The 144179-nt window shown below is 38.0% G+C and overlaps 1 protein-coding gene across 2 annotated transcripts; it reads left to right on the forward strand.

The window, feature by feature from the left end:
• The first annotated feature begins 14890 nt into the window (after positions 1 to 14890).
• Positions 14891 to 90607, forward strand: ENPP3 (ectonucleotide pyrophosphatase/phosphodiesterase 3). 2 transcript variants are annotated; one of them, XM_058735288.1, is made up of 25 exons: positions 14891 to 15053; positions 19056 to 19131; positions 24740 to 24862; positions 26616 to 26741; positions 29968 to 30028; positions 31514 to 31611; positions 40116 to 40195; positions 43414 to 43533; positions 44052 to 44161; positions 45619 to 45684; positions 46425 to 46497; positions 54245 to 54353; positions 55413 to 55541; positions 56296 to 56327; positions 58911 to 59038; positions 64287 to 64353; positions 66959 to 67046; positions 68592 to 68770; positions 70267 to 70318; positions 71661 to 71815; positions 78693 to 78828; positions 81354 to 81431; positions 82046 to 82178; positions 83778 to 83934; positions 90353 to 90607. In XM_058735288.1, the coding sequence occupies exons 1-25, from the start codon at positions 14976 to 14978 to the stop codon at positions 90521 to 90523; spliced, it is 2625 nt and encodes an 874-aa protein (XP_058591271.1). In that variant the 5' UTR covers positions 14891 to 14975; the 3' UTR covers positions 90524 to 90607. The 2 variants fall into 2 exon arrangements, with proteins under 2 accessions (XP_058591271.1, XP_058591273.1); XM_058735290.1 differs by lacking the exons at positions 14891 to 15053; positions 19056 to 19131 and adding an exon at positions 21931 to 22043.
• The last annotated feature ends 53572 nt before the right edge of the window (positions 90608 to 144179 follow it).

Consider the following 144179-nt stretch of genomic DNA (forward strand, 5'->3'; position numbering starts at 1 on the left):
TTCTTGACGACAGGGACCTTATCTTCTCAAGTACGGTAACTTCAGTGCCTTGCACAGTGCGTGACACATAGCAGGCTTTCCAAAAAGGTTGAAAAAATAAATGAACGCATTATTACTGATTTTTAATTAGAATAATCAAATAATAATACCTACCATTTTTAGTTATAATCATATAACATAATAAATGTTATTTATTACCTATTACTGAATACCTAGCCTCTTTGGTGAGGGTAAGGGTGGAGAAGGGTTGGCAAATAGGAAGGCTGATCTACTGGCATGGTCAAATCAGTGGCTAAGTGCACTGTGGAGTGTACCCCTCACTCACCACTTTATTTTTTCAAGCATCAGTGTTACATATTCCTGGAAGCCTGACCTCCTCAGTTAAGCTGATTTAGGGTCTCTTCTTTATCTTCATTTAACACCTTGGTGCATAAGTAGTGGAGTACTTCATTTATGAAATATTTGTTCACCCCTTGCTCAGAGCTAGACACAATGTTAGGTACTTAATGAACCATAATGCATTAATCAATTTTGTAAAATATCCAAGCTAGAAGAATGACAGACCAGAGTTATTTTTGTGTGCTAAACAGATTATCTTATTTTGGACTATCTTTGATCAGATGCACCTTTTCTTAAGTTTGTTTGGGGTGAGGAGGGGCAGAGACAAGGAGAAGGGTAGAGAGAGAGAATCCCAAGCAGGTTCCCGCTGTCAGCCTGTCAGCACAGCCAATGCAGGACTTGATGTCAAGAACCTTGAGATCATGACCTGACCCGAAATCAAGAGTCGGACCCTTAACCGACTGAGCCACCCAGACGGCCCCAGATACACTTTTAAGATAGTTTTCAGTTACTGTCTAGCAGATTTCCAGGCTTTCACTCTGTTTCCAAATGAGTGTGTTCTTAGCAAATGCTCGAAATCTCAATATTGGCCAGGGCTTGTATAGTTAAGGAGGAAGAATGGTCAAGAAAGAATTATATTTTTTTGTAACCAAATACAAATTAATTTTTATAACATGCTTGCTGATGTTCCATCCATTGAATAAAAATTGACCATCTATTCCTATACCTTCATGTGTTTCCCCTGATATTAATTTCTTCATTTGATGTGTAATCTATAAACAATGAAATACATACATTTTGCATGTACAGATCCATGAATCTTGACAAATGTTTACACTGGTCCAACTGCCAATTCAGTAAAGAGATGGAGTATATTTATCACACCAGGAAGTTCCTGGTGTTCCTTTGCAGCCAAACCCCCAAACACTGTTTTAACTTATGTAACCATGAATTAATTTGCATGTTCTTGAAGTTTATATAACTGGAATCACACAGTATGTATTCTTTTGTGCCTAGCTTCTTTCACATAACTTTATATTTGGAGAATCATCCATGTATGTCAATCTGTAGTATACTACAGATTATTTATCAATTCACCTGTTAGGAGGCATTTAGATTATTCTCAGTTTTTGAATAATTTGAATAAAGTTGCTATAAACATTCTTGAACAAGTCTTCAACCAGACATATGTTATCTTTTCTCTTAGGTAAATGCCTAGGAACACAATTTTGGGGTCATATGGGAAGTATATGTTTAATTTTATAATAAATTGCCAAACAGTTCCCTAAAATGGTTTTTACCATTTTTATATTCTAATACAACAAATGTGTGAGGGTTCCAACTGTTATGCCAGTATCATATTGTCTCAATTGCTGTAGCTTATTAGCAAGTCTCAAAATAGGGTAGCCTAAGTTCTCCAGTTTTATTATTTTTTTCAAGCTTATTTTGGTTATTCTAGGTCCTTTGCTCATTTCTTTTTTAATGTTTTTTGTTGAGAGAGAAAGGGGGGAAGAGAAAGAGGGGGGAGAGAGAGAGAGAGAGAGAGAGAGAGTATCTTAAGCAGGCTTCATGCTCAGCGAGGAGCCAGAGGAGGGCCTGGAACCCAGGATCCTTGGATCATGACCTGAACCTAAATCAAGAGTTGGATGCTCAATGGACTGAGCCACTCAGGAACCCCAAATATATTACTCGTTTCTCATTCTGAATTAAAAAAAATTTTTTTTTTAATTTTAATTATTTATTTTTGAAAGAGAGAGAGTACATGCATGTGAGTGGGGGAAAGGCAGAGGGAGGGAGAGAGAAAATCTCAATGTAGGCTCCGCTCCCAGCACTCCCAAAGCGGGGCTCTATCTCCGGACCCTGGGATCATGGTCTGAGCGGAAACCAAGAGTTGGTTGCTTTACCAACTGAGCCACTCAGGCGCCCCTATGTCTTTGCATTTCCATATAAATTTTAGAATCAGCTTCTCAATTTGACCAAAAAAAAAAAAAACACCTAGAATTTTTATTGGGATTAAATTGAATCTATAGAATAATTTGGGGATAATTGATACCTAAATAATATTGAGTCTTTTAGTCCACAAACACAGTGGATCTCTCCATTTATTTAGGTCTTTTACTTTTTCAGCAGTATTTAATGATACCAGTCCTCAGTGACAGAGTGGTTTTGTTAATTCTTAATGCCATAACCAAGAGTCAGTCCATTCAATTAAAATATTCCTCTAAATCCTTAGCTTGAAATTTCTATAAAATGGCATATAATTTCCTTAGCAGAAAATGTCAAATCACTAAACGCTCACTAGAAGGGGGGAAAAAAAGCATACAAGGAAAGGACTGGTTGGAGATATGCTTGAATGAGTAATGTATCAACTGTCTTAGTTTTCCTCAAAGATGACCAAGCCTTCAGCAGGAAGGAAATTACTGGGAGCAGGTCAAAGCAGACTGAGTGAAAGTGCAAATTAAAACTGCACCTAGGGAAATGTGCTAATGGTCAAACCAGTGCAACTAGATTGGTTCAAGGTGGAGGCTTGGTGCTGGGAACAGTCACTAAGTCAGGAAACAAATAAAGGCAGAAATGAAAATAGAGGTGACCAGCAAGACTGGAACGAACTGAGAACAGCCAGGACATCTCTGAAAAAAAGCTGGTACATTCAGATCATTGTTAGTGCTGGACTCAAGATAAACAGTTTGATCAGCCCGGAGGGTGAGGCCAGGGTAGACACCTTTCAGAATTGGAGGGCCCTGAAAGCCACAGTGTGGAGTCTGAGCCAGCAGCTGATGAGATGACTGCTTTGGGTTTATAAATTATAAGAAAGACACAAAAAATAATAATAAGCATATAGTTCAGAAGAAATACTGGGCTAGATTTGAGGGTCTGGGGGTACACCTACCTCCCTAAGGAATGGAGATAGCAAATGTAATGGGGAGTCGGAAACCCTACATGTTGAGGGTAGAGATGAAGTCGTTTAGGACCTTGGGAGGAAGGAAGTAGAGAGGAGGAATACTCCATAAGTCTGTGAGCAACATAAAGGCATCGTCTGTATAGTCATGTTTTCTATTCCAAATTGTAGTATAATGTCATAAAATGAATGAATGAATAAATGATGAATGAAAGACTATTGATATTGTAAAGGAAGGTGTGGAGAATAGGCTGGGTTCCAGGTTCCAATCAGATAAATTATCTCACGGAGTCATCAATGAAATGAAAATCCCATTAGCTTACCCATAAAAATCCCATTGGTGAGGAATCAGCATTTGGTGTTTTTTGAGGTGGGCAGCTTTGACCTACTTCTGGGGAATGAACCATTGCACATGGATGACAGGAGCAGGGTAGAGGATGCTAGACCAGGAATGCTGGAAGTCTGTTCTTTCTAGATTCTAGAGCGAGAAGTACAGTTAATTAACCTGAGAACAGTCTCCCCAATGCAAATATGGGGTTTTCACATGGAATGGAGATGACACAAAGACTGGAAGAGTCTGTTAAGCTCCCGTGTCAATCTTTCTGAGTGACCTGAGTCTACATATATAGTTGTAGTTACACACACACTCACTCACTCACTCAAGACAAATGGACTCTGGCATTAGATAGCCTAGGTTCATATCCTGACACATCCCACTTAACTAAACAAGTAGCAAACCCCTTCATTTCTTGAAGCTTCAATTTTACTATCTGCAAAACACCTAAGTCCTGTGGGTAAGAAAAGTGAATGTGTTCAAAGGATTCAGTCTAGCATCAGGCATACGGTAAGCTATCAAGCATCAATAGCCCTTGGGAATTTATGCGCTTTTTGGAACTCCTTCACTCCAAGATGGCTGGGATCATTAGCAGTGTTCAAGTTGTGTAGGAAAACTATAATATAAATTTAAAAGATGGGAGAGGTGCTTGGGTAACTCAGTCGGTTAAGTGTCTGGCTCTTGGTTTTCGATCGGGTCACGATCTCACAGTTTTGTGGGTTGGAGCCTGTATCTGGCTCTGCACTGTCAGTGCGGAATCCCTGCTAGGGATTCTCTGTCTCCCTCTCTCTGTGACCCTCCACCATTCATACTGTCTCTGTCTCTCTCAAAATGAATAAATAAACTTAAAAAAGAAAGGTGGGAGCAAATCCTTATCTCATGGATAAGACCTTTGGTGGAGACATTGAATCTTTGCTTAATGCATGGATAGTTAAAGAGGAAATTATCCTGTTGTTATAAGACTGGAAGGATATCACTGGAGAGCTGTTCTGGGAAATCTTATAAAGGAACATCATCTAACCATCTCAGTGTAGGTTTTTGTGATGTAATGCAGGAGTGGGGACAGAAGACATTGTGCAGTAATGAGGATTATATGATCCTCAATAGGAAAAGAATTTAACTTTGACCAAAAAGAGATCTGGCCTTTGCCTTTGAATTCTGAAGGATAATGTTTAAACCCTTTGAATGTCATGCCTGATAGAAATGTTTTGGTTTTCCTGGGGCCCTTGGGTTACCCCAAACAGTCTGACAGTGTGATTTGGAGTGAGGAAGGTTGGCTCATGAGGTCAACCTCTGTAGACACTGGAGGTTGAGTTTGGCTACATGGGTGTCAGCCATACCTGCATGATGGATCCCCAATAATCTCTGGACACTGGGCTCAAGCAAACTTTACTGGTCAGTAATGTCTCATGTATGTTGTCATGTATTGATGCCAGGAAAGTAATGCTGTCCACAACTTCATGGGAGGAGAACAACTGGAACTTCCCTGAACCCTGTGTTATGTGCCTTTTTCCCTTGGCTGATCTCCATCGGTATCTTTTAGTTATAATAAACCATACCCATGGGTATAACATGAGTCTTTCTAGAAAATTATCAAACCTAAGTGTTGTCTTAGGGACTCCCAAACTTGGAATGGGTGTCAAAAGTGAGGATAATCTTGATGACTGCTCTTTTTAACTACGCACACCACAATTCCACTTCTCTTGGGAAGGAAAGAAGGGAGGAGAGAAGGGAGAAAGCCTGGGAGAGGAGGAAGGAAGAAGGGAAGGAGGGAGGAAGAGAAGAAGGGAGGAAGGGAAGAAAGAAAACGTCAACCACTATTTATCTGTATAGACATGTGTTCGCATGTATCAGGAGAAAGTATGGAAGTATTTTTGCCTCTGATGGGCAAAATAATTGCCCCCCAAGGATTTCCATGTCCCAATCCCCAGAGCCTGAAAAGATGTTAGATTTCATGGCACAGGGGAATTAAAGTTGCATATGGAATTAAGATTGCTAATCACCTGACCATAAACAAGGGGGATTACCCTGGATTATCTGAATAGATCCAATGTAATCAAAAGGATCCTTAAAAGTAGAAGAGGGAGTTGGAGAATCAGAAGATGTGACTAAGAAAGAATAGTCAAAGAGATGTGAGATTTCTGGCTTAGAATATGCAGAAAGGGAACCATTAGCCAAGGACTGTGAGTGGCTTCCAGAAGCTAGAAAAGTTAATGAACCCGATTCTCCCCTGAGAGCCTCCAGAAGGGAACCCAGCTCTGTTGACACTTTGGTTTTAGCCCAGTGAGACCTGTAACACACTTGTAACAAACAGAACTTTAAAATAAATTTGTGTTGTACTAAGCCACTAAGTTTGTGGCAATTTGCTACAGCAGCCACAGAAAACTAATCTAAATGGTAACTATCAATATTGGCTACCTAAAGAGATAGAAGAGATTGACTATTTATTTTAAAGTGATACTTAGAAAAATAGAGTAGAGACTTCTTTCCTAGAAGGTAGTCTCTTCACTTTTGATGCTGAAGATTTCAACATGTATGTTCCCTAAAGAATTCAACCTTATTAGGTCCAAAACCTAACTTGTCATCTTTCTAGAACACTAGACATTTCTGCTAAGGGCATCCCTCTTCTTCTAGTTTAGAGTTGGTCTCTAAGTTCAGAGGTGCTGCTGTCATATTTCTCAAACTCAACACCTCCCTGTTTCCATTGGTTTCATTGACCTTGTCACCTTGCTCTAGGAATGCAACAGCCACACCTACCAGGTGTCTCTATTTTCATCTCTCCCCATTCCAGTCTACTCTATTCTCCAGATCCAGGTAAATATTCTGAAAGCACATCTTCCATCATGTAACTCTTTGACTTTAGATCCTTCTTTGGCTTTTCCTTTCCTGCAGACTCACAGTTTAAATATCTCCAATCCCAGTGACTTCTTTTTTCTTTCTTTTGAAAGAATGGATTTTTAACTCCAAATGTATCATTTTCTAAATCATACCACACAGATTTCACAGCCTAAAGGATTTTGATTTTTATCATTTATTTTTTCCATGTAAAAACGTCATTTTTGCTGGATCATTTTATTTGTATAGAGATGATTTGATTCAAACAGTACTTTGACTCATGCTAGTAGTGTTCATTGTGTTGTCCAGAATTAAAAACTTTACTTTTCTGGTTAAACACCATGAAATCAATTTATAATACTATTAATATAATTCTTAACTCCTTTTTGCTGTTATTATTTTTCAAAATACTATCTGTAAATATTTTAAAAAATGAAAAATTCTCCAAAGCTTATGTTAAAAAAATAAGTTTTCAACCAAACTCCTCATCTTTAACTTCCCTTTCTCGGAAGTTAGTCACTTGCAATTCTTTTTCTAAATATCATGCTTCATTGCAACTATTTCTTGCTGTTTCAGTTTTAGATATTATATTTCAACTTGTTACCGTGAAAGACAAACATTTAGTGTTCTTGGACACGACTCACATTTCCTCCTTCTCCAGCCTACTCATATATCAGAATTTGTTGTGTAGATAATTGCAGACCATTCATACTGTTCTGACTCTGTAGCTATTATTTACAACTTAGCAACACAGTGCATTGTGATTGCATTTTCCTTTTCTGTACAATTTTTTGTTTTGTATTTGGAGTTAATAATTGTCTTGTGGGTTTTTTTGTTTTGTTTTGTTTGGTTTGGTTTGGTTTCCTTCTTTGCTTAGTTTTGGATGTGACTATTGCTAATTCATCCAGAAACCTCTGCCTGAGATGTAAATCTCCTCTCAGGAACTAGACACGTAAGGTATTTATAAACGTCATCTTCCTGTTAGGGGCATCCTCCTGGATCCTCTGCCTGTCTGGATTGGCTGTTGTCATACCTGCCACACGACTACTGTGTATGTGTGTGTGTTGGGGGAGGGGACAGATAGCATCCTGGTGATTCTCTTTCGCCTTCTCCTACATAACATCTTCCGTGTGCTCAGCTTGATGACTTCCTCTTCCTCAATATACTCCCTCATTTGGAAGATGGAGGAGAGCAGATCCTCCGTTAGCTTCCTCAAAAAACTATTCCTTTTCCCCGAAACTTTTATTTTGAAAAATTTAAAACATGGAGAAAATTTGAAGAATTTTTCAATCAACACATATTTTAAACATTTTACCACATTTACTATTTATCTGTCTCTTCCTCTCTCTCACTTTTCTCTGCCCCTCTCCCTCTCTCCACCAATCTAATTATCTCTCTGTGAACTATTTGAGAATTATTTACAGACTCATAACTTCAACCTGAAATATTTCACCATGTGCCTTCTGAAAGTCATGCATGTAGGACCCAAATTTTCTAGCCACAATACACTCATCACACTCAGGAAATTATACATCAATATAATACTATTACCTGGAATGCATCCACACTCACATTTCTTCCATTATCTCCATACTGTCCTTCAATGATCTTTTTTTTTTTTTTTCCATTTTATTCTTCCAGGATCCAATCAGGGATCTCATCTTGCATTTAGTTGTTAGATTTCTGTAGCCTCCTTTCAAATTACAGTTCTGTAACCCCTCCCTGTCCCCACCTCATAAAATTGACATTTTTGAATATTCCAGGTAAATAGTTTTGCAGAATGTCCTTCAATTTGGTTTTGTCTCATTTCTCATGCCATGTTGGTCCTGTTATCTCCTTTAAAGTGTTTTCTACAAGGTTTAGCTCTTTGCCTGATGTAAGCTATAGAGAAAGCAAATACACACTTATCCATATGCATACACATATTCACAAATTCAAGTTTGTGCATAATTTCAAGTGGCTCACTGACCTTCCCTTGAAGCCTACACATGCAGGTGCACAAAACCTGGGCAAAGACTGTTCTCTAAACATAAATGGCATGGGTGATGGGACTTATGATCCTGCTACTCAGCAATAGTGCTTGAGTTACTTTTTAAGTCAGATAATGTTTATTAGAAATGTTACCTCTTAAGTTATGGCATTATTTGTTTCCCTAAAATTCATATGTTGAAGTCCTAGTACTGTAGAATAAGACTGTATTTGGAAACAGAGTATTTAAAAAGGTAATTGAGTTAAAATGAGGTCAATAGGGTAGCCCCTAACCGATATGGCTAGTGTCCTTTGAAGGAGAGAAGATTGGGATGCAGACAGAGACAGCAGACAGGTGCATGCACAGAGAGCCAGCCATGCAAAGTCATAGAGAGAAGGTGGTCATCTGTAAGCCAAGGAGAAGGGCCTTAGGAGAAGCCAGCTCTACATCAACTTGATCTTGGACTTCCAGCTTCCAGACTTGTGAGAAAATAAATTTCTGTAGTTTAAGCCACCCAATCTGGGGTATTTTGTCATGGCAGTCCTAGCAAACTAATGTTGATACCTTTCTGAATTCTCTGAGAAAATTAAAAAAATTTTTTTAACATTTTTATTTATTTTTGAGAGACAGAGAGAGACAGAGTGTGAGCAAAGGAGGGTCAGAGAGAGAGAGGGAGACACGGAATCTGAAGCAGACTCCAGGCTCTGAGCTGTCAGCACAGAGTCCGACACGGGGCTCACACCCATGAACCGTGAGATCATGACCTGAGCTAAAGTCTGATGCTTAATCAACTGAGTCACGCAGGCACCCTGTCTCTGAGAAAATTTCAATTATTTCCTCCTCCATTCCCATAGCACTTCATTAATGCAACTAAGATAGCACATATCACACTGTATTATGGTTAAAAATGTCTCTTCTGCCAGACAGAAGATCTTTAGAGTAGATGCTAAACATTCTTGCATCACCTGGCATAAAATCTAGGGCTTGATGGTGCTCAGTTGTTATTTCTTACTCTGAATTAAATGAAAGCATCCAAAGGGCTTTTATTTCATGGGCAAGTCTTACCTCTGAAGTGATAGCTATTTCTGAAATGCTATAGATATAGGAAAAGATGTGGATCACATACAAAGTTATATCTAATAAAGTTATCATAATTTATTGTAATTTGGTTTATTAGACATTTATGAGAGTGGGCTTAGACCTCCCAGGTTGTTTCTGAAACCATTAATGATTTACTTAACAAGTGTCTATTGAATGTCTTCTAGGTGCTGGCCATTGTGACAGATAATGGACCAAATGGCAAGCCAAAACTGAACTTGTTCCTGCCTGCATGGAGCTGACATGCCAGAGATATTCCAGAGTTTTGGGAAATAATTCAATTCCTTCCAAGCTTCAGAGAAGTAGAACAAACCCACAGCCTATACGTTCATAGACCTTGGATAGCCTTGGAGAACTCAGGTAGTATGATAGCCCTCTAGTTTTAGGATGTCTTTCTGGAGATGTCTCTAGAACTTCAGTCACAAATGAGGTCCACTTGAGAACATTGAAAACACGAAGAGCCTACTAAAGCTTGGAAAATTTTTGGAAGTAAAATTATTTCTGAGTTTTGAAGTGAATAGGAAAGAGTCTTAGAATTCTGACATTACTGGACCATATTTCTGCACTTGAGACAAAGAGAAATAGTGTTCCAGGACCTAGAGACGACCTTAGAAATGTTGATTATTCAGTAGAAAATAATTGCAATGCTTTAGGAGGCATCAGACCAGCTTCCTGATTTCTGAATCACAAGAGGTGGTAATTGGTGGTTCAAATGACAGGCTGGTGCATGTTTCTCTGGGTAAGTACGTTAGTGGCTGGGTAAGTTTGTGGCAGTCTTTGAAACTTGGGAGAATTTAGGGGTAGATTAGGGATTAGCAATACTGTAAAGGTCCAGTTAGTAAATATTTTAAACATTGTGAGCCAAAAAGCAAAACTAAAGATATTATGTAGTTATGTATATAAAATCAGAGATGTGTGCATATTTATATATGAAGTTAAATAAATTTTTGCAATTTTTTATTGATAAAATTCAAAACACAATAATTATAGAGAAAATGTTTTATTTACCCGAGGTTCAAAATTACTGTTCCCTATCTCTAAGTTGATTATAAATGTTCAACTGTGTTTATTGGCAATGAGATTTTATGTGTTTCATGTTGGAAAATATCATTTCACACACATAGTACTGCAAAATATTGATCTCAAGCTATGGGAATTGATTTTACTTTATTATAGTCATCGTTTGGATGTCTAGTAACCCAGACACTTTATTTATTTACTTATATTTCAGTTTTGAGAACTTGGGCCCTGAGGCCCACACTGAGCTTTTGACCTTCAGGTAAAATGTTGCCTTCCAGCCCTGGTTCAGCATTGCTAACACCAGTCCCACCTGGACTGCCAGTCCTGGAATTAGCTCCAATACGGGATCTTCACTGGCCAAAGACTAGCATCTGCCTTTCCTATACTAAGGAACTGCCTATCAGGGTAGCTTTTTGCTTGCTAGGCATGCTCGTCAACCTCTCTGTAGGTTTTTTTTTTTTTTTTTGCCTTTTCCTTAAAAGAGGCCCTCCTTGAAGTTGGCCACCTGCCCCTCTGTTACTGTGTTATTTGAAGTCTTTCAACTTTGACGGACTCCTTCCTACTGCTGGGCCTGAGCCCAGTATCTGCCTCAACTTCACCACCTCCCTCAGTGTATCCAGTTTCTCTGGGCCTCCCCATTCTGGCTTGTCCAACTACCACCAAAGCTCTAGTACTGGAACCAAGAAGGACAGGTTTATGAGCCTTAAGGAAGTTGATGTTGGCATGCCCCCGGGGCTTTCCCAAGACAGCAGCATACTTGCTGTTTTTTTCTTTGATTTTAGAAAAGTTCTCAGTATTCTGTGGGCACAAGGACCTTGTAGAGTGTGAGAAATATTTATGATTGGTAGGAGATGTAATGATCGCTGCCTTTGAGAGCATAAGTGTTCTAGGCCATTAAGTATTACAGTCTGCACAGGGAAGCTTTCAGAGAACCCAGAAGGTGCAGATTGTTCTAGTTTTTACAAGGGTAAAGAATACAGTGGCTTACAAGGTTCAAGTAACTTAGAGAGTAATAGGATCAGATCCAGGTGACTGTACAGTGTATTCCAAAGTCTAAGTTGCATGGAAGGTGTGGATTTGTCCAGAGTCCAATGCTCAGGTGAACTGTTAGGAATAAGTGTTTCTTTTTAATGTTTATTTATTTTTGAGAGAGAGAGAGAGACAGAGACAGACTGTGAGTGGGGGTGGGGAGAGAGAGAGGGAGGCGCAGAGTCCGAAGCAGGCTCCAGGCTCTGAGCTATCAGCACAGAGCCTGACATGGGGCTCAAATTCATGAACACTGAGATGATGACCTGAGCCATAGTTGGATGCTTAACCAACTGAGCCACCCAGGTGCCCCTGTTGGGAATAAGTTTTAAGACTTGAGACACTCAAAAAAGGTTGGGGTTAGGGTTCATTTAGGGGAATTGCTAATAGCAGAAAATATGACTAGAGACTGGACAATCTAATGTCTCTACTACTCCTGCGTGTCTAAGTGTCTCAGGTAAATTCCCTGAGGTTTGCTCACCTCAGGATCTGAAGGACTAAGATATTTTTCCATTAATTTAGTAAATTTGAGATAATTTGAGATCACCTTAAAATGTAGAATTTGGTCTTAAGAGTCAACCAGTAAGTGAGACAGGCAAGACTTTATCAGAGGCCGCTTGACTTTCTTATCTGGTGTTTTTGTGTTCTCAGGGTTGAAAGAAGATAGAGGATGAGGGTAGAAGAAGGGAGGAAGGAAGTTTGGGCAGTGGGAAGAGGTAATGAATGTAGTAACAAAAATACAGAGCCAGAGTCGGTGGTATTCTGGTAAACAAAGTTGGTATAGAATCAAGTGACATCATGGAGAGTACCAGCAAGGAGCATCTGAGTGCAACTGGGGTATCAGTACCAGGTAAGCCTTCTGGAGTCAACGTATACAAATTATTATAGAAAATACCAAGACAAAGAGTTAGAAATCAAGAAGACAAAAACCAAGATAATAGATCCTGGAGGGCCAAATAAGGAAGGGAGTTTAAAATAAGGTAAAGTCTTAAAAAGAAGGAAAAATGTGAGATGTTCAAAGGATGTATCAGTCAAGATTCTCCAGAGAAACAGAACAAGGTGGAGGTGGGGGGGCAGGGGGAGAGGGAGAGGGAGATGGACAGAGAAAGACAGACAGACAGACACACACACACACACACACACACACACAGAGAGAGAGAGAGAGAGAGAGAGAGAGAGAGAGAGAGAGGAATTGACTCACTTGATTGTGGGGGCTAGCAAGTCTGAAACTTACAAGGCAGGGCAGGCTGACAGGCTGGAAACTTGGGCTGATGGTGTAATCTTGATGCAAAATTTCTTGTTCTTTTAGTCTGAAACTGGATGGAAAGCCACCAACATTATTAAGGGTAATCTTCTTTCATTAAAAGACAAATGATTGTAGATATTACCACCTTTACAAAAAAAACCATCATGGCAATATCCTCTATTAGCTTTTGATTAAATAACTAGGTACCGTAGCTTAGCCAAACTGATGTGCAAAACTACCATCACAGAGAGGAAGGTAAAAGTAAGAGCACTGTTAATGAGAGTCAAGGCAGACTAGATAGATTGTCATAAGTGCAAATAGAAAAATTGAAGACTAGATAAAAGCCATAATTCCTAGGAATCTCCTAATTTTGATACAAATTGTGGTGTAGACTGGATTTTTCTTTCTTACAATCTGTTTGCTACAACAGCAATGATGACAACAGTACCCCCTGAAGCGGCAGTTTCCATACCAGGCAGAATCTGACTTCTGAGATAGCACTAACCAAGGTGATCTTGGGCAAGAAGTCAAGCTCTAGAGGTCCTCTAGTCTTATCTTAAACCTAAAGTTTAAGTAGAATCCGTAGGAAATATTTGCAAAAGAGAATTCAAAAGTGCATGTGCTGCTCAAAACAAAGTGTTTACACTGAACTTGGTTACATATAAAATGGCTTGGAAGGATATTTTAGCCCCAAATCCAGAAGATTCTAATTCAGTTGAAGTGGACTGGGCTTCAGGATTTAAAAAATAAAAACGAAAATTAAAAAAAACTACTTGGGGTATTTCTAAGTCTATCCTGTGCAGAGAACCTTTTGCCAAAGGCATCCAAACGTGTTTTTGTTTACTTCTTTGCTGTCCATGTAAAGAAGGCTTTGGACTTTGATTTAGGTTTAGGTTATCTCTATGGCATCTTCTTCTAAAACTCATTTCTTCTGTGTCAGCAACTCATGCGGGTACTTCCAGTGATTAGGCATGAAGGTAAAGTTGGGGGGGGGGTATCCTGAGCTGAGAAAGAACAGCACAAACCCTTAAAAGGAAACATGGCTCTTATTCTGCAGTTTTCCTTAAGGGCATGGGCTCCAAAGGGATTTTGACATGACTTTCAGAAATAATATTCATATTTATAAGTCATTGTATATTGGGATAGATTCTTTTCCTATTTCTTTTCACTGCTTTTAAGATTGTAATAGTTTAGTGTTTTCCAAAGACTATACTGAGCCTACAGGATTTTTTTTAATAATCTTTACATTAGAAAAGAGTTCTAAAGCTTTATGTAACCAAGGAGGTTTTCATAGGACTAGTGTTCCAGGGAATCACATTTTGAGAATTACTGCCTTAGGGTCATTTAAGCTGGAAGAGCTTATGCCCACCATTTACCATAACTCTCTGGCTACATTGCTGTTAATTTATTTCTTTCATCATAAACCTGTACTCCCCTTCTCAGCATGAAGTGCATGTATGAGGATGCTCTTGTCTATGTAAAGAAGAAAAGAGCGAGTTTAATTGCTCAGTGAAAGTTAACTTGAATTTGGGGAGTAGAAGACTTGGGTTTCAGTTCTACTTCTGGAATCTAGTAAATATGTGACTTGGGACAAGTAAGTCACAGACCTGACTTTGAATAATCAGACCTTTATTTGACTCAACTACAAAAGAGGAATAAAATGTTTATAAGGGATGTTGTTAAGTTTGATATGAGATAATACGTATGAAAACATTTCAAACTGTGAACCCTTTAAAACAAGAAGACATAATTCTTTTATAATTAAGTACTTTATATAAATTCAACAGAGTTATGGGATTCCTATATGGTTAAAGCACATTTTTAGTATGTTGACTTTCAACTGTGAAATGAAGTGTATTACAAATGTAGAAACTCCCTGGAATTTCTATAACAAAACCATTTGTTTTGTGTTATTTTTGAAGAAAACAAGTGATCAAATTGTATTAAAATTTGATTATTATTATTGTTACATGTATTTTGATTAATATGTAGTATTTGTCTACAATGTCCTGGAAGAGGACTTTCATCTCATGACACTATTGTCATTACAGCCTTTTTCCTCCCTTTTGATTGTCCAATCATTAACGAGCTGTGACCTTCCAAAACATTGAAGTTACTCACAACTGTGTAACTCATTCAGTTTCTCTTTGCTGGACTAGAAAAAGGAAGGAGTACTACTGTCTTCTAGTAAAACAGGTTTATACGGCTAATGGAGTCTACGCAGACTCTATCAATGGAAGAACCTGTCAAGAGGAGCACTGTTAGGACGTATAAGATAATTTGTATTGTAAGTACAGCTTTTAATTTTAGTCTTTGTAGCTTTGTGATAAATGTTAAGTGTATGACTCCCCATTTACATTGGTGTTGCTTTTTGAGTGTAAAGTTTTAAGTGATTGCATTCACTTTGGCCCTTGTGACAGCTCCAATGCCACGTTAATATTTTGAATACCATTTTGCCTAAGAAATTTGAATAACAAGTTAATATCTGATCCATCCTAAAAAGTTGGCATCTTGTGGCAAAACACTTTGCAGCATTGATTTTAGCACGATTATAATCCCATCCCAAATCACCATTTTATTGCGTGAATATTTTTAAGACCACAGAGTAAAAAATCAAAGATCACTGTATATCATATTCTTTGTTGGACTGTTGCTTTTATCTAGTTTTCTTTACTCCTAAAGATGGCCTCTTTTACCTTTTTTCTCTTTGTTTTTTTTTTTTTATATGTTAAGATCTTCCCTGTTCTGAAAAATAAAGCTTTCCTTGATTTGATTACTCTCTCAAATGTTTGGGGAAGGGGAGCTCCATCCACTGCCCCGGTTTTCTCACCACTCACCCATTCATTCCCTGTTCCCTTGCTTGTTTTCACTCTCCTGAAGTCATCTTCTTGAAAGTCTTTCCTTCTCCTCTGTCCTCCTGCTGTGTCTCCATAACAACAATATGTGGATATTGTTCTGTTCTCATCTTGAATTATTCTCTCCCCATGCTTCCGTGATGGCATTGATATCCCCATTTTTATGACTTTTCTCTTTATCTGCATTCTTGGCTGACTTTCTTCTTTCTTGCACATAGCATTCCACCAAACCTTGTCTAAATATCTTTCCTTTAGGCAATCTCATCTTTTCATGGTTGTAAAAGTCATATTCTCAACCAAGAATTTCAAGTAGGCCGGTAGGTCTGACTTCTTGCTGAGTTTCTGGCACAAGACTTCAAATGCCTGCTTGCTGGCTCTCATCCAGTAACTCTAGCCAAAAACAGTTGCATAATTTCTCACACCTATCCTGCTGCATTTTTCTCCTAAGTTCCCTGCCTTAGGTAATGTCACCACCATTCTGTCACTCAAGCATTGTTTCTAGAAGTAAATGAAGCAATGTGTGTGAGCATTGAGCCCAGGAACTATAGCAAAGTAAACTGTCAAGATACTCTATTTATCCTTCTGGGAACTTTAGAGTGCTCTTTTAACTCTTATGCCATTTATTAGATTTATTCCATCTATAAATTAAAGAAATTATAAACTCCTTGAAAGCAAAATTTTGTGCATCACTTATGTTCCTTCTTTCTATCCTTCCAGTGGTTTACTAGTATGTATAATAGAAGCTCAGTATTTTAATTTTTTAACACTTATTAATTATTGAGAGAGAGAGACAGAGAGAGACAGAGCATGAGCAGGGGAGGGACAGAGAGAGAGGGAGACACAGAATCCGAAGCAGGATCCAGGCTTCGAGCTGTCAGCATAGAGCCTGACATGGGGCTCGACCTCACAAACCGCGAGATCATGACCTGACCCGAAGTCGAGCACTTAACTGACTGAGCCACCTAGGGGCCCCTAGAAGCTCAGTATTTTAAAATTGTAGTTTCAGAAATACCCTGTTTCCAAATTTTAACATAGGTTTCATTCAAGAAGCTTTAGAGGTATCTACTGTGTTGCTGGCACTCTTTATACAGCTTTCTAAAGCCAAATGTTGGCTTCTTGGTGATTTTTGGAGTCCGAGTTCTCCCCTGTCCATTTTGTAGCTAGCATAAATGGTTTAAGATGCATATGCACCGGGGCGCCTGGGTGGCGCAGTCGGTTAAGCGTCCGACTTCAGCCAGGTCACGATCTCGCGGTCCGTGAGTTCGAGCCCCGCGTCAGGCTCTGGGCTGATGGCTCGGAGCCTGGAGCCTGTTTCCGATTCTGTGTCTCCCTCTCTCTCTCTGCCCCTCCCCCGTTCATGCTCTGTCTCTCTCTGTCCCCAAAATAAATAAAAAACGTTGAAAAAAAATTTTTTAAAAAAAAGATGCATATGCACCTAAATATCAAGAAGCTAACTCAGAATTACTCATTTAGGGGAAGTCATTATAGGAGATTAAAAATGAAGCTTCTTTGGGACACCTCAGTGGCTCAGTCGGTTGAGTGTCCGACTTCAGCTCAGGTCATGATCTCATGGTTTGTGAGTTGGAGCCCCACATCGGCTCACTGCTGTCAGCCTGTCAGATCCTCTGTCCCCCTGTCTCTGCCCCTTTAAACAAAATTTTTTTAAAAATGAAGCTTCTTCTCAGGGAATTTACAGAATAATGCGAGAGCAAGCCAAAAATACACAGAACAAGTAGAGTCGTCAAGAAACAGACACTAAGATTTAACAGGAGAAAGTTCTAGAGCATCCTAGGGACAGCTAGATGCTGTTTATTTTCCCATCAAGTTTGAATGGTAAAAGGACTAATGATAAGATGTAAACCAAAATATACCAATTTTTAAATCTATGATTTACATAGATTTTGTAAATCTATGAGGTTTACCATAGGGACTATGTCCCAGTGTTTCCCTGCTTTGTATTCCTAGTCCTGGTCATGAGTGGCTTTTTAGCATCATAATAAGGGACTCAGTGCTAGTGATGCTATTTAGTAACTATTTATGTTCACTTTTTCCCTCTCCATTCTTTCCACTGAATGCTGGAAGGTCACTGAAACCTGGGCGAAGTTTCAGACTTTATGTAAGAATTGTTTTCATAGGGGGTGCCTGGGTGGCTCAGTCCATAGAGCATGTGACTCTCGATCTCGGGGTTGTGAGTTTGAGCCCCACATTGGGTATAGAGATTACTTAAAATAAAATATTAAAAAAAAAGAATTGTTTACATAGTATTTTCACATATTTTCCCAGTCCCTGAATCCACTGCTATTGTAAAAATTAGATATGTTAATTTTCCAGTTGATTTTCAGAGTGAAAACAAAATCAGTGGTTTACAGTATTATCGAAGCAAATTTTGTTATTGTGTTTTTTATGAAAGTGATTTTTTTTTTTAATTTTTTTTTTTAATGTTTTTTATTTATTTTTGGGACAGACAGAGACAGAGCATGAACGGGGGAGGGGCAGAGAGAGAGGGAGACACAGAATTGGAAACAGGCTCCAGGCTCCGAGCCATCAGCCCAGAGCCTGACGCGGGGCTCGAACTCACGGACCGCGAGATCGTGACCTGGCTGAAGTCGGACGCTTAACTGAAAGTGACTTTTTAAAAAGCTATAACAAAGGTTATTGGAGTTGTAAAATACATTCCTAAGTAATTCATGTGTTTGTTGTGTTCATATTCTATGGCAATATATGTTTTTCAAGCTCTGTCATCCAGCATGCTTATCATTGGACTTACTGGGTGGGGAAAAAGGTGAGTGGGAATAATTCTCTGCAATTATATCACAGTTTAATTCTAGTCATTGCATAAAGTCCACTACACTGAAGAGCCTTGTCAGCAGTAGTGATAATGAGTGACACACACAATCTTTGGTCACAGAGCTTCCACATCGTTGTCTGTGCTAGAGATCAAAGCGGATCATTTGCCAGTTAATTATTTGAATGCTGTATTTTCACACGTATTAACTATTCTCATCCCCTCCATGGGACAGAGCTGGGAGGGAAACCCCTGCTCCCTAGGAATGAGGTAGTTAACGATTTCACAACTCAGGAATGCTCTTAGATAAATCATCTCCAAACAGGTACCTAGTTAAGAATGAGAAGTGGGCAAAGGTAAATGGCCCTCGTAGTTTCATCCATGCTTTAACTCAATCTGGGGTTATGCTAACCAGGACTCATACATTGGAATTTAAAGATCTGTAGTAAATACTATTTTAAACTTGTGCCCAGAGCTTTCTTATTTTCAGGCCTTTAAAATTGTACGTTCCCCTGTCACTGTTGGATCTGGTGTTATGAATAACTAGCTTGCTGTGTGGCTTTAGATTCACTGATGGAGGGCGGGATCTTTGCACCTTTGTACATTTTTTAAAAATTGTAAAGGTCACTTTTCCTTATTTTAAATATAGGTTCTCCTTGCTTTGTTGGTGATTGTGTCACTTGGACTGGGCCTGGGGCTTGGACTCAGGCGACAAGAGGAGCAAGGTAACCCCTCAGTGTTTTCTCAACACATTTCCTGATTCCTCCTTTCTCCTCACCTTTACCGTTGAAACTTGTCCCCTCTCTCGAGCCCCCTCTCTCTTGCGTGGAGTAGTCTCATCCAAGGTTTCTTCTTCTCCCACACCGCACTTATCAGGAGCCCACATCTGTGGTTAGCATTATCCAATGTCATTTCTGGACTTCACTCTTTTACCCTCACCCCTTACTCCTTTGAGAGTCATATCATTCCTGTATTTTCCCCTCATTTGTTCTCACCTTCATAGAGTATTTGATAACTGGATCAAAGACTCCTTCTGTCTCAGCATCTACTCTAGTCATTCCTACCTGCTGATAAACTTGGCCTCAAAAGTCTTGGTTACTCCCCTCCCAGGACCTCCTGGGAGAAGGTATCACTTTCTTCTTGAAATCTCACTATTTCTTGGCTAGGCAATGACATATTCTTGAAATGTAGTGCAGACTAAAAGCTTCATGTTTCTTTATTTTTCCTCCTGAGAAGCAAAGAAAAAATTGGAGAAGGATGCTGCAACATATCAAAATACATCTTTTTTTGCAATATCTGGCCAATATGAACAATAAATAAATCATTTACAAGCATTGTCTAAGTTTTGTTATGTATTGTTTGGGTACTTTTATTAAGGGGAAGTAGGAGGTCGAACATGAGATCATTTGTTCTCCTTTTTAATTTGGCCGATTAACTTTTAGTTTGACTCCCTTGGGGAAGGTCTTTTTGCTTCTTCATTAGGGAGACTCTTGGTGAGACTGATAAACAATTTTTCAGTTATGTTTTCACTTAAAAATTAACAAACATTCAGTACTCCCAGGATAGCATGGGAACACGGCAGAACTGAAAAGGTGGACCTTACCTGGAAAATTACTATCTTTTTTGAGTCACTTGGCTGCTGTGTTTCTGAATTATAGTACAGAGCTACAGGTTGTGTTTCTGAACTACAGAGCCCTAGGCCTAGATCTAACAAGTGTTTCTGGGCCACTTTAGTAGTATTATTCTGATGTAAGTGTGCACAGAAGTACATCACTTCTTGGTTCTCTTAAATTACGTAAATTAATTGCAAGAGGAACATACTAATCTCTGGTTATTTTGGCTGTTTCTCTCACCTCCTTATTTTATTGCACCTACTGGCTGGCTTCCCAGTGTCATTGTTCCTTATTCTTGTCCTTTTATCTCCGTCTGTCAACCCTCATGTGGCACCACCCCCTCCAGGACTTTGGTATTTAACTCCAGCCCCTCCTTTGCCAGCGCTCTTGAAATATTCACCTCCTCATTCTTTTACCACTGATTCCTAATCCCCAACCCTGGACCATTTTCACCATTCTCCATTCCAGTTAACCTGCTTTTCATAGGCAGTGTGAATTTTAAAAGTAGTTCTTCTAGTTTGAGTTTGTATGTATTCTTTTTTTTTTTTTTTAATTTTTTTTTTAACATTTATTTATTTTTGAGACAGAGAGAGACATAGCATGAACGGGGGAGGGGCAGAGAGAGAGGGAGACACAGAATCCGAAGCAGGCTCCAGGCTCTGAGCTGTCAGCCCAGAGCCCGACACGGGGCTCGAACTCACAGACCGTGAGATCGTGACCTGAGCTGAAGTCGGACGCGCAACCGACTGAGCCACCCAGGCGCCCCGAGTTTGTATGTATTCTTATGTGTTCTTTTTATATATATATATATGTATATATATATATATATATATATATATACATATATATATATATCTTTTTATATATATATATATCTCATATATATCTATATGATCTCATATATATCTATATATATGAGATATATATAGATATATATAGAATATATATCTATATCTATATCTATATCTATATCTCATATATATATATATATATATATGATAAAGTGCTAGGGAGTAAGTAAAACTGAAAAGGGGATTATAAAATATTGAGTTGGGGTAGGATTGGGGGTGTATGTGAAATACCTTTTGTAAAGAGCTGAAGAAGTAAGGGAGAAACAGGGATATTTGTGGAGGGACATTCCAGGCAAGAGGAAAAAAAAACAAGTGCAAAGGCTTAAGGCAGGAGCTTGCCTGGCAAGTTTATTTAACAAGTAACAAGATCAGTGAGTTCGAACTAAGAGGACAAGAAGGAGGTTGGTCATAAAATGAGATGGACCAAAGGACTGAAGAGAAGCCAAATTAGTGAGGCTGATAGATTGAATATGGCCACAGGCTTTTATTCTGAGAGTGCTGGGAAGTGATTGGAGCAGAGAAATGACATGCTGTGGTTTGCTTTCGGTACACTCATTCAGGCTACTGTGTTTGAATAAATGGCAGAGTGAAACGAGGAGACGTGGGGAACACCAATTGGGAAATTATTGCCATAATCCATACAAGTTTTATGTCTTGAACTACAGCAGTGATTGTAACTGGTGAGGCATGTTTAGGTCCTGGATATCTTTGATGTGGTAGATAGATTTTATTGACAGAATGGATACGGAGAAAGAAGAACGACCTCAAGATTTTTGATAGGAACAGCTGGAAATACAGAAATTCCCTAACTGAGATGGGAAACACTGTAGAAGAAGCTGGTTTGGGGAGAATAATCGGGAGCTCGTTTTTGGACATGTTAAATTTGAAATATTTACTAGATGTCCAAGAGGAAAAACCACGAAGGCAGTTGGATATATGAGGCTGTCTTTTGAAGGGAAGTTCTAGATGGACATACAGTGAGGCAGTTATCAGCATCATATGTGGGACTTAAAGCAATGTGACTGGAACACACTAACCTTACAGAATTGGGAACATGCGGTGGGGGAAAAAAACCCACAGATGAAGCCTAGGAAGAATTTGTCAGGAACGTGGGAGGAAAGCCAAGTGATTGTTGTTTCCTAGAAACCATGTGCAGAAAATGTTTCAAAGCAGGTGAGTGAATATAAAAATGTAAAGGCCTTTTGTATAAATGGTATAACACTTTTTTGGTTACTTTTTCACTGAATGTTTCTTAAGATCGATCTACATTGTTATCATGCATCTATTCTTATGCATCTATCTACTTACTACTTAATACTCTTTAGCATGTATCTAATGTACTATTTAACCTATGCCCTCCCCCCAGTGCCTGACTGACGTTAGTTCCTTTACACCACATATATCCTGCAGGTTCCCTTATGGACTTGTGTGAGATTGCTTCATCATCTACCAGGGATAGAATTCCCGGGTCTTAGTGATGAAATTTTGGGGTGATGGAGCGTTTGTGGGGTCTGGAGCTGATGGCCAAGAAAGAATTCTTGAAGATGTCTTTGGTGCAAAAAGGTGATTTTATTAAAGCATGGGGATAGGACCCATGGGCAGGAAAGACTTCACTGGGGTCCTGACCAGTAACTCATTACATACCCTCAGATTGGGAGAGGGTCAAGGATAGAGCAAGTCTCTAAGGAATTTTGGAAGCAGGGTTTCCAGGACCTTGAGGGGCTAGCTGTTACTAGGGAAATGCCATTTATTACCATTTTATAAAACCTCAGTCATGAGACCCTTTAGATGTATATCGGGGGGCCATAAGCTTGGAGTATGATTGCCAGCATATATCTTGGGGCAGTTGGGGTAAAGGAAGCAGACTTACGGGATCCTCAAAGTTGGGATAATGTTATGCCAAGATTCCTTTTTGCCCCTAGCAAAGCATTATCCAACAGCTGAGCTCCTAGAGGGAGGTCACTCTGCCTGTCTCAAGGACTTGTCAATGGGCTGTAGGCAGTAAGGGAATTTAATTTTTCATTTGCTTTAGTTTCCCGTATTACCATGGCAAGCACTTAAACCCCCTTCCTTTGTTCTTGGGTAGCCAGGAGTGTCCGAGGAATATCACACATATTCCACCTGGGTGTGTGTGTGTGTACCAACCTATATTTTGCCTTCAGCTTGCCCCAAGCTCCCTCATAATTAGGGTTTGTATTTTAACTCAGTTGAGTAGCCCCAGATTGCTTCCTAGAATGGCTGCTACAGCCTACTCTGTCTTTACCATGTATCCCCACCAACTCTTGGCATTCTCTGGCTCTCTCATTTTTGGCAGCGTAAAGTTAGGTATAGAGTGATATCTTTTATTTTAATTTTTGTTCCTCTGTCCTGCTGCTCTGATCTGTGTTGTTTGCTCTCTTAGTTTGCTCTCATATACCTATGGTTGTTATTTCGCTAGACTCTCCATTGTGTTGGATCTCATAGTTTTTGGATCTCTTTGTGTTACTTCCTCATTTTGCTAAAGAACATCTTTAGTAGTTTCCTAAAATAGGATGCATATGAGATTTAACTTGAGTTCTTACCTATATAAAGATATCTTCATCACCCTAACTTAACACTTAATGGTTTGGCTAGATACTGAATTCTGAGATGAACATAATTTTCCTTTAAAAAAAAATGAAGACATTGCTTTCCTATCTTCTAGGTTCCAGTATTGCTTTTAAGAAATTTGATACCATTCTGACTTGTGATCTTTTACAGATTGCTTATGATTTTTCTCCGTGAGCTTTCAAGATCACTTTATTCCTGTTGAGCTCTTGGTGTGAGTTTTGCCCTGCGAAATGTTGATGTAATAATTTAAGCTTTTCAGTTCTGGTGAATTTTATAATGTGAATTCTTTAATAATATCATCTCCACTTTCTTTGTTTTCACTTTTAGGTACCACATTCCTGTTTTAAGGTCAACTAAGTAATAGCCTTAATTACATCTGCAATGTCTCTTTGCTGTGTAAAACAGCATAGCATATTCAGTCTTGGGGATTAGGGGAACAAATCATGTTGGGAACCATGATTCTGCCTACCACAACCCCTCTACTGAATTTTTCATTACCGCTCTTATGTTTTTATTTCTCATGTTTTTATTCCCAGGATGTTATTTCTCTTTTTTAAATTATAGCTTTCTTTCTTATTTCATGGATACAATGTTGTCTTTTCACAGGATCTCACCATTAGCTGTGCGTGTGTATATTTGTGTTTAACTCTTCCATTCCTTGCATTGTTTCCTTTTCAATCAAGCTTTTCTTTTTCCTTTTCTTTCTTTCTCTCTCTCTCTTTCTTTCTTTCTTTCTTTCTTTCTTTCTTTCTTTCTTTCTTTCTTTCTCTTCTTATTTGTTTTGGTCTATGTTTTTATGTTGGATATTATCTTGCCATTCTCAAATGTCTGGTAACCATCTGTTCACGTTTGTGAATATGGCGTGTTCCTCTTTTCTCCTCGTAGCTATCCTCTGTGTCTGCCTCTGTGAGGAAAGCTACTTTTCCTAAATTTCTCCAGATTATGAGCCTTCAATGTGAAGGCAGAAGTGGGGTGGATAGTTGCTGCTCCAGCTCCAGACTTTCACCCAATTCCACTACATTTAGCCTCTGCCTGTCCCTCCTACCTTCACCTAATGGTGCCCGGTATTTCTGAGTCTGGGACCTCTCTGGAGTCCTACGGAAAAATCGCTTATTATTTATCACTTTGCACTGATGAATCATACAGCACAATAACAAAATACCTGTTTGACCTACAGAGGTCAGAGGTCTGTACTAGGTACCTCTTCTGTGTGCTTCATCCAGCTCTGAGATACCGGATAACTCCTAAGCACTGGTTTTCTCATTTCCTCTACTCTGCAGGAAGTTGCAGGAAGAAATGCTTTGATTCTTCATTCAGAGGACTGGAGAGCTGCCGGTGTGATATGGAATGTAAACAGCGGGGTGACTGTTGCTGGGATTTTGAAGACACCTGTGTGAAATCAAGTATGGACTCTGAGGATAAGTTCATTGTAACATGTTGGTTGTGCTTTCACGAATGCATGTCCGATGTGTATTAGTTTTCTAGGGCTGCCATAACACAGAAACTGGGGAGGGGGAGACTTAACCCACAGAAATTCATTTTCTCACAGCCCCAGAGGCTAGAAAGCCAGGATATAGCTGTTTTGAAGGTTGGTTCTTTCTAAGGGCTATGAGGGAGAATCTGTTCCTTGCCCCTCTCCTAGCTGGTGGGTTGCTGGCAGTCACTGGCAGTTGTTGGTTTGTGGTAGCGTAACCCCAAACTCTGCCTCCGTCTTCACGGAGAGTTCTCTTGTGTCTTCGCAGTCTTCCCTGTGTGTGTGAGTTCATGTCCAAGTTTCCCCTTTTTATAAAAATACCAGTCGCACTGGATAGGGCCCACACTAAGGACCTCATTTTAACTTGAGTGTCTACAGAGATCTTTTTCTAAGCAAGGTCACATTCATGACATTGGGGGCTAGGACTCCAACATTTTGTGGGGATATTATTTAACTCATAACAGCTTGTGTATGGGATCTATGATTACCATTCCCCCCTTTACAGTACTAAACATAGAGGCCACACTTGATCTGATTGAGGTTGAGGAGTACTAGTCTCTAGCAGACAAGATGCTGTGTATGTTGCATGGAGTACAGATGTCACAATGGAGTTTCACTATGACTCAAGTTAATCATCTTAGTTTCATTGGCAGTGGCTCTTAGATTTTAGGATGCATAAGATTCACTTGGAAAGCAGAATCATCTTGGTGATTCTGATGCCAGTGCTCCACAGAACACAACTTGAAAAACACTATTCTCTGGGGAGAAGAGACCGTTCACAATGTTTAATTTTTTAAGAAACCAGCGACGGCATGTGCATACGGGGGTGGCTAGTGATTCAAGGAGAGTAAGACTGGAATAACAGAACTCCTTACATTACGCTTTCTGAAAAGGATAAGAGGGAAGGGATAACGTACTGTAGATAAGATGTGTATTCCCTTTACTAAACCTTTCCCAGTATTTTCTAATAATAAGGGAAGGGCAATGAAGAACTTTATGCACAATGGAAGCACACAGCAGTTACCTGTTCAATGCATTTGTCTCTGCACAGGGCTGATGTTGATTTTAGACACTGACTCCTAGCAGGTGGCACTAGGAAACAACGGCGGTGCAGTCTCTTGCTGTTTTTAGCCCAGATGTTTATTTACACTGATGTCATAACTGAGCACATAGCCTGGGAGAACAGCAAGGGCATGGCGGAGGCTCATCCACCAGTTCTGTCACCCTCAGCTGCGAGGTGCCCTGACCTCCCTACATCCTTACCCACCTGACCGTGTTCCTGCTACTTCTGTTGTCACTGCCTCTTCCTTGCTGCCTGTCCTTAGATAAAACTGCTCTCCGGTGGCAACAATCATTCAGGCATAACGGTTCATCGCTGTTGGGAACTCCTATTTCCCAATAGGGTGGGGTGGGTGGGGACAGAGCCAGTGTTCAGAGTTTCTCCAAACTCAGAGGTGTACCTGCTAGGTGGATCAGAGCTGCTGCTTGAAAGACTGCACCCGTGCCAAATGAAGAAAAGCGGTGGATAGCCCCTTGTTTGTCTTACATATTCTCATTTATTAGGGCGATAAGCCAAGACTTTGAATGCCCAGTAATACAGGGATAAATGCATGGAATTCATGTTTGATATTGGATACTTACAAGAAGTTAAATGCTGGCAACCGAACTGTGTGATTTTACAGCTCAAATATGGACATGCAATAGATTTCGTTGTGGGGAGACCAGACTAGATTCCAGCCTCTGCTCTTGTTCAGATGATTGTCTGCAGAGGAAAGACTGCTGTGCTGACTATAACAGTGTCTGTCAAGGTAAGCAGAGGAGATTGAACCATTTGCCTCCACGGGTTCAGTGACCCCAGAGCTGACTGGTCTAGGCTGCATAAACGAAAACGAGTCAGAGAATCTTGAGCTACTCCACGTAGAAGAAATGGCCAGTGTGTTTACCGTGGGAAGAAATGCGGCTTGTGTGCTGTAGAGAGAGGGAGCTCATAACATAGGGACTACAGAAAAGAAGAGAAAGGTGAAAGTTCTGTATTTCTTGGTAAGGCAAGGTTTCTCTAGTCCAATGACTATGATAGAAATACTTGTGGTTTGAGACACCAGATGGCAGATCCTAAAGTTAAAACATGAGGAAAGAGATTATCTGGCTTGTATATCAGTCTGTTAAACCAATGTTACTGTTGAAACAGCTGTGTCCTGACTAGTTAAATTACTGATTAAAGACCATGAGAGAGTTAATGCAGAGCCAAGATTAGGATACAGGTTCAACTCCTGATTCCAGCTCTAAGTGAGATACTGTAGATTTTTTTTTTTAATTTTTTTTTCAACGTTTTTTATTTATTTTTGGGACAGAGAGAGACAGAGCATGAATGGGGGAGGGGCAGAGAAAGAGGGAGACACAGAATCGGAAACAGGCTCCAGGCTCTGAGCCATCAGCCCAGAGCCTGATGCGGGGCTCGAACTCACGGACCGCGAGATCGTGACCTGGCTGAAGTCGGACGCTTAACCGACTGCGCCACCCAGGCGCCCCTAGATTTTTTTTTTTTAATTACTAATCCCTCTGAACACCTAATGAAATTTATGAAAAGTGAGCATAAACACACAGCAACAAAATTGCTTCAAGCTATCAACCTTTTTTTCATAATGCCACACCCGATAAGAGGACTAGGAGGAAGATGTTATAGAAGAAACATTAACTGTAATCTCTTAGTAGAAAGTAGGTTTTGCACTAATGGATGAATCAGTTTTTATTACAAAATGTAATTGAAAACCAACTAAAAAGAGCTATCAAAAAAAGAAAAATAAAAGCCTGAAATGGTAACTTCTTTTTCAAATAATTATTGCTTGACATTTAGTATTGTATCATTAAAAATTCTGCTACATTCACAAAGCAAAGCATAATTTCTTGCTTGCTTATTTCTATAAGTTCACTGACCACACTGCCTCTGACCTCTATATTTTCCCAGCTTTTACCCCAAATATATAACTTTTAACTTTTTATCTCAAGACTGGTCCTCAGGTCATATGGTAAAATTTCCTGCTGAATTCCTTGCACAATATTGTTCAAACTTAATAGATACAAAAATAATTGTTTAGCAGTGTAGAAGTTTACTACCACCACTAATTGGGCACTTTGATGGAGTTAATTTCATCATTTCAGCTTATTTTTCAAAATAAATGTAAATGTGTTCTTACTGTAAGGAGTCAACATTTTGTTTAAAGAGGTTACATGATTTTTGCCAAAATTAAATCTTTAAGCAGTAGCTTGAAGGCATTTGAATAATTTTGGAAGAAACCAGCCAGTTACTCTTACATTTTAAATTTAGAATTTTAAAGATTTTAGGATAAACTTCTAACACATGTACAGAAGAGAACAGTATGGTGATCTCCCCATATGTCCGGCACCTAGCCCCAGCAATGATCAACTAATGGCCAGTCTTGTCTCATCTTGACAAAGTATAATTTTCAAAAGATAAAAACACAACTCTCATATAAATGTAATGTGAACATGTCGAAGAGTAATTAGCTCATTCATGAGATAACCAACTAGAATGTTCAGTTGGCTTAAAGAGAATGAAAGAGACTAAGTATATATAGTATGGAAAGAATGTTAGAATGAGGTAAAAAGTACTGTAACTTTTGGTGGGATAGAAATGATTTGCATTTCTACAGGAAAATTTCTTTGCTATCAGACAAGAATCAGTTATGTTGCTATCACTTTTCTACCAAGTAACTGCTATTGTTACTGTGAAGTAAAATAAATGGTAAAGAATAAGCTAAATAAAGGTATACATTCCTAGGTAATTAGATAATCCATTTGATTAGATAACGTCCATTTTAGATAATTCCCAGAATGATACTGAAGTGAAGTTTAGTGATCAGTCCTCCTTTTGCTTATCTTCAAGTTTTGGATTTTGTTGTTCTTAAAAAAAATGTAATTTTATTCACCCCAGCTTTTCTCCCTAAATTTTAGATTATTTCTAAGTAAATCCTAGAGTTAATATTCATCTGTAAATATTTTCAGGACATATCTAAAAAATGTAAGTATTTAACAAAATTATAATACCATTAATAGATCTAAAAATATCAATTGTTGTTTGTTGTCATCAAATATCCACTGTTCTGATTTTTCTGCTTGTTTCATAACATTTTTAAAAAAGATTGTCTGAAGTAGGATCCAAATAGATTTCATACATTACAAGTGGCTGATGTATTTCAGGTCCTTTAAAAGTAGGTTCTCTTTCTTTTTTTCCCCTTGCAATTTATGTGTTGGAGTAAAAGGGCCATTTGTTCTACAGTTTTCCAGTCTGAGCTTTGTAGACTGCATCCCCTGTAACTTAAGCAGTTTGTCATCTCATTTCCTGAAAATTGGTAGTTGCAATCAGAATCCGACGACTGTTCAGATTCAGGTGCTATTTTTTTATTTTTTTATTTTGCAAGTATACTCCGTAGACGGTGGTATTACTTCCATCAAGAGGCACATCTTGACTGCTTGTCACCTTTTCTGGGATGTTAGCCATTGATGATCTTGCGTATATCCATCAAGGGGTGCAAGTGATGACATTTATGCACTATCATTTCTACTTCATTAATCAGCTGGAATGTTCTATAAACAGAAACATTTATGAAGTCAAATTTTTTTAGTTAAGGTCTTTGTTCAGGTTTTCCCAGTTGATATCAATTATTCTCATTGGCTGCTTCTGCCCACCCCCCAACCCCCACCATGATTTCTTTCCTCCTTTCTTTAGATGGTATATCTGTATTTGTTAAACTCATTTTTTCTAATTGTCCCTTTCCAGTTAAATGAATCTCCTTTGTTTTTCTTGGTAAAGATGAGCTTCTTGATATTCGATCTGTGCAAATATCTGGACACACTGACCTTTTCACCATGTGGAATAACACTTAACATGTTCCGGTGGAATTAAGTCATTGGAATAACATGAACTAAGTAGTTTGGAAAGATCAAGGTCATTGAACATTTGTTCTTTTTTTTATGGTGTAGTTGTCTAAAGATTTTGATCTTACATTTTTTTAGGAGAAACCCCATGGGTGAAAGAAGAGTGTGGCATAGCCCAGCCGTCTCAGTGTCCAGAAGGGTGAGAATAAGGGCAGTTTTTATTCTCCTTTAACAGATGGCACATGGAATGTAGTTGAGACACAGGGTGGAATTTCCTCCACTATATTTATATTTCAAAACAATAAAGTTAAGAAACGATGAGGATTCTTCTGACTTCAAACTCAGAGTTTTGTCTACAAAGCATTTTTAAATTAATTTTTTTATATTCATGTCTTATAACAATGACTTAAAAAGATTTGCTGAACTATTACATACTGACATTCCCAAGGTCCTATGATCAGGACTGGAATTTAGATCTGAATTACTCCAGCCAGAACTCTTCTCTATTCACATCCCGGTACCTCGAATTTATGCTTACTGAGGAAAGGGGAAGAAGTTTGCCCATGGAAGGACTCCCAAGGAAACGTAGATCTTGAAGGATGAGGAGGACTCGTTATGTGTACCTGCGTGATGAACATGTGAGGTAGAACCCCTCGCTGACCCCTCCTATGCATCTCCTCCACACATTTGTGGTGGCTGCTACTGGACTTTTCCCAATCCTGGAAACATGCCCACAGCATGTCCCAGTCAGGATGGATTTCTTCTCCAGTGGCCCCTTATGCCCATCCCCTGCTTCATTCTGGCCCAAGCAGTGGGAGGAAGATGATGAGGTAGAAGAAAAAAGGAATACCTGGCTATAGGAAGAGTTAGTGCAGTCATTTTTAGATAGCATTATTTTATATAAAAAAAATGTGTGTGGATAATGTCTGTTTTTGTACCATGCCACTTTGGTTTACCCCAGTCCTCAGATCCAGTTGCCCAGTTCAGCAGCATCCAGGAGGAAGAGCCAAGAATTTAGAATAAAAAGGATACTTGAGTTTGACTCCTGGTCTTGCCCCTGAGGCTCTGCACTAGTCACTTCTCTGAACTTCATCTACAAAATTATAGTAGAGGGGCGCCTGAGTGACTCAGTCAGTTAAGCGTCCAACTTTGGCTCAGGTCATGATCTCACAGTTTGTGGGTTTGAGCCCTGCATCAGGCTGTGTGTTGACAGCTCAGAGCCTGGAGCCTGCTTGGGATTCTCTGTCTCCCTCCCTCACTCGCGTTCCGTCTCTGTCTCTGCCTCTGTCTCTCTCTCTGTCTCTCTCTGTCTCTTTCAAAAAAATAAACATTAAAAAATTTAAAGTTGTAGTAGTAGTAATAATAACAATAACAATAATAATGCCAAGTTCAGAAGATTTCATGTGAGAATTAAGTCAGCATCATCATCAGTGCGGATCCTGCTTAGGATTTTCTCTCTCTCCCTCTTTCCGTCCCTCCCCCACTCATGCTCTCTCTCTTTCTCAAAATAAATAACATCAAAAAATAAATCTTTAAAAAGGGAAAGAAAAAAACACGGTAATTGTCTTAATGTGCTTTCTAAGGATTTTCTAATTTAGAGAATTGTAAGTAGTACAGACGTCTTTGTTTTTGGTTTTTTTTTTTTACAATAAAAACATGTACTAATTCTGTTTTCCACTTTCAGATTTGAATTGCCACCAGTTATTTTGTTTTCCATGGATGGATTTAGAGCTGAATATTTGCAGACCTGGGATACTCTCTTACCTAATATTCATAAACTGAGTAAGTCCTCCACAACCACAGGCACACAAACGATGAGGACACCTAGTTAGCCATCCTGTAGATGTGCACCTTTCTTCCTGACCTTCCATGTTAGTAGTTTGTCTTCTCCCAGGACCTCTGGAGATCCTGAGGACTTCACCACTCAGGATACCTAGTTTCATACTTTTGGCTCCTCCTCTTTTTTGACGCATGCTCATCTTTTTGTTTGTTTCTTGTGATTCGTTTTGTATTTGAATATAACTTCATCCTATGGAAATCTGTTCACATATAATGTCTCAAAAGCGGTGTTTGTCAGACTTGGGTTCTGGGTCTTAGCAACAAGCATATGACCAGCAAGGACATGATCCTGAAAGAGTCTGAATGGCAGAGCAGAGTCAGCACATCATACGCTCCAGAAGGCAAAACGTCTAGTATCTCTCTCTGGTTCTGGAATGAAACTGCCTGGAACCTGGCTTCACCGCTTATTAGCTGTGAGACCTTGGGCAAACTTGTCTCACCTATTGGCGCTCTTTCTCTCCAGCTGTAAAATGGTCACTTCCTACCTGATGCAAATACTGTGAGAATGTATATGTGGTACACACTGAATGGTTTTAAGCTGTGATTGTAATTATTGTTTCTGTTATCATCTTTATCAGGATGTGACGCTTCTTTCTAGGACACTTGGCCTTCATACAATTTTATAAAGTTATTAATAAGGAGAAATTAAGTACCTATGGATACAGAGCCAAGAAGTGTATCAGAGCATGGTTGGAACCAGAGGGTTGGTTCCAGAGTCTGTATTCTTCACTGCCTGACAATTCCTTTCTTTCTTCCCCCTTCTACTAGGCCTTCTTTTGCCTCTAAGGTTCTCAAAGTTTATCACAATTTTACTGGAAGCCTGTTTTTATTTTTCTCCAAATTATTAAAAAAGAGCTGTTTGAGCCTGAGTAAGTCAATTACCTCATCTGGGTCTTCGTTTCTTCATTTGTAAAATGAGAGGATTAACTTTATGGAATTCCACTGTTAGTTCCAGCTCTAAAATTCCATGACTCTAGAGAGACGAACTGCTTCCCCCGACAACACAAGATACTTTGTCTCTTCAGCTTTTTTCTTATTCCCTGAGGCAGAACTACAGCAAAGACTTTGAGAGTTTGGGGCTCTGACCGAATTAGCTTCAAATTCAGGATTTGTCGTTTAACTGCTGAGTTACTTTGGCCTGGAAAGTTGATTAACACTTCCCAGTTTGTATTTCCTCATCTGAATTTTCCTTGACAATCGGGATATCCAATTCTGTATCCAAAAGGGAATTTAGCTAGCCAGGCTGAACCGAACCCCTTCTGAAGGGGAATTATTTGATTTGCTCATCCCACTCAGGGTTGGAAATGACACCAATGAAACATTGGGCCATTGAGAATGTTCCCTTTTTAAAGCTTAATATGTATTTTTTAAGTCATGCAGACAACATTTGATTCTTTAATGTGTAGACATCACTAACTAGGTCTACCAAGGCAAATGGGCTGTTAGTTTCCAGGAGGCCTGATTAAGAATAGATGTGAATGAGACTTAGGATTAGGACTTCCTGGGAAAAGTAGGCTTGAGGTGAGGTGTGTGACAACAGACATCACTTTAAGGAAGTCTAGAACCCCATCTCCAGTATCCCAAGAAGCTGCCTGAGTTGGGTGACAGCGGTCTGGGAAGCTGAACATGAACTAATACCACAGCACAGTGAGTCATATTGGTGACTTACAAGGACTCAGACTCAACTCTAGTGAGAGGACAAGGTCATTATCTTGTCTTAGTGTGGGTGGGGACAGGAAAAAAAGGGTCAGGCCCAAGAACAGCAGACTGTCAGGTGAGACGGAAGTGATTCGACTTGCACCACAGGTCAGGCTTCCTGGAAAGTTAGGTAGGAAATTGGGGATAGATTAAGACTAGTAGTAACAGGTGTATCTGGCAGGCAACATTTGTAGATTTTTGAAGATCAGAGTTAGTTAGCAAAGTTTACTTTCACAAACAATAGAATTCTTAACTTCTCCACAGCAGATGCCGTTTGCTGTCTGCTGCCTCTTCCTCCTCCCCCTCTTCCTCTTTCTTTCTTCTTTTTAATTTTATTGTGGTAAAAATACTTAGGAGATATAACCACTTAACAGACTTTTAAGTGTATAATGAAATATTGTTATCTATAGGCCCAATGTTGTATAGCAGATCTCTAGAATTTATTCATCTTGCATAAATGAAATTTTATACCCATTGATTAGCAACTCTCCATTTTTTTCCTCCCCACAGACCCTGGAAATCACCATTCTATTCTTTGTTTTAAGACCTTGACTCTTTTAGATCTCATATAAGTGGAATTATTTGTATTTGTCTTTCTGTAACAGGCTTATTTCATTTAATGTCCTCAAGATTCATTTATATGGTTTCATTTTTTTAAGGCCAAATCAAGTTCCATTGCATATATACACCACTTAAAAATCCATTTATCTATTGATGGAAATTTAGGTTTTTTCCACATCTTGGTTATTGTGAATAGTATTGCATTGAACATGGGGGTGTTAATATCTCCTCAAGAACTTGATCTCAATTATTTTGGATAAATATCCAGAAGTAGGATTGCTGGATCATATGATAGTTGTATAACTTTTTTATTCTCACTGTCAGTGCACAAGGGTTGCACTTTCTCCACACCCTCACTAACACATGTCTTTTGTGATTCTGATAATAGCCATCCTAACAGGTGTGCAGTGATATCTCACTGTGGTTTTGACTTGCATTTTCCTGATGTTTAATGACATTGATCATCTTGTATGTATTGGTCATTTGTAGGTCTTCTTCAGAGAAGTATCTATTCAAATCCTTAGCCTATTTTTTAATTGGGTTATTAGGTTTTTTTTCTATTGAATTGTAAGAATTTATTATCTATTTTAGAAGTCAACTCCTTACCACATATATGGTTTGTAAGTATTTTCTTCCATTCCATATGTTGTTTCTGTTGATGGTTTCCTTTGCTATGCAGAAGCTTGTTAGTTTGATGCAGTCCCATTAGTTTATTTTTGCTTTAGTTGCTTGTGTTTTTGGTGTCATATTCATGAGATCATTACTAAAACCAATATCACAAATCTTTCCTCCTCTTTTCTTGTAAGATTCTTGAGTCTTTAGTTCATTTTGAGTTAGATATTGTTTATGGTATATGAAAGGGTCCTTGCCTAGTTCCTAATTTTACTGGAAAAGCTCTCAGTTTTTCATTGTTGAGTATAATCTTAGTTGTGGGCTTTCCATACATGACCTTTACCATGTTGAGGTAATTTCCCTCCATTTCTAGTATGTTGAGAGTCTTTATCATGAAAGAGTATTGAACTTTATCAGATGCCTTTTCTGCATCTGTTTAGATGATCATGTGATTTTTATCCTGTATTTTATTAATGTGGTATATCACATTAATTGATTTTCATATGTTGAGCCATCTTTTATCCCAGGGATAAATCCCACTTGGTCATGGTGTGTGATTCCTTTAATGTACTGTTGAATCCAGTTTCCTGTTATTTTGTTGAAGATTTTTTCATCTGTGTTCATCAGGGATATTGTCCTGTAGTTTCCTTTTCTTGTGGTGTCTTTGTCTGGTTTTGGTATCAGGGTAAATGCTGTCTTCATAAAATGAGTTTGGGACAGTTTTCTTCTCTTCAGTTTTTTGGAAGAGTTTAAGAATGATCGCCATTGATTCTTCTTGGTTTCATATGAATGTTTATTTTTGAGAGAGACAGAGACAGAGACAGAGCATGTGAGGGGGAGAGGCAGAGAGAGAGGGAGACAGGATCCAAAGTGGGCTCTATGCTGATAGCAGAGAGCCAGATGAAGGACTCCAACTCACGAACCACGAGATCATGACCTGAGCTGAAATTGGACCCTTAACTGACAGCTCCCTAGGAGCCCCGTGCATTAATTTGTCTTTAAATACTTGAGAGAATTCATCAGTAGAGCCTTCTAATCCTAGACTTTTCTCTGGAGAAGGTGTAGTCTAGCTAAAGGTTTGTTAATTTTATCTTTTCAAAAAACCAACTTTAATTTTCTTGACTTTTACAAGTATTTTTCTTACAAGTATTTCTCTTTGTTTCCTTTATGTCTGCTATAATCTTTATTGTTTCCTTCCTTCAGCTAACTTTGGATGTAGTTTGTTCCTTTTCTTCTTTGAGTTGTAAAGTTAGGTTGTTTATGTAAAATTTCTTTTTTAATGTAGCTGTTTGCTGCTATACACTTCCATCCTTGTACTGTTTTTGCTGTATCTGTCAGCTGTTTCACCTACTACGCATTTAGTTTTCTGCTCTTTCTTAGAGTTTATAGTTTCTTTTTTTAATTTTTTTAATGTTTATTTATTTTTGATAGGGACAGAGACAGAATGAGAGTGGGTTAGGGGCGGAGAGAGAGGGAGACATAGAATCCGAAGCAGGCTCCAGGCTCTGAGCTGTCAGCACCAGAGCCCGATGCGGGGCTGGAACTCACTGAGCTGTGAGATCATGACCTGAGCCGAAGTCGGACACTCAACCGACTGAGCCACCCAGATGCCCCAAGTTTATAGTTTGTAAGGATATGTGTTTATTCTATTTATGTTTCCAGATTTTTGGGGGGTTGGTACTTCCTTTTTGAAAAAGTTCTTTAAAGAGTAAAATACACAAATGATAAGCTTTTAAAAATGATATTAAAATGTATATAGTAGAATAACAACAACCAACTAACAAACAAAAAAAACTCTTTCCAGATTTTTCTAGCTTTATCTCTGCAGAAGCATCTACTCTTGTTGGCTTCTTGTGTATCCTTCCTTCCTTTATGATTTAGATTATTAAGTTCTAGAAGAAACAATTATAGAATTTTTTGCTTTCTGTGAGCTGTTCTACAACAGCTCTTTTTCAAAGGCAGGTGATCCAAAATTGTAGCATGAGTCATGGATAGTCCGCAGGTGTGTCCTATTTGGGACATCCCAACTAATGTCATGTTTTTACATTACTGGTAGCTTAGTTTGTATTTTATTTTATACTCCATGACTTTAGGCATTTAAGAATTTGATTACATCACCCATGTTTGAAGGAAATACAAAGAAAAACTGACTTTAATATTTCTGTTTATTGTATGCTTCCCCCCCCACTTAAATTCTTTTAATTATATAAGAGAATTGGATCTCATTTTCTTTTCTTATTGTATGACTTCTTAAAAATAATAAATGTTGTCTTTCTCTGGTTAAGTATGAGACTTATGGTAGTATTGACTGAAAAAAAAGGTTATTTTAATCTTTAATTATACTTAGAAATCAAATCCTAGGGCAGGCCTCAAACTTAGGTACATCAGAACCACTTTGGGTGGCTTGCCACAAATGTTGATTTTTTTTCCAGATCTCTTTTCTTCATCTTGTACTTACCCCTCCATTCCTACCAGAGTCCTATTTAGTAAACTTGATATGGAGCCTAAGAAGGTTCTGAAGGAGATAATCCCTAGGTCATATTGGAAACACTGCATATTGGACCAACTCCAAGCCTATTTGAGAAAACTTTCATTGTTTCCAACTATAAACTTTGTAACTTTCTGGACAACAATCATTTTTGCTTTTTGTTTTAACCTAAATAAAATCAATAATGGTGAAGCTTTCTTTTAGAATTTGAGTTGACAGTATTTTGAAATGGGAAATTTCTTCTCCTTCACCGTTGGAGAGGAAATAGCAATGCTGGAGTGGTTCTGACCTTGAGTGGTGTTATTGCACAGATCGAAAACAGCAGAACATTTGAAAGCAAAGTTGATGCCGCACTTTGTGGAAAACAGATCACAGGAAACTTCACTGATCAAATGGAAACTGTACTGAAAATAATAAGTAGTGAAGTTATTTACTACTTATTTTATAAATGTTACTACGTGACACAGGCTTATGCTCGTATATAGGGCAAATTCCTTTTCAGTTACCTAGATAGTTGTGTTGACTTTTGTTATATTGGATGCTGTCACATAAGAACTATTAGCTGGGATGAAAATGTTATATAGAAATTCTCATCATAATGACCTGAGTCAGAAAGAGAGGAGCAACACAAACATACAAAGCTGGTGGCAGTGTGTAATTTGGGGTATGCTTAGCTGAATGATCCCCAAGATGTGGCTCATGGACAAAATGTGGCCCACTCTATTTTTGTGTGGCCTAGTAAATGCTAAGAATTGTTTTACATTCTTAACTGGTTGAGAAATAAAGAAGAGAATATTTAGTCATATGTACAAATTACATGGAATTCAAATTTCAATGTCCACAAATAAAGATTTATTGGAGGACAGCCATGCTTATTTGTTGGTGTAGCATCTATGGATGCTTTTGGCCTCAATAGCTGAATTCAGCTGCTATAACAAGGAACATATGGACTTACAAAGCCTAACATTTATGATCTGGCCTTTATAGAGAAATGTTGTAGAGTCTTTCACTTCTCTATTAAAAACTGACATTCCTTAGAATGTAGGAATTGTAGGCATCAGAATTTCAACCTTTTTGAAATCAAGGAATCGATCCCATTTACAGTTGCACAAAAAACCATAAAATACCTAGGAATAAATTTAACCAAGGAGGTGAAAAATCTATACACTGAAAACTGTAGAAAGCTTATGAAAGAAATTGAAGAAGACACAAAAAAATGGAAAAAATTCCATACTCCTGGATAGGAAGAACAAATATTGTTAAAATATCGATACTACCCAAAGCAATCTACATATTCAATGCAATCCCTATCAAAGTAACAACAGCATTCTTCACAGAGCTAGAACAAATAATCCTAAAATTTGTATGGAACCTGAAAAGACCCCGAATAGCCAAAGCAATCTTGAAAAAGAAAACCAAAGCAGGAGGCATCACAATCCCAGACTTCAAGCTATACTACAAAGCTGTAATCATCAAGACAGTATGGTACTGGCACAAGAGCAGACACTCAGATCAATGGAACAGAATACAGAACCCAGAAATGGACCCACAAATATATGGCCAACTATTCTTTGACAAAGCAGGAAAGAATATCCAATGGAATAAAGACAGTCTCTTCAGGAAGTGGTGCTGGGAAAACTGGACAGCGACATGCAGAAGAATGAACCTGGACCACTTTCTTACACCATACACAAAAATAAACTCAAAACAGATGAAAGACCTAAATGTATGACCGGGAGCTGTCATACATTCTCCTTAAGGAGAAAGCAGGCAAAAGCTCTTTGATCTTGGCCTCAGCAACTTCTTACTCAACATGTCTCTGGAGGCAAGGGAAACAAAAGCAAAAATGAACTACTGGGACCTCATCAAAATAAAAAGCTTCTGCGCAGGGAAGGAAACAATCAGCAAAACTAAAAGGCAACCAACAGAATGGGAGAAGATATTTGCAAATGACATATCAGATAAAGGGTTAGTATCCAAAATCTATAAAGAACTTATCAAACACCCAAAAAACACCCCCCAAAAAACAAATAATCCAGTGAAGAAATGGGCAAAAAAACATGAATAGACACTTCTCCAAAGAAGACATCCAGATGGCCAACTGACACATGAAAAAATGCCCCACATCACTCATCATCAGGGAAATACAAATCAAAGTACAATGAGATACCACCTTACACCTGTCAGAATGGCTAACATTAACAACTCAGGCAACAATGGATGTTGGCAAGGATGCGGAGAAAGAGGATCTCTTTTGTGTTGTTGGTGGGAATGCAAGCTGGTGCAAGCCACTCTGGAAAACAGTATGGAGGTTCCTCAAGCAACTAAAAATAGAACTACCCTACGACCCAGCAATTGCACTATTAGGCATTTATCCAAGTGATACAGGTGTGCTGTTTCGAAGGGACACATGCACCCCCATGTTTATAGCAGCACTGTCAACAATAGCCAAAGTATGGAAAGAGACCAAATGTCCATCGATGGATGAATGGATAAAGAAGATGTGGTATACACACACACACACACACACACACACACACACACACACACACACACAATGGAATATTACTCAGCAATCAAAAAGAATGAAATATTGCCATTTGCAATTACACGGATGGAACTGGAGGGTATTATGCTAAGTGAAATTAGTCAGTCAGAGAAAGACAAAAATCATATGACTTCACTCATATGAAGACTTTAAGAGACAAAACAGATGAACATAAGGGAAGGGAAACAAAAATAATATAAAACCAGGGAGGGGGACAAAACATAAGAGACTCATAAATATGGAGAACAAACTGAGGGTTGCTGGAAGGGTTGTGGGAGGGGAGACGGGCTAAATGGGTAAGGGGCACTAAGGAATCTACTCCTGAAATCATTGTTGCACTATATGCTAACTAATTTGGATGTAAATTTTTAAAAATAAAAAATTAAATAAAAAAAAAGAATTTCAACCTCTTTCCATCTTCAATCCACTCTTTAGTTAGCTTTTTATTTCTCTGTAAAAACTTTATGTTTAGATTTTTACTTAAAAAAAAACTTACCAGGAAAAAACAACTTCTTAATTTCTCACTATGTTTTGTTGCAGAAACATGTGGAATTCATTCAAAATACATGAGAGCTGTCTATCCAACCAAAACCTTCCCAAATCATTACACTATTGTCACGGTAAGTGTTTGGCCCAGTGGCAAGACTGATAGGCCATAGACAGGCAACTGACCACGACAGACACGCTTACACAGGAAGTGGCTGAGTCCCATGTCACACACACATTTCAGAAGCACATGTGGCTTCATTCAGGCTAGGAGGTAGCATCTCATTGTGAGGCCATCCAGTGCTCTGAGATGTTACGTATGAACGAAGGTCCCAGCAATAGGCTAATTCACCTGTGTGACAGGCCAGGATAGCTTCTTGGTTGTGAGAAATACCATTCTCCTCTGATCTTTGGATTTGCCTCCACTTTTCTGAGTCTGCTGGGAATTGTAGGTTATGTGTGAAGACAGCCACTCTGAAGTAGGAAATGTCTTTTTTCCCTAATCTTTTCATTGTATTTAATTTGACAAAGACTTCTGTTTGATAAATAAATGCATGCTGGCTATATGTCTTTAGATAAAGCAAATAAACCAAGTGAATTCTCCTTAATGTGTAATAAGACGTAAGTGAAATGATCAAAATGAACTCAAAGGCAAATTAAATTTTTTAACATTTATAGATTTACAACACATCTTAAGGAGTCCTCTACCTCAGACTTTATTACCAAAGGATATTATGTCTTTACCACTTTGCATTTACTCTTTTATTACTATAGGACAGTAACTATAATTTATTTAAATTTTAACTCTTAAGTTGCAATGTCTAATGTATGTAATGTATATATATATTATGTGTATAATATAATATATATAATTTATATATAAATATAAATAAATATATAATTTATATATAAATATAAATAAATATATAATATATATATATATATATATATATATATACATTTATATATATATATTTGCAGATTTTACCTAAATATTTGAGTTGCCCAGCTCACATATTCCCAGTTGAGGTCTAAAAGGTGACACTCTGCCTTTCTTGTTTTAACTCTCATGTAGCAAACAAACGTTTTCACGGTGTACTGACTATATGTGTGTTAGATAAGCTTCACTCAGGCATGAGTTATAGTGAATCAACAACATCTATTAAATGATAATTTTTAAACAGAAATAGACAAAAACAAGATTATGTATTGATCAGCAGATAAAAGTGTTGTGACTAGAGGCTTGCACTTTATTTTCCCTAGGAGCAATGGTTCAGTATTCACTCATTCAGTGTTTGTAGCAACTTTATAGAACATAATTACCACAGATAACAAGAATTGACTACTAATCATTAGGGAAATGCAAATAAAACCACAATAAGGTATCACCTTACACCTATAAGGATGGATAGTATGAAAAAGACAACAAATAACAAGTATGGGCAAGGATGTGGAGAAAAAGGAACCTTCACGCACTGTTGGCGGGAATGTGAATTGGAACCTTCATGCACTGTTGGCGGGGATGTGAATTGGTACAACCACTGTGGAAAGCAATGTGGAAGTTCCTCAAACAATTAAAAATAAAATTCTATAAGATACAGTAATTCCACTATTGGGTATTTACCCAAAGAAAATGAAAAGACATATAAAAACGAGCATTATTGGGGCGCCTGGGTGGCGCAGTCGGTTAAGCGTCCGACTTCAGCCAGGTCACGATCTCGCAGTCTGTGAGTTCGAGCCCCGCGTCAGGCTCTGGGCTGATGGCTCGGAGCCTGGAGCCTGTTTCCGATTCTGTGTCTCCCTCTCTCTCTGCCCCTCCCCCGTTCATGCTCTGTCTCTCTCTGTCCCAAAAATAAATAAAAAACGTTGAAAAAATAAAAAATAAAAAATAAAAACGAGCATTATTTGCAATAGCCAAGATACAGAAGCAACCTAAGTGTCCATTGATAGATGAATGTATAAAGAAGATGAGTTATATATGGCATATTATCATCTGTAAAAATGAATGATATCTTGCAATGTGACAACATGGAGGGACCTAGAGGGCATTATGCTAAGTGAAATAAGTCAGACGGAGAAAGACAAATGCCCTATGATTTCACTTATATGTGGAATCCGAAAGCCAAAACAAATGAACAAACAAGCACAAAACAAAATAACAGAAACAAATCATAAGTACAGAGAACAAACTGGTAGTTGCCAGAGGGTAGGGAGTTGAGGAAAATCCGCAAAATATATGAAAGGTATTAAGAGGTATAAACTTCCAGTTATAAAATAAATAAGTCCCAGGGATGAAGAGTACAGCATAAGGAATATAGTCAATAATTATGTCATAATGTTGTAAGGTGACAGATGGTAACTACACTTACCATGGTGAGCATAGTGTAATGTGTAGAAGTGTCAAATCACTGTGTTGTACACCTGGAACTGCTGAAACACTGTATGTCAACTATACTTCAATAAAAAAAGAATTGACTATATGTGTGCATATATACATAAATATACACACATTATATATAACACATATGTATGTATATATAAATAAGGTGTTATACACAAGTGCTATTAATTTACTGTGTATGTGTATATGTATCCATATAGTGATGTTCTGAAATAAGGACCCTAAAATCTACCTAGAAATAGTTACAAATGCATGGGATATCATAGGCATTCAATAAAATGTGTGGAATAATTGAATAAATATGTGTTATTGGATTGAAAAAAATGATTGGATTGATGGATAAGTGGAAGGGAAGATGGAGAGAAATTTGGCAGGCTCCCTTCTAAAGTGCTGGTAACACACTTTAACCCCTTTAGCCAAGGTATTTGATACTTAAAAGCTTCTAAGTAGTGCATTTCTTGCTATTATTGCCAGTATAACCAGTGGCTGATCATTATTATCATATAAGAAACTTTAATTAACAGTTATTAATCACGTAAGAGTTATATTAATGTCATTGGCACAAGCCATCTGCCTAATATCATTCATTTACTGCTCTAGACCATGGTGGAACCATGCCTATACTTACATCTATACCTACACTTACACCTACCTATACCTATACCTATACCTATACCTATACCTATACCTATACCTATACCTATACCTACCTACATACATACCTGTACCTATATCTGCACTTATACATACCAATACCTACACTTGCACCTATACCTGCATATATACATATACATGTATATATATTTGGTATTTAGGTTCAGACCCAGGGGTTTTGTATTGAAAAGTATATGACGTCTTTCTAAGATATGAGTTATAGGTCTTATGATATTTTAATTTAAAAGTGATTGATTGATATATTATTTTAAATCTTTTTTGAAATTATCATTTTAGGGATTATATCCAGAATCCCATGGCATCATTGATAATAATATGTATGATGTAAACCTCAACAAGAATTTTTCACTTTCATCAAAGGAGAAAAACAATCCAGCTTGGTGGCAAGGGCAACCAGTATGTAGCATCTACATGTGGCATCGAAATAATCTCCATTTTTCAGTGTGATAGTGGATCACTTTCCTTTCTGCACTTTTACATTATCTTTCTAATTTCTAAGTGTGGGGTGTAATGGGAAGGTGTTTCACCATTTATAATTTTAATTTAAATCATGTAAATATTCATGATTGTTCACTTACCTTGCCTTCTGTTGAAACTTGGATGTAGTATTCTAAACATAACAATCTAGAGGTTTCTCAGAAGGGTTTTCTGTTAATTTCCTCCCCCCCCCTTTCTGTTTTATACTTCTTTAAAAGCAAAAGAGGAGCTATACAGTTTTACCAATTTGAAAAAGAGTGATCTTTCTTACTACCTTACTATGTTCTTGACTTTTGGGGTGGATCCCTACGTAATTAAATTTTGTGAATGTTAATTAATATTGTTTAGTTGCTAAAAAATGGCACCATTTCTACAAGTTCTACCCAAACAGATTATTCTTTTGACTTCCACTTACCTTAGGTTTTCTCTTCTTATAGATCTGGCTGACAGCAACGTATCAAGGTTTAAAAGCTGGTAGCTTCTTTTGGCCTGGATCAGACGTCGCTATCAATGGCTCCTTTCCTTCTATATATATGAGTTATAACAGGTAGTCGTTAAGATATGATTGCTCCTAGGCAGGTATGATTACTAACCTTGGTAGTAATTCTATTTTTCCAGTTGTTTGGGTCAAAAATCTTTTTTTTAAATTTTTTTATTATTATTTTTGAGCGAGAGAGAGAGACAGAGAGCAAGCAGGGAAAGGGGCAGAGAGAGAGAGCGAGACACAGAATCTGAAGCAGGCTCCAGGCTCTGAGCATTCAGAACAGAGCCTGACGGGGGGCTTAAACTCACAGACCGCGAGATCATGACCTGAGCGGTAGTCAGCGGCCCAACCAACTGAGACACCCGGGCGCCCCTGGGTCGAAAATCTTGAAGTTATCATTGATTCCTCTCTCTTACATCCCTCACCTGGTCTGTCAGTAAATGCTTGTGACTCTAATTCAAAATATATGCCATCTATGAACTTTTGTTATTTCCAGCATTACTGCTGTGGTTGGAGCAACCATCATCTTTTGCCTATATTATTTTGCCTATATTATTGCATTTTCCCCATCTCCCTGCTTCTATTCTTGTCTCCTACCATCTATTCTCTATCTACCAACCAGAATGTTAACTTTAAAAAACAAGTCCAATTACGACGTTCTTTTGCACTAAAAACTTTAATGGCTCCCTGTTTCACTCACAGTAAAAGCCTTCAGGGTCCTATTGGTATGACCCCAACCACCCCACTGTGTCTCAGACCTTGTCTCCCATTATTCCACCTGGTGCTGACCTCCTGGGTAGGCCTTAACACGCCAGAATTGTCTGCTTAGGGCCTTTGTGTGGGCTGTTCCCTCTGCCTGAGATAACTCACTCCATGTATCTGCATAGCCTGCTCCGTCACCGTCTTCAGGCTGTTGCTCGAAAATTACTTTCTCAATATTGTCTTAGCCTGATTAAACTAAGATTTCAAATTCCAAACCACCCCCACCCTGAATTCTCACCTTACTGTACTCTGGTGTTTCTTTTATCCCTAGCATTTGTCATCTTGTGATACGCAATAGAATTTATTTATGTATCAGATCTATTGTTTATGGTTTGTCTTCACTAGAATGTCATCTCTAGGAAGGAAAACATCTTTGGTTTTCCCACTGATAAATATTGTTTAAAATGAACAAATAGGTGCCCAATATACACAAATGTATAAATAAATGAAATAAAAATAAACCGAATGGATAGTAATTAATGGTCTTTATTTCAGTTGGGGGAAAATCGTAAGATGGAAGGATGAGAAAGAAAGAAAACAATATATATTTAATTTACACTGAGACAAACGTATCTCTATATTAGTATTGAAAACAGGAATCCCATTGAGTAATACTGAATCCCCTTCAGTATTCTGATCGTATATGAACACAAAATGGACATCTGAAAATATTAACTGTCTTTCTGAGTAGGAATATAGTGGAGTTATTTTTTTTATTTGAGTAGTTTTTGAAAATTATTTTTTTCTCTCCTTTTCAGAAGTATCCCATATGAAGAGAGGATCTTTACATTGTTGAAATGGCTGGACCTGCCCAAAGCTGAAAGGTATTACTTAGAATCAGAGAAGGGCTGGCACACTGGGATATCTGCGAGTATAAAATGCAATTATTTCTTTACTTTAAATGACCCCTTCTGAAAGAAACTTGGCATGTTCTTTTTTAAGAAATGTTCAAGAATTATTCCTGAGAGCAGTTGAGTTGAGTTTTTGCTCTTGAGAATGTGACTGGCACTATGGGACAATAGAGATAGAGCCAGTACCAGGAGTAGAGGCAAGTAACACAGAACCTGATGTAGACTGGAGGCAGAATGGCGAAAGGGTCTGAAACTTCATTATGAGGATTGACTCATGGAGCTAGAGGTGCCAGAGCAAGGCCCTGTCAACAGTCCTGAGTCAGAGCATCCTGAAAGAGAGCAACATGTCAACAGCGCCTCAGAAACCAGCCATCTAAAGAAAGAATTCAAATGGCAGAACAAAGAGTGGGTGGAAAGCCAGAGACTGGGAACTATAGAAGGCTGAGGCACACCAAGAGAGGTCTTGGCAGAAAGAATAAGGGAGATTTTCATAAGTGAGTCAGACCAACGCTCATGCCCAGGAAGGTCTTACTTCCCGTTACGAGTACCTCCCCTCTGGGCCAAGTGGAACGACTGGGCCTGGATGAAGACAAGGAGGCCAGAGAAAAGGAAGGAAACTGCCACCAAGTTCTAAACCTATGCACTTGCCAAATCCATCCCGTAGGTTTATTCCAAGTTGATAATGTCTTTCTCTGCTTCAATTTTACCCCTAGACCTGCTTTTTATACCATCTATGTGGAAGAGCCTGATTCTGCAGGACATAAAAATGGGCCAGTCAGTGCCGGAGTAAGTTGGTTTTATTGAACAAATATAAAATCATCTAGCCCTAACCCACAAAGTAAAATATTCTTTAATTCTCACTGAATACAAATGTATCTGATATGAACATGAAGACATTAAAATAGCGAACAGTCTAAAGGTATCTCTACCTTATTAAAAATTTTAAAAATTACCAAAAAAATTAAAAGTCTAAAAGATATACCTGGTTTATGACAACATCTCGATTCATTTGATAAACATTCATTGAAAACTTAGATGTAGCACTGTTATTTCATACAGTGGAACCATCAAGGCTAGATACTGCATGCCAATTCAACATGCTAATATAGCTCATTCCAAATTAAGTCACTTGCAAGTCTGTTGTGAACTATCCAGCTGTCTATTCACACACTATATTCCATTCACAGCATCCTTATAATTGGACTTTATATGCTGGTGCCCCCAGCAGAGTCCTTCCTCTCCTGGGCCTCCATTAAAATTGAAGTAGACTTTTAAATATTAGTTTTGCCATTATCTAAACCGTTATGTTACATTTTTACTACAGAAATAAAGACCTTAAATATTACTTAAAAAAAAAAAGTCATCTCCTTTATTGCTGTTATTATTGTTACACTGAAGCCTGTATTGTCCTGGACATAATAATGTAAAGCTATGAAGGCCTCCATGAGTATGGAGGCATTTTCCTGCTTCATGGAAACTTATTTAACAGTTATCCTCCATTGGAAAACAAAGCATATTTCTTCTGGTACCCTGACTTTGTGGTTTATCAGAAATGCCCTTCTTTTTTCCCATTAAACCAAAATGATTCCTGAAACAAGGCCTTGCTCAAGTCCTACCATTTTTTTTTTTTAACGTTTATTTATTTTTGAGACAGAGAGAGACAGAGCATGAACAGGGGAGGGGCAGAGAGAGAGGGAGACACAGAATCGGAAGCAGGCTCCAGGCTCTGAGCCATCAGCCCAGAGCCCGACGCGGGGCTCGAACTCACGGACCGCGAGATCGTGACCTGAGCTGAAGTCGGACGCTTAACCGACTGAGCCACCCAGGCACCCCATCAAGTCCTACCATTTTTAACCCATTAGTCCTCCATATTCCAACACCACTTCGGTGATATCCCAGAATTTAACATTTAATCAGGCTATTTTAAGGGTGAGTGGCATAGTAACTATCTGAAGTACATTCACCACTTCTTTTCTGTTTTAATTCTTATCCACACTTGATATGGCTAATTGTTTTGAGAGGGGACACTATAATCTGTATTTGTCTGACCCATACAGCTGAGTTAATATTAGGCACCGTATCTTTTTTTCTAGTCAATGCTCTAGTTTAGCTCCCAAATAAATTTTAAGTGTAATGTTGAAAAGTGCCACAAAGGAAAAGATCAAGGTGCCCTGAGGGGTGATTGAGGAGGTCCTAACTAGTCTGAGGAGAGGCAGGGACTGTGACTGGTTAGAAAGTTCTCTGAATAAGAAAAAGGAAAAAAGTTCACAAACAGCCTGGTTGAGGGAGGAGGTGAGCGTGGTAGAGGAATGCACAGAATGAACAAAGGGACAGACAGGCAAAGGGACAAATAGACATGGTGATAATGGTAAGAATGGTGATGGCAGTTAACTCTTCTTGTGTGCTCCTCTGTGCCAAGTATTGTTTGGAACGCTATGAGGATTATCTCCCTCCCATGTCTGGAGCACTGTGACCCAGGGGCAATGGCTAGAAAGAAGCCTAGAGAAGGAGGCAGGCACCAAATCATGCAGATCCTTGTTGGCCATGTAATGTGCAAGGGAAGCACTGAGGCATTTTAATCAAGAAAGCAACATGACCAGATCGGGTTGTATCTAAAGATCAGTTTTACTATGCAAGAGGAATGGGTTAGAGGGAACAGAGGAGGGTGGGAGAGATGGGTTAGCTTTGCAACATTCCTGAAAAGAGATAATTGCACCTTGAACTAGGGTAGTGGCAACCATCATGGGAGGAAGGAGTTGCATTTGAGATTCATTTGGGAGATAGACCTGGCACGGCTTGGTAGGATTTGGGTGGTGGAGTGGAGGATCAAGGACAGTTGTCAGATTGCTATCATTAGCTGGCAGGTGTTTCCATTTACATCAATGAGGCGACTGAAGGGGGTCAATTTTGAAGGAGAAGATCTTGTCGTGGTTAAGGGGCTTGTGGTGTCCAAATGAAGATGCCCAGAAGGCAATTGAATATGGATTGAAAGCTCCAAGGGGTTGAAATCAGGCAGCTTGGCAGCATGTAGATGGTGCATGGAAGTGAAGATGTCCTAAGGAGAGAGTGAAAAGTGAAAATAGAAGGATTAAGACCATGCCTCATTTAAAACTTTAGAAGAGGCAAAATGGATGGAGAACCTGGAAAGCTTTATGGCTTTATTGCTGTTATTATTGTTAGTCATATACTTTAGTTTGGAGTGAATGTGACATAATTTGAAAGCAAAAGGCTACTTTAGTTTGTTTGTTCACTCGCTCTTTTTCAAGCTTATTAACTTCTACATTTTTCAGTCATCGATACTCTCTTGCTCTTGCTCTGCTATCCTTTTAAGGTCTACTTTTAATAGTTTCTGGTGGGCGTGATGTTGTGCTGGGCATTCTTAGGGGTTGAAGAAAATGAAGCCATTACCCAGTAACTATGTTGAAAGGGCAAATAAGTAATGACTTAATGTATAGCAAGGTTTTATTTTAAGAAACCTTTAAAATTTTGGTAGCTGAAACAGTGTTTAGGGGTGCCTAGCTCAGTCAGTTGAGAATCTGACTCTTGACTTCAGCTCAGGTCATGATCTCATGGTCATGAGGTCAGGCTTTGTGTTGGGATCTGTGCTGGCTGTGGAGCCTGGTTAAGATTCTCTCTATCCCTCGCCCTCCACCCCTCCCCAACTTGCATGCTAGCAGTCCTGTGCACGTGCGCTTTCTCTCTCAAAAAATGAATTAAAACAACAAGTGTTTATTTTTTTCTCACACCTACATTTTAAAAAAAATTTAGGGGCACCTGAGTGGCTCAGTCCGTTAAGCCTCTGACTTTGGCTCAGGTCATGATCTCACAGTTTGTGAGTTGGAGCCTCGCATGGGGCTCTGTGCTGACAGCAAGGAGCCTGGAGCCGACTTCCAGTTCTGTGTCTCTCCCTCTCTCTGCCCCTCCCCTGCTCACACTCTGTCTCTGTCTGTCTGTGTCTCTGTCTGTCTCTGTTTCTGTCTCTGTCTCTCTCTCTCAAAAATAAACAAACATTAAAAAAAAATTAAAAATGCAAATCCAAGTTGGTTAGCATACAGTGTAGTCTTGGTTTCAGGAGTAGAACACAGTGATTCATCAGTTAGATGCAACACCCAGTGCTCATCCCAACAAGTGCCCTCCTTAATGCCCATCACCCACTTAGCCCATCCCCTCACCCAACACCCCTCCAGCAATCCTCAGTTTGTTCTCTGTATTTAATAGTTTCTTATGGTTTGCCTCCCTCTCTGTTTTTATGTTATTTTTCCTTCCCTTCCCCTATGTTCATTTGCTGTGTTTCTTAAATTCTACATGAGTGAAATCATATGATATTTGTCTTTCTCTGAGTGGCTTATTTTGCTTAGCATAATACACTCTAGTTCTATCCATGTTGTTGCAAATGGCAAGATTTCATTCCTTTTGATTGCCAAGTAGTATTCCATCGTGTATACATACCACATCTTCTTTACCCATTTGTTAGTCAGTAGACATTTGGGCTCTTTCCATAACTTGACTATTGTTGATAATGCTGCTGTAAACATTGGGGTGCATGTGCCCCTTCAAATCAGCATTTTTGTACCCTTTGAATAAATACCTAGTAGTGCAATTGCTGGGTTATAGGGTAGCTCTATTTTTAATTTTTTGAGGAACCTCCAGACTGTTCCCCAGAGTGGCTGCACCAGTTTGCATTCCCACCAACAATGCAAAAGTGTTCCCCTTTCTCTGCATCCTTGCCAACATCTGTTGTTTCCTGAGTTAAAAACAACAGTGTTAAAATGGGAAGAGTATTGTGGCCTGGTATAGCTGGAGAAGGCTTTATGAATTAGGGATGTAGAAGGTGGTGGAGAGATTTAAAGTCTTGTGAAACCAGGAACTTCTTTTTTTTAAATGTTTATTTATTTTTGAGAGAGAGAGAGAGGGAGACAGAGAGAGAGAGAGAGAGAGAGAGAGAGAGAGAGAGAGAGAGACAGAGTGTGAGCAGGGAAGGGGCAGAGAGAGAGGGAGACACAGAATCCGAAGCAGGATCCAGACTCTGAGCTGTCAGCACAGAGCCTGACGTGGGGCTCGAACTCACTAACTGACCTGAGCTCAAGATCTTGACCTGAGCCAAAGTTGGACGCTTAACCAACTGAGGCACCCCAGAAACTTCTTGATACCAAATTTGTTTCAATGATTCTCTAGTATTGAAGTTGAATTAGGCACAGAATGTCCTGATGGGTCTTGAATAACCTTAAGTAATGTTCTAATACTTTAACAAGTTTCACCTGTTAACTCATGATTGAAAAACAAGTTATTACATGTTAGATGGAAAGAAAAGTTAGGAAGAAAAATTCAATTTGGAAAGAAAATTGAAATTAAGAACAGATCGACTTAATTCTTGATAATGCTCATGTACATGGTAGAATGATTCTACAGCACTGAGGACCTCCACTTTTGAGAAAGTGTCATAGACTCTGGGTCTAAAGTTCTCTCTTGTCTAGTAAAAGAGCAGGATGCAGGATTGAAAGTGAGAGATGGCTAATGTCCGGGAAAAGACAAGAGCCCAGAATAAGGGTCCTTGCCCTGTATTTATTCAGATCATAAGGCTTACAAAAGTGATGGGTGTGTACAAAGAGACAAAGAAACTGGGAACGTTAGCTTGGGGACGTGAGGGAAAAGGGGGTTTTTGAAGACATACAGTGTTTGGGGTTTGGGTCAATATAAAACAAAATCTGTGTGCTGGGCAGTCGGGAGTAAGGTTGGTTACGGGGGACAGGAGGCAGCACCTCTGTTTATCTTTGCCAGCCTAGGGGATGAGACAGATAGGGGAAATAACCTCAGGGTTAATAAGGCATCTTTTCTTTTGTTAGCCAGCTCCACTCTGGGCTGCTTTGCCTGCAGCACAGGGGTCCAAAGTCCAGTTCGCCAATTTACCTAACCTGGCCCTATCCTCCTGTGAAAGCAGCTTTTCTGCATAGTACTTCGAGCCTGAATATCTTATCTTGCTTATTTCATACACCTATGTATTGGGCACCTTTGTGCCATTTCTATTTCAGGCCTTTGCCTCTCCCTCTCTATTTTGGGGGCTCTGCACCCCCTCTCTACTTTGGGGTGCATTTGCACCCCCTATTCTTGGGGTGCCAATCTGGTTTACCCAAACTCGGGTGTGAGCATTTCATGACTTTGTATTTCTTTATGCCTTGTCAACCCATTGGTGTAAACCCGGGGGATTCCTAAGCTTATCCCCCACAAGAAAGCGTGTGGAGGTAGAATACACAGGAAGGATGTTGTACCTATTGAAAAGCCCACTATGTTAATGTTGCATAGAGCTTCCTACTAGCAGGATCCTCTGCAGTCTTGAATTTCATTTTACAAAAGGGAATGTTTGGATCCAAAAAGCAACTGTTTATTGAGGGTCTTAGCATTGAACTCATTTTATCAGTATTGATTTTACTGTTTCCACAATATCCACTGTGAAAGTGAAGGATCATGATTCCATGTGAAACAAGCAAGGTTTTCTACCCAGACTTGGTTTACCCCAAAGCTGCAGACATTTCTATTCCTATTTATTATCTTACCACCCCCCAAAATGCTCACTTGTGGTCTGTCACAGGGATTTCTCTTCTTTCCTTTGTCTGGGCTAGAGTAAGGGGCTGGCATCTAGTCATTTTACATTCAGCAATATGTGCCATCTGTGGAGTGGATACTGTGTGAAAAACCCTATGCTTGGAAAGCGTGTGGTGAGTTAGGTTGCCCGGTTCCTTCCCTGCAGGAACTCACACTCTTCTTGGGAGGCAGACATACGCACAGATGATTTCAAATCTGTGGAGAGTCCAATGGTAACAGATGCCAGGGTGCTGGGAGAGGACAGAGAAGGGGCTATTACTGCAGTTGGGAGGAGTGAGTAGGGTGACTGTGAAAAGGGACATAATTATGCCATGACAATGGGCGGGAACCATAACTCATGCTCGTAAACCAGAGTGCATGGTCACCGTAAGAATGAGAGTCAGGAAAGTTATCTCCGAGTTGATGGATTTTAGCAGTAGATAGAGCTGGTTTGAAGTCAATTCTGTTCTATCCCTTGTTAACTGTAGGACCATAAACATGTTATTTAAAATTTTTAAGCCTCAAGTTTCCTGGTATTTCCAACTGGAAATTCCAGATGGTGGAAATAGCACCAACCATGCATGTTTGCCATGACAATTTCATGAGATAATGTACTAAAGCTCTTAATAATTAGCTTGTAAAATTCCTTCTCAAAAAATAAAAAAAGCGATAATTTTTATAATAGTACTATAAGAGATTACACATTTTCCCCCAATCCATTTGCTATTACAGTTTCCTCTTCACTGAAACAAATAATGAATAGTTAGTCAATTAAAAGTTATTCATTTAAGGGACACCTGGGTGGCTCAGTCAGTTAAGCATCTGACTCTTGATCTCGGTTCAGGTCATGATCTCACAGTTTGTGGGATTGAGCCCCATATCAGGCTCCCTGCTTGGGATTCTTTCTCTCCCCCTCTCTTTGCCCCTTCCCTGCTCATTCTCTCTCCCTCTCTCTCTCAAACTAAATAAACTTTAAAAAAAGTTACACACTTAAAATAGTTTAATGTACTATGCTGATAAGGTGTAGAAAATTTTAAAACACAAAAGAATATAAGCAATAAAATAAAAATGAACTCCAATTCACTATACAGAGACAACCATTGTTAATATTCCCTTGATATATTTCTTTTTTGTTTTCTGTGCATGTGTGTTTACTAAGGAGTGCTAAATATATTTAAACGTGAAAGGATTATGAAATATCTGTGGGTACATACAGTTTAGTTTTAATATTTTATGTTTAGCATTGTATTTATGAGCAGTTCCCCATGCCATGGTTTTTTAAAATACATTTTGAAATGTTTGTAAGCATGTGTGGCATATTTATTTTTATATTGAAATTGAAATTTATTGAAATTTTATATTTTAAATTGAAATTAGAAATGAATGAATGAATGAATAATAAATAAATAAATAAATAGATAGATAAATAAATAAATAAAGTAATGAATAGTCCTAGGTGTAAATAGCCATTTGTACTATAAGTGTTTATGAGGACAAATTTCCAGAAATAGAATTGTTAGGTTATAGGGTAGGTCCTTTTTTTAACGCTCTGGTTAGGCATTGTCACATAATCCCTCAGCACCCAAATAACCATGTGGACTTCTATAGAAGTGTCTATGGACTCCCCTCTCCAGCATTGGGTATTATGATGAAAGCCTTTGCAGCTGAATATTTGTTGAGGCAGAACATTTTTCTCAGATACTAATTGGACAGTAGTCTATATTCCTTTGTGGAAAACATGGTTTACTTTTTTTTATTTGCTTATAGAAATTCAGGGAATTGATATTTGGTAAATGTGGTAGCACAGTGCTGGGCTCTGATGTCCTATTTCAAAATCCAGAAATTTCAGAGAAGGAAATGTGTTCAGTTTTTACTCACTCCCTTGGATAATGATTTCATGAATTAAATTTTAATTTATGAAGACAGTCTTAACTCCATTTTTTTTCCCCCTTAGGTAATTCAAGCCTTACAGTTGGTAGATAAGACTTTTGGAATGTTGATGGAAGGCCTAAAACAGCGGAACTTAGACAATTGTGTCAATATAATCCTTTTGGCCGACCATGGTACGCTTTTTTTTTTTTAATATTATTTTATCATTGATGATATCTTCTCACTTCAAGGAGCATGCAAAAAGGATAGTGATATTTTAAAGTCTATACTTCTAGACCTAAAGGTTCTCGAACAAGCAAAGAATACGTTTTGTGGTAGGCTGTGATGAATAGAATACTAAAACTAAAATTTCTACTTTAATTATTTTAACATTCATTATGAAAATCCATCCTTATACTTACTTTTTTGTGAAAATGGAGGTCATAGTACTTAACAGAGATATGGTTGGGTTGTTAGTCAACCAAATATTTTTTGAGTGCCTACTCAATGTCAAGTACTTTCCTAGATATGGTGTGTTTGGAGGTATGTAAAGCAGAAATAGGCCTTTTCTAGATGGGGTGACACTTTCTACATTAGTCAAGCTAAGCTCCAAAGGCTTTGAAGGAACCAGTCAAGGAAGAGAGGAGAAAAAGGACCATGTCTACAGAACTCTTGTTTTTATTTTAGGACATCAAGATAATGAGAAACAGAGTAATTTATTTAAAAATGTCTGAAATGTTTTCTTAACACATTGACCTATTGTTTTAAAATTAAAGGGAACCATTTTAATGTGCATTTTGATAAAAGATACTATAAAACATGAAATAAATTTATAAATAAATATGAAAATAAAAATTTAAGGGCAGTCTGAAGAATCTACAAATAGAAGAAGTTTTAACTACCAAATCTTTTTTTTAAGCACATGCTACTTATATAAAGTTAAATAATACACCTAAGATCTAATGAGCTTTCTACAGAGGATTTTCTTCTTTGAAATTAATTGATTTATGTTGAACAAATGATCTGTTTATAATTCTTGTTTATTCTTCTCTGATCAATGCGACCCTTCTCCTCCACTGCCAGGATTTTTAAGATCTGCCATTTAGAGTGAAATAATAGGTTAAATTAATATAGATTCTCAGTGAAACTTAGTTTGAGATCTGCCACATAAAATATCTCTGATTTGACATCATGAAAGACAACTAATTGTTACCATCTATATGCATTCAGTGGATTTTTTTTTTTTAATTCAGGAATGGATAAGACTTACTGTGACAAGATGGAATATATGACTAATTATTTTCATCGAATAAACTTCTACATGTATGAAGGGCCTTCCCCTCGTATCAGGGCTCGTAATATACCTCAGGACTTTTACACTTGTAAGTACGAAGACACCCATGTGAAAAAAGGGGTAAAATTGAAAGTGTGTAACCATAATTTCCTGATTCTGAGGATACAGGGATTGCCAGGCCCCCTCTTCTGTCTTCTTGGGAAGACCACACAGAAGCAAATAAGAAATCCCTGTCCTTGTTTAAATATCATCAGCCTATAAAGTCTATGGTAATATCAAATATCGTTAGGTAAAAGTATACTCTACTTAACTATATTAATATGAATAAAATATTAATTAATACAATCAAACATTACTATTAATAAAACATTGATATTTCCATGTAATTATTAGGTTATAATTAAAACATCAATTAAACATTAATATTACAAAAATATTAATATATTCTACTTAATCGTTAGGTTAAAATATATTCTACTTATACGTTAAATTCTAAAATAATTCTTTGCTGAAAATAATTTCCTATTTAGGGACACCTGGGTGGCTCTGTCTGTTATGTGTCTGACTCTTGATCTTGGCTCAGGTCATGATCTCAGTTTGTGAGATGGAGCCTGGAGCTTGGGATTTTTCTCTCTCCTCTCTCTGCCCCTCCCTGGCTCATGCTCCCTTTCTCTCTCTCTCTCTCTCTCTCTCTCTCTCTCTCTCAAAAAAAAATCAATAAATTTTAAAAGAATTTCTTATTAATTTTACTAGGTCATAGTCATTAATAAATGTATGTGTGAAATTCATCTGATATGTTCACATTTGTAATGTGGTTTATTTATTTTTTTCTTTTGAAACAGTTAATTCTGAAGAAATTGTTAGGAACCTCAGTGTAAGTATACAGTGTCCTAATACATATATCTAAGTTAATATAATGTCCTTAAAATCTGGATTTGAGGAAATTTATGTTCCATATTTCTGAGTCCAATCCACTTGAAATTTATTTCTTAAACCCTCCGTTGATAGTATTTTACCTGCAGATCAGCTGCTTTTGTCTTAGGTGTTTTCATTTACAGTCGCTACCACTAGAGATTAGTTTGTGACAACAGTGGCCCTGACTCCTGGCTTTTACTGAGTGGGTTGCTGTCCCATTCAAAAGGGCCATGCCAGTCACATGTGTTGTGTGACTTAACATAAGAAAATAGTGAATCATGAACTCTTACACATCTTTTCATAGAGGTCAGAAAAATCATCTCTTTACCCTCTAAGTCTAATTCCAACTTCTTTTGACTGGTTCCCACATTCCAGGTTGTGAGTAAACTTAGTGGGGCAAATTCGAGATACAGATCTTAAAGCAAACTGGACTTTTCAAAGTAGAATTCCCTACTCCTAGAGAGACCTGAAATGTTCTTGCATGTAGTTTTAATACTTCTGTATTCAAGGTATACTCACAAGCATATTATCTATTATATGGAATTCATGAGTTTATCATTGCTTGGGGTGGAGCTATGTTTATTTAAGTATGTAGGTCGTGTGCAATTATAGAAGAAAACTGTCAGGATGAACTGGGAATGATTGAAGGTAAGAAAACACCGCATGAAGAATGTTACTGTCACCTAGGACCCACTGCAAGTCTGATGCAGAAATGACCATTAGAACAGCAATTCTTTAGAGTGTTAATCACTTCTTTTTTCTCTTATACTTTGATATTTTGGTCTTGAGTAAACATGGTGGACAATGTCTCCCTCTGCTGGCGAAGGGCATACAGGCAGTGTGTTCATGCTGATTGGATGGGTACTTCAGAATTTTCAACAGATGGACTCTCTAAAACCACATATTGTTGTCCTTTTCCCCATCACCTCACGAGCCATAAAGCAGAAGCCCTGTTGCTGAGGAAGGGAAAATCTCTAATAATCCTGTAGTGGAGGAGGATTGGATACCACGGGCTTTGGAAACCATTAATGGTATCGCAAATAAAGACTGGGCCTAGAGCTATAGAACCCCGAAGAAATGGACCATCATTTCCTGAATAGTCCATTATTCCCAGGAAATTTTCCATGTGGGGGTACAGTATTCCCAGTAGGCCTGTTTTGAGCTTATATTGGACAAACGTAATCAAACATGAACGGATGACTCTTTAAGTTCAACAGCATTCTGGTTGCATGACAGACAATGGCATCCTTGTTCTTAGATAAAATGAGCACAGTCTTCCCAACTCTAGGGTCTTCATCCTAAATTCTCAAATGCAAAGTATAACCCCGTCCTGCTTCGGAAATTGGCAGTGTGCCTCCACTTTCCTCTGGATTTACTCTGGCTACACACCAGCTAGGAAAGTGTGACTTGTCAGATGATCTGTGGTCCTCAAGGGCACATTCTAGTTCTTTGTATGTTTGAAGAAGCTTCATAACCAACTGCTGCCATCATGTACTTGCCTGGATGTTACAAAAATATTGACTTCAACAGGAAGTAATGATAAATTAAAAAGAAAAAGAAGCCCGGTAGAGATACCAAAATAAGCAAAGAAAAACTGGCCGAAATATCTGTGCAATAAATAATTTCTCTTCCCCTTTTCATTCTGTTACTCTCCTTGCTCTATTGTTTTTTTTTTTTTTTTCAATTTCATAGTATCTTTTTTCTTCTTACGTAAATTGAGCCCAAAACAGCAGTGACACAGACTTAAAATATTTGTGTGATTATCAAGGCTTAAAATAAATAAAATGAGAAAGTAGAAAAAAATTATTTTCCCATATGCGTACCTGTATTTTTTTCCTCTTGTTTCTCAAAAAAAGTTCACGAGGGAGAAAAAATTCCTTTGTAGTTCTGTTTCTCATTTCCTCACTTCTTTTTTTAGATGACTGAGTTGCATCTTTACACAGTTTTGAAATATGCCGTCTAGTTACAGCAGTAATTATGAAAGACAAAATTTCACTCCAGTTTGTGAGAAATCCATGAATCGTTCACAAATAAGGAGCCTGTACTAGGTTTTGACTTGACTTGAGAATTAAGCAAATGTAGGTTATTTCAAGGGTAAATTGAATCAACTGTAAAAGGATTTTGGTGCAATTAAACTGGTTTTTAAAATTTTTACTGATATCTACTAATGTGTTATATAATATGCATACATAATTTAAATTCAAAAATTGTAATTGCCACTTGAAATCTAGACATATCTATTGTCTGTCAAAAAAGGAGGGGAGGGTTATGGTGGCTAAAGATATAAAAACTTAGAACATCAGACACCAAATCATAATTTAAATCATATTTTAATTGCAATTTAAGTATTGTTGCAACAATAAAAGCAACCTAATTGGGGAATTTGGCCACACTGAGAATAGGGTTAATAGCCTTATTTTATTAGCCATGCTTAAATCTTCTTACTTTTTAAAGAGCGCTTAATTGTCTAAGCAAATGAAATTGTTAAATTAGCCTGCATATTTTATAACTTACACAAACAAATAATCTACCTATCATTTAGTGCCGAAAACCTGATCAGCATTTCAAACCCTATTTGACTCCTGATTTGCCAAAACGACTACACTTTGCTAAAAATGTCAGAATTGACAAAGTTCATCTTTTGGTGGACCGACAGTGGCTGGCTGTGAGGTTTGTGCATCTATTTACTTTTTTCATAATACTTTTAACCACCATCTTTCATTATAAATTGCCTTAATTTTACTGGTCTATTATGATCATGCAACTTTTCCTGAGCATTGGTATTTCCTTGACTTTTTTCAATATGTATTTTTTTTAAGTTTATTTCTCTTGAGAGAGAGAGTGAGCGTTCGGTGCACTTGAGCAGGGGAGGGGCAGAGAGAAAGGGAGAGAGAGAATCCCAAGCAGGCTCCACACTGCCAGCGCAGAGCTCAACCTGGGGCTTGCTTGATCTCACGAACAGCGAGACCATGCCCTCAGCTGAAATCAAGACTCAGACGCTCAACCAACTGAGCCATCCAGGTGCCTCAATCCTTGACTTTCTATATGCTACCTAGCATTTCTGCATTTGAAATATCAGGGGCCAATCTTAGCATCGTAATCCTCACAATATAGATGCACAGAAGGGAGAGGGTTAGCACTGTTGATTGGCCGTTCCAGAAACCACAAGTACCAGCACATTCTTAACCCCCAGTTAGATCTTTTTTCAGGTAGTTGACAGGATGTAAAGATGACATCAGTTGTCTTCCAGGTTGGCAGTAAGTAATTGATTAGATAGGTCATCGAAATCTTTGTCATCTTTGTGGTTTTTAGGAAAGAGCACATTTGTGGCTAAGCTAACCAATTAGGTGAACATTTTTTTTTTCTAGTTCTAATTCATGTTGATTGTTGAGCATCTGCAAGTTACAATTGCATTTAGGGAAGATAAAAACCATTCTGGATCGCTTCATCCCAAGATAACCAATGAATTCGTTGGTTTCACAAAATTTTATTGATGCTTGTTATTGTGTATGCCAGGCTTTGTTCCAGGCATTTGGGATACAGACAGGATTCCTGCCTTCCTTGTCAAATGAAGAAGACTGGTAATAAGCCAGAAAACCAAAAAATATACACTTTCTGATAGTTTAGCTAATATTTCCTTTTTTTTTTTTTTTTTGTATTTTATTCCAGTGTTTTTTTTTTTTTTTTTTTTTTTTCCCCCTGTGCATAAGTGGTTTTAAATGGAATCAGGATCACATTGTTTTCTGGCCTTATTTGCATGCTACGTCATGTCGGGGGATACAGAGGACAATGGGATTACAGATACTGGAAGATATATTTAATAAAGAGGAGACAAAAAAGATGAGGGAGTTGGGAGAGCCTGTTCTGTGAGGTAACCAGGAAACCCAAGCAATACACCGATAGGCCAGAGAGTGTGCATGTTCACACCTGGCCACTAGATGGCACTGGCCTCTCTTCTTGGGATAAGAAGTTTCATAACCCTTTGTGAAGGTCCTTGGCTATATGCTGTGTGGCTCAACATAGCATTCTCCAGGAGATTTTAAAAGACTAAGCTTTACTTATATTAAGTATATCGGGTTTTAAATAATGTATGCGGGTAATATGTAAGCAAATATAGTCCCAAATGTGGGTATATTCTCCAAATACTTACTGTTGAGAGTATGAGATCAAAGAAGTTAGGAGGCCACTGGTACAAAACAAGAAAGTGCCCATCCATCCTATAACATGCCCTGTGGGTTATAGAAGGAGAGTCCAGCTGCCAGGGTACCTCTGGGTATTACATAACACCCAGTCTCAAATTATGAGCTTTTTATATTTAATAGCTAGCAGTGAGATGTAAAAAGAGCAGCAGGCTGAGTTCCAGACCCGCCTCCACGCCTAGCTTGGGGGAAATGTAAACAAATTAATGTCTTGGGGCTTCATTTTCATCATCTGTAACACAAGATGAGCCTGGTTTTATTATTCTCTTGATGTTAAAGGAAACCGACTTACCTCAAAAGAAATGTTGATTATAGCCCTAACCAGAGCAACCAAGTTCTCATCTGGTTAAATCACTCTACCTCCAATTCGTAACACATGAGCGTCAGGCTACCTAGTTTCTATGGCAAAGTATGTTGTCTTTAGTTATAGTGTCAAATGTTTGATAACTAGATTGTATTCCCTTCCCAGAGTTATAGCAAACTTTGTCATTTAGTACAACCTATCATCATCATCATCACTATCCTCATTTTGCCTAAAACGTGTTGGATTTCACTAATTTGGGGAAACCCAATTATTTGAAACTACAGCTGAAGTATTGCCCCCTTAGAGAACATGAATAATAGCTTTTTATTTTATGATCAGAAAGTGACAAATACTTTCCAGGCACGTTTCTACGAAATGGGGATAGACCGAGTCCTCACCCTAAGGATCTTTGCCCAAGCAGGGAGGAAGACAACAATTATAATCAGGTATAACAATGGCCACACTAGGATCACCACAAATGTGCTCTTTCCTAAACAATAAGAGTGATTACACAGACTAGATGTGGATGTCACAGAACATCCAGAGGATGCTTCCTGGTAGGTGTGATTCCTGCTCTGGGCTTTGAAAATTAAGGATGAGATCGGCTAAATGACGTCACATACAACAGGTCTGCCCCAGGCCGTTGGGCAGTCTGTGCGTTGTACAGAGGCACTCAGCCAAGAACATGAGAGGCAGTGGAAAAGTAACCCTTGCTCAGCTCACTGAGCCCTGATGGGGGGCCTGTCTGCAGGAGGCCATGGACCACTTTTCTTTTGCTGGAAGGCATCCATATTCTTGCCAAGCCTTGAGTACTGCCAGCCTGTGTCTTCTCAGGGGTGCTTCTTTCTCTAAATATTCTGCCCAGAGCAATGGGGCACCTTTTTAAAGCCAGCAGCTGCTCTGGGGTCAAGGGAGGGTCTGCAGGCAGACAGGCTAGATGCCCTCGATTGCACTGGTTCTGTGTTGCCAGAGCACCAGGTAAATGAAGCCACTCTCCGCCTGACAGACCTTACCTGTCATGACTGAAAAGTGTGACTTTGCCTAGGAAGAAAATAGACCATTGGTAGATACAAGGTGGCTGCAGGTGAATATGTGGTTGTGTGGATTTGCATTTCTGAGAGCTCACAGTGTTCAATGTGATTAGGTGTGTGTGCATGTGTGTGTGTGTGTGTGTGTGTTTTATGTGGGAAGATTCTGAAGTTCAGAGTCAGGATAACCAATTAGGAACTTCATGCAGGTCAGAAGTAATAAGGGTCTAGTTTAGAATGGTGGCAGAGTAGGAAAGCAAGGGAAGATGTGAAAGGACTACACAGGCAGATAGTTGGCAACTGCCTGGAGGGGCGGGGGGCGGTCAGGAAAGAAGTCTTACTCGTCTCCCTTCTGTGTCATTACCCGACTGTGGCAGAGACACTGGCCTTGATTTTGACTTTATGAATTAGACATGGAGAAGATAAAAGAGAGTTTGTTCCAGAAGATTTCACATGGTACTTGGAAGTTGAGCTAAATCATGACAGATAAAATCAACTCATCTTTTCCAAATGCCAGCTTCCATTTTTCCATATGGATTTCCAGAGCCAAATTAATGGCTGGAGAGCATAAACATGAGCAATTAGAAGAGCAAATTTGTAACATTTTCACTTGAGAAGAGAAAATAGAGCTTCTTCAAACACTAATTTTTATCTTTTACTTCTGAATAAAGCTTTGCAATATTGACTAAAGTTTTCTGATTGAGTTGGGTTAGGAGTTGAAAATATTATAAAAAGAGATATTTCTGAAAATAGAGAGATATAGAACAGACCAAATTTCAGAGAATTTTACCAATGACTTGGTTCTAAAGACCTTTTTGTTCTTTCATTAATGAATACTCTAGCCTCCCACACAGAATTTAAAACTGAATTATCCCCAAATGGTTACGGTAATCTTTTTTTAATGTTTATTTATTTATTTTTGAGAGAGAGAGAGAGAGAGAGAGAGAGAGCACAATCAGGGGAGGGGAAGAGAGAGAGGGAGACACAGAATCCGAAGCAGGTTCTGACAGCTCAGAGCCTAACATGGGGCTTGAACCCACGAATGGGCAGATCATGACCTGAGCCGAAGTTGGACACCCAGCTGACTGAGCCACCCAGGCACCCCTAGTTCCAGTAATCTTGAAGGAAGCAAATATGTATGCAAGAAGGATAAAAATATTTTTAAGACAACTCTTACCTTAAGCCCCACATTTTATTGGAATTAACTAAGGTAATGAGCTGGCATCTTAGGGTAATTGAATTTAAACACCTTATAAATAGCACTCCCTTTCTTTCCCCATCCAGCTAGTAAGTAAGTACTTAGCCTCTCCTTTCTTCCCTCTATTGGGTAGTGTTGAGTGTAGCTGAGTGTAGCCTGCTCAGTGTGATGATTTATTTTTTATTTTGTGATTTGTTTTTAATTAAGCTGAGACTCAGTTATGAATGTTTTAGAAGCTGATCTTTTAGGACACTAAATTAAAGTCCTGCCTACAACATAAAAACAAAAACATTGTGTGTGTGTGTGTGTTTTCCCTGAGGAGTGGGAGGTAGGGGGTGGGAAAGCAAATGAGACAAATCTCTTAGGGAATAAGAGTCTCTTTTTCCATTAGAGACCTAATTTGAACCAGTATGGCATTGTTGTTTAAAAAAAAAAAATCTAGGTTTATTTATTGCCAGTTTAGACTGCTAAAATTGCTCAATTCAAATACTAAAATAGGAGAAGGTGGGTAAAAGGCAAATTAAATTTGAAAAGTCATTCAAGTAACAGAACACAACAGCCTATAGAAGAAAAGCCCAAAAGTTAGAAATAAATTCTAAATTTACAAGAATATACTAGCTTCTTCTTACCGAGTGTTATAATGAACTTTCCTTCAGTATTCTTTATACTTTTACATTATTTCCCTACCTATCTCTACTGTAGAATAGGAATCAATATTTTTCCCAGTTTCAAAGACATATTTCTAAAGCACTGAAATGCTTAAAGTAGTATATTAATTAAACTATTCTTAACCACACAGACATTAATGTGTAAAGATACAGATAAGCTTGAAGACAATTTTTTACATTTTTAAATTAATAAATAGATTTTTATTGACATATAGCTGACATGAAGTTATATTCATTTTTTTTTAACCTATGCCTTTGTTATTATCTTGTCAATGTCTAAGAGTCAAAGGCTTTTGAATTCTACTTCTGGTTCTGGAATTCTCCTTCCTGCTACCATTCTGCTACCATTCTGTTTGTTCCTCTGTGGTTATGAACTTGAGCATGAAAATATATTTATGCTGTTGTTGACAGAAAATTTACCTATATAAAAGCATAAGCTGCATAAAAATCCATTAAAGGTCAGTTTACAATAAGGTCTCATATTAATGTATTAATTGCAATGTAATATCATTTCTTTAAAGGAGTAAAGCATATTCATCCTGTGGAGGAGGCAACCACGGTTATAACAATGAGTTTAAGAGCATGGAGGTAACTTACTGCTTTATTTTATTTTTTTTAACAAATATTTATTGAGCACCTACTTTGTCACAGGCAGTCTTTAGGGCCCTTGAATACACCTGTGAACAACACAGATAAGGATCCCTGCCCTCATGAAGCTTTCATTCTAACAGAGGGATATAGACAATTGGCATAATAAGGAAATATATTATTTGGTATGTTAGGGGATAAATGCCATGGGAAATAAAGGTGACACAGAGTAGGTGGAAATTGGGCATGTCCCAGGGTACCATGGGGGCAGTATGCAACTTTACGTAAGGTGGAGAGGGTAAGATTCATTGAGATGACATTTGAACAGAGACTTGAAGAAGGTGAAAGAATCAGCCTTTCAAATGTTCAGGGGATAGGTGTATCCAACAGAGGAAACAGCCAAGTACAAAGGCCCAAAGGTAGGATTGTGCCTGACGCGTTGGGGGCAGGAGAGCCTTCATCGGCTATTGGAAGGATGTAAGACTGTGTGGCTGATTGGAGAAGAAGGAGTGAAGGTTCAGTTGGGCATGTTAAGTTGAAAATATTTATCAGACATGTAAGTAGAGATGCTTTATAGGCACCTAAAGGGAATCTACCCAGAAATAAACAAAAAATTGAGTTTTAGGTATATCAATTATTTAAAAGATACGCAGCTAGACAAGATCCTTAGAAAGTGAGTACAGGTAGAGAGGAAGACCAAGTCCTGAGCTCTAAACACTTCTACTTGAAGAGGTTGAAAGACACCTAGAAGTATAGCCAGTGAGCAAAGAAGAAAACCTGGAGCGGAGTATGTCCTGGAAGCCCAGGGAAGAGACTATTTGGAAGAGTCCATGAGAGAAGTGTAGCTGATATGCCCACATAGGTAAACTTCATGATTTTCTGCAACCTCATTATCTTTTTAAAAAATTTATTTCTTTAAATTCAAGTTAGCTAACATGCAGTGGAGTCTTGGCTTCAGGAGTAGAACCCAGCGATCCATCTCTTACATACAACAGCCAGTGCTCATCCCAGCAAGTGCCTCCTTAATACCCATCACCCATTTAGCCCATCCCTCTACCCACCTCTCCTCCAGCAACCCTCGGTTTGTTCTCTGTATTTAATAGTCTCTTATGTTTGCCCCTCTCTCTGTTTTTATCTTATGTTTTCCTTCTCTTCCCCTATGTTCATCTTAGTATGCTTCTTAAATTCAGGTGAGTGAAATCATGTTATTTGTCTTTGTCTGACTGACTTATTTCGCTTAGCATAATTTCCTCTAGTTCCATCCACACTGTTGCAAATGGCAAGATTTCATTCTTTTTCATCGCCAAGGAGTCTTATTCCACATCTTCTTTATCCATTTGTCAGTCAGTGGACATTTGGACTCTTTCCATACTTTGGCTATCGTTGATAGTGCTGCTATAAACATTGCGTGTGCCCCTTCAAATCGGCATTTTTGTATCCTTTGGATAAACACCTACTAGTACAATTGCTGGGTTGTAGGGTAGCTCTATTTTTAATTTTTTGAGGAACCTCAATACTGTTCTTCAGCGTGCCTGCACCAGCTTGCATTCCCATTAGCGGTGCAAAAGTGTTCCCCTTTCTCCACATCTTCGCCAACATCTGTTATTTCCTGAATTGTTAATTTTAGCCATTCTAACAGGCAACCTCATTGTCTTTCCTATTTCCTGTGTGTGTGTGTGTGTGTGTGTGAATAACACACACACACACACACACACACAAACACACACACACACACATTCCTTCTCAAATAAAGAAAATGTGTTGGGCCCATTATGAATATACTGCCTTTTAACATTGCTGTGATGCATTATATCCCCTTGTAAACATTTGAAAAGTCTCTAGAGACAGAGTGCCTTTCTATCAAATAGAGTACTATTTGATAATTAAGTTAATTGCTAGAAAGAAAACCTATGTCTCCATTTATTTGCTGACTATCTTGGAAAAAAAGGATATATATGTTTTTATAGTCCTATTACCAAAAAATAATTATGTTTGACACTTTTCTTCTAGTTATTTGCAATCTGAAAGAATTAGATTGTTATGAATAACATAATTAACTTAACATTAATTATTTAAATATAAATAAAAAGTATTTAGAATTCTTCATCCGAAAGGTAAAGGGGAGATATATTTGAGAAATCGGTGGGTTAGTCTAAGCTGTGAAAAAACTTTAGTGTTTAGAAACTTCAGCATGTTTTGGTCATGTATTAACATATTTGAACAATGATATGAAAAGACAACCAAAAGAATTCCTGATGTTATATTATGAATTTGTAATTTATACTGTCCAGATATTGTAGAATTGTGCTGACATTGATTGTCCATTGTTGCTTGTTTTCTCCTCGTCTGTTGACACGCAAGGTGCTGTGGAATCAGGTACATTTAGAAAAAAATAAATACAATATGCATTATATTTGATTGGGATTTGTGGAATCCCAGTCACGGGTGGAAGTGACATACAAGTCATTTTCAAATCTGAAAAGAAATCCTTATAATAGCAGGAGACACAGCTAGGAGAGCTGTGACAGAAGGCAATTGTGTCTCTTCCACCATTTGTTTTTGAGTTTAGATGGCATCTAGTAACAGTAGGACTGTCATCACCTAGGCTATCTTTTTGGCACATGGACCCAGTTTTAAAGAGAAGACTGAAATTGAACCATTCGAAAATATTGAAGTCTATAACCTAATATGTGGTGAGTATATCTATATAAATTTAACATCAAAATGTGGATGTACTTTTAAAAATACATATTTTGAAATTGGCAATAAATTGAATCCCAGAGGGGGCTGCTCTGCACTAAGAAGACAGAAAGTAGAAAAGATAAGAATGAATCACCATTCTGAATTATTCAGCCATAGTAGTTTATGAAATTATTGTTTCTGATTGCTGGTAATGACAAAGATTAGATCTCAGGAGATGAGCCTTTCTATCAGTTAGTTACTACTTGAAAACTTAATAAAACTTAGGTGAGTAAAATCACATTTCCAACTTTTCACAGTAGGAAAAGAACCCCTAAAACACAAGTATTTTCTTGTAATTACAGAGAAAAAGCTTCTGGCATAAAAGGATGATAGAAATCCTATTTGTATAGCTGCTTATTATACTCAGCGTTAAAAAAAAAGCCTTAAATAATTAGAGTTTTAGGGGATTTCCCCTACCTTTATGCCTACATGCTTACTTCAAACCATTGTATTAACAAATCGTTTAGGCAAGGTAATGGGTAAGTTGCAATTTCACCTTGAGCTTTAGAATTCTGACATAAATATCCTCACCATTGTCACTCTTAATCTTGCCAAAGGCGTGTGGTGATTGAATATGACTTAGAAACCAAAGAGTATCCATTTGAAAATACTGTGTTGTAGCCTTAACAACTTTGATTCTTGGTTCCCCAGCTGGATGTGTGGTCAGAGGTGCTGGTCCTTTGTGGGGAAGCTTAGAAGGAACCAGATAGGATTTAAGTTCTGGAAGAGATCTATTAGGCGGTATTCAGCAGGAGCCACTTAAAAGGCTATGTCCATAAAATATTTGTATATTGTATTGTTATAGAACAAAATAGAAAAAGTTATCTAAATATTAAGCAAAATCTATGAGTTTAACTTTTTAAAGGTATCTGTCCTTAGAGAAGTTTCATATAACTAAGTAAATATACTACCAATAAGATTGTAAATTATTTAACTTCTTCAAAATTGTTTTTTGATAAAACTATAGCTTTTAATGCTAGAAAGACCACGATATGCTTAAAGAACAAAGTGATCCTTTAAGCAATAATACTTTTCTCTAGAGGAGCAGACACAGTTCCTGAAAATTCCTATAGCTCTTACAGCAATGGTCCCCATTCTCTAGAAAGAGGAGGTGGTGAAACCATGGGGCAAGAGTCAGTAAACCCAATGGTACATGCAGTCCAAGACTGTTTTACGGCAGAATTTATTTATTTATCTATTTATTTATTAATTAATTATTTATTTTTTTGGAGAGCACAAGCTGGCAAGGGGCAGACAGAGGGGGACAGAGGATCTGAAGCGGGCTGTCAGCCTGACAGCACAGAGCCCGATGTGGGGCTCGAACTCACAAATCACGAGATCATGACCTGAGCCGAAGTCAGATGCTCAATCGACTGAGCCACCCAGGTGCCCCTTACTGTGGAATTTATTAATGGAAATTTTGTTTTCTTCCATCTCCTAGACAGATATTGTTGCCTTTTAATTTAAAACTACTTTGAACTTATTTTTAAAAACAGACCTTCTACGCATTCAACCAGCACCAAATAATGGCACCCATGGTAGTTTAAACCATCTTCTGAAGGTCCCTTTTTATGAGCCATCCCATGCAGAGGAAGTGTCGAAGTTTTCTGTTTGTGGCTTTACTGTCCCACTGCCCACAGATACTCTCCATTGTTCATGCCCTGTGCTACAAAGCGTAAGTAATAACTTCATATATTCATAAGAATATAAAGGGGCAAACTAATTTCCATAACCAGGGTTATCGTCAGGGTAGCTGACAACCAGGTTTGTGTTCTAGTTAGGATCTTTACTAAGTAAATGTATGTGGTTTCTCTGAACCTTGTCTGGGGATGAGAGATGCATTGTAAATTAAGTACGTGACTATGCTTTGTAAATTGGAAAGCACTATTTGGAAATTATTAATTCCCTTGTGAGCTAAGTGTCCTTAACCATTCAAAATAGAATCTTGGAGCTCTTTTTTATTTCCTTGGTAAACCATCCCTCTTACAGCTACAAGACCTCTTACAGGTCTTTTTAGTGCATCAGGCACTTGGCTGAGTTCAGGAGCTTGACTTCAGATCCCAGGAGATTGTCAGTAAGGTGAGATTCCAGTGCTAGGAACCCCCACCCCCACCCCAAAAAGGCAAGGAGTCAGAACAGGAGCTCAAAATGCAAGTTCTCCTTGTGAGAACTAGAGCACATGGATGGGGCTTGGGGTTTCAGAATGGAATCAGAGCCCAGTTATCAGGAATCCATCAAGTTAAAACCAATGTCAACGTGCCTTTGACGCCAAGTTCAAAATGTCGTTGTAGAGTTCAATAAGCACGGGCTGCCTCCGCCAAGAATTATTCCTTATAACCAGGAGTCAGCAAAGACTTGACCTTCTATAATCCTCCAAATACCATTACACCACACAGATCAAAAAGTATATAGATAGATGCCAACCAAAAGAGGCTTTAAAGGGTAAAAGTCCAGTCAAGCTTCCCAATAAAAATCAAATCCACAGTCAAGATCAAAGTATGGATGCGGGTTTCTTACCTACAGACAACTTTGATGGAAGTGCCATTTAAAATAATGGTAATAATAATAAACATCACAATGTGGGTGTTTTAGTCTACATTTTAGGAACAAAGAAGGGTCAGAGAAGTCAGGTGAATTGTCCCAGGTCATGGATGTTTGGTCTACCTCCGGACTGCCAGCTTCCAAATTATTCTCTGTGAAGAATGCCCTTTGCTATTCAGAGTGTGGTCACAGGATTCAACATCTGCCTCACTTGCAAGCTGCTCAGAGATCTAGAATCTCAGGCCCCACTGAGCTCAGGTTTTCTAATCAGAATCTGCATTTTAACAAGACCCTCAAGTGAGTTGTACTCCTATTAAAGCCCTAGAAGCCCAGAGATGTTGTTATTTCAGTTTAGCAGTTGATTCTAGCTGTGGTCAAAATGCTTTGCCCCAACATCAATTGCATCTTTGCAAACTCCCACACAAAGTCTTTTAAGGAGTAATAGTATCTCTGTATTTCTGAGTAAGTGGCAGAATTGGAATTTAAACTCAAGTTAGTCTGGCTTCTTTGTTGAGTAGTAAAATATTCATGTGATTACTGCAATCCTGATCAGGAAATAATCCTGATCACCTTTTACAACATGTGTTATCACTTTGACTTACTTTCTCCCTTCCCCGCCTTGTTTTACAGAATGCTGCTTTAGAACATGTGAATCTAATGCTAAATCTCTCCCAAAATGAAAGTAAGTCAGTAGAAAACATGTCAAGTCTTTGATGTTTAGGCCCAACAAAACACAATATTGCCTTTTTGGGGGTTCTTTAAAATAAACTCACAGAGGCTTTTGAACATAAAGATCGAACTGCCAATATATAGGAGGGGGAAAAAAACAGAACTAGATCTGGTAAGATCAGTTGCAAGCCTGGGTAGTTATAGTGGTTCCAGGAACACAACAAATTCCTTGAAATGGTTGTGCCTTCTCTACGGTCCCCTGTTCCCTTTCTTAGATGTGAACAGGGTTCACTGCCTGGGTTGGACTCCTACCTCTACTGCTTCTTGGCTGTGTAACCTGAGCCAAATCACTTAACGTCTCTGTGCCTCTGTCTACTCATCTATAATAATGGTACCCACCTCATGTGGTTGTAAAGACTGAAGGAATTAATCCATGGAAAGAATTTAGAACAGTGCCTGGCCTGTAGCGACATTATTATTATCCGTTATCTTTAAAGTATTCTTGTGTTAAACTCATTGGGCTTGTTTCATCATTTATAAAATGGGGATACCGTCTTTATAGAGTTTTTATGAAGATTAAATGAGTTAATCTATGTGCGCACTTAAAATAGTGCCTGACGCACAGTAAAAGTTCAGTCAATGTCTTGGTTGGTTGAAAATCTTTTTATAATCTATTGAGTGTTATTCCATGGCATGAATACCTTGCAGGTTTTTAAAGTATCAATAATTGATGGAGTTTTAGAATATACTAACAGGCAAATAAAAATAAATACATTAGGACATACTTTTCTTTATAAAATTGCAACATTGTTCCTATGATAATTATTAATGTAGGTCATCTTTGTTACAAAGTATGTCCTTTTGGTTTTGAGGTTTTCCCTCTTCAAATATGCCCTGTGAGCTGTTAGCTGCTTGGCTAAATAACTTATCTAAGCCCTAGTTTTGTAATATATAGAGTGGAATAATAACACTTCAGAGTTGTAAGAATTAAGAGGTTAAGTATGTAAAATATTTATGAGAGTAACTGGCATATAATAAACCACCAGAGAATGATGGTTTTTTAAAAGTTTTTATTTATTTATTTTGAGAGAGAGTGAGAGAGAGCAAGTTGGGGAGGGGCAGAGAGAGAGGGAGAGAGTGAGAATCCCCACCAGGCTCTGTGCTGTCAGCATAGAGAGCCCATGCAGGGCTCGAACCCACATGAAGGGAGATCATGAACGGAGATCATGAATGGAGCTGAAACTAAGAGTCAGACACTTAACCAACTAAGCCACCCAGGCACCCTGAGAATGATAGCGCTACACATAGAAGCATTTGCTAATTTTACAACCATTTTTATGTTATTGTCATTTTAGTAACAGCCACAGAGAAACTAAATGTGCCATTTGGGAGGCCCAGGGTCATGCAGAAGAACAAGGAGCACTGTCTTCTCTATCACAGGGAATATGTCAGTGGATTTGGAAAAGCTATCAGGATGCCCATGTGGAGCTCATATACAGTACTCAAGCCAGTAAGTTTCTCTGTCCATTGATCCCCAAAGACTGGGGGAAAAAAACATTTGTAGCTCTCTAATATTCTAAGAATTGAATTTTGATTTTCAGTAGAGATCCCAAAGTGAGTTTGTCTTGTAAGACAATAGCCCAGATATTGTTTAAAGGTATTTATAGGTGCTGTATGGATGCAAAAGAGGAACACACTGAGTTTTGCCTGGAGAAATTAGAAGGTGCTTACAGGCCAATTGGTAAGGCAGGTAGGAAAGATTTCAAAAAGAAGCAACAGGAAGTACAGAGACACACCGTTTATTTTGTATATCCTACGTACACAGTGGGTGCACCTGGAAGGTGATGGTAACTAGATTATAAAGGGCTTTATATTTATTTGATTATTTAACAAATACCTTACTATCTGCTGTGTATATTATGGCAGGCACAAGGAACACAATGTGAATAAAAAGTAATCCTTCCCTGAAGGATGCAGTATTCTAATAAGTCAGGCTGGACTTACATGTATAGATGTCCCTTGTCATAGAGCTCTCCAGACTGAAGTTGAGAATCCAGCTGTTTATATTCTCTTCCTTTTTCACTGTCTGGAAAACACCTTTTGGGTAAGTGACCCTGGGACATGTGGCTAGCAAAATAAAGAAAATGTCAGATCTCTAACTCACACCATACACAAAATTAAATTGCTGGTAGATTTATAGACTTAAACGTGAACAGCAAATCTGTTTTCCTTTGCGTATATCCTTATGACCTTGGGATAGAAAAGGATTTCTTAGGATCCAAGAATAAAAAAAAATTATTAATTTGCCCATATTAACATTAATGTGTGACAAAAAGACAAAGTTATGGATGAGACAATATATTTGCATTGCATATAAGAAACAAGAGATGGGTAGTGTCCAGAATGGCAATTAGGATCTAGAATAGCTAATAAATTTCTTCCAATAAACAAGAGAACAAGAGAATGATAAACTTCTTAGTTAATAAATGGACAAAGACTATGAGCCATGCAATTGAACTTCATTAGCGATCAGGGAAATGTAAATGAAAGCAAAAATCAGTCTGCCAAAAACCAGTCAAAACCCCCTTCAGGGCATGGATGGTCCTGTTTAACGTATCCGCACAATAGAGCTGCCCTGTCAATACTTCCTGAATGACTGTGTTGGTCAGATTAATCCCAACCATTATTTTTAAAGGCTTTAGGACAATGCAGTACTTTCAACCAGCAGGGTAAATAAATAATCAGGAAGCTGTTTTGTAAAGAAAATCTTGATATCTTAGATCCAAAGATTCTGATGACAAACGTCAACCTATACTGTTCTTCCTAAGGGTACAGATATTCCACCCCTTTTAATGGCAAGGAAGTGATTGGTTTATTTACTTATCTTCTGTTCCAATTTAAGATTTCTGGAGAAAAATAAGCATATTTTCCCACTATTAATTGAAGCTTTGTGTGTTCTGAACACCAGCTCTGCTGCTGACAATGGTTTAATTGTGGTCAGTGGTAGGAGAGCCCTGATATTTCCCAATGTGGGCAAATATTTTACCAACAGTTACCTGAGTTCATGTGTATGGTTAATGGCAACATCACTTTCCTAATATACAACATGGTGTTTGTGATTTTCTTCAACATACTGTGGAACAACAATATGAAGTTGTTTATTCCTTGAAATAATTTCTATTTGTTTTTGTTTTTGAGAAGGGCAGTATATTTAAGGCCAGTCTTATTATTCAGTTCTCTATTTTGAAAAGTCCAGGTTATCAGGGACTCTGTGGAGTTAAGGGGAATGTTGATGTTTTTAATACTTTCCCCTGCTGTCTTGCATTCCTGAATTTATATGAGCTTTAGCGGAAATCAGAGGCAGAGAGATTTTAAGTGGGCTCAGACCAGGCGTTTAGTACAATTCTTTTTTGTTATTGTTTTAAAACTGGCTTCATTGTTACCAAAAGTTCCTGCCCTTTCACTGATCCCACAGACCTACTTGTATATTTCTCCCTCCATGTGACAGGATGGAATTCTAGCAATTTTCTGCTTTCTAATTCAGAAATTACTCTGTTAGTATGTTGTGGTTCAAGAAAATTACATACAAGGATGTTTTGAGATTCACATAAAAATGTTGTAAATCAGCCCTGTGTTTGAAAAAAAAAAAATCATACTTTAAATAAGCACTTTTTGGAGCATGGGCCCAATTGGCTTGTGCCTTTAAGTTTTATGGAGCTTTTGTTTTTCTGTGGTTTTGGTGGGTTTTCTAATTTTTGTTGTTGTTATTATCTCAGAAGAGTTCTGGAGAAGTAGCTGTGATTTGAAATCATGGTCCTAACAACAACTGCTTCAAAACCATTAGAGTTGATTAGACTGTATATGCATTTTGCTTCTGGGCCTGCTCAGTAGGGCCAGATGAATGGCTTTTTCTGTTGCTAGGTGAAAAATTGAAATTAAGAGCAAGAACTATGATTATGTTTTAGAATGTATGCCTTATAAATTTAAAATAAATCAAAGAACTTTTTCAGAGAAGAAAATCTAGCACACTTGCAAAGCACTTCTCTCTCTCTTGATCTATATTCGTACATACCTCGCTTATCACTGGATTTTGGCGGGGGGGGGGGGGGGATGGGGGTGGGGTGGGGGGAGGGAGAGGTGGACGGGGAGGAGGGGCTCAATCTCACTACCGTGAGATCATGACCTGAGCCAAAATCAAGAGTCGGACACTCAACTGACTAAGCCACCCAGACATTCCTTCGCTGGATTTTTAAATAGCCTTGTTTTGTTTCCAAAGTTTCCTAGCGCTAATATTATAAATTATGACTTAATCGTGTTTTGTGACTCTTTAAAAAACTAGGAACGTTATTATGTATTGCAAACATTTTTTTAACTACAAGAAATATTTTTCCCTATAGAAAAAACCCACATGCCCAGAAGAATAATTTAAAAAGTATACAGTTAGTATTCTTACCATAAGTTCAGATGGTAACAATCCAATCTTCAAATAAATAACTAGCTTTTATGATCAGCCTACAGGTAAAGAGAGTCTGTAGCTTCAATAAAAATACTTTTATCTCCTATTCAAGTTTTATTTTAACCCCATGCCAGACTAGAAATGAAAGTATCTTGCTTTCCTGTCTGTGCTCATCACCTACTTCTCTTGAAGAATTTTGAGAGCTAGGGAGTTCAGATTTTATCTGAGTGTCTGAGTTCTATTTATTCTTTTCCTGACTTTTATCCCCTGGCTTAAAAAACTCTAAGGAACTCTGAAAAGCTAGCAGGGCTGAACCTGCTTCTGTGTGTGGAGGTGGGGGGTTGGGGGTGCGATGGTTCACTGTATCTTCTCTCAGGAACCCAGGACTCAGAAATGACGTGACCATACCTCCCCTCTATCCTTTTAAAGGGCTGCCTAATGCATAACCTCATGTTCATACAGGAGGCCACATCCTGTCTTTCCTAGTCTTGATGCACTTATATTTGGGGTTCAAGTTTGGTATGTAAGAAACAGGATTTTCGGTAAGCAAAAAAAGTGTAACTTTTTTTTAGTACTTTCTGACTAAACCCATTTTGATCCATGTGCCCCAAAGTCTATGCTACTTAGAGAAAATAGTAAATATTTTTGCCCGTTATTTGAGTACAACTTCTACAGCTGCAGTCTCATTAAAAATTACAGTACACTTCCCTCCTTAACATTTTTATTATTTTAACTGTTGAATGCAGGCATTTCACCTTGCTTACATTACGGAAAATGTGACCGTGGCTACATTCATGTATTGCACACTTCAAGTAAAGCTTACAAAGCATGTGAAGATTTAGAGGAAAGCGATAGGGATGTGTGGTAGGAACCATCAACTCACAATATTCTGGTTGTCTACGCAGCTGACAGTCGATATTGTTGGTTCTCCCATTTTGCAACATCTTCACGTGCCCCTTTATGTCAAGTGGAGACACCTGGTCATTGAGAACTGTTTGCTAGGGTGTGTTTTTGAAAGAATATAAACAGATGTTTTTAGCTTTCCAGTGTCTGCACCAGGAGAGTGAAATAAATGGTGAGAGCTAATCCATTGCCTCTAACACAAAAATCTTCATGTTTCTTGGTTTACTTTTTGGTTTGGTAGATTATATCACTCAGGAACTTCCTGAGAAAGGAAGACGGAAAGGTACATTTTTGCGACTTTGTGCATCTTTTTTTTTTTTTTAACGTTTATTCTTGAGACAGAGAGAGACAGAGCATGAACAAGGGAGGGGCAGAGAGAGAGGGAGACACAGAATCTGAAACAGTCTTCAGGCTCTGAGCTGTCAGCACAGAGCCTGACACGGGGCTCGAACTCATGGACCATGAGATCATGACCTGAGCCGAAGTCGGACGCTTAACTGACCAAGCCACCCAGGCGCCCCAACGACTTTGTGCATCTTAACAAATTCTCATTCTATCTACACACTTACTTGATGGGTTACGTTTAGATTTTAGAGGTGATTTTTCTTCAAATTAATAAGACTTCCTGGACTGATTCTCTAATGTTTTTATATGTTCTCTAATTTTTTTCCCATCTTTTGTTAAATTCTACTTTTTGAGAGATATTTGCAACTTTATCTTATAACTCTTATTGAATATTTTGTTTCTGCTGTCATAACTTTTTATATCCAAGAGCTCTTTCTGCCTTTTTTTTTTTTTTTTTAGCATTTATTTATTTTGAGAGACAGAGACAAAGCATGACTCAGGGAGGGGCAGAGAGAAGGAGACACAGACTCTGAAGCAGGCTCCAGGCTCTGAACTGTCAGCACAGAGCCAGGCGTGGGGCTGGAGCTCACAGACTGCAAGATCATGACCTGAGCTGAAGTCAGATGTTTAACCAACTGAGCCACCCAGGCTCCCCTCTTTCTGCTTTTCTATTGTGTGCTCTTCTTTCTGTATGGATGCCATACATACTCTCATCTCTCTAAGGAGTGAGTTTTCTTCTCTCTCCGCATTGTCTCTTTTTTGTCTTGGTTCCTCCCCCACCCCGACAAAACTCCTGATGATCCTTGGCTGTAATTTTATATGTTAAGGGAGAGGAACTAAGCTATGTGGCTGGGGCTTGCAAGATGATAGACTTCGCTATAGGTTGATCAAGGTGAGAACCAGCCATTTTGTTGGGGATTCCCAATGGTAAGCATCTAGGTTTCCTTTCAGGCTGGCTTTTGTTTCCCTGAAAAGGGACACTTTTAATCTGATCCAGCATATATAATTGGTAGCCTTCATGGTAGCAATGAGACTGACAGGAGTCTTATCATTTAGTATATAGATTTTTATTTAATCCCATTACTTTCAATATGGTGCACCTGCTCTCTGGGCAGGTGTCCTTTAGTCTGGACATCCCTCTTGTTCAACCTCTCTAGTGAGTAGATGTTTTATCTAGCCTCTTTTACAGACTTTCAACCTATACTCTTCTTTCTGGCCCTATGTACATTACCTGTCTTTAGGAAACTCCCAAGTTCTACCCTTGGGGTTTGGCAGTAGGAATCAGCTTCTTTGTGCTTTCCCCAATCACAGGCTTTTGGTTGTCAGTGTTTACTGCTCTATCAAGTCATGTTACAATAGTAAACAAATAGGATTTCCAGCTTCTGAAAAGTTCTTATCCATTATGTGTCTTCATCATTAATGTTCTTTTCAAGGGATTTCAGAAGGGAACAGAGATAAATGTGTTCAATCAAGTTGACAAGTCTATTCAATTTCTGTATAAGTGTTTTACAACCGAAGTGTTGTAGTATGTTAGGGGGTACATTCTCTGGGTGACTTTCCCCAGACTTCCCTCATCTTTATCTCCTACCTATTCTATGTCTATTCAATGTCTATTCTCCTACCTATTCTTCATCGTACTCTCTTGCCTATGAATGTAGTGCACAGTGTTTTTTGCCTTTTTCTTTGTGAATTGAGCTTATGCATATTATTTTTCTACCACTTTATTGAGATATAATTGACACATAACATTGTATAAGTTTAAAGTATACAACATGATTCGTATATTGTAAAATGATTACCATATACATTTTAGACATCATAGCTTATTTTTGCTTTTAGTGCATGCAGTGAATAAAGGATATCTTAAATTAATTTAACCATTTTTTATAAATTATTTTAAAAATTTTGTTAAGAAATATATACATTGTGGGCAGTAGTGGGCATATGAATCAAAATCTGAAAAAAAAAAGAATAACAAAATGTTTACTCACTCATTGTTACAACCTAATTGAAATATGATGATGATTTAATACTGTATTACCTTATGTACTTGGGTTAGGCAGCATATTTATAGGATGCTTGCTAGTGGATAAATTATTGTATTAGTCTTTAAATAGAGTTACAAGGAAAATTATAAAAAACTTGTTCCTATATTTCATGATAAATTAAACATGGCTACAATTTTTTTTAAATCCCCAAATAAGTAAGATCAGACAACCATAGCTTCTTTGAATTAATCTCAGGTTGCCCAGTTGAAGAATAACAACATCCTTAGTTCATATGTGTATTTTTAAAATAAATTGTTTGTTATTTATTTTCAAAATTTACTTGCAGGTACAATATATTTCACCACCTAAAAGTTAGATCCTAAAAAGAATTTTGGTTTTTAGCAGTAGCTCCCATTATTCCTTTTTTTTACTCCCAGTTCAGGATTTTATTCTGTAAATGTTCCTTTCCAAGATGTATTTGATTTGCCCTCACAGTGTCCCTAACCAGAAGGGAACCACAGAAGAAAACATTGCTGAAGACATCCATTTCCATTGCTTGCGTAGACCTGATTCACTAAGAAAATAGGAAAAGGTTAAATGAAAAACATTCTAGGGAAGTTACAAACCATATAAGGTGATGGGTTAGCCACAACTGTGGGTGTAACTTTTTTTTTTCTTTTTCTCTCTTTCAACAGGGAGACACATCGCCTCTTCCTCCCACTGTCCCAGACTGTCTGCGGGCTGATGTTAGGGTTGCTCCTTCTGAAAGCCAAAACTGTTCCTTTTATTTAGCAGACGAGAATATCACCCACGGCTTCCTCTATCCTCCTGGTTAGTATAACTCTTTTTTAGGGCAACAACTTAGAAAGCCCTCATCAGCTGGATGTGGGCATGTGCCTTAAACATATGCTCCCCACCTAAACTACCTGCTTGGGCTAAACTAGCTGCCCAGAGGCTTCCAGTGGTTGTGGGCTGACCTGATACAGTGTAACAGCTATAATAAAGACTAATAAATTTTGCAGTGGGAACCACACATCAGCTCTAATCTGGCCCAGATGTTCAGAGAGTTCGTCAGGTTTAAGTTTAATTTTAAAACGGAAGATTCTTTGGAGATGGATGCAAAGCGTCTAAAAAAATATTTTTTCTGGCTGCCACCCCAGCTAAGGCCTGCACCGAGAGTGCATCTGTGCCCGTGGCAAGAAATCAGGCTGGAATTCTGGCCTGTCACACATGGGGCAAGCTCATGTCCGACAATTTCACACCATGGATTAAATAGCTGAATGAACTTTACGTTTTTCGTTTGTTTGTTTATTTTAGAAAACGTCTCTTCTCTTGGGAACATACAAAAGCCAGTGTCATTTTCCCTTTTTTTCTTTTTAAATGTTTATTTTTTATTTCTGAGAGAGAGAAAGAGAGAACACAAGTGGGGGAGGGGCGGGGGGGTGTAGAACAGAGCATCCCAAGAGGGCTCCATGCCCATAGCAGAGAGCCCGACGCGGCCAAACTCATGAACTGTGAGATCATGACCAGAGTTGAAGTCAGATGCTCAACTGACTGAGCCACCCAGGTGCCCCACCCATGTCATTTTTCTAAACTCAAATCTTTTCCCTATTCAGCAAGAAATGTCTTATTTGTTAACTCACTCATGGGATTTTCAACAATTTCAGCTTCTGGGAATGGGTTTGCTTCTGCTGTTTGGCTTCATTTTCCTGGAAGCCATGACCTATGAGGTCAGTTTAGAGATTTATAATTTAGGGATTCTTACAGTAAGGAAAGAAAGGTTTAATGAAACCAAGTAGCATGTCAGTTTAAATTCCTAACGCTGAATTAGGACAAATAAGCTGATATATCTTATTAAAATATCTTCAGACAAAGCTCCCAAACTTACACAAACCATAGGATAAACCTTACACAGTTGCAACATTTTATTAATAAAATTTTAAAATTGGCATATAATATTGTATCTGTTGAGCCATAAGGCATTTGTTGATATATAAATGTTTGCCTTGACAAAGAGATGAAATTAATAAGTAAACAACTTGTCTCAAAAAATATTAAGGATGAAATGAAACTCTGCTAACTCTCCACTACTCTGTTAAAAAGTCTGTTGTAAGTTAATTTTATTTTTCTCTGAAAAGGAGGTAATGCTATATTGATGGCTATCCCAACTTTCAGAGCTTAGTTTAAAAAGTAGAAAAGGCTTCTAGGGGTTCTGAGGACTGTGAATAACATGTGAAATTTTAAAGAAAAAACCCAACAACTTGTTTTTCCTTGCCTTTTGGTGCCCCCTCATTAGCTTTTCATTTAAATATTAGTTAACACACCCAAATGTATGTTTAAACACAAAGAGCATTATAATTATAATAAACATTTACAGGCTTGCAGCTTTTTTAATCCTCAGTATATTTATATGACATAGATGCCATGAGACAAATGAAATGCAGAGGGACATAGCATTTTGCTCTAGTGGTTCAGCTGGTAGGTGATGGAGCTGGGGTTCCAACCGAGGTAGTCTTGGTTCTAGAACATACTATGCCCAGCACTCACTGTGCTAGACAGCACATCCATGAGTCCTCAGAAGCAATCCTGTGTGGTGTCATTAGCAGTCTTCATTGTGTTAAAACTAGCTCTCTGAAGAAAATTTGACTTTAGAATGGTTACTTATAATAGCATTATTATTTTGTGCACATTCAATAACTATGCATTCACGTTGGTATAGTGTTTGTTTTCTAGGGCTGTTGTAACAGACTACCACAAACCCACTAGCTTAAAACAATAGAAACATATCTCTCACAGATCTAGACAGCAGAAATCTAAATCAAGGTGTTGGCAGGGCCAGCACCTCTCTGGTGCTGAAGGAGAGAATCTAGGGGAGAATCCTTTTTTTTTTTTACCTCTTCCTGCTTCTGGGGGCTCCGGGCATCATTTGATACATGGCTCATCATTCCTAATCTTTGCCTCCATCTTCCCAGTGCCTTCTCACCTGACTCTCTCTTGTTCTCAACACACTCTCTTTTTATAAAAAAACACCAGCCCTCTCTAAGTCCAGGATAATCTCATCTTGAGACCCACAACTCAGTTCTATCTGTGAAGACCCAATTTTCCTGTATATCACATTCACATGTACAGCGGGGTTAGGACTTGGACATATCTTTTTGAGGGTCACCGTTCAACCTACAGGCACCAAATGTGTAAAACTGCTGGCATTGTTGATAATGTCTGCTGGAGAGTACTTAGTATCCCTATGTTTTGACTGCTAATGAATTTTCACTAGTATGTAATTGTATTTTGCTTAGTATGGAGTATGATATATTTTCTCTTCTAGTTTGATTTAATCAAATTCATTTGTTTTGCAGCAAACAATAGAACTTCTGATAGTCAATATGATGCTTTAATCACAAGTAACTTGGTCCCTATGTATAAAGCATTTAAAAGTAAGTATACATTTAGATTATTAATTTAAGTGCCTAAGTGACTTTGTGAACTTACAAACTAAACACATCCTTTTGGCAATTTCTCCATGATATTGGGTCATTATGTTCTACTGCTTTAAATTTAGGAATAGGAAGGACCTCTGGCATATTTTTTTTTTACTTCAACTCTGGGTGCCTTGTGACTAGAGCTTCAATAATTTATTTTTAATCCTAATTTAGCTGTAAATGGCTGTTCACAAAACAAAATTTTACTGACACTTACCGTAAGTAAATGTTAGGTGGTTTGTCCCTAGAATCATAATCAATACAGCAGTCTGTAGGTTCTGACCATTATTTAGTATCACTGTCCCCAAAGCAACTCAGCACTAGGGAGGAATTTGGCAACAAATTTTACTGTAATTTCACAACGGCAACTACATCGGCAACAAGAAATATCATCAATGTGGCTCTTTATTTAATTGTGTTGTATGGACTGTTTTGCAGAATTACCTAATCACCATGGACAATTACCGAAGCAATCTCTGATGCTATTTAAATGTACCTGTCTGTAATAGAAAATATTTCCATATGCAATAAGGGTTGATATTTTTAACATCTTATTCTATTATTTTTAGAAATGTGGGATTACTTCCACAGTGTTCTTCTTGTAAAACATGCCATGGAAAGAAATGGAGTAAATGTGGTTAGTGGGCCAGTATTTGATTATAATTATGATGGTCATTTTGATGCTCCAAATGAAATCACAGAGTAAGTAATTTGAAAACAAATGGACTTTTTGATTTAGCAGTGGGATATCATGAGGGGAAACCTCAGTACTCTAAATAAAAGCTTAGTATTTGAAATATTACACAATATATTTATATAGAGATGTTATCATTGACTATTTTCAACCATCTAAATATATAGCAAAACTTTTATATGGCAAACATTTAAACTAATGGGCAAGGAAGAGTTCAGCAAAATTTTTATTTGGAAAACTTCTAAACAAATGGGCACAGGGAAAATGTGATTTTGTAAAAGTTAAAGAGATAAGGAAGACTCACTGTATATCAGTAAACATAGAAGCATTCCAGCAAAAAATAAATAAATAAATAAAATGTCAAGTAGTGACGATTCACAATGTTGTCCAATAGTGAGTGATCCATAAAATACCTTCCAGGAGAGGGTATAGGCTTCCCCTAGAAAAGCAGTCCTAGTAATCTGTACATTTTTGTACCAAACCTGGTCATAATACGTTGCTAAGAACTACCTTTGAGTGCAGCATACAGGCATACAGAGTTTTAGAAGTTTTATCTTTATTATCAAAATGTATGAAAGGCAAACTAAATCATTGTGCTGTCTAAGCCTACGTTGTGTAACACAACAATTTCTACCTATACCTTCTAATTAACATTTTTGGTGACTCAGTGTGTGGCCTTTTTCTATTTTCATTTGCCTTGTTCTTATTTTAGTGTTTATTAATCCTATATTTCACCAATTAATAATTCTAACAAACACTTTGATAGCACTTTACTATATGGCAAGTATTTTTCTGTACACATATACTTCGTTTAGTCCATAAAACATTCTTAGGTTAGATTCTTTTAGCCCCCATTTAGAGAGGAGGAAACTGAGACACAGAGAGGTTGAGTATCTTGTCTATGTTACACAGCTGCTAAGTGGCAAAGCCAGATACAAACCCAGAAGTCTAGCTCTGGTTCATGTAAAAATCCTAAAATCCCAGTAATATCGCTCCTTGTAGCAGCTCATATTTTTTTTTACCAGGCTCATAATAATAGCTTTCCTTTATCGTGCTCTTAATTTTTTTTAAAAAATACTTTCATGTTCATTATCTAAAAGACTGTCATCTGTTGTATGGATTTATTTCCATATCCGCACTGTGAAGTAGGTAGCATAGGATCACCTCCATGTTAAAGTTGAGGAAACTTACTAAATCATAGAAAGTTAGAGGATCAGCACCCGCCCAAATATCTAGTGGAAATGCACGGCTAGGGTTGGAATTGGGGCTTCTTTGTCCCAGTCCCTGCTCCCCTGGAAAATGTCTCTGTGAAGTATAAAGTCAACAAAGCTGGGAAACCCAGGAGGCAAAATGTCATGGTCTGCTTTTCTTTTGATTCTAATACTCTTCATTTATGCTAAAATGACCAAGTTTGGACTTCTATAAATTTCTGTTCTGAGAGCTCATGGAAGTCTAAAAATATGTGATAAGATTTTGTACTTCCTATTCACGTACTTTTTTCTTGGACTATATTTTTACCTTGGCATTTAAAATATTTATATAATGACATTTATAAATTTTAGAAGCAAAAGTATAACAACATCCAATCTTTTCCATTGTGTTTTTAGATATATAAAGAACACTAGTGTTCCCATCCCAACTCATTACTTTGTGGTGCTGAGCAGTTGCAAAAATAAGAGCCACACCCCCAACGCCTGTCCTGGGTGGTTGGATGTCCTGCCCTTTATTATCCCTCACCGACCTACCAACGTGGAGAGCTGCCCTGTGAGTATGCTCCTGGAGAGTCCTCAGGACCTGAGAAAATGATTAGTCAGATCTCCTCCAGGCTTTTATAAAAGTGGCTTTGGCTACAACATGGGCAGGGTTGTACTAAAAATTACCACATTTTTAAACTTTTCCTTAGACTATTGATCTTTATGTAATAGATATCAATTTAAATATGGATGTGGCTACATGAACATGTTTTTAGATATGCGTACCTTATGTATTTTATTCATACACATTTTATTCACACTCACTCAGAAGGGAAGGGTTGGTACCTTATTAACATTTTGATTCTTAATATAGAAATTTAAGGTGCTGTGCCAAAGTTGGCACTAAATTAATGTTTCCTGAAGGAATACGTAAAAAAAAACCCATCAACTTGAAACGTGAGGACTGAAATTAATTACATATACATACACACAATGAGTTAAAGTAACTCTTTTTTAAACATCATGTGTTAGTCTACTTCAGCATCTTAATGGATCAAGGAAAATTGTATGTAACTAGTTACTTAAATTTGCCTGAATTTTTTTAGAAAAAAATATGTATTCTTGTAATTCGGTTTCACTAGTCATTCAACAAATATATTTTCACAGTGTACAGCACTGTGAAAGAAACTTTTTAGAATGCACCAAGGAGAAATACATAGTCTCTGCCCTCACGGAGTACATCTATAACTTTGATATGTAAATGAGACATAAAAATGAAATATAAATAAGGATAAATTAAATATGGACATGTAGATGGGTCAGTTGATAATATAAAAATTATTTTAAAAATATAAAAGTAAGAGATGTCACAAAGTTGTTATTAATTGCTAAATACTGTTATAAGGATTTAGTGTTTCAAATTTGAAACACATTTGGCAGGAATAATCAATAAAGGAAGGTTATGTAAAATGAGAAGGGAGTAGGGCTGGGCCCTGAGAATGGGCAGAATTTGTACAAATTGAGAGGATTAAGAAGAACTTTCAGTGGAGAAAAGATTTGGTAGTGGGTTGGATGCAAGAGCCAAAGAAAAAAGGAGACTGGAAGATGAATCAGAGATTTTAAATGTAGGTAATTAGGAAAAAAAAAAAAAACATAGAGGGAAGTTAGGAATGAGAACTATTTTGGCAGGTAGATAAGATAGTTAAGTTTAGGCATGTCCGTTGTAGAAATAGGCGTTCACATGGAAAATCCCATAGGCTAGTAGAGACTGGAAAAAGCGTAGGTTCTAGGCCAGACTGGGATTCATCTTTATTCTTTTAGATGTTCAACACATAACTGCCTTCATCATACTATGTATTGTGGGAGATACACAGATGAAATAGACATGAATTCTATCAAAAGTGCTCATAGGCTAGCCCATAGATACCTAGTAAAATAGAAGAAAGAAGAGAAAAGTGGCACAAAGGACAGATAAAATTGTTATAGGACTTCAAAGGAGAAATATTTCCTGGTAGGGAAGGCGACATTCTAACTGGGTCTTGAAGATAGGATGTGAACTTGAATGTTTGAATGGTTTTTCAATGACTAAAGATGGAGGGCATAGGTTAGAGGCTAAACAGTGGGTCTCTCATAGTCCTAGAGTGGGGAAAGTTTTCCAAAAACAGGGAATCCATCATTCTTCACTTACTCTTCCAGTGGCAGACAGTGGTGACTAATATAGTATGGTGCTGGCTACCACTGAATCAGAATTAAATATTCTTTACAACGGGTTCTAGGTAGAAGAAACTATTGGATATCCCTGATCTAGGTCCTTATTACCTTTTATCAGGACTTTTGAAAATGAATCTTAAGTAGCTTCATTGTCTCTTGTCCTCCTCCCCTTCACCTCTGTAGTATACCAGTTTACCTTAAACCTTAGGTTTTCATTATGACATACTTTTTCATCCCAAAACTTTATCTACCCAGAATAAAAAATGAAAACAAGCAAACAAAAAACTCCTAGCCTGCACTTAAGACTCTTCACAATTTATCTTCAGTTAGACCTGCAAACCCAAGTTGTGGGCTAACTGAAGTCCTTGAAACTACTTGACATATCTTGGGTTTCCCTACCTTGACGCCACTGCTCCTACTTTTCTCTCCTATAATGCCCTTGTTTTCCATCTGCTAAAAATTCTACCTACACTTCAAGGTAAAGAACAAATGCTATAAAGCCTCTGACATCCCAAGTAAAGATGATCTCGGAATTAATAGGGTGTCATCTCCATGGAATAAGACATCAACCCTAATGAATTGAACATTATCTAAGATTTTAAGGAATTTGAAGTATACTAATAAGGGTATGGCATTTATAAAGGTAATTATGAGACATAATATGACGAGTGTAAAGCAAATTTAAACCAAGCTATGAGAGAGATTGTGAACAAGATGTGGCTGTCAGACATGAGGGAGGTGAGAGGCAGGATGGAAAGGGTCAAATGTAACTGAAAACTTAGGCATAACTGACTAGGACATATATAAGACAATCAGTTGTTTTGGGAAGGATGAATTCGCTCTTTTTAGTCTTCAGATTGAGAGGCTAGTTGATTATCTAGGAGGATACAGGAGAAGCAGCATAGGATAGATCTTAAATGCACGGATTTGGGAGTTGGACATCTTGTGTTCAGTTATTGATATGGCTTCTTTGGGTAAATAATTGAATGTTCATCTCCTCAACTGTATAAAAAATCACCTTCCCTAATAAAATTGCTGTGAGCATTAGACAAGTTTTAAAGAAATCACATCTTATGTTGGAGCTACAGTCAACATAAAGTGAAATTGCATACAAGCAAAATCCTCTACATATCAAATCACCCAATAAGTACCAGTACATATACAAACTATATCCTAATATGGCTAAATCAACCAATATTTCCACTAGCATTAGAAAAGGTACGAGTGCTTTAAGCCCCCAATGAAATTGTTGTCTTTCTTTCAGGGGTATGTTGTAAGGAAACTGCACTTTTAAATAATCACTCCACCACTGGAAGAGGTTTGAGGCAACTAACACCATTTGTAGAAACGATAGATTCATGATTCCACCCCACGCTTGGTCTAGGGAATTAGATTTATGCTGCCTCATTTATTTTCTTCCTTCTCTTGTCCTTTCCATATTTTCTGCCTTTTTTTCCCCTTTTTATTTTTTTTCCCTCAGCTTTGTATTGTTAAATCCCTGTCAGTTAAAAGAGAATGTTGTCATGAGTCCAAGTGACTGTCATTATTGTAGCTTGCTCAGCAGATATCGGAAAATGCAGGCATGGAACTTGGAAGAGAAACCAGAACTGTAGAAATAGATCTGATATTAAATCATGGGAGTGAAGTAAAGTTGCCAAAGGAAAGAAAGTGGAAAGAAGAGATCCAAAGTTCAAACTGAGGGAAATGTCTATCTGCTAGGATGGAAATCACTGGAATCAGTTGAAGAGATAGAGGGTGTTCACTGAACAAGTCATCAGTTAGAGCTATGCAAGAAAAAAGGAAATTTTAGAAGCCTGTAGTGATCAACTAAGTGAAAGTTCGAAAAACAAAAACCCACTCAACTGGGTTATCCTTGCCAAAGCAATTTCATTAGTGTGGTAGCAGCAATAACCAAACTATATGTGGTTAAGGGGAGAAGATAAAGAAGTAGGGTAGAAAAATACTGAAACTGATATTGCCTGAAAAACCCAACAAAGGACATTGTATTTTAGGGGTATATAAGACTTCTGTTTATGTAACAATTTGAACACATACACAGTTGACTCTTGAACAATATGGAGGGGTTAAGGGTGCCAACCGCCACACAGTTGAAAATCCACATATAACTTTTAACTCCCAAATCTAGCTACTAATAGCCTACTATTGGCTGGAAGACTTACAATAGCATTAGTAGCCCATTTAACACATATTTTATTACATGTATTGTATACTGTATTCTTACAATAAAGTAAGCTAGGGAAAAGAAAAGGTTATTAAGAAAAGCACAAGGAAGAGAAAATACAATGACAGTTCTGTATTGTATTTATTGAAACAAATCTGCATATATGTGGATCCCCACAGTTCAAGCCGATGTTGTTCAAGGGTCAGTTGTTTTTAAATATAGCTCATAATCACTCTATGTTTGCAAGGCTGCTCGTCTGTTGGATGCATTAGTACAGTAAGAGTTGTCTATTGCTGGCTTCTGTTCAGATTACTTGGTGCAGGTGAACTACCTGGTATTAAAGAACTTGAGTATTACCCCTGACTAGATAGAGTTAGGTGGCCTGCTTTAGGTTTATTTCATTGCAGTTTTAAAAGAGGGTAGACCAGGGGCGCCTGGGTGGCGCAGTCGGTTAAGCGTCCGACTTCAGCCAGGTCACGATCTCGCGGTCCGTGAGTTCGAGCCCCACGTCGGGCTCTGGGCTGATGGCTCGGAGCCTGGAGCCTGTTTCCGATTCTGTGTCTCCCTCTCTCTGACCCTCCCCCGTTCATGCTCTGTCTCTCTCTGTCCCAAAAATAAATAAAAAACGTTGAAAAAAAAATAAAAATAAAAAAAATAAAAGAGGGTAGACCTAGTCAGGTGTCGAGTGAACATTTAGTTGGATGGGTACCAAATAAGCCATGAGGGAGCAGAGTAATATAAATCAAGAGGGAGAAAACTTTGTGAAAAAAGTGATAAAAAATAGTGAATGCTGCTGAAATGGGAAATAAGGGCAGAAAAAAAAAAAAGAATCAATTAGATTCTCGTTGGAAATAGGCTCAAATTAGTACACTGCGTATTTACTTAAAAAATTAATGCACATCGTGAATCTCACAGAGAAATGCTTTAGTGGTTAGAAACAAGAAGTAGTTTCCTCTTACACTTCCTCTGGCTCAAATAATAGCTGCCTATGTTAAGCTTGCATATTTAAAAAAACAAGTAAACCAGGGACACCTGGGTGGCTCAGTCGGTTAAGCATCCCACTCTTGGTTTGGGCTCAGGTCATGATTTCATGGTTTCGTGAGTTCGAGCCCCATGTCGGCTCTGCATTGACAGTGCAGAGCCTGTTTGGGATTCTCTCTCTCTCTCTCTCTCTCTCTCTCTCTCTCTCTCCCCCTCTCTCTCCCTCTCTCTGCCTCTCCCTCATTCGCGCTGTCTCTGTCTCTCTCAAAAAAATGAATAAACAAAAAAATTAAAAAAAACAAACAAACTACTATGCTGAAGTCAAATGAGAGTTATTAAAACACTTTCATCTAAACAAACCTTTAAATTTTCTTACTTTTAAAAAAATCTAAATGGAAATTAGCAGTACCATATGAATATCAGAAAATTAATATATAAAAAATAAGAAATTTTATAGAAATCCATAGCTCTAAAGGATCGAACTAATTTTTATATAGTAAAAAACCCATTAAAAGTCAGATGGCCAAGAAATATGTGAAAAGATACTGAACTCTGATGATACTCAGGGTAATAAAATCAAACAGATAAAACACTATTTCACACTGTGGTTTGGCAAGGATGTGGGGAAGTAGGTATTCTCTTCCACTATCAATGCAAGTGTAAATTGGTATAAATAACCTGAGGAATGTGAGGTTTAATATCTGGGAAAATTAAGTTGCGTGTACACTATGATCCAGCAATTCCATTTATGTATCCTAGAAACTCATATTCTTGGATACGGGAGGCATGTGCCAAGTTATTCATTACAGTATTATTTACAATGCCAAAAATACTATCAATATGGCAATAAAAAGAAAATAAACTATGCTACCACAAACCACAGCTAAAAACAACTGATTTAACTGGCTCTGGATATATCTCTATGGATAGATTGCACACATAATTCTTTTTTTTAAATTTTTTTAACGTTCATTTATTTTGAGAGAGAGAGAGACAGAGCATGAGTAGGGGAGGGGCAAAGAGAGAGGGAGACAGAGGATCTGAAGCAGGCTCCAAGCTCTGAGTTGTTAGCATAGAGCCCAACATGGGGCTCAAACCCATGAAATGTGAGATCATGACCTAAGCTGAAGTCAGAGGCTCAACTGACTGAGACACCCAGGCGCCCCTGCACATGTAATACTGATTGAGAAAGTAATTATAGAATACCACTTATAATACCGCTTATATAAATTGGAACACTCATAACTCATGCTATATATTGTAGATTGATGTGCTGTAAAAATTTTAAAACATGGACTCATGCTAATTATTAGTTCTGAGTAGAAGGACATTGGGGATTTAATTTCATCTGTACTATCTTATTTCTTTTATATCTGAAGTAAATACTAAAGTAGCTAAGCTTTATGACTTTGTGGTGGTCTGTATTTGTTATAACGTACTTTTTGTACTTCTGTTTTCCTTTTATTTTAGTAAACAACAAAATTTAGCTGTATCAAGTTAAGATTTAAGGCAATAAAAAACACAGGGAAAAGGAAAACCTCTAAATAATAGAAGATCCCTCTGTTAATGAAAAATAATGCCCTATGAAAAACAGGCTTTTGTTTCGCTTTTACAGGAAGATAAACCAGAAGCTGTTTGGATTGAAGAGAGATGGAAAGCCCACATTGCCCGGGTCCGCGATGTGGAACTTCTTACTGGGCTGGACTTTTACCAGGAAAAAGTACAGCCTGTCTCTGAAATTTTGCAACTTAAGACATATTTACCCACATTTGAAACCGTTATTTAACTTAATATATAAATGAATTGGGGCAGAATGTAAATGATTTTTCTGTTAAATAATCACAAAATAAAGTGTTCTATTTTTCCTTAACCCTTCTAAAAAGCCATGTCACAGAATTTTCATTATTCCCTTCTCTTTTTCATCTCTACAAGTGTGTGTTATTTTAAAGTTCCTCTTTTTTTTTGCACAGAGATTGTGCTGTGGTATACCTACCATATTATATTTATTATCTTATTTATAATCTTTGGCCATATTTTCTGCCCAGCATTATCTAAAGAGAAAGGAGACCAGGCTAAGTGTCACTTTGGTGAAAGTTATACAAGAAATGTTGCATTTGACAATTAGACAATATTTATTAAAAGAAGCACATTACCTCATTCAGTAATTTCACTTGTAAAACCTGCCAACAGGGGTGCCTGGGTGGCTCAGCTTGGTTAAGGGTTCAACTTCGGCTCAGGTCATGATTTCACGGTTCCTGAGTTCGAGCCCCACATTGGCTCTGTGCTGACAGCTCAGAGCCTGGAGCCTGCTTCAGATTCTGTGTCTCCCTCTCTCTCTCCCCCTCCTCCATTCGCACTCTGTCTCTCTCTCTCTCTCTCTCTCTCAAATAAATAAACATTAAAAAAAATTTTAATAAAAAAAACCCCATGCCAGTATATGTTTGACTGTAGGAAAGACTAGGAAACAACCTAAAAGACTGGTTGAACAAATTCTGGAATTTGTTTATACAAACAATATGAGTGCAATGCTATTCCAATACTATGAAGAAAGAAGTAGATCTATATATTGAATGTATGTCTATTGTTAAATAAAGAACAAGGTAGAATAGCATTCTATCATTTTTTAGGGGTCAGCAAACTTTTTCTTTAAAGGGCCAGATAATAAAAATTTTTAGGCCATATAGTCTCTTTTGCAACTACTCAACTCTGCCATTACATCAAGGAAGTAGTCATAGATAATATTTTAAAAAAGGGGGAGAGTTGTTGTGTTCCAAGAAAACTTTATTTACAAAAAACAGACAAACAACCAAACAAAAACAAAAACAAAAGACACCATGGAGGGCTAGATTTGGCTTCAAGAAAACTTTATTTGCAAAAAAAAAAAAAAACCAAAAAAACAAAAAAACAAACAAACAAAAAAAAGCCAGAACAAAACAAAACAAAACAAAAAAACCCAAACCCTTGGATGGGCTATACTCTGTCAACCCCTGATTTGCATAATAAAGCTGGGGTGGGGAGAGGTAGGAATTAATAGTAAAGAGAAATAGGGAAATAAAATTTTTATTTTGTGACCTTCGGGATTATCTAAAATTTAAAAAAATCACTTTGTATATGTTTATCTTTAATTTTTCAAAATATAGTTATTAATCAAAGAGATCCCATACTTATTTGAAGAGCAATGCCATTAGTCAGATTTTTGGATTACTAGACTAGCAATGTTCCAGATTATTTTCTGATATAAAGACCAGTTCATTCAGGGGACAAAGGCTTTGCTAGTGATGAAAAATCCTGTGACATGAGCTTCAAAAAAATAAATAAACTATTTCTATTAGGAGGTCAATTGAAGTATGATCATTAACTACAACTAATTGAAATGATAGTTTAAATGCCATTAGATTTTTTAAACATATTTTCTCCACTTGTAGGATTTAGTTTAAAAAATTGTGCAGTGAAAAATGTAAGGCACAAACTGAAAACTATTCCCAGCTACATGGCAAAAATTAATATAGTCAGAATTCCTCCAATTCATGTGGAATGGTGGAATGGAGAATTCCTCCACCATTTCCACAGTGTGGAAATTAGATAAGATCACCTGAATTTAGGGGTGCTTGGGTGGTTCAGTTTGGTTAAGGGTCCAACTTCGGCTCAAGTCAGGATCTCAAAGTTCATGGGTTTGAGCCCTGCATGGGGCTTGCTGCTGTCAGCTCAGAGCCCACTTCCGATCCCTCTGTTCCCCCCTCTCTCTTTGTCCCTTCCCCACTTGTGCTTTCTCTCTCAAAAATAAATAAGGCTGGGGCACCTGGGTGGCTCAGTTGGTTAAGCGTCCAACTTTGGCTCAGGTCACGATCTCACAGTTTTTGAGTTCAAGCCCAGCATCGTGCTCCGTGCTGACAGCTCAGAGCTTGACAAGTGCTTTGGATTCTGTGTATCCCTCTCTCTCTGCCCCTCTCCCACTTGCACTCTGTCTCTCAAGAATAAATAAACATTTAAAAAATAAATAAATAAGGTTATACTTTTCTATAACCTTCATCCAACTTTACCAATTGTTAATATTCTCATGATATAATTTATATACATCTTTATTTTTTTCCCTGAACTTTCTGAGAGTACATGGTAGTCATCACACCCATTTATGCCCAAAACTTCAATGTGTATTTCCTAGGATCAAGGACATTAACTCATACAACCGCAGTGGGAGGTTTAATGTTGGTACAATACTATTATTTAATTTATAGGCCTAATTCAAATTTTCTCATATTTTCAGTAATGTCCTTTATAATATTTTCTTTTCTGGGATCCAGAAGGGAATCACTCATTGCATCAAGTTTTCTTTCCACTTTGTTCTCTTATAATGTACAACTGTTCCTCAGCCTTTACCAAATAATGTTGACATTTTTGATGAGTCCAGATCGTTTATTTTGTAGACTGTTCCTCAAACCGGGTTTTCTGGCATTTCCTCATAATTGGATCCATGTTTTGCATTTTTATAAGAACAATACTACATCAGTGATAGTGTGTTCTCAGCACTTCATATCAGGAAGCACAGAATGTTCAATTGTGCCATTATTACTGATGCCAAATTTGATCAGTTGGTGAAGTCCGTATTTACCTGGCTTCCTTTCTGTAAAGGTAGTATTTCCCCCTTCATAACTTATAAGATATTTTGGGGGTATACCTAAGACCCTATAAACTTCCTGTTTTTCATTAAATCATCCACTGTCTTTAGTATCCATTAATAATTCTTCCCTGATTAAATTTTTACTATGATAGTTAGCAAAAGGGTGATTTTTTTAAATTCCCTTAGTCCTTCTACATTTATTAGCATTCCACTGTAAGGAAAAGTTTTCCTTTCTTATGTGTTCATTTGTTTATGATTTATATAGACTCACGGATTCTTTTTATCCTAATGAAATAAAATACACTATTATTATTTGTTCTGGTACTCAAATCGCTACAGATTTGGCCTGTGGGAGCTCCTTTAAGTGGACTCTGTGTCCTTTGACACATCCTTATCATTTTTAGAGCACCTCCTTACTTTGTGGTATAAAAAATGTTTAGGTTCATCTTATACTTTCCCTATATTAACTCTGGAATCAGCTCTTTCTCCAAGGAGCCCTGGTTCTATTTAGTGGGCACTGGTGCCCTCATTACTTCTGGAGTATCATTGAACCTGTTCCACTTGAGTCAACGAAAGTACAATTGATGTCTACATCTTTTTGTCTAGGATCTTTTTATTTGTATCTCTACTCGTATTTATAACTATGTGTACAAAAAACCATGAGTCCATTGTCTGGATATACTCATTTATTTATTCATTCGCCTACTGAAAAACATCTTGGTTGCCTCTAAGTTTTGGCAATCATGAATAAATGTACTATAAATGTTCATGTATAGGTTTTTGTATGGGCATGAGTTTTCAGTTCCTTTGGGTAAATACCAAGGAGAAAAATTGTTGGAGCGTATGGTAAGGGTGTATTTTGTTTTGTGCAAAATTGCCAAGTTGTCTTTCAAAACAGCTCTACCATTTTGCATTCCCACCAAAAATAAATCAAAGTTCCTTTTGCTTCGCATCCTTGCTAGCATTTGGTGTTGTCAGTGTTCTGGATTTGGGCCATTCCAATTGGTGTGTAGTTGTATCTCATTTTATATATATATATATATATATATATATATATATATACACGCACACACACAGACACTGTATTGTATATATGTATATATATATGTATATATGCATATACATTGTGTGTATATATATATATGTGTGCATAAGTATATCTATATATCTACATCTATATCTATATCTATATCTATATCTATATCTATATCTATATCTATATTAGAGAAAGCACATGTGTGTGCCAGTGGGGGAGTGCAGAGGGAGAGAGGGAGAAGGAGAGAGAGAATACTAAGCAAGCTCCACACCCAGCTTGGAGCCTGACAGGAAGCTCCATCTCACGATTGTGAGAGATCATGACCTGAGTCAAAATCAAGAGTCAGATGCTTAACCAACTAAGCCACCCAGGCACCTCTCATTATTGTCTTAATTTGCATTTTTCTGATGATATATGATATGGAGAAGCTTCATATGTTTATTTGTTATGTTCTTTGGTTTCGTGTCTGTTAAGGTCTACAGCCCATTTTTTAATCAGATTGTTTTCTTATTGTTGAGTTTTAAGAGTTCTTTGTATACTTTGAATAACAGTCCTTTATCAAGTGTATATTTTGCAAATATTTTCTCCTAGTCTGTGGCTTGTTTTCTAATATTGTCTTTTTGCAGAGAAAAAGTTCTTAATTTTAATGAAATCCAGCTTATTATTTCTTCTATGGATTATGCATTTGGTGTTATATCTAAAAAGTCATCACCAAATTTAAGAACATCTAGATTTTCTCTTAAGTTATCTTCTAAGAGTTTTATAGTTTTGCATTTTACATATATGTCCATTTTGAGTTACTTACACCCTTGTGTAAGATCTGTGTCTAGATTCATTTTTCTGCATGTGGATTTTCTCCACTTGCTTCAGGACTGTTTATTGAAAAGACTATCTTTGCTCCATTGTATTGCCTTTGCTCCTTTGTCAAAGATCACTTGACTATATTTATTTGGGTCTATTTCTGTGCTCCCTATTTTATTCCATTGATCTTTTTGTCTGTTTTTTCACCAATACTACTCTCTTGATTAGTCTAGCTTCATAGTAAGTCTTGAAGTCAAGTAGCATCAGTCCTCCAACTCTGTTCTTCTCTTTCAATATCATGATAGCTATTCTGGGCCTTTTACCTCTTTATAAACTTGGAACCAGTTTGTTGATACCCATAAAATAATTTACTGGAATGTGGATTGAAACTGCATTGAATCTATAGATCAAGTAAAGAACTAACATCCTGACAATAGTGAATCCTCCTATCCATGAACATGGGATATATCTCCATTTATTTAGTTATTTGTTTTGTTCACCACTTTTATAGTTTTCTTCATTTAGATCTTATACGTATTTTGTTAGATTTATACCTAAGTATGTCATTTGGGGAGCTGCTAATATAAATGGTATTGTGTTTTTAATTTCAAATTTCACTTGTTCATTGTAAGCATAAAGCAAAATGATTGACTTTTATAAATTTTTCTTGTATCTTAAAACTTGACTAAAGTCACTTATTCGTTCCAAGAGTTTTTGTTGTTTTTATTGTTGATTTTTTTGGATGTTCTACGTAGACAATCATATCATCTGAGAAACAAGACAGTTTTATTTCTTCCTTCCCAATCTGTATACCTTTTGTATCTTTTTCCTGTCTAATTACATCAGCTAGAACCTCCAGCATGATGTTGAAAAGGAGAGGTAAGAGGGAACATCCTTGCCTTGTGCTTGACCTTAGTGGGAAAGTTTTGAGTCTCTTATCATAATGTATGATGTTAGTGGTAGTTTTTTGGTAGGTATTCTTTATCAAGTTTAGGAAGTTCTCTATTCCTAGTTTACTGAGACTTATTTATCATGAATTGGTCCTGGATTTTGTTAAATGTTCTTGTCTATTCTATTCTAGTCTTTTTTCTATTTATATCTATCTATTGATAAGACTATTAACATTTCCTTTTTTAGCCTTTTGGTGTGATGGATTACATTAATTGCTTTTCAAATGTTTAACTAGCCTTGCATACCTAGATATATCCCACTTGGTCATGTAGTACAATTATTTTCATACATTATTGAATTCAATTTGCTAATATTTTGTTGAGGATTTTTGAATTTATGTCCATGTGAGATATTGGTCTTTAGCTTTCTTTTCTTATAATGTCTTTCTCTGGTTTTGGTATTAAGGTGATGTTAACCTCATGAAATGAGTTAGGAAGTATGCCATCCACTCCTATCTTCTGAAAAAGATTGTAGAGAATTGGTATAATTTCTTCTTTAAGTAGAATTTACCAGTGAACTCTCTAGGCCTGGTTTTTTTATGTTTTAGAAGTTCATTAATGATTGAGTCAATTTTTAAAAAGATATAGGTCTATTCAAATAATCTATTCCTTCTTGTGATAGATTATGTCTTTCAAAGACTTGGTCTGTTTCATTGAGGTTATCAAACCTGTGGGCTACCGTAGTTTATTAAGTCAATCTTCTATGTAAGAGCAGTTAGATTTTCCAATATTTTATAGTTACAAATATATACCAGTGTATAACCGTATGCATATGCAGTTTTGTTGGAAGAGTATCTCTTGTGAATATTCCTAGAAGTGGGCAAACATATATATAGTAGCTTTATTTTCTAAAACTATAAGTACTATATTGATACAACTTTAATTTCTAAATTGGTGTATTTAAAATCTGAATTTAATGAAATAAAGTTCTCCCCCACCAAAAATGGAAATAATTTATGCTTTCTGAATCATAAAAGTAACACATACTCACTGTAACACTACACAAACTATATATATATATGTTGTTATTTTATAGATAGATAAATAGATAGATAGATAGATAGATAGATAGATAGATGTAGCTATTTTTTACTTTTGGACAAGAGAACTATGTCATCTCAGGTGATGTCATTATCTTTTCTTTTATTCTGCGAACATAGGAATATGTGATCAACTAAATTTTGACAAGTGCTTTTTATATAAATTATAATTTAATACAATAGAATTACTTGCCTTTAAATAGAAGAACCACATAGCACTACTATTTTAAGTTATATGTATTTTGGTAGACAGGCATATAAAAGGAAGATTTTATGAGTTCCAATATTACTGAATCAAGGATTATAGTTAATTTTGTTTGTAGAAAGAGAACTTTCTAATCCAACTGAGGTCACCTAAGGTCTTGGGAGTAGACTTGGAAAGAAGGAAAATTCTAAATGTTGACTTATTTTCCAGATTTAGTTAAAATTCTGGAAGTTTATTTTCTCAGTGCATTTGCTTCTTTTTCCTTCTCTTTCTACTTTTTTTCTTTTTTTAACCTTTCAGAGTTTTTAGTGCCATAGTTGGAATTAAGAGAATTCAGGGTCCATTCTTCTAGAAATTCTGAGAAATAAATGAGTTTTCTGGACAAATAGAAGTGGAAGAGTGGGATGAATGGAAGAAAGGGGTATACCTTTTGATGTGCCAAAGATTCATCTTTAGCCACTAATTTAGCTGGAGTTTAGTATAAGAGTGCCCATCAGTGTTTGATCATTTTCAAATAAGTAAATGGAACTTCTAGGAGTCTGTTTTTATGCTTATAGATTGGGCTGATCTTGTTGGTATAAATCCCATCTGGTTTGGCACTTGAGTTCATTTCCAAATTACATTTGGAAATCCTTTGAAAATCCTCTTGCCCTGGGGACATCTCTTTCCTTCCTCCACCTCCATCCCCACCCCTGCATCACCGCTATCCCACCACCACTACTTGTCATCTGTTTACTTTGGGAGGGCTGGACATGGGAATGGAAACAGAACATAAACTGAAACAGTTTTTGAAAACACAAACAAGGCTGTTGGGAGAAACAACTTCCTTTTTACACAGCACCCTTGGCAGACCACAATCACTCCCTCAATCAGTGGACTCACGCTTGAACAAACTTCCAGACAGGAACAAACCTCAGTCTTCCAGTGACAGAGAATTCATGCAGTTTTGACTCCCAAATCCACAGTATCGAGATGGTTGATTGATGACTAGTAAAGCAGGATTGGCACTTAGAACTATACTATTTCCATTCTCCTATGATGCTATGTTTCTTAAAGTGTAAGTTAAAGACTCATAGGTCTAGAAGAAATCTGGAGAGGCCATCTAGTCTCTCTCTTAAGGCTAGTCAATTAAGGAATAATGTTCTATATCTCTAAGAGATGAACAAAGATCTAAAAATGTTCTCCTATTTCTTGAAATTAAGAAATTTGCTTAATGATTACAACAGTATCTTGTCTATTTAATGTGATACTTATGAGATTTGTTTATGATAGTCTCCTCAGGAATATAGAAAGCACTCATTTTGAGCTAACCAGGCAATTGCTACTGCTTCACTTGGGTTTAGGCACAATCTTAGTGACTCAGATTTGTGGATTGTGTCAAGTTGATCTTTGTCCTGTGATTTGTAGGTTTGACTCCTATATTTCCTGCCAGGACGAGTTAGTCACATTAATAGCATCCTCCATCATGGTTTGTGGTTGCCCTGATCTTTAAATTTGGCCTGCCTCTATTACAATCCTTATGCATTAGTTAGGTCCAAGAATATTTTATAAGTTATGGCCACATAAGCAATTTAAGGGTGCGGGGGGAGGGGGGAAAAGGAATCATGGCATGGTTAATCCTGTTACTCTGGGATATTGGAAAGAAAGAAAGAAAAAAAAAAACGGAAATGGATTGACCACAGTGGCTCAGATCAACTGGCCTTGGCAGTAGTTTCATGAGTTTCTTCCAGATTTGTGTGGATCTCATCTCAGAAAATAAGCTTATTCTGCAGAGATTTCACCAAGTATCACTTCAGATTCCAACTTTGGCCTCTTAAAGCATTTAAGCAATTTTTTTTAAATGAAAATAAGAAATTTAGAATCAAATCTTGATAATAATCTTAATTAATCCAATAATCTTTTTAAAAATTATTTTGATACTAAATACCTTCTTCTCTTGCTCTCCCTTTGAATCTGGAACCAACCTACCTTTTCCTAGCCATTCAGCAACATATCTTGCCTATTCAAGATCTTCTCATTAAATCTATTTATTCAACCAATGTTTATTGAGTTCTTATATCCCAGGCACTGTTCCAGGAGCTTAGGCTAATCAATGAACAAACTTGACAAAGATCCCTGCCCTTGAGAAGCTTATATTCTAGCAAGGCAGACAAGCAATAAATAATAAATACAACAGATAAGAAAATTAAATTATATGTGTAAGAAAGTGATAGGTGCTATCGAAAAAGAAAGAAAGAAAGAAATGGTAGAAAGCATCAGGAAAATGGGTTGTGAGGGCAGTTTGCTGAACATATAAAACAGAGTGGTCAGGGTAGCCTTCCTTGAGAAGGCGAGATATGAGCAGACTAGAAAATGAGGTATTAGCCAGGCAGATTCGTGGGGGAAGCTATAAAGGCACATGACAGGTATGTTCAGGGAGCTGTAGAAAGCCAGAATGGCTGGGACGCCCGGGTGGCTCGGTCGGTTAAGCATCCGACTTCGGCTCAGGTCATGATCTCACGGTTCGTGAGTTCGAGCCCTGCGTCGGGCTCTGTGCTGACAGCTCAGAGCCTGGAGCCTGTTTCGGATTCTGTGTCTCCCTCTCTCTCTGCCCCTCCCCTGTTCATGCTCTGTCTCTCTCTGTCTCAAAAATAAATAAACGTTTAAAAATATATATATATATTTAAAAAAAAAAGAAAGCCAGAATGGCTGTTAGAAAAAATTTCTTGTCTTCTCAGACTTATAACCATTTCCTGGGATCCACCTTACAAAATAGATAAGGGAGATTATTTTCAAAGTTGCAACCAACTCAGGAAAGTGATCATTTTTTTTTCCTTTTTGTTGTGTTTAATGGGTACTCTGAGTCACCCTGTTCCAGACTAAAATCTCCTTGTGGGCAAAGACAATAATGAATAGGGTATATCAAGTTCTAGTTTGCAATAACAAGTCTGTTAGCAATAACCTCAAGTATTATAACTCTGCATTTTATGCTCTATTCATGTTATAGTATCAAAAAAATTCGTACGAAACTACAAATATGCTAAACATTGACAATTTCCTATGGTTTAACCGATACCATGTTTTGGTGACATTGAAATAAAATGAAGCATTTTGATTTTCAGAGATGTACTTTGACATTGCCATATTTTGACATAGTCTTTTGTCATGGAGTTATCATTGTTTGCTTTATGAAACTTTTCAATTCATAAAATGCACCACACACTTTCACATATCTCCTCATTTAATTCCACAATCTTTTGACACAGTTATTATTGTTCCCATTTCACATATAACAAACCTGATAAGAATGGAATTTGAATTATTTACTCAAGACCTCAAAGTTCCTGGAACGTTAAGCCAGGATTGGTCTCCAGGTTTTTTAACTCCAAGTTCAGTGCTCATTCCATTTTACCATAATTACAGTCTATTACTATCAATCAATGATAATATTGAAGGATACAAGAATCTCAAACCTCAGGTCTTGCCTTCAAGGAGCTAACAATTCAAGCAAGGCAGTGTTTTCTAAGATGATATCTTTGGAATCCTGATCTTCACGTGTAATGTCTCATTGTGTGTGTTAACTTGGATGGATATATTCTGGATGTTTCTGAGAAAATGTTTTTGGATAAAATTTGAATTACATAGGTGGACTTTGAGAAAAGTGCACTGCCCTCCATAATGTGGGTGGCCTCATCCAATTATCTGAAAGTTTGACTTCAAACAAGAGGGGATTCTCCAGAAGACCATCTTCAGATTTCATCTGCAGCATTATCTCTTTGGAGTTGAACTGCAAATTGGCTCCTCCCCAGGTTTCCAGCATTCTGGAGCACCCTGTAGATTTTGAATTCTCTGGCCTCCATAACTGTGTAAGTCGGTTTATTATTAAAATAAATCTTATTATTTATATAGATGTATGTGTATACGTGTGTGTGTGTGTGTGCATATCTAATTAGTTCTGTTTCTCTAGAGAAACCTAACAAACCTGGAATGCTCAATTACCCAGTAGTCTATATGTTTGGGAAGCATTAAACACTATTGTGTCCTTCAGAAGTATATACAGTGCACATTCATATATCAAAGGCTCCAAGGACTTTTTTCAGTTAAAAAAGAAAAACAAAAGCTTTGTAACTAAAAACAAAAGGCACCAGTAAGCTGTGCATATAGTGCTAGTGTTCTGAGGAATATACTTGTAAATATGGAGCAGTGGAGACAATTTGTAAGCCTAGTACTACATGGAAGGGCCTGCCAAGTGCTTTAGGGAAAGCACAGGGAACCGAAGTACAGCACAATGGTTAAAAGGTGGGGCTCTTGTATCATACTGCATGAACTCTGTGTGGATAGTTCAGTGCCTGTTGTAAAGATTAAGTGAGTTAACACAGGACACATGCTCTGAAAAGTGAAAATTGCTGTTATTATAATCTACTTGCCCTGAGAATTAACCTTGGGATTATAGATTCCAATGTGGAAGAATTTAGTCTTAAAAGTTGGATTGCAGGAAAATAATGCATTTTTTTGGAAAATATAAAACAATCTACAAATTTTAAAATATGATCCTTTGAACCACTATAGATGGTACTATTACTAGACACATTATTGATTCAATGACATTGCTGGATAGAGTCTTAGCGATAAGCTGGCTGATGGATCTTTGTTTCCTCCATAACTTCAGAACTTCTGCTGATACCATTACTCTTGAAAGTAATTTTAGTGCATATATTCATTATATCATAATTATTTATTTATATGCTTGTGAGCACTTTGTGAGTAGAAATCTTATCTCATTCATCTTTGTCCCAGCAACCACCAGGGTGTCTGATCGGGAAGCAGTTCAGAAAATATAAGTAAACCTATCTGCGCCCATTTAAACTTGCATTAGAAAAGTGCTAAGAGCTTCAGCTATACTAAACTATGCTCAGAGAGACTTTACTCGTGACGATGCAATAACATGATTTGTCCTGACGTATATTGAAATCTAAGTGAGAATAAACTCTGCTCAATTTTAATCTTTTTTCTTTTCTTTAGCTTCCCAGGTACACTGTAGAGTGCCCGTAACTTATAACACACATACACAGCAGACTAAAATAATCTCTCATCCTAGAGTGTCTGAATACGACCCAAAACAATTGTTTACATTATAAGGCCAAAGTAGGCTTTAAACAAGACTAGACTTGGGTTCAAGTCTTCTGTGCTTACAGGTAAATTCCCCTCTGCCTTGCCATGGAAATGCCCTATTGGTCTCCAGCGTTGAAATCTACCAGTCTGAACTCAAGGTCCATCTATTTGGCTAAGGCACCTCAGCATCATCTTTTCTATCCAGCTGGCCTCGAAATCCAATCCTATCCCCGAATGTGGGATTTCTTCTCACACAAGCTGGCTCCAAACCAGGATTCACGCCACAGGGAAACAGTAACTTTGGAAAATGAGCTTCAGGGGCCTCATCTGCTCCATGCCTCCATGACCGTGCCCCGTCTCCCTGCGTTGGTTCCAGGCAGCTTGCTCCCAAAGTCCACAATGCAGGGCCACCTCCCCTGTATCCTCATAAGTTATTTCCTCACAAACCTACCACATTTGGTCTGCAGCCCAGGGATGTAAAAACTGACAGGGACAACTAATTGCTGCCATTTTCTTTTTTCTCCTTCTTTCCACAGTCCAACGAGGCCAAAAAGGAGCAGCCTCTTCTCCTTCTGGATCTGCTGCACTGAAAGCTCTGTGTTTTGGCAGTCAAGTCCGTTTCTGAATATTTTGGAGAGGAGACCAAGGAATTCACATAATCATTTCCCCAAATAATAATCTGGGGTGAAAGTTAGTGTCTCTGGGCAAAGTCCTAGTTTTGACTATCAGAACACCAGTGTTTTTTATTTGATATTTGCTAAAGAATGAAAAACATATTAATTTTCCCTACTTCACCCTTATCCACCTTTGGGCAAGTCAGGATGAATAACTGTGCTCAAAATAGGCACAAGAGAAAAATTACAATAATGCTTTTCAAAGATAATTTTTTTTTTGAGAACTGAAGATGCTTCTTGTTTATGAGTTATACTGAGGGGATAACGTTGCTCTTCAGGACACAGAAGATAATTGGAAATGAGACATAAGATTTTAATATTATTTCTTCAGTGCACTGTACCTTTCTAGGAAGACTCTAAAATCCTTTCTCATCTTTTTAGAAAGTATTTTTGAAATAATATAGACTCACAGGAAGTTGAAAAAACAGTACAGAGTCCAGTATACCCTTCTCCCAGCCTCCCCCGGTGGTAACATCTTACGTGCCTACAGTGAAATATCAAAACTGGGAAATGCCATTGTATAATACTGTTAACTAGACTATTGGCCTTATTCGGACCTCACCACTCTTTACATGTTTTACACAATATTATTTATTTCTATTTACACAATCTCACTTTCTACACAATCCTGAGAGTAGGTTAGAGATACAGCAAGTGAGGGTCAGAAAATTTAGAGTACTGTTCCTATCCCAGTGTGATGCCCGCCCCCCTCCTCTGAAAAGTATGTCCTGACATGTTTTCCTTTGTAGTTTTAACTATTCCCACCAGAGATTTGCTAAATTCATCCTAAATATGTGTGCCTTATTTTGAGTTGTATGTATCCCTAAGAGATTAACTCACTCAATTCTTTATTATTATTTTATTATTATTATTAAAGATATCTAGAGATGATAGTTGCCTGAGAGCTCTGGGTAAAACTTGGAGGATAGATGCTGATAATGAGAAAGGATCCACAAAAGGAGAGCTTGGGGCAACCCAGGGCAAATAAATCCTCCTTCACACTTGCTGCCGGAAAGCCGTATTCCGTATTCATCAGGTACGTCTGGGACGACCATGGAATGTAGCCACTTTAGACAAGCGGGTGACTTTGGTTTTGAGGAGCAATACCAAATGAAGAAGTGCAATATTAAAATCTAAAGTGGCAACTATCTTTATTTCAAAATAAGAATGACCTGGATAACACACAAACATAAATTTTGAAACCTCAAAACAGCAAAGAAAAGAATGGAAGAGTTAGACTCTCTTACGTTTCAAGAGGCAATTAGGGAAAAACAGCACAGCACTCCATTAGGCTGGAAACCAGTTGTCTGGAGGTTTTAGCGGTGCCAATGAGTAGAAAAAGTTTCCATATAATTTCAATAACCAAGTAGACTCAGAGTGACTCAAGACATGTCTGGAGTTCAGACTTATTTGATGGAAACTTTGTAGGCTGGGTTTTCCTTTTTTCCCACTCCGACTTTACAAGCCAGAGCCTACATACTTGGAAACAGTAACTAGGCAATTACTAACTGGTTGCTGAGTGATGGCGTCAATAGTTGGAAAAACGCTTGAATGTGGCTTCGTGACAGCTATCAAGGTAAGATTTCTTATTCTTATGTTATAGATAACTTTATATACCAACAAGACCCATGACTATTGAAGCAAAGTAGAAGTTTGCTTGGTATTTCCAATTAAAACTCATCTTGATCAGTCAAGTGTGTTATATAAAACACACTTAAAAGTATAGAGAAAAAATTTTTTTAAGTTTTCTTAAAAACTGCTTGCACTGGTGGGGAGGGGGGCATGTGGGTGGCTCAGTTGGCCCAGGTCATGATCCTGTGCTTCATGGGTTCGAGCCCCATGCCAGGCTCTGTGCTGACAGGCTAGGAGCCTAGAGCCTGCGTCGGATTCTGTGTCTCCCTTTTTCTCTGCCCTTCCCCCACTCTGTCAGTCTGTCTCCCAAAATAAACATTTGAAAAAAAATTATTGAAAAACTACTTGTACTGGGAGGTTCCATGTGTCCTCAGAAGCTACTACTCTGTGCTTTCTGAGAGGGCATATAGATGGCTCCCACATACAGGGGACTTAAAGTCAAAGAGTCCTTGTCATTTTCCTGTTGTATATTTATCTATCCGTGTATAAATACATGTATATTTATCTATACATATACAGATATATGACAATATTGCATATTTGTCTATCTGGTGAAAATAATACTCTCTTAGCTGCAGAATTTCACTCCCACCACCAACACATACACCTGCTTTGGTGGGTGAATACTTTGATAAACTGCTTGAGATGAAGCATGAAACACCCACGGGCCAGACTTAACTAACACTAAATATCAACTGATCTGGTTTTTTCACTGTGGTGGTGATGATGGCTGTCTGTGGACGGCATTGCCGGTCACCTGCCTGGGTTTCTTTTTGATAACTGAGGAACTCAAGTCAAAGCCTGGGTCTGAATGTAAAGATAATAGAAAGATTTTGTTTGCTTGCTTGTTTGTTTGTTTGTTGATGAGAGACAGGAATGTGGGGACAAACAGTGAAGATCAACTTTCATTAAGTTTTTCTGGGTGATATGTGATGTAATTTCTTTTCCTCACTTCCCCCGAGAAAGCATCAGTAAAATTGGTTATTACTTATGAATGCGTTGTAGTGTTGGATTTATTTGGGAGATGTGGCAAAAAGCTGAGTTTGGCTTCAGAGTCGACACAGGAGGGGAATGGGAGCACATCTGGTTCCTCAAACCTCCAGGCAGTGATCTCCATGGAAAATGCTGTTATGATTATCATGTTATCTGCCATTAATACTTTCCTCCAAATTTAGCATGTTGAAGCCAAAGAGGGTGACTACTTTTTTAGGCAAGAAAAATTTCCTTTCATTTATGCCTTATAATTTATGTTACTAACAAAAATTTGAACACGTGAAACTCTTTTTTTTAAATGTTTTAAACATTTACTTATTTTTGAAAGAGAGAGTGGGGGAGGGAGGGACAGAGAGAGAGGGAGACACAGAATTTGAAGCAGGCTACAAGTCTGATCTGTCAGCACAGAGCCCAACACAGAGCTCGAACTCACGAACCGTGAGATCATGACCTGAGCCAAAGTCGGACGCTTAAGCAACTGAGCTACCCAGGTACCCCTAAACACATGAAATTCTTAATGGGGAAATAGGGCCCATTGTGCAAATGGGTAGTTTGGACTATGCAATTAACAGGGGAATTTCAGCTTTAAAAAGAGATGAATAAATAAACACTTGCGCTGAATTTAAAATATTATCTTAAAAACTAAACATCACCTATGAATCTTGTTACAAAGCTGTACATGCTTTCTGTAAACAGAGAAGTCAGATAGGAAAAAGAAATAACACCCAAAATATGACCAAGCAGAGCAAATCACTGCTAATATCTGGATGCATATCCTTCTAAGTGCTGCTTGTATAAGGTCATATTCTGGGTATTGGTTATTCTGTCTCCTACATATAATAGTACTGTGCTAAATGCTCTACACAAAGTATTTTACTAAACCTCTTTTTATACCAAAAGATAAATGCTATATCATTTGTGTGGATATACATGACTGTCTAAAGAAGTAGAAATTAACTGCTTTGAGAGTTCTACAAGGGCACTCTTTTTATTATTTATGGCTTTGGTGCCTTGAAAAGGTAAGATCCATTGTTGCCTTGGTCCAGACACTGGCCTAAATTGAAAAAGTCCACAAGGAGATTTCAGGAATATAAAGAAAAATCCAGACCAAAATCAAACTATCTAATCTACAGAAGAAAGAATTCAGGAATATCCAATGTACAGAGTTCTCTTTTTGTTTTGAAATTTAATAGGAAGTGCCCTCATAGTCAGCTTATTTTCAAATATAGAAGTGGTAGGATTGCCAAGATAGAGCTGAGTTGTCCAAAATAAAATATTCAAGGTTGTTGTGTTCGAACAGAAACCTGATTTTGGTCATGTATTCGCCAAAACAATTAGCATTACCATGATCAATACAATTATTGATTGTAGTTATGGTTACAAACACGAGTGTAGAAGTCGACATGATGAAGTGAAAATATCTTATGCTACAAAAAGTGTATAACACTTTCCAGATTTACCAAGCTATGAATTATTTTATCATGTTTAATTTTTTTAACAGACACACTGTATATTTGGGAAATGTGAAGACTTTTTTCCAAATGAAATTGTTTAAGACAAAATCTATGAAATATGAGTCACCTGCCAGACTTCCAAGAAACCAATACTCCTGAGTTTCCTTAACACATGGTGATTCACTCTTCCAGGATGTTCTAGAAGGTGGGTGGCAAAGGAGAAATTAAGGGCAAACATAAAAATTAAATGCTAGAATGTATCTTATTTTACACATGGTATTTCTCGCCTGAATGCATATTCCTGGTATTTTAACCCATTTTGGGAAACAACTTGATATTTTGGTTTTTCATTTCTACTCTATTATCTATGGTAATTCATTTCAAAATTGGAGCTATTAGAAACCATTGGGACCACTGGAGGGCTGAGTAATGAATTTTTTCATGTGTCTGGATGTTCATCTTAAGAAGCTATATTTACAAATACTTAACCTTACTTGAAGGATCACGTTATAAAATGTATCACAGCCTTTCCTGCCCCTTTAAACAGGCCATTCTGAACATAACCAAGTATTATCCTACAGGCTCTGTTTATTATACAGCAGTACACTCTGCTTTTTGGTCAGCCGTGTGTGCGTGTGTGTGTGTGTGTGTGTGTGTGTGTGTGTGTATGCACGCGCGTGCACTTGCTTTTCACTGTGTTCTCCTCTGCATCCCATGCCCACCATATTCCATCCCTTGGTTTCAGATGACTGTTTATCATTTCTTTCTCTGCAGTTAGGTGGCTGCTTAGACCGGCCTTGTCTTCCACTTTTCTCATTTGCATAATGGAGATTACATTATGGGCTGAATTGTGTTCTCCCCCAAATTTATGTGTTGAAGTTCTAACCCCAATACTTTAGAATGTAATTCTACTTGGAAGTAGAGTCTTTGAAAGTATAATCAAGTTAATATGAGGTCATTAGGGTAAGCCTTAATCCTGTATGAGTAGGGTCCTTATAAGAAGAGAAAATTTGAACACACTTACAGAGGGAAGATGATGTGAAGACACAGGGAGGAGATGGCCATTTATAAGTCAGGGAGTAAGTCAGAAACAGATCCCTCCCTCACAGCCCTCAGAAGTAGCCAACCCAGCCAAACTCCTTATTGAGGATTTCTAATTTTCAAAACTATGAGAAAATAAATTTCTGTTGATTAAGCCACCCAGTCTGTGGTACTTTGTTATGGTAGTCCCAGCAAACTAACACAGATTGATTTGAAAATCATGTAACCAAATTAATGAATACCATGAAAACTAACTATAAATAGCCTTTGAAATAGTCCAGGAATATATCTTCTAGGAGTAGCTTTTACGAGCTACATAACATGAATATTGGCTGCTCAAATCCTCGTCATTTTATATTGACTTCTTAGATGTTAGTATTCATTCATCCAATTATCTATGCAGTTGATGAATATGGGTTGGACTGTATTAAACCTTGTGAATATAGTTCCAGACATCATGCCAGACATGGCACAGAGAGGTGTTGGTACAGCCCTCAAGGAACTTACAGTCTCAGAGGGGGAGACAGTTGTGTAAAAAACTCATTACAGTAAGTACAACAGGTACATATGATGTTGGTGAGGTTCAAAGGAAGAAGTGATTTATTTTACCTGGAATCTCTATATAGAGATTCTTGAGCACTCAGAAGGGAAAAGAGGGCAATACACTTGGAACATCCTATGGACTGAACTGTGTGTGCCTCAAACTCAGATATTGTAACCCTCACCCCCAGTGTGATGGTATTTGGACATGGGATCTTTGGGAGATCTTTAGATTTAGATGAGGTCATGAAGGTAAGGCCTTTATGATGGGATTGGTGTCTTTATAAAAAGAGATACCAGAGAGCTTGCTCACTCTGTCTCTCCCTACTATGTGAGAATTCAGTGAGAAGGCAACCATGGAAAAGCCAGAGTCCTTATCAGAAGTTGACCATGCTAACACCTTGACCTTGGACTTCTAGCCTCCAGAACTGTGAGAATATAAATGCCTATTGTTTAAACCACCATATTGTGCTATGGCAGCCCAAACTGACAAAGATAGGCTGAAAGCATAAAGTGTAAGCAAGGACTCAGAAGGAACTCATGGGCTTAAATATTCAATCATTTGTTCATTCATTCATTACTTCACCTGTTCATTTGTTCTATAAATACTTATTGGATACCACCTATGTGTTAGGAACTGTATTAAGCCTGAGGAGTACAGTGGTGAACAAGTTAAGTCTTTGATCTCATAGGATTTATGTTCTGATGAAAAGATAGATAATAAACTGATGAGCAAATAAGCAAAATTCTGTCAGATTATGAAAGTGTTATCAAGAAAAGAAACAAGAATGAGACGAAGAGTAACCAGGAACTACTATAGATAGTATGCCCAAAGAAGGTTTCTCTGAAGAAGTAACAGTTCACTAAGTTTGGAGAAATGAGAATCAGTCAGCCATATAAAGATCTGAGGGTCAGTGATCCGGGTAGGTGGGTCTGCAAGTTCTAAGACAGAAAACAGCTCCAGGCATTCCAGGACTAAGGCTAGTGTGGTGGGAACACAGTGAATGAGGGGATAGATATGTGAGGAAAATTGGAGAGGTATAGAGTGGCCAGGTCATGGAAGGTTTTGTGTCCCAGGTGAAGATTTGTCCAAAGACAGTCTTGTGGGCAACGGGGAAATTGGACGACATGAAGCTGGAAACACCATGGTAAAATTTTTTGCTCCCTTTGGTGGCAATATTAAAGGTGTGTTTGTAGGGCTGCCAGATAAATTATAGGTTCCCATCAATATTTGAGGTATATTTCCACTAAAATAATATTGTTTTCCTGAAATTCAAATTTAACTGACAATTCGGTATTTTTATTTCCTAAATTTGGCAACCGTAGTTGGAAAGCACAAGAGCAAAGTGACTCTTGTGATTGCTCAAAGAGAGATGACAAAGACCTCAAAAAGTTAAAAAAAAAAAAAAACGCGGGGGGTGGGAGGACTGAATAGAGGAGAAGGCAGGTGGACCTGAGTGGATGTGGTAGTTAATGACTCTGTGGGATACAGAAAGCCAAGGTCTGAGTGAAAGGGAGGGAGGAGTATAGAGTGACTTCAAGTTTTCTGACTTGGGTGGATGACATTAGAAATATAAGACAAAGAAAAAATTGTGGGGAAGGAATGGGTTAAGTTTTAGAAGTGCTGAATTTAAAGTGCCAGTGGCCCATTCGGGTGGAAATAAACAGGAGATAATTGGATATACAGAGCACAAAGTGAGGAAGATTCTGGTCAGAGAATTCTGGGCTCCTGATTGGTGAGTCATCAGCATGCTGTGGTCAGTTATGTCTACGAAAATGATCACCCAGGAAGTACTCATTAGAGCGAGAAGGGTTAAGACAAACCCTGTGATAATTTTGATATTTAAAAGACAAGAGATGGGAAGAGGAGCAAAAAGGGAGAGAAGCAACAGAATGTGGTGACACCAACAAAAAGGAAAGTTTAGAAAAGAAAGTAGTAACGTTCCCATTTCGGGTGGTAAGAAGGATCTGCTAACCAGAAAACATCCTTGCTAAGTAACACTATGTTGGATAAAATATGGCAACCATACTTCAAATGTGTAGCTGAATTTGCAAAAATTAAGAGATATCCCCAGGGCCCATACACAAAGGAATAACTTCACCCCCAGGCGGTGAGCAGCCTCCGGGGAATGTCCCAATATTGGTGCTGAGAGCTCAGTTTCCATGAAGGGGCAGGAGATGGGATCTTGTAATTAAAAAAAAAAATAGAAATAACCTACATATTCATAAAGAGGTAACAGTATAAACAAATGGTAACATGTACTTATAGAAGCCCACTACTAAAACGCAGTTACAATTAACTGACGACATGTATTGTTGCAGATAAGTTTCAAAAGCAATATTGGAGGAATGAAGAGAGTTTCAGAATGATACTTCAGTGTTCCATTTAAAGGAAATTTTAAGAGTACGAAAGATTAGTGTTAACTAATACATATATAAATAATAAAAGATGTAACCCCCACATGATAAGTCATGTTGGTGGTTACCTTCGGTGAGGAAGAGAAAGAAAAGAGGTCAAGGAGAGGCATATGGGAGCTCCTATGGTATTTATAATGTTGTATTCCTTTAATAAAAGGAAAAATTAGGTAAAATGTTAAAATGTTAAGATTTGTCAAACCTAGGTGATTAGTATGGTCCTTGGGGTATGCTTGAAATAATATAATGTTTAATGACTAAAAGAAGAATTTGAGATCATATCTGTAAGCTACTGAAACCAGAGAGATTTCAGGATTGCAGAATGTAGGTGCGTGCATGTATGCGTTTGTGTGTGTGTGTTTATGTTGAAAGACACTGAGGATGTTTTTATAAGTTTCGTAGAAGGTTCCAGGGAAGTTTCATGCATATGAGTAAACATATGAATAAATGAATTAAAGATGGGCCTTAACTTTCTCTGTCAACTGCAGAGAGAAAAGAAGCCAGAGGGCTTGGGGTGTGAAATTTAAGAATCAATTCTGTGGTCTCCTCACACCTGTTAACACAACAAGCAACAAGTCCTGGTGAGGATGTGAGGAAAAAGGAACCCTTTTTTTTTTTTTTTTTTTTTTTTATTTATTTTTGGGACAGAGAGAGACAGAGCATGAACGGGGGAGGGGCAGAGAGAGAGGGAGACACAGAATCGGAAACAGGCTCCAGGCTCCGAGCCATCAGCCCAGAGCCTGACGCGGGGCTCGAACTCACGGACCGCGAGATCATGACCTGGCTGAAGTCGGACGCTTAACCGACTGCGCCACCCAGGCGCCCCAAAAGGAACCCTTTTGTCCTGTTGGTGGGAATGCAAACTGGTGCAGCCACTGTGGAAGACAGATTGGAGGTTCCTCAAAACTTAAACATGGAACCACCCTATGATCCAGCAATCGCACTACTGGGTATTTACCAAAAATATATAAAGACATTAATTCAAAAGGATACATGCATCCCAATGTTTTAGTGCATTTACAATAGCCAAACTATAGAAGTAGCCCAAATGTCCATTGTCCATTGATAGGTGAACGGATAAAGAAGGTGTGTGTGTGTGTGTGTGTGTGTGTGTGTAATGGGATATTATTCAGCCATAAAGAAGAATGAAATCTTGCCATTTGCAACAATGTACGCTAAGCAAAATAAGTCAATCAGAGAAAGACAAATACCATATGATCTCACTCATCTGTGGAATTTAAGAAACAAAGCAAACAAACAAAGAGGAAAAATGAAAGAGACAAACCAAGATAGAAACTCTTAACTATAGAGAGCAAACTGATGGTTACCAGAGGAAAAGGTGGGTGAAGGCATGGGTGAAATGGGTGATGGGGCTTAAAGAGTACACTTACCATAATTTTTACCATAATGAAAAAAAAAAACCTACAATCAGTTCTGTGGGATATGCAAGAGAAAGCTGACCAAAAGTGAGCAAATACATACATATTATATATATATATATACATCAATGCATGCATGCATACATAAAATGAATAGGTGATCTTGAGTTTTGGGAGATGAATTCATCAGATGGTTGAATTCAATATGCATGAAATAGCATATGTATGAATCTAGATATTTATTTGTCTATCTAATTACCTATGTCTGTTAATATATCAGCATATTTCAGTACATTTTTGCTTCATTTCATGCCTGTTGTAAGGTTTTGGTATCTAGATATTTATTTGTCTATCTAATTACCCATGTCTGTTAATATATCAGCATACTTCAGTACATTTTTGCTTCATTTCATGCCTGTTGTAAGGTTTTGGAGGCCAGGAGATATGATGAAGTAGGGAAGTCATTGGAAGACATCTTCATGTCCTGCCTCTGTTACCACAAATCACTTAGCCTTTCTAAGCTTCAGCACTTTCCCAAATAGTTGTTTGGGGGGATTCAATAAGATGAAATATGTCATAGGCCTCAGGGAAATTATGGTCTTAGGTAGTCCAATTATGATTTATTAAAGAAAAAAATGGAACCTTCCCTGGAAAAGAAAAAAATTAAATTAATAAATGACCGTTGAAACCAGGGCTGAATCAGGTACAGAGAACATGTTACACTCTAAAACCATTTTAGTTATTTTAGGTATTATGTGGCTTTTTGTGTCCAAATTTCCATTTTCATTGTTTTTACTTTTCCAATAACAGTTAAATGGTGCTTTCTGCTTGACTGGAAAATTGAATATTTGCTACCCTATATATGTGGGAACAGTTGCGGATGCCTCGGTCTGATTGAAGATGCTCCCTGATGGGCATCATTTCTGTGTGGTTAGACACACACACTAAATTCTATTCCTGAAACCAATGTTACACTATATTTTAACTAACTAGAATTTAAATAGAAGCTTGAAACATTTAGTAAATTAATTAATTAATTAATTAAAAGCAAAATAACTAAATAAATACACAATTCTGCATCTCTGAAGCGTCAGTTTTGACCACCTGCTGCAGACAGGCCTCTACACCAAATGTTGGCTCTTGCTCTGTTTTCTGAACAACACGGCACCCTGTGGCAATGCCTTCTCAGAAGGTCCCGGAGGACTCTTCATTGTTCTGGGATGTTCTGGGATGATAGCGGAACTCTGCTGCTGTCTCATTTTACAAGTTTGGGATGGGGGCCACAGAATGACAATCGTTTGCATTCTCTTAGTGAAGGGTGAGAGCCCCCACGGAGAGGCCTCCTGGCAAAACAGAAATGTGACTCTTCTTCCCTCTTCTGGCATCATTTAGGGGCTTGCTGGTTTGCTACGCTAAGGACTTTGGGGCACTTTCAAACATTGTTAGTGAAATTGTTGTTGGATACCATGTTTCTGGAGGAAAGTGTCTCGGAACTGTGTCCTAACACAGTTAGGACCTAATAACTGCAGTGGTTTCAGCTTGGGCAGTTTATTATCAGATAATTGGCAAGTGCTCAAAAAATGTGTGAGTGATGTTGTGTTGTTGCTTAAAGTAAGGGTGATAAGTAAGGAGCTACCTAAATGTTGAACTGATTAGTAAATGATGGTGGGCTCATATATAGTGATCTATCCAGCAACACAATAAGAAAAAAAGCAAGTTACTAAACCATGTGTAGGATTTGATCCCCTTTTTTTTTTTTTTTAATTTTTTTTTTTTCAACGTTTTTTATTTATTTTTGGGACAGAGAGAGACAGAGCATGAACAGGGAGGGGCAGAGAGAGAGGGAGACACAGAATCAGAAACAGGCTCCAGGCTCCGAGCCATCAGCCCAGAGCCTGACGCGGGGCTCGAACTCACGGACCGCGAGATCGTGACCTGGCTGAAGTCGGACGCTTAACCGACTGCGCCACCCAGGCGCCCCTTGATCCCCTTTTTTTTAAAGAAGTAATTTATGTTCATACTTAAATAGAAAAAGTTTGGAAGAATCTGCACAAAGGTATTCATGGTAATTATCTCTGCATAGTGGTATTTTGGGTGGTTTTAATTTACCTATTTTTTGTTTATATTTTCTAAATTTTCATCAATGATTGTGAACAGAATGCCTAAGAATGAAAAAGGAGAAAAAATATTTCAAAGAGGCATTTCATCAGTTTGGCTAGTTTTTGTCATCAAGTTACTTGGAAAAATCTTTTCTATGAGTTCCAAGAGGGCTCTGGGCTGGGGAGGGGTGGGGGGCAGCTTCCCACCACCCTAGAAGGTTCTGTGGCTGAGCCTAAGAAGTAAACTGACAGAGGTAGGTTAACAGGGGAAAAGCATACAAATTTTATTTAATGTTTTTATTGTGTACATGTGAGTCTTCAAAAGGAAAATGGTGACCAGAAGAAGCCATTAGGCCCCAAAGTCTACATATCTTTTAAAATAATGAATGACAGGGGCAATTTTTATTATTTAAAAAAATATATAATAATTAATGATAAATTTTGGAGATGTGATAAGACAAAAGGGTTTGGGCTCAAGACAGTTAATTGTGTGTTAATTGTGGCAGTTAATTTAGTTTGCTTGTATACTCATTTCTGGTCATAAGAATGTTCTTTTCCTGGTGCAGGGATGGCATATTTCTCATGGCATATTTTATGATATGTTTTTACGTACAAAGCGGGGCGGCGGGGGGGGGGGGGGGGTGGGGCTTCCTGCATCTGCTCTTTCTCAAGGACCTTCAACTTAAAATAATCAATATGCCAAAGCAACATATCTTGGGTTGGCTTCTTCTGAACCCCTCAGGGCTGTGGCTGGTCTTAGACATGTTATGTTTTTCTTCTGATTCTACTGGTGAGGGCCACATGCCTGTGGGGAAAGTGAAGGCTGATGGCATAAACTTGAGTGCTGAGAAGTCATACAATGAATGTTGACTTCTTCCCACCTCTTCCCCTTCCTCCCTACATAATTCCCAACAGGAAAGAGAATCTTTATTGCACAAGGTCAAAAGTACTTTACTATCTGAGGTCTCAGGAGGGAAAAAGGAGAAAACAGTCCTTATCTTGACCTAGTAATCAATGGTGAGCTCTCTCAACCACAATGGCTCCCTTTTGCTAAGCTAATTATCTTGGTTGAAAGATTATCTTTGGGCTACTCCCAACAGACATGTCTCAGTGATGAAGAGAAGAGTTTGCAGCTTTTGGCCAACAACTCCTAGGGACACTGCCAACAGTTCTGCTCAGGCTGTTTTCAGGCTTTTCTGGCAGATTTCCAAACCCCACAAATCTTGAAAAGTTAAAATAAAAAAGAACAATAAAGAATTAGAGTCTCTCCTCTGTGCTTACATGGCCAGCCTTGACCTCTTCTTCCAGGCTGAGGCTGTGGCCACGGCTGTGGCTGAACCAGCCAAAATAACTGATCTCACACCCAATGTTCACTGTTGTTTTTGCCAGGGACATCTTTTTGGTTCTAGTGGCCAGAGATTCTATATCCCACCAACTTGTTTTCTACCTGGGATTTTTCTTTTCATTAGAATGCTTCAGATTAAATTTAGGCATTTATAGACCCATCCTACGTGGAAGGAACTTGGCTGAGAAAAGCATTTCAGTGCAGCAGTGAAGAACCAGGGCTCCGAGCCCGCATCCCCACCTACCCTACCAGCCAATTGTTTAAGCAAATTTTTAAGCTTCAGTCTCTGCCTTTGTAAAATGGGAATAAAAATGGTACCCACTTCAAGACGTTACTGTGAAAATTAAATTCAGTTGTGTTCTTTGTCAACCTAAAATTGCCAGAAGGCAATAATTAACTTGAGATTAATTATCTCATTAATTAATAATCCCAAACATTCACTTGGGATCAAAGAATCACAATTCAGGGTAAAAGTGTCCCATATTGGGCAGCAAAGTGAGGGTAGTTTTTAAAGACAAAAAGGGAATACTTGTATACATTGTTTACGAGGAATTTGGATTGGTGTTGGTGACAGAAAACTAAACTTGGTTATACATAATTGGTTGCTACGGCTGTCACTAAGCAGAAATCCATTACTGTGGCAAGTTGCGTATGTTCAGAGCAGAGTTCCAACCAGAGTATTTGCCATTTGGCTCAGTTCAAAAGTTCAGGGTTCCCACTGGAGAAGACATGCATGAGGCCCAGTTTCTAAATGGTCTCCTGACTCCATTTTAACATCCATTAACATAAGTGACTCTCTTTTATTTCACCTTTCACACCTGCACTGCTTGGCATATAATAAGTATTTTAAAAAAGTTAACCTGAGCACAGAACAGTTCAGGGGAGCTAAGGATTGACCTGATCTGAGAGGCAGTGGAAAGACATACTGGACTGAGTTTATAACGAGAATCCGCCATGTTGGGGAGGTGACCCTCCCCCACACAGAGTCATCTAGGTTGCTATTTCTTTCTGCTCCTAAACCCCAAAACATAGTATTTAAAAGAGCACTACCATTTTATGAAGGTGATGTTTTGGATGTCTGTTTTCCTGAATAGTTCTTAAATTTATGCTTATAGATGTATGCCCATTAACCATAGTACATCTGCGGTGCAGAAATCTCCTGGGAACATTTACCAGAGAAAAAGAATGCTTCTTCTTATGCTGTCTGTCCATTTCCTTGTTAAGGGCACACAGGAAAGCTCAGAATATTTAGGTTATTTGAGAATAGTAGGAAAAAGTGAACTATTAGATACTAAAAATAAAGAAAAGCCATTGAATCTACTTGAACTGATCCCTGCAGCTGGCAGTAGCTCATTGAAAGTCAGTTTCAAATGTGATAGCTGTCAAAGACCCTTTTCATATATTTTCTGACGTCTCCCTGAAAGGATCCCTTTCTTTGTGAGCAACGCTGGTGAAGATGGCCTCTATAAACCAAAATGGATTTGAAGGTAAGCATGGTTCTTGAAGGAATAGAAGCCAGATTCAGAAATGTTTGTTGAACTGGAGAAATCCAACTGACTTTGCTATCCAGGCATACCAATTTTGCTCATTTTCAAAGTGGACATGACATTCTTTTTTTTTAATACTTTTTTTAAGTTTATTTACTTTGAGAGAGAGTGTGTGAGTGGAGGAAGGGAAGAGAGAGAAGGAGAGAGAGAAAGAGAGTGAGAAAGAGAGAGAGAACAGAATCCCAAGCAGGCTCCACATTGTCAGCACAGAGCCCGATGCTGGGCTCTAACAGACAAACTGCGACATGACCTGAGTGGAACTCAAGAGTTGGACGCTTAACCGACTCAGCCACCCACATGCCGCTGGACACCACATTCTAAAGGTCCAACAGCCCATTCAGGAAATCAGTGAGCAGCTGTGTCTGCACAGGCTCGTGCCATGTGTCAGCACACTTTTCTATGGGATTGGGCTGCTGTGGCATTTCATGTTGTGTTCCCTGTGTCCTTTCAGCTTGTACAGTCATTTATGATCCCTGGAGTGGTTTCTGCCCCTAAAGTCAAATACTTTTTTTCTTTTCTGAATCTTCACTGATGTTAACTGCTTGGAAGTTTTGTTTTGTTTTGTTTTGTTTTGAGAGAAAGAGGGTGGAGGGTGGAGAGAATGAGAGAGAGAGAGAGAGAGAGAGAGAGAGAGAGAGAGTCCTATGCAGGCCCCACACCCAGTGTGGAGCCCAATCCAAGCCTCGATCCCACAACCTTGGGATCATGACCTGAGTCAAAATCAAGAGTTGGACACTTAACTGATTGAGCCACCCAGGTGACCCCAGCTGCTTGGAACTTTTGCAAACAATGGGAATCAATTAATACAAAAGCCAACAATTCAGAGCCTGGGAAGATGGGACTGGCCATCCAGAAGGGATGTCTTTCAGTGTTACTCTTGTTCTTGGGGACAGACATTAGGTGCTTGTGTCCCTCAGGGATCAAGCACATAAAGCTAAACATGAGGGTTAAATGAGATAATGCCCCAGAGGAGTGCCCAACTCCAAGGTGGTCCATACTCCTCAATCACCCCTCGCATCACCCTTTCTAGAAGGGAGGCAGCTGTTATGTATTCTTTGAATCTTTTCTCTCAGGGCAAACACCTGTGTGTTTTGTTTTGTTTTGTTTTGTTTTGTTTTGTTTCCTTTTCAGTGTTCCTCATGCAATCAGGCCTGTGCACCTCCTCAACATATTTGTATTGTCTTGACTTAACACTATTTCTTTTCATTTCAATTGTGATACATGGTACTGAACTCAGTGCTCCGGGGCAGGCCACCTCCACAGAAGGGAGTGGCCTTTATACCCTCTCTGAACATGATTCCTCTCTCCTATCAGACCAAATTCACTTCTTGGTTCACTCATTGTGCCTCTGATCCGTAACAAGGTGAAGATCCAGCTGTGCTCTGACTACAGCATGGCCTTCATTGACTGGTTACCGAAAACAAACAAATGAACAAACAAAAAATCCATGGTGTTATTTTCCATGAGGGTGGGAATTTCTTTCATTCAGAAGACATTTACTGATGTCACTGGTAGGCGTTGGTTTATTTTTGAATAAATAGATGAATGAATCTGTACTTCATGAATTAATTGGTTCCTGTTACTCCCTTGGACTGGTTTTAACACGTGTTTTAAAGCCAAACTATGGCTTGTGCAATTTACTTTAGGGAATTGTAATGACAGCAGCCCTACTGTCATCTTCTGTCCCTCAGCAAGTATATTTCAGTTCCCTTCTCAGAAGGAACTGTCAATGGCTAAGAAATCTTAAGAGCCCACCACTTTAACTTGTGGGGATGAACTGGTTCCGAGTAGTGTCCCTTTCTCTCACAATCTCACATATTCAGATATTTATGCTTCTGTATCCTCTCATTAATGTTTATTCTATTGTTCTTGGTCTGAAGTCTCTTCTTCGTGAAAGAAAACCAAAAAGCAAAATCGAACACATTTCTATTCCTGCTTTCTTTTGGTCATTGGTCAATATTATACTATTTGCTACAAGAAATCAACCTGTCCCTTCTGGTCTTCTAACTTTGTATAGTATTAATGGGGCCATTGTTTATGACTTAAGAAACCTAGGCTTGGACAATTGTGTCTTTCAGCTACTGATACCTCCCAGTAACTAACTGACCTGCTGAAGTTCTCACAGAGGAACTCAGAAGAGCTTGTGCTATTGATGAGCTTTTGGGTAGTGTCTAGGGTGCCAAAGTGAGCAAATACTTCTGAGCGTTCAAACTCTATTTATGGCTTATAGAAGCTTGTTTGAAAAAATATAGCGTTTATATGTTTTGTTCACTATTTCCTATACAAATATTATGATGATATCAGTGATAACTACATATATGTCACACTGGGTGCTTCATGTGTAATGCTCACAATGCTACTCTTTATTTTCTTGCCTTGTTTTTTGTTTGTTTTTGTTTTTGTTTTTTGTTTTTTGGTAAGAATAGTGACAATCTCTGTTCTGCATCCTGGGATTATAAAAGAACTCGAGATCTGGAGTTCCATAAACCCTAGTTTGAATTCCAGTTCTTCCATTTATTAGCCATATGACCGTAAGAAGTTGTAACCGCCTCTCTCTACAACCTCAGTTTCCTCATCTATGAAGTGGGTGCACTGACAGCATCCTGCAGAGTTGTCATGAGGATCAAGTGAGATGACGTGTGTACCGTGAGCCTGGTTAGAGGATCCTGTGATATCATGAGAGGAGGCCACGTTGTGACTCCGTGCAAATCAGGTTATTGTCATTAAGTGACTTGGCCAAGATCACATAGGAGGGGATGAACACCAAATAGGTCCAGAGGTGTCCAAATGTCCCCAGACACGCAGCACTCAGAAACGAGCCAGCAGCTTCTCTGATGGCTTGGATGGAGGGTGGGGAAGAGAAGGGTGGAAGGTAGCAGGTGGGGCTGGAAATGAGGCCGCGTGTCCATGTCTTGCATGCTGACAACAATGATGTTATGGTTTACATTTTCACAGTTGGAGTTGCTGAAGCTTCAGAGTGTGTAGTAACTCACGCAAGCTCACCCAGCTAGAACATGCAGAGTTGTGGTAGAATTCAGGTTTGCATACTTAAAGCCTGCACTTCTTCCACTACATTACCCTGCTAACTAACTTCTATTCTTCTATTTGAAATATATATATTAAATGCCAGACACTGTTCTAAATGCTTAGGATATGTGAATGAAAAAAGGCAAAGCTTCCTGCCCTTATGAATTTTTTTTTTTCGAGACAGAGAGAGAAAGAGAGAATGTCGGGGGGGGGGGTAGGAGCAGAAGGAGAGGGAGAGAGAGAAATTTAAGCAGGCTCCAAGCCCAGCACAGAGCCCAACACATGGGGTTTGCTCTCACAACCTGAGAGATCATGACCTGAGCTGAAATCAAGAGTCAGATGCTTAACCAGCTGAGCCACCCAGGTGCCCCAAAATTTTAGACTCCAGCAGGAAAGACAAAGAAACAATATAATTTTATATACAATTTATATACTTGTTTACAGGGGACAGAGAAAAGGAGAACAGAATTAAAGGAGTCTGGAAAGCAGTGGGGCCCAGGACAGGTTGCCTTATTAGATGGATTTCATTTGAAAAAAGACTTGAAGGAAGTGAGGGAGTGAGTGAGCCATGTAGATCTCTGAGGAGAGACATTCCAGGCAGGAGGAACTGGGGGAGGAAAGGATCTAGAAAGGGAATGGTCCCTGGCTAGTCCAGGGACCAACAAGAGACCAGGAGAGTCGAGTATAGGGAGTGAAAGGCAAAGGAACAGGAGAAGAGGTCAGAGAGGAAATAGGCCCCTGTAGGGCTGTGAATGTAATGGGTAGGTAGTGTGGACTGGAACATTTTGAGCGGTGAAGTGACTTAACCCTCAGCGGGGTCACTACATCACCCACATTGAGAATTAACTGTCAGTAGGGAAAATGTAGAAGACAGGCTGTTTAAGAGGTATTTGTAAAACTCCAGGCAAGATTCGATATCACTTGTGTTCTGATAATCCAGACCTCAGTGGGAGCAGAGGTGGGAGTGGGAAGTGGTCAGATTCTACATGTATTTTGAAGGTAGAGCCACAGATTTGCTGAAGGAGTGGGTAAAAGAATTGAAAGAGAAAGAAAAGTCAAGATGACACCAAGGTTTTGTCCTAAGCAGCTGACAGAATAAACATGGTGTCAACTCAAACAGAAAGTCTGGGGTGAAGATAAGGAGCTTACTTTTGTTGTATTGTGGTTTAGGTGCTGGTTAGATACCGAAATGCAGTTGGGAGTAACCAGGCAGAAACTTCCCAAACAATTTATATGCATCCTCATGTAGTTTATTGATAAAATGATTTGTCCTATAAATGGTTTGAATAATTGGTAAGTCCTAAACATCTTGCCTTCATCTTCATTTGCTTATAACTATATTTGTTGGTGTGATTCGTTGAGCACCGTCATTAGACTCTAAACTGCATGAGGACAGGGATCACCTTTGTTAGTGCTCATTTCTTCTTTATGTTTCCATCGTCTAGCAAATGTGCCTGTGAGGTGGTAGGTGCTCGAGGCAGGTATCAGCCACTCAATTCGTATTTATTAAATAAATTGATATTTGTTAAAAGAGTGGAATAAAAAATAAATCAATAAGAGTGGATTTTTTTTCAAGTTTAGAAGAGGGATACTGATTTGAAAATATTTAGAGATAAGAAAAAATTTTTCAAGTTTCTTCCAGTGTTACTACCATGCTGTTTTGCCACAGGTATCCACCAACTTTAATTCAGAATTTAAAAAATGATTTGATCAGAAATTATAGTCTTCTTGGGGCGCCTGGGTGGCGCAGTCAGTTAAGCGTCCGACTTCAGCTCAGGTCACGATCTCGCGGTCCGTGAGTTCGAGCCCCGCGTCAGGCTCTGGGCTGATGGCTCGGAGCCTGGAGCCTGTTTCCGATTCTGTGTCTCCCTCTCTCTGCCCCTCCCCCGTTCATGCTCTGTCTCTCTCTGTCCCAAAAATAAAAATTAAAAAACGTTGAAAAAAAAATTAAAAAAAAAAATTATAGTCTTCTTAAATATGACATTTCAAAAAGTCTGAGGCATCATGACATGTGACTATTAATGTAGCTCGTGAAAAAATAGATATTTATTAAATATATATAAATATGTAAATTTAAACTGTGTATACAGATGTATAAGTTGTGCTCCTCAAGTGAGATGGAATGTCTGAAATGACAATGTGCCCCAAGGAAAAGCATTAATAAGGTTTATAAACATTGCAAAAAAGTAAGTCAGAACTTTTCTAGAATGCCTCAAACTTGTAAAGAGAGACTCGCTTAATACAAATGCTATGGATGGCAGTGGAAGGAGAGCAAGGAAATGGTGGGGTGACAGTGGGTGGAATATCTTGATGCAAAAACCATCAGAAGTTTGGATTTTGAGACACTTGGGACTCTGTGCTCCTGAGTGACCCAACCTCAAGGAAAGTAAACCATCATGTGTCCTTGGATTGATTCATCCGTGTCCTCAGTGAAGAGCTTTTCTTGAGTCTTAGAGCCACTACCTCCTCTGTCTGATGTGGTTAAAAAAAGGAATGGCCAAGACCCTTCATGTACATCCTACTTCATTCATTTCTTGGAGATCTTCTGGATTTGTCATCCCGAGATAAGGAAGGGACACACACAGAGCAACAGTGCTGCATGAGCTCTGGAAGAACTGATGGTATCTAGTTAGTTGATTTCTATGATTTTCCCAAAACACATAATTCTGACTTCCTCAGTTGAAACTGGACACAGATATGGAAAAAGTGAAATAATGTGTCTATATCTATTTTTACAATGTTTTCAGACCAGTTGGCAAGCCTGTACAATCTGAACAAGCCAAGATTTCCTATGGTTTTCTCGACCTAAAGCAGATCATTTATCAGAGTGTATATCACTCATTCATCAGAGAAATCCATCAAGGAATAAACTAGATTAAATATCACAGCCAGAACCAGTGATATCAGTCTGCTTATTTCTTCTTACAGTTTGAATATATTTTACCAGTTCCTCATACCTCCCTCTGCAGAGTAAATGAAAATATGTGCCTTTGGCAGCCACACAAAGCAAGGCTGTGCAAATTTTTTAAACTCTAAGCATCAAATTTTTAAATATATAAAATGGTTTACTAAGTGAGTACATCAGAAACTTTTTATGGGCTAATACATGTAGAGTTAACACATGCTTATGATAGCATCTGGTACAGATATCATCTGGTACAGAAGTGTTGTAAATAATCGCTTCGAATACAGACAATTTGTATGAAACATCATTGTGGTTATAAATAAAGTAGGGTGGGGTTAGAATCCAGAGTCAATTCACCTTAATTTGCTGTTGAATGCTTCCTACCCTTGGATTCAATCTTGGGCTTTCCTTAAAAGTCTTCTCCTCATTAAAAAATTACAATGGCATCCGGGTACTATGAAACATAATACTAAATAGTTTAAAATAGTTCAAAAGATAGCAAGTCTTAACTCACAACTTATTACTAGCTTGTTGAAAAACAGGCATTTTGAGGCACCTGGGTGACTCAGTCAGTCAAACACCCAACTCTTGGTTTCAGCTCAGGTTATGATCCCAGGGTCATGGGATTGAACCCCATGTCAGGCTCAGAGCTGACAGTTCAGAGCCTGCTCAGTATTCTCTCTCCCTGCCTCTGCCCTGTTCACACTCTCAAAACGAATAAATAAACATAAAAAGAAGAAGAAGAAAGGCAGGCATTCATTCAGCAGAAGGAAGGACAATGAACTCACCTGGGCAGTAGAGGTGGACACACCTTGCAACAGGTGTAGACCAATGTGTCTCCTTCAGAATTCATAACTGCCTCTCCCATCTTCTGCAGGTCATTATCTTATCACCACATTCTTACTGTCACAGCTCAGGAATGCCTACATTCCTGATTGTGAATCCTCCCATATACTTTTTCTGCTCTTGACTTCATTGGAAGAAGTCAACAGCAAAAAAAAAAAAAAAAAAAAAAAAAAAAAAAAAAAAAAAATCTTTGCAGATTTAGATCTCTGTAGAAACTGAGAGCAAATACAATTCCAAATGAAAACCTGTCAACATAACTGCCATCGAGGGAACAAGGAAATACGTGAGGATCTTGCCTTAAATTGGCAGAGGCTCGAAACAAAGGGCAGAACATCAAGACTGTAAATTCTCTGGCTGCACTTGGATAAAGGTATGAAGTCCCAGAAGATACTCTCTAGGGGGGCCTCCCATGGTGGTAGTTAGTTCAGTGCTTGTGGGACTTGGGGATGGTCAGGGTTATTTCTTACCTCCAAGGCCCAGCCTCCTCCCCTTTTTCACTTCATCTGCTCTCATCTTCCCTCTCCAACTCTGCTGCAGCAACACTGGACCCCTGGGCATTCCTCAGAAAGGCCAGGCAGGCACCAGCCTCAGAGCTGTGCACCTGCCAGGTCCCTATTCCTACAACACTCCTTCCCCAGATGCCCTTCCTCACCTCCTTCAGGCCTTAGATGACACCTTCTCAGTAAGGCCTTCCCTGGCCACTATGCTTAAAATTGTAACCATCCCTCCCTAACACTCCTCTCCTCCTCCCACTTGTTTTTCTCCATAGAACTTACCATTTGCTGATACACTATGTGTTTTATTTACTTATTTTCCTTGTTATTTGCACCCCCCCAGTAAAACATAAGTGTCAGAAAGGCAGGGATTTGTGTCTCTTTCTTCATTGCTACCTTACCAGTGCCAGCCATGTGTGGGGGATAAGCTTGGGAATCCCCCAGTCTTATTCCAATGGGTTGACAAGGCATAAAGAAATACACAATCATAAAATGCTCACACCCAAGTTTGGGTAAACCAGATTGGCACCCCAAGAATGGGGGGGGTGCAACGGTGCCAGAAATAGGAAGGTGCAAAGGCACCCCAAAATAGAGAAGGGTTGCTGAGCCCCCAAAATAGAGATGGAGAGGCAAAGGCCTGAAATAGAAACGGCACAAAGGTGCCCAATACATAGGTATATGAAATAAACAAGATTAGATGTTCAGGGTGGAAGCACCCCAATTCAGTACTAAAGCAGAAAAGCTGCTTTCACAGGAGGATATGGCCATGTTAGGTAAATTGGTGAATTGGACTATGGATTGCTGCCCTGCAGGCAAAGCAGCCCAGAGTGAGATGGTTAACAAAAGAAAAGGTGCCTTATTAACCCTGAGGTTATCTCCCCTGTCTCATCCCTGAGGCTAGCTAAGATAAACAGAGGTGCTGCTTCATGTCCCCTGTAAACAACCTTCCTCTCTACTGCCTGGCACCCAGATTTGGTTTTGTATTAACCCAAACCCCTAACCACAAATATCCCAAGACCCCCTTTTCCTCACGTCCACAAGTTAATATTCACAGATTCATTATGTCTTTATGCACGTCCATCGCCATGTTTGTAAGCCTTCTGATCCTAATAAAAACGGGCAAGGACCCTTATTTGGGGCTCTTGTCTTTTCCTGGACATTAGCCATCTCTCACTTTCAATACTGCATCCCTCTCTTTTGCTAGACAAGAGAGAAATTTAGACCCAGAGTCTACAATAGCCATGTAATAGGCTCTCAGTATCTTTCTGTCACACACAGAGGTGAATGTCCGTAAAAAATGGGTGGAAGGGTCTTGACGGTGGTAGCAATGGTGGTAGTGAAGGTTACAGCAGCTCAAGATAGCAAGGTGGACAGATTGAGGGCTGGAGAGGATTTGATAGGCCTGCTGAGGTTAAACTTATTAACTTATTTTCTTTCTTTCTTTCTTTCTTTCTTTCTTTCTTTCTTTCTTTCTTTCTTTCTTTCTTTCTTCTTTCTTTCTTTCTTTCTTTCTTTCTTTCTTTCTTTCTTTCTTTCTTTCTTTCTTTCCAGATAGAGTGAGCCACCCATGCATGCATGAGCAGGGGAGGGGCAGAGGGAGAGGGAGAAAGAGAATCCATGCTGGGCATGGAGCTCAGTGTGGGCCCTGATCTCACAATCATGAGATCATTACCTGAGTCGAAATCAAGTATCAGACACTTAACCAACTGAGCTACCCAGGCACCCCAAACCTATTTCTGACCTGCTAGCTCTATATTGGAAGTAGATTAGACCACTGGTGAGGACTTCCAGGCAACTATGTCATTGATACTGATTAAGAGTACAGTTTTCTGGAAACAGGACTCTGAAGAAAATAACATAGGAACCCAATGGTCAGCAGGGTGGAGCACATCATAGGTTGTTACGGAGTGGATGGGACAGACCTAGGATGGTGAGGAGCAGAAAGGACACTAGGAAGCAGCAGAAACCAGGGCAACTGGAATATCTTGGGAATTCAGAACATGAATTCATACCAAGGCTATACGTGTTCTTAGAGCTTTTCCACACCTGTTTTCTGGAAACCCTTCTCCAGATGTGCCTAGCCACTTATTGTGGATTTTTAAATTCCCTCTTAGCCAAGGGATGTTCCATCTTGTTCCACTTGCCTCGTTAGGTATGAAATCCTGATTTATCTTATTCACTAATTTTTCCTTCTTTCTTTTATCCAGATAAGCTACACTACCTCAAGTGGGGGAATGCTGTCAGGAGTAAGGTTCAATAAAACAAGGTTAGAAAATGAATAAGCTGATTTCAGAGTGCACAGTGCCCTTTGTGTGCATTTTTATTGTCATAGTCATTTCAGATGCTCCGTGCCCTCATCCTCTCTCTCTTCTTTCCCTATCAGAACCAGCTCCCGGTTGTCATTAACTTTTCTCCACTGAGATATAAATGCTAGATAAAACATTCTATCATCCATCTCAACAATACTTGCATTTTGGTAAATAAAGGGTTAATATAGGTAAATAAAGCATTAAGCTAATGAAAGCATTCCCAACATAGTTATTGTGTAATTTCAGCATCTTGTGGTTAATGAGGGAATACTGGAACCTGGAGGTTTTGATACACCCAGCCATGCCCACCACCTTCAGATTGGTGCTTCCTCTGCCTGGTTATCTTTGTGATCCTAGAGAGACTGATCTATGCACAATAAGTGCTTCATTTTTTTTAAATTTATTAAAATTTTTTTTAACGTTTATTTATTTTTGACAGAGAGAGAGCATGAGCAGAGGAGGAGCAGAGAGAGAAGAAGACACAAAACCCAAAGTAGGCTCCAGACTCCGAGCTGTCAGCAAAGAGCCCGACACAGGGCTCGAACTCACGAACCCTAAGATCACGACCTGAGCCAAAGTTGGACGCTTACGCTTAACTGATGGAGCCATGCAGATGCCCCAGTGCTTCATTTCTGATTTTAGATTGTAGAGACCACAAAAACTTTAGACTTTATTCCTCTGGAGTCATCACTGATCAAGAAGGCTAGTCAATTATCACTGGTTACTCTGTGTGGTAAGACTTCGATCTTTATTTCTCTATAAGAAATCATCGACACAGCAACATGTAAGTGTTAATATTTCCTGATAATTCCAGCATATGTTATTTTAACTTTGCTCATGGGTTTGAGAACTAGTAGTGCGTTCTCATTAGCAGAGCTCTATTCCAGGAGTTGGAAATTAAGAAGCAATAAATTATGAAAAATACTTTCTGGTTGTAGTAATAAGTCTGGCTGTTTCAGTGTATTTTTCTATGTTTACTTAGCAAAAGTCTTAAGTAAGCCCACACTGAATAAATATGGGTCAGGGTTCCCTTCCCTCTCTTCCATTCTACTTCTCTCCAAGGAAATTGGTGTGGAAGAAAATCGCTCTGTCTGAAATGGTGACCCTCCTTGGAACCGGACTCATCCAGATCTCCATCAGCTCACTCTCAAGACATTTAACTCAAGCTTCATACAGAACCCTTGGGCATTACGTTTATAGTTTCTACAGGAAGGCTTATTGAGAAGGAGAAGAGTGAGGGCAAATATGGAACATCGGTGCCCAGGGAGCTGATGGAGGTTGGAATTCTCTTTCTTGCACCCTGGGAGAGTGGTGGTCTCATTGACACTCACTCTCAGTACAGATCTTGGTTCTGGCATGAGAAGTCGGGCAAATTCCCACAAGAAGAAAGGAGGAAAAGGTATGGACAGGATTCAAAGTTTCAAACTCCCTCTTGGAAAACCAAATTAATAATAAATGATTTGAAATTTTAGAATAAAAATTTTTATTTAGTGTTTTAAATATAAAATTGTATCATAATAGTATTTCCCCCCAAATACACAAGCCTCACTGAAAGTCTAATATACTCCACAGAAGATCTTTGGTCTGAAGTATGGGTATTTCACCAGGGGTCCTGGTCACCCTGGGGTTTGGGGCTTGGGAGTCGGGGTTGGGGTGGGGGCTAGAGAAACACTGGAATTTCTTAGTTCTCCTCCCTGTAGGGAGTTTACCTTTCTAAACACTCCTGGTATTTTGGTCATATTAGGAGCATGTGGCATACCACCCAAAGAATGGATTTGGCAGTCATTCTGGTGATTTGATTAAAAAAACCCAGCCAACTGGAATAATTCAATTTGATGAGCATATTTTCTTTCTTCCCTTCTAGTTTGCCTGCTGTTTATAAAGTAATGATTCCCTAATTTTTTTAATGATTCCCAAATTTAAAACTTGTGCACAGACTGGTCCTGATACTGGTGGAAAATTTAGAACCTAGGATTCGATGCAAGCCAAGTAATTATTTTTTATGAGCTTAATTTTTTTTTTTTGAGCAATTAATCTATGACAAAGCAGACAAGAATACACAATGGGGAAAAGACAGTCTCTTTAATAACTGATGTTGGGAAAACTGGACAGCTACATTCAAAAGAATGAAACTAGATCATTTCCTTACACCATATCCAAATATTGACACAAAAGGGATAAAATACTTGAATGTAAGACCTGAAAACACAAAACTCCTAGAAGAAAATATAGACTATAAGCTTCTTGATATTGCTCTTAGCGGTATTTTTTCTACCTGAATCCACAGGCAAGGGCAACAAAAGCAAAAATAAACAAATGGGACTACAGCAAACTAAAAAGCTTTACACAGCAAAGGAAACTATCAACAAGATGAAAAGGCAACCTACTGAATGGGAGAAACTATTTGCAAATCATCTATCGATAATATCCAAAAAATATGAAGAACTCTTATAATTCAAGAGGAAAAAACAACAAATCTAATTCAGAAGATCTGAACAGACGTTTTTCCAAAGAAGGCATGCAAATGACCAACAGGCACATGAAAAGATGCTTAACATTACTAATCATTGGAAAAATGCAAATCAAAACCATAACAAGATATCACCTCATACTTGTCAGAATGGCTATTATCAAAAAAGCAACAAACAAACAAACAAAAAAGAAATGATAAGTCTTGGTGAAGATGTAAAGAAAAGGAATTCTCATGTACTATTGGTGGAAATGCAAATTGGGCAGCCACTATGAAAAACAGTATGGAGTTTCCTCAAAAAATTAAAAATAGAATTACCATATAACCCAGCAATTCCACTTTTGGGTATTTATCTGAATAAAAACACTAACTTGAAAAGAGGCATACAGCCCTACCTTCATGGCAGTGTTATTTATAATAGTCAAGATATAGAAGCTACATGTGTCCATTAATAGATAAGTGGATAAAAAAATGGTACACACACACACACACACACACACACACACACACTGGAATATTACTCAACCATAAAAAGAATGAAACATTACCACTTTTGACAACATGGATGGACCTGGAGGATATTATGCTAAGTGAAATATGTAAGATGTAGAAAAAGACAAATATACGATTTCACTTAAATGTGGAATCTACAAAACAAAACAAATGAACAAACAAAATGAAACAAAACCCGACTCAGAGTTACAGAGAACAGGCTGATGGTTGCCAGAGGAAAGGGCATTTGGGGGTGGGCAAAATGCATAAAGGGGGGATCAAGAGCACAAATTTTCAGTTACAAAATAAAATCATAGGAATGTAATGTCCAGCACAGGGAATATAGGCGATAATATTGTATTAACTCTGTATTGTGGCAGATGGTAACTAGACTTGTTATGGTGATCATTTTTGTAGTGTATATATATAAATGTTGAATCGCTACGTTGAACACCTAAAACTAATATAATATTGTATGCCAATTATACTTCAATAAAAAAGAAAACAAAACAAAGGGCTGTTTCTTTTAGCAGTATGGTATCTTTCAAATACTTCTTTTTACTATTAGCCAAAGAGTAATTTAAAATCAGCAGAACTATTGTATGATATACAAATTACATTATATGCATCATATGATAATAATACATCTTTGGGGGAAAAAACCACATGGGATATTGACGATTGGGCAATAGGATCAAGGAACATCCAGAATCTTCCTTATGAAAGGGTATTTGAATATTGCATTTTACCTGGAGCTGATGACGTCTTGGAATAAGAGGCTCAAAGGGAGTGAAAATAGGCCAGTATCGTGTCAAAAAGAAGTGATATTAAGTGGCAAAGAAGTCTTAAGTGGTTTTTTTTAGGAATGAAAGTCATTATAGTCAGGAGAGGGGAAAGGGAGGGCAGGTCTGTTTATCTTATCACAGATCTTATAAAAAAACACTCTGACTTTTATTTTTAAACTCCCATTTTACCTTGAAACAAAGGGTTAGTTTCTTGCAGAGAGTTCTGTGTGTTTAGAAATTTACTTTGGATCCTCAGACAGGTCTGTAAATTTACACAATGATCACCTCAGGATAGGAGGTCCTTTGGAGCAATTAAGAAAAACCAGTTTGCCTCCTTTGTGGTTTTTAACCTGAAAAGTTTTTTTCAAGGTAAAAACACCTTTTTGTGTTCCAGTAGTGGTGGTCTGAAATTAAAAATGAGCATTAATTTAAAACATAATGTTAACAAGTTATGTTTGCCAATGCTTCGTTTGAAACAAAAAAAATAAAATCCTAGGAAGTTGAGAGTAAACAAACCACTACTCCAAAGTGGCAGATTCACTCTTTAGGAATAAATGGTTGGCTTCAATTTGCGCCTGCTCCACAGTGACTATAACAGGAACACCATCACCAATTCTAAGGGTCCCTTAAAATTTACAAAGTGCTTTCAACGTCCAGAATCTTAATTATCTTTCAAACAGCCTTTCGAGATGAGCAGAACGGATAGTATTATATTATCCTTATTTTTATAATGTGGAAACCAGGGATGCCTGGGTGGCTCAGTTGGTTGAGTGTCCGACTTTAGCTCAGGTCATGATCTCGTGGTTCAGGAGTTCAAGCCCCGTCCCGGGCTCTGTGCTGACAGCTCAGAGCCTGGAGCCTGCTTCAGATTCTGTGTGTCTCTCCCTCTCTCTCTCTCTGCCCCTACCCCACTTGTGCTCAGTCTCTCTCTCTCTCTCTGTCTCAAAAATAAATAAAAGCATTAAAAAATAAGTAAAAAAAAAAAAATGTTGAAACCAAAGCAGAAAGAAGTGAGGTAATTGGGCTAGGTCATTCAACTATGAAATAGAGAAACTAGGACTTCCACAAAGGTATTCTGATTACAAAACCTTTTCTCACCACAAAACGATACTTCTTTAACTACCTTAACAAATAGTTGCAGATCCTTCAAAATAGTATATTTGGGTGCAGTCAGTTGGGATCCATGGATATCAGGCACAACCTAATCATGTGCTTCCCTTCCTGCTCTCACTGTCCCTTCTCTTCAAAGAGAATCTTGGCTCTTCAAAAAAGAATCCCCAAAGAAAATATCTGCAACTAATGGAAAAAGTTGTATGAGTAAATACATTTAGGGGGCAGATTTACCAAACATGTTGGAGGCCTAGAAAGAGTATTTTTATATAGATTTTTATGACTGCCCTGGGATTCCACACAACAGATGGGCAAGTAAGTACTAGGATGTTTTTAGTACATCACAGAATTGATGTAATGAAAACAATGAAAAAAATATGTGAAATATGGATTTTTATTGAACTTATGCAAATAACTATATTGTGTAATGCCCCCGATTTCGAATCCGAGAGACCACCAAGGAGCCGATACCGATGCAAACGCACAAGGGTTTATTTACAAGTTCGAGCTTGGGCCCAAGTATACCTGACACAGCGGAGCAGGGACTTGGACCCCTAGATTAAGAGGCGTAGCAGTTTTATAGGGGCCAGGGGCCAATGAGATTGTAACACACACAGAAAGTTGCATAGTCATGTCAGTCCACACGCAGGTGGCCAATTGAGTTACAATTTACCCTACAGTAACTGTTTGAACTAGCCTATCACTCTGGTCAGAATTGGCGTGCAAGTTTGGCGGGCAAAAGGTGGGGTTTAACATTCTTCGGCGGTTAGGGGTTCCGTATTCCTATATGAGCCGGTTTCCAGTAAGGGTGTGCTCAGAGGCTTGACTAGGGTGGGGGAGTGTCTTAAGCAATAAGTAGGTCATGTGGGGGTTATACATGAGATGGTGCGTGTAGCACAAAATGGAGTTAGTCTTGCTCTGCTTGTCCAGGGGTAGGGGATTTTTGTTAAATTCCTTGGGTCCCACAATTGCCAGAAAAATATAAAAATATTCACTGACAGTGCCAAATTTGGAGGGATCAGGTAGGGGAAAAAAAGATGTTTTATCTTTGCCCTAAGTCACAGGAAGCTTAAGAAAAAAAAGAAAAAGCTTTATTTATATCTAGCAAACCAAACATTACAAAATTAGCAATGTTTCGGGGCACCTGAGCAGCTCAGCTGGTTAAGTTCCGACTCTTGATTTGGCTCAGGTCATGATCTCGTGGTTTGTGAGATTGAGCCCCATGTCAAGTGCAGGTCACTGCTGCCTGCTTGGAACTTTCTCTCTCCCTCTGTCTGCCCCTCTCTCCTTCAAAAATAAATAAATAACCTTAAAAAAATAGCAATGTTTCAAATAAAAAGTCATAAAAATTATAGGCGTTATTCTCAATTCATTCAGTCCCGTGTAATTACCTCTTGTTGATCTTTTATTATGAAGCCAGCAGTGTCTCCACCAAGGGTTCTATAAATTCTTACTTAGTTGAGTGATATTTGAAAGTTATCAGAAATCTGTACTCCGAAGTACCCGTTAGATTCCTTTCATGAATTTCTCTAAAGATGAAACACGTTTTCAGGAAGCTTTTGTAAAAGGATCCAAATAAAACGGTAACCATCTATACATAACAAAAGACTTAAAATAGCCATAGTTAAACATCTGATGAGAGCTCATTATAATGCAAAAAAAATTGACAAGATCATTTATTTCTGTGACACATAACATTTTAAGATAATAATAAATGGAATTATGGTTGATATTAGGACATATCACAAGTCTAGGAATGTTATATAATTCTTAGAATGCTCATATTATTAACATTCACTTATATCATACAACCTAAGAAAGTTTACCATGGCTTATTCGACAATGCTTCTATGTAATTTAATATATTAAATAAGCCTAATTTGTGTAATATTTCTTCTATAAAAAGAGAGAATAAATCTTTGGAGATGTCCCAGGGACCCTGTTAAGATTCTCAACATTTGTTTGAGGTCAAAAGACTTTATTTAGAATTTGATTTGGGGGAAGTTTGTCAAAAATACTGAAAAGGTTTTAAAACACTTGGTGAAATAGGATCATAGGTCACTGTGAAACAATACTTAGTTATCTATTTAACCAAAGTGATAATTATAGACCTTATAGGCAAACATAGATGGTTACATAGTTCTGAGCAAAACTTAGCTCCTTTAATATCAAGAGGGTTTAATTTAGTAATCAAAGACCTGATAACACAGGAAATTGTATTGGAAAAACATAGAATCCTTGTTTTCTAAGCAGATTTCTTTAAAAAAATAAAAAAACCTTTATTATCTCTTATGAGAAGCATAAATTCATGTGAGAAGCAGACCAATAGTCCAAGCAAACTTATTTGTTCTTTTAACAGATGAAAGAAAACTAAATTCCATTTTGATATAAGTACACTATTGATACTCAAGCTTGGTTTTTTTAATGTTTATTTATTTATTTTTGAAAGAGAGAGAGAAAGAAAGAAGGCTTGAGCATGGGGGGTGCAGAGAGAGAGAGTGAGAGAGAGAATCTCAAGCAGGCTCCTCACTGTCAGCACAGATCTCATGAACCACAAGATCATGACTTGAGCCAAAACCAAGAGTCGGACACTTAACCCACTGAGCCACTCAGGCATCCCTCAAGCTTATCTTTTCAATACTAATAACAAGTCAATTCAATCCCGTCCAGCTAAATCACATAAAAATTCTTTCCCCACCATAAACCCTCTACAACTTTCTATGTCCACTTTAGTTTGTCTCGTTATCTTTCCCATTCAGAAATAATCAGCTTTATTTTGGGACAAAATTACTTTTTTTCTCTCAACAAAAATGCATCTTTATTCCTCATTCATTTGCTTGCTAAAAACATATATCCTACTGTTTTTGCATACAGAGTTATCTCTCTTATTTCTAGTAGTTTTAATCACATATATTAGTTAGAATTCTTAACTGTTAGAAACTTTAATTTCTAGTGAAAATTAAAAAGTAAGCAATTATGAATTGTTATATCAGTATTCCTAGACTGGCAAAATTATTAATACACTTCATAATTTCTAGAAGTATATATCTCCTTATAGCACAATTTATTTAACATAACACAAGATATGTTTACTCATACACCCAAATCTCTTTAGTTTCTTTATTTAAAAAAAAGGTCAAAAGTAGGTAAACCTAGACTTGCTTAGCAATTAATGTTTTGGTATTTTATCTTATTTGGAAATGATCTAGATATTCAATAAGTTCCCATAATTTAATTTAACTTAACAAAATCCTAAGGGTGGAAGTTCTGCAAGTTACCAAATAGATTAGGAAAACTTTTTTTTTTTTTTTTTTTTTTTAATTAAAAATTTTTTTTTTTCAACGTTTTTTATTTATTTTTGGGACAGAGAGAGACAGAGCATGAACGGGGGAGGGGCAGAGAGAGAGGGAGACACAGAATCGGAAACGGGCTCCAGGCTCCGAGCCATCAGCCCAGAGCCTGACGTGGGGCTCGAACTCACGGACCGCGAGATCGTGACCTGGCTGAAGTAGGACGCTTAACCGACTGCGCCACCCAGGCGCCCCAATTAGGAAAACTTTTTAAGTACACCTATCATAATGCAATCATTGCTAAAAAGTCCACCTAAAAATTCTTCTGTTTGAAGAAGATGAGTAAGTACTCATCATCATCATCAACATCATTGTTGTTATTATTTAACTCATTTATTCTTATCATATTTAGACTACTCATGAGAATTTCTCGAGACATTAAAGCACTTAGTCATTACCTTAGGTTTTTTTCTTGCGGACAAATTTTGTGACAGAGATAACATGAGCTTATTTGAATTTTAGTAAACCTAGGTGGAATAAAAGTATCATATTTAATGCTGAGAACTCTAAAGATATATCTATATTCATTAAGCCAATAAACTTAAACTTGCTTTAATTACAACTGTTTTCCCAAGGCATGTAATTTTGAAGAGCAATAGAGTTAGTTTCTATTACCTTTTTTTGAGAATTGGAAATACTTAATTTATAAGCACTTAATTTTAACCTGATTAAATAGAGCTCTTTTATGAATTAATTTTGGTGATACTGTCCAGAGGTAGAAAAGTACCATATTTTAATGTACATATTATAGACATACATAGAGGAGAAACATAAATAGAGATCCTATGGCTTTAATTCTAAAATTTTAGCTATGAATCAGGTATAACAATATCAAACTCACTAGGTTATCAATAACATTCAGAATAAGTGTATCCATTCAGATAGCTAAAGCCTTTTACTATTTGCAAAGAAGACTTTTTTTGTTTTAGTTTATTTATTTTGAAAGAGAGAGAGAGGAGGGGTTGAGGGGACAGATAGAAAGGGAGAGGGAGGGGGGCAGACTGAGAGCGCAGACACTGATGCAAGCAAGTCTCCATCTCATGAAGTGTGAGATCTTGACCTGGGCCAAAATCAAGAGTTTAATGCTGAACTGACTGAGTCACCCAGGCACCCCTGTGGAGAAGACTTTAAAGATTTGTATTTGTCACTGGAAGTGATCTTCAGGAAGCTGTGATATGGAGTTTGGGCAAGGGAGCCTTTTTAGTATTTGTATTTTTTAAAAGCCCTCTTTCTCTTTTCCCCCTTAGTATCAAGCCTCAGTGGGTTGTATTTCCATTTCAAAGACACGATAAGATTTATAGCCTCAAGGAACAGAGGAAGAATACAAGTGTTTTCCTCAGAGTTTTGGGTATATTTGCCTATTTGAGGTAAGCCTGAAGTAACTACTATTTAAATTTTCATTCTTTTCCTCAGGTACAGAACAATTTTGTTTTCAGTATCTTGGTTTCTTTATAATATCTGCAAATTTCTGAAGGCAAATAGAAAAGGGTCTGAGTGAATTTTGGGCTGCTTTCAGAATTCTGCTTTTGCATTTCTCAAGTCATTATAAATTAAGAATCATTGATTTTAACTTCTTTTAAAATCTGAGCTTCCACAAGCTATCTTAAAGAGTTGGGTAGCTTTTGCCCTTAGAATGCTTAGAGGTTGATTTGCCCACTCTACCACTTTATTTTGAATTTGCCTTTTTATATCTATTGGAAAATTCCCAGCTAAGATGGAAATCAAAAGATTTCTATGTTCTGCTGTCTAGGGAAGATGAATTTTTTGGGGAGGGCATTTTGGATACCACAAAGGACCTTGCATAGGAAGACCTGAAGCTGGCAAAGTCTGATTACAGAACCCAGCAAAAGGAGCCTGATTGCTCTTACCGGGTATTTGTGCTAAATTTATTTCTGGCCTTTTTAGCATTTGCATGAGTAACTTGTAGACTTTGGGCCTAGAGATTAGGCTGGCGTGCTCTCTGTAAATCTTATAGGGAAAAGGAAGTTAAAACAAGCAGCTGAGTGTTTAAGGGATTTTCTGGGGAGGGTGGAGGGGCTTGAGGTGTTAAGAAAATTTGGGGAGATGAGACCAGATTTTAAGAAGGGGAATTTATGTTGGATGTGGACTTTAATTTTGTTTAAAGTTTATTCTGTTCTTTCATCTTGTTCATGGAGTCCCTAAGGCTGGCCGTCATATTTTTTGTATTGACTTTTTAATTTGGTCTTTCTATAGGTACCAATAAGACAATTGTTTAGGATGATGGCCGTCTAAAATGTAGAAGTGTTTTTCAATTCAAAGGATCCATTGTATGACCATTGATGAATAGGATCTTATACTAATATAACTAGTGACTCAAACCAGCAGGTTTTTTGTTTTTGTTTTGTTTTAATGACTCAACCTGTTGGAAAAATGAATAAAGTACTGCACCAAAGATGGCTGATGGGACTAAAACAAGCTCTTGTCTCTCGCTTAGAGACCTCTCTTCCAGGTCCTTCTTGCCCTGTTTGCCATGTGCAGAAAACCCGCCATGGATATGGAAGCTGACAACTGTAAATTACCCTTCCCACTTGCACTCGGGGCTCAGATCCTTAGAGAAAGGGTCTCCTCTGAGCCCGCCGTTGTTAAATAAATCTCCGATCCACCAAGATCTCCAAGTGCTGCTTGGTTTTTCCGCCAGCATTCCAGCCTGGTTCCATAACAAACCAAGGATGCAAGAGGCATCCCACAAGAGAGTGCAAGAGCTACAACCCTCATAGATCCAGACAGCTTAAAAGGATGGTGAAGTGAAAATGGTTTTTCTGGTCTCTCATAGGAACATGAGATGCCTCCAGTTGTAGGCCCACTAATCTGTGACATTGGGCAGGTGCTACTAAATTGAGACTTTTGTAGCATCAATGGACAACAAGGCTGAGATGACAAAGGTCCCTTATGGACTGGGACCTGTTTTGACCAATTTCCCTGAGAGCTGCACATCCAGACAAAGAGAATGCTGCTTGTAAGTTGGTATCTTGAAATCCCAGTCCATTCAACTGGCCACCAAAGTGGACACTGGTGAGTGCATCTTCTGGATGGTGGAGACCAGAGAGAATATTCTCGTTGGTCATAAAGTCACACTCTCAGGACATAGAACAGGACAAAAGGTAAAGCCTCATTTAGCTTTCACACAGGGGACCCACAGCAAAGTTTGTTGTAAACTGACACTGGTCTGGTAAGAACTGTGAACTCACCAGTCTGTGAGGCTAGCTTGAACAGCAGGGCTTACAAGGTCTATGCCTGTGTTTTGCCCTGTGATTCTTCCTCCTTATAAATGATATAATAGACAGAAACAAAGAGAAATAGTGGCCATGTTTGGGAGGAAAAGGATCAATACAAACTGAGGGTACTCATACAAAATCTTTACCAGAGACATTATATCCAAGGAACTAGTGGGGCACCTGGGTGGCTCAGTCAGTTAAGCATCCAACTTTGGCTCAGATCATGATCTCACAGTTTGTGAGTTCGAGCCTGGCATAGGGCTCTGTGCTGACAGCCCAGAGCCTGGAGCCTGCTTCGGATTCTGTGTCTCCTCTCTCTTTGCCCCTCCCCCACTCACGCTCTGTCTGTCTCTCTCAAAAATAAATAAACATTAAAAAAAATTATCCAAGGAAGTAGTTCCACAAGTATTTTCTCCTGATAATCCAAATTTCATAAAAGAGCAAAAGGATTTTCACCACTTACACTTCTGTTGAATTCTCTAGATAGAGATCTGGGAGGCTGACTGGTAAGAATTCTTACTTACTGCTGGTGCTTATCAGAGGCCCTGGGATCTTCCAGTTGTAGTCCCAGAACACATGGTGTCCAGCCATTGAAGTATCCTGCCCACTGTGCCAAAACTGTTAGGGAAGGGACAGTTTCCCCAACCCCTCTTGGTTCTTTTGACTGGCCTAATACCTAAATTAACATAGCACAGATTAACAGAAGAAAAATAAATTTAATTTTGTATGTACTGAGCCTCATAAGAAAATGAGATCCAAAGAAATGACCCAAGGAGGGAGCTTTTATACCTTTTACACAAAGAAACAATAAATCTATGAAGAAGTGATAAGACAAGGAAACTTAGATTTGTGTGCTAACTGATGAGGAAACTAAGCAGTTTGTTTACAAAGCCTACTTGACTTTGAATTCCCTATCTTTAGCAATAAGGATGTCTCCATATCCCGGTGCAGGGAGGGTGCCTTTCGCATGGGACACTCATTTTCTGCTGTCGGAGAGAAAGAGTCAGAGTGTTCTTTTTGTACTGGCTCTTCTCAAGTAAGTTTAATTCTAGAGATACCATTGGCATTAAGCCTTGGCTCAAAAAAAGCAACTTCATGTTTCAGCTGCTCACCAGATGCGTCTGTCACCAACAGCTGTTTTCCAATCTCAATCATGGCTTACTTCTAGTGAGCAGAAGAACGTGATTGAGTGAAACCTTAAAGTCCTTCTGCCTCTCCTGGGAATTACTTCACTTGTGTTTACAATTTTCAGCAATTGCTAGAGAGGGGGCCTAGGCCTCCAGGTCACGTGGCAGTCTCACCTCTGAGCTGGGAAGCCGATTTCTTCTTTATGCACAAAGGCCCAACGTTGTGACCCATGGAGTCCACGTCCTTCTATCTTGAAAGACACGTAATAATCTACTAAATAAAATTTTGATACCTTTTATGATTTGTGATTTATAAACATCTCTATTCTGAACAAAATGTAAAAAAAAAAAAACAGAATAAATCTTTATGTTACAGTTTTTTTCTCAGTCAAGCATTCATTCCTATGAAGTGTCTTTGAAAGTTTGACTTCATATGATTGAGGAGAAAAAGCACAAGACATTCAATTTCCTGAGACAACCGCCTCTAGGTCACTTGTTGCAGTGCCTCAGGACTCAAATTAATTTAAAACAAAAAATATCTTTACTGATCTCCTTCCTTGACATCATTCTGCGACGTGCTTTCTTTTCAAATCTCCTTTTTGATGTATAGCTTTTCTTATTTATGTGACTCCCTTATTTTCAAAATGCATATTTGAATCTATTTTCAAATGTATATTTTATCTAATTTACTATTTCTCTTCCTATTTTCAGAATGCATATACCCGAATCCCATTTCAAATGTGTATTATTGTCATCATCTTTTTGAAGTTTCTTTTTTTTTCCACTTGTAAATTCAAGTGCCCCCCTGCTATCTGGCTCCGAAAAATATTTCCGTCAATGTTGGGAGTATCTTGAATTGTTCTCAGGTATAAAAGGGAACCCATAAAATTGGCAGATAAGAAACTGATATGTGAATGGTCTCCAGTTTATGACCCATGATTCATTTATCTCATTTCTTCCTCTCTACAGATGTTACACAATCAGCAAAGGTCAATTTTCAAAATCATTGGGTCTGTGGTCTTATTTTTACTTCCTCTCGTTAAAACCTACTTATCTTTCAAAGTTTGGTCCAAGCATCACTTCCTCAGGGAATCCTTCTTTGACCACATCCTACCACTGGATAGGATTCCATCCTAATCCTATAGAATTATTTTCTCCACAGAATAAACATCCAGTTTTGTGCTGACAAAGAAGGAAGAGACAGGCCAACTGTATGGAGCTGGGAGAGAATTTGGCTCTCTACTTCTTAAACAGACTTTTAACCAATTATCCTGTTTTTAAGTCCAACTCCTATGCCCTCTAACAGAAGTAACAGGTGCAGCTCATTCTACATATAAATCTAGTTGCATCTTGGTTTTTTTGCTTCTGGTTTAGGGTTAAACTTTCTTTGGTCTCCTAAAGCAGTTACCAAGGGCCCATCTGTTTTTCCACCCAAAGTTATATATTCTTGGTCATCTCTTCTCCACTTCTCTTTGCCCTTGTGGATTTATGCCTTTAAAAAAAATCATTCTGTTATTTTAGTTTGGTTTGGGAGAAAGAGAAAGAAAATATATATGCTTTGATCCATCACCATTTCCCAGAAGTCTCTGTTCATAGTACTTCATTGTTTAATTTTTAAAAATCAGCTTTATTGAGGCACTTTTTGTATACGGTGAAATTCTTTGCTTTAAGGTGTGTTGTTTCATGAGTTTTGACATGTGTGTACATGGAGTCATGAACCACCACGATCATGATATAGAGCATTTCTATCACTCCCAAAAGCCTCCTTGTGCCCGTTTATAGTCAACACTGACATGCTTTCCAGCACTATAGTTTTGCTCTTCTAGAATTTCCCATAAAATTGTGTATAATATTATCCTTTTAATGTTCGGAGGATTCATAGCGTTTGTGTCACCTGTTTCAATACGGGGAATTTGTGACATCTCTCTTTTTTTTTCCTGGTAAGCCTAACTAGAGGTTTATAAATCTTATAAACTTTTCAAAGAAACATTTTCGGTGTCATTGATTTTCTTCCCTTTTTTCTGTTCTCAATTTCATTAATTTCTATTCTTCTCTTCACTATTTGCTTCCCTCAGCTTATCTAAATTTAATTTGTTCATTTCATTCTAAGTCATTGATTGGGAACTTCTTTGCTGATACCAGTTTAAACATCATAAAATTTCCAGTGTGTATTGATTTAGCTGCTTATAACAAATTTTGATTCATTATGTTTTCATTTTCATTAAATTAAAACTATTTCCATTTTCTCCTGTGATTTTTTTTTTTTGACCCAAGGGTTATTTACAAGTATGCTATTTAAGGGGCACCTGGGTGGCTCAGTCGGTTAAGTGTCCGACTTTGGCATTGGTCATGATCTCGTGGTCCATGAGTTCCAGCCCTGCATCAGGCTCTGTGCTGACAGCTCAGAGCCTGGATCCTGCTTCAGATTCTGTGTCTCCCTCTCTCTCTGCCTCTCCCCTGCTCACAGTCTGTCTCTGTCTCTTTCCAAAATAGACATGAAAAAATTGTTTTAAAAAAGGAGTATGCTACTTAAGTGCCAAATATTTGGGAATGTTTTTATTTTTAGGTTAAATCTGTTGTGTTCAGAGAACATACTTTGTATGATTTCCATCCTCTTAAAAATATTGTGGCTTATCTTATGATCTATATTGGTTTTTTATTCCATAAGCACATGGAAAAAAAGGTGTATTTGGCTGTTGGGTGGAGTTTTTTATATATATGCCCGTTATGTCATTTTGGTTGATATTGCTTTTTAATTCTTCTGTATCTTTACTGATTTTCTATTTGTTCTATCAATTACTGAGAGAAGTGTTGAAATCTTCAAGTATTATTGTAGATTTATTTTTTCAAGTTTATAAGGTTTTGCATATATATTCTGATAAAGTGCATTCACATTTAGGATTGTTACATTTTCTTGATAAACTGGCCCCTTTATCATAAGAGAATGTCTGATATCCTTGGTAAGTTCTTTGTTTTTTGTTTGTTTTTAAACTTCTTTGTTGAATACTATTATAACATGCTCACATTTTTAAAATGTTTATTTATTTATTTTTGAGAGAGAGAGAGAGAAAGAGAGAGAGAGAGAGAGAGAGAGAGAGAGAGAGAGAACAAGCAGGGGAGGGGCAGAGAGAGGGAAACACAGAATCCAAAGCAGGCTCCAGGCTCTGAGGTGTCAGCACAGAGCCTGATGTGGGGCTCAAACTCAAAAACCATGAGATAATGACCTGAGCTGAAGTTGGACACTTAACCTACTGAGCCACTAAGTTGCCCCAACTAGCTTTCTTTTGATTAATGTTGCATGGTATATCTTTTTCCATCCTTTTCGTCTATCCTATCTGTCTTTACATTTAAGGTGAGTATCTTATGTATAGCATGAAATCGGGTTTTGCGTTTTTATTCAATATGGAAACTAATTAAGGTAGCTTTAATCCATTTAAAAAAGTTTTTTTAAATCTTTATTTACTTTTGAGAGAGAGAGAGAGAGAGAGCGCACAAGCAGGGGAGGAACAGAGAGAGAGGGAGACACAGAATCTGAAGCAGGCTTTATGTTCCGAGCTGTCAGCACAGAGCCTGATGCGGGGCTCAAACTCGTGAACTTTGAGATCATGATCTGAGCCAAAGTTGGATGCTTAACTGACTGAGCCACCCAGGTGCCCCAGTTTTAGTCCATTTATTATTATTTTTTTTTCAGGGGTAGAATTTAGTGATTCATTACTTACATATAATACCCTGTGCTCACCCCTACAAGTGCCCTTCTTAGTACCTATCTCCCATTTAGCCCATTCCCCCATCCACTTCCCCTCCAGCAACCCTCAGTTTGTTCTCTGTATTTAGAGTATCTTATGGTTTGCCTTGCTGCCTGTTTTTTATCTTATTTTTCCTTCCCTTCCCATACATTCATCAGTTTTATTTTTTTGAATTCCACATATGAGTGACATTATATGGTATTTGGCTTTCTCTGACTGATTTATTTCACTTAACATAATACACTCTAGTTCCATCCACATTGTTGCAAATGGCAAGATTTCGTTCTTTTTGATGGCTAATATTCCATTGTACCTATATACCACATCTTCTTTATCTGTTCATCAGTCGATAGACATTTGGGTTCTTTCTATAATTTGGCTATTGTTGATAGTGCTGTTATAAACATTAGGGTGCATGTGCCCCTTGGAAACAGGATTTTTGTAGCCTTTGTATAAATACCAAGTAGTACAATTACTGGTTTGTAGGGAGCTCTATTTTTATTTTTTTTTTTTTTTGAGGAAAAAATGGCTCAAAAGTTTTTGCAAATGGCTGCAACGCTTTGCATTCCCACCAACAATACCAAAGTGTTCCCCTTTCTCCACATCCTTGCCAACATCTGTTGTTTCCTGAGTTGTTACTTTTAGCCATTCTGACAGGTGTGAGGTGGTATCTCATTGTGGTTTT

The sequence above is a fragment of the Neofelis nebulosa genome, chromosome 6, assembly GCF_028018385.1.
Source record: "Neofelis nebulosa isolate mNeoNeb1 chromosome 6, mNeoNeb1.pri, whole genome shotgun sequence".
NCBI lineage: Eukaryota > Metazoa > Chordata > Mammalia > Carnivora > Felidae > Neofelis > Neofelis nebulosa.

Bases quoted from the DNA above. Each gene is read 5' to 3' on its own strand.
- ENPP3 (XM_058735288.1), top strand. From the start codon at position 14,976: ATGGAGTCTACGCAGACTCTATCAATGGAAGAACCTGTCAAGAGGAGC. The intron at 15,054-19,055 runs GTAAGTACAGCT...TTTTAAATATAG, and splicing joins CGTATAAGATAATTTGTATT to GTTCTCCTTGCTTTGTTGGT. The intron at 56,328-58,910 runs GTAAGTATACAG...CCTATCATTTAG, and splicing joins AAATTGTTAGGAACCTCAGT to TGCCGAAAACCTGATCAGCA.